Below are 117437 nucleotides of genomic sequence, written 5' to 3'. Positions count from 1 at the left end.
GGGGAGAGGGAAACTTACAGGGAAACTTACCTCCCTTTCTGTGCTATTTAAATAGAGGAGTCACACCCTTTTCTGATCCCATTTTCAAGTTATGGAAAGAACTTCTGTTACCAACATGAATGTCAGAATTAGCTGGGAGATAATTTTTTCTCCAAGGGACTGGATCCTGTTACTTCTATTTATTTATTGAAAGTCCTTCCTTACAACAGTTCTTGTTAGACCTCTATAGACGAAGAAGGGACAGAGAAAGCAGTGAGGTGGCAGGGCCCAAAAGAAAAAAACAAAGAATACCATTCCAAGACCAGCCCAACTCGGCGTTCCTGAACAATGTTTCAGCGAAAAATAGAATCAGAGCAATCCATCCATGTTCCAATCCCTGAGTGAAAAATGAAGGAGAGAAGTAAAGTGATTGTAACTCCAGGATAACTCTACACCAAAAGCCAGCAGATCATGAAGGCAACAAAACAAGAATAAGAAGAGCATGATTTAGCAAAGGAAGAATATCAGAGGTTTTCATGATCAAGCATTCTCCAATAGAAAAAGGTGTTTTTCTCGCAAAGAAACAATTACTCTCCTTCTAGTAAATACCTAACACCTCTATACTGGATTCTCAATCCAAAAACCAGTTTGTTAAGTATCCAAAATACAAACTGATGTTCCAAACATCCAGTAGTTAAGTACAAATTCGTTCACTTTCTTGTTCACATAGGATATAAAATGGAACGTGAATCTCCTTCCTTCCAGTTAGCTGTCCCAGGACCAAGGAGCTTACCAGCTGAAGGTACCAAAACAGAAAAACAAGTGGCTCGTTAATTCATTAATCCCAAGTAGTCTCGAGCTCGCCTCGAGACCAGCATCAGAGTTTCGAGATCGAGCAACCTGTCAAGCAAATCAAGATCAATCCTACTTGGAATAAACAACAGTGAAAAAACAAGCACAGAACTCAACCATCAGAAAACCAGTATGATGGACCTATCAAGAGATAAACGAGTCCGTGGGAGCCATTCACGATGATAAGTAGCAGCTTTGAAATAGCAGCCACGACAAAAGAGAGGAGGCGAGCCAGTGATAATTTTCTAAGAGCTCCAGTATCAGAACTAAAAGCTGACTTCTGGCTTAAACCCAATAGACTTTACAAAAGAAAACAATGTGCAACAAGTAGGAATGAGACGATATCAATGAAGTGAATATACAAACAATTTAATCAAACTTCCATCAACAAATAGAAAAATCCTTTCGGAATGATTCAGTCAGACATCAACCTAGAAGAGTACTTCTAAGCTCTTAAAAAAGTTCTCGAGCCGCGTTCTTGTTGGATGTGCCTCCACCACCATGCTTCCCAATGGCCCAACACAACTGTAATGCTAATTCAGTCTGCAGAAAGGGATCAACATGATTCTATTAACTTAAAGTGTTACTACCAGAGGCTAAATCCGAGCATATCCAACTACGAAGTATATAATCAAAGAGAGAAAAAGTAAATAGATGCGGAAGAGTAAATCAACACAAAAGGAGAAGAGACACAGGGTTACGTGGTTCGGCAACAGCCTACTCCACGGGTAGAGGCGACAATTCCACTAAGTCAAGCGAAGAAGAGAGCTTTGCGGCTCCAAGCATACAAATCGAAAACCGATTTCTCCCAATGAAGCCCTCTTCCTTAACAAACCCTCTTCCCAACGAAAAACCCCCAAATCAGAATGTCTCAAACTCAAAACCTCTTGATAGAGAGCTTTCTTATTAAATGGTTTAATCGAGTAACATAAGCGGGTCCGTAATCGGGTAATCGGGTACATGAACTCAGAGCAGGTACTCGGTTATTCGGGTATCCATTCAAGACACCCAAATAACAAAGAGAAACCCCAAAAAAAAGGAAAAAGCAAAATCTCAATAGAGTTGGGAGGATTCAAGTCCATTAACCCATAAGTCTGTTGGAAGATGGGCTCTAGCCCACACGACCAAGGAAGACCAACATATCTAAGAGTATTATAAGATGGGTCACATGACCAAGAAAGTCCCACAAGATGGGCCCAAACTCATAAGAAGTAGGACCCACAATGATTACAACGAGCTGACATCCTTATCACATAAGTTGAAAGAGCAAGAAGGACTCACAAAGGCATCTTTATCTTTTGGTCACGTGAGCTATGTTTGTCTTTTACCTATATTGAGTTATTTAAGTATGTTAGGACTTATCTTTAAGTGTTAGAGTTTGCGTATAATAGGGACAAAAATAATTTTATTGTAATTGGACTCTATTACTTTCCTCTATTATAAATAGAGGTTCATATACTCTGATTATAATAAGTTAATGAATTCAATGAAGTATTTATGTTTACCATAAATTCAACAAACTCAACAGCACAAAAACCACACATTGGACTATAAAAAGTATTTCTCTCATCCTCGCTGGGTTATCATAACCTTCCCCAAGTCTGTCAGCAATAGGCTTCTTGGTTCTTGCAGTATCTAGCGTAATTAGAAAATATAGCATAATGTACATTAAAGCTTATTTAAACTTGCACAAACAAGCGAGTAGGCAGTGTTTCTTTTCTAGTTTCTTCTGGGTTGGTCATTCAAACGTTTGGGTAAATTGGTTCTTACAAAGAATATTCTCTCTCCTTGTTCGAACATTGGTTCATATTAATCCAACAGATTAGCTCTCTAAGATTTTATTAAAATCTTTTTAATTATCACGAATGGATGGTGAGACTTTACATTGAATTTATACATAAAGATTACAACAAAAAATGGGTATTTTTAACCTCTCGATGATCTGGTTGTCAGCCCCTGTTTCTGGCAATAGGGATGGGTCGTCACCCTCTGTTACAGTTTATTAGCCTTCACACCCTTCACAAGCTGAGCGTTGAATTGGAACAAACGTGAAGCTTAGAGCAAAAAAATTCAAAAAAGGGCGTGGAATACTTATAGTGAAAATGTCGGCAACCTGTAAGAGAGATTGAGCATTCTTTAGGTCGTTGTATGCTGGCCTGGATGGTTGCTTCCCAATGTTTGAATGGATGTTGCTAGGATGTTTGGATGGTGTGTTTTTTTACTTGATTTGCTTATAGCATTTTTTATTAGGTCATGCGAATACTTCTTAGCCGATCTAACAATTGCTTTGCCAAAACTTAGTTTGGGATTTATAAGATATTCACGTTTGATGTAGACAATCAGTTAATTAAGTATTTATTATTATTAAAATTATCTCAATGGATATCTTGAAACCAGCAAATAAGACCAAAATGAGGGTTTTTCTAATAACTTTGCCACCACTTATATGCTCACGTTACTTGTTTAGAGAGAAAAGGCAAGTTGAGTACAAAGAGAAAACTAGTGGATACCCTCATCCTTTCCCACTCCTGTTCTAGAGGTTTTTGTTGACGAAGATAGGGGAGGAGGAGGATCTTACTCAGCCAAATTTGCTCTTATTTAGATACAAATAAAATATAGAGACCATATTTATCCATTAAATTTTAATTACAAGGCTAAAACTAAAAATACCTCATCTAGTTGACAATATTTAGAAATACGAAATCTAAGAAACTATACTCGAAAATACGATGTCTAAAATGACCGTAGATGGAAACACAAGACCCTTATGGACAATGTAAGTCCACAATGGCAAAGTTATGGCCTCTTCCAATGCCTCAAGACTTTTCTTATAAGAGGTTCTCCTCTTCTCTCATGGTAGAAGAGGATTTCACTATGGTCATTTATGCAAGAAAGATGAAATCAAAGGCATTTATATAGCATTGCTGATTCATTTGCAAAGAAGAGGATTTCTTGCCAACATCTTGCTATCAATAGATTGTTCTTTTTGTTGGAATATGTTGGTGATCTGTGTTATGACCTAGTTTTCCGCACCTTAAACGGTTAACTTTTTCGGGTCGCATTGGGTAACTATCTTACATGGTATCAGAGCAGGTTTCGCAAGTCCCGCCTTCGAATCCCCGCGCACGCAGGGACTTTGCATTTGTATTTGGAATTTGTCATAGGTTTAACCTGGGGTTTGGTTTGTGGGGGAATGTTGGAATATATTGGTGATTTGTGTTATGAACCTGGTCTTCCCTACCTTAAACGGTTAACCTTTTTAAGTAGCATTGGCTAGCTGTCTTACACTTTTTGTACTTTGATTTCTCCCTTCCATATAGTCTTCGTCACTCACTTTCTACCCTCTCATCTACTTCTCGCCCTTATTTGAGTTTGCTTAACAATTTTTTCTTCATAATCTACTTTGCTTTTGTTTCCTTGATGTAGTAGGTCTCCAACATACACTGAAAAACGTATAAATCAGATTAGATGAAACAATCCTTAGAAAAAATAACAGTACCTTTGAAAGTGTTGACTACTACAGAAAATAGAATAGAGAAACAGTGGAGGGAGTGAGAGACTAAAAAGTACAAAGAATGAGATAACAAAGCACAAAGTTGACATTTTACCATAGAAATTAGGTGCTTACAATTCATTTGCTGTCAGAAATTTTATTCTGTTTTGGTATTACTTGGCTACTAATTTGGTTTGCCTTACATAACAGAGCCATTCTGTTTCTTCTCTTCTCAACGGGTTTGCGCAAATTTCTCCACCCCTTCCACCTACGGCTACTAGCAGGAGAAAGAGGTATTTGGGTTGTTGTCTGTCATTTGTCTGCTTATTTCATACGTTTACTATGAAGAGTTCTACTGAATAGACTTTTGTAGTGTCGACTCTCGACATTATTTTGCTTGTTGCGAGTCTTGTCACTGTGGGTCGACGAGCAAGCATGGGAGGAATTTCTAGAGGATGGCGCCCTCTGCTCTTCACCCTCCCTCTTCTTGTCTTCATCCCGTTCCTCTTCTCAGGTCTCTCTCTCTCTCTCTCTCTCTCTCTCTCTCTCAATGGGCTAATTGTGACCTCAATGGAGGAAGCTGAATTTTCATTTGATTAGTCTCAGAGCTGAATCAACCTCAAAAGTCGCTAAACATGACCAAGAAACGGGCCATAAAATACGATTACCTGGTTCTGGGCGATCCTGCGGGACAAGGTCTGCCTAATCGCCTCCAATGCCAAGGTACCATGCTGCCGATACCTTCTGCAAAGTTGCGATGTTTATTATTAGTAAAAAATTGTAGTGAATGAAGAATCTGCTACCGCAGGTTTCATCCTTTTTCTTCTGTTATTCGTTGATGGGTATTACGACTGATTCAAAGTAATTGATTTGTTGGCCAATGGCTTCTTCGACTGGATCTGGAAATGCCCCTGATTCTGATGAAAGATACATCTTTTCATGTATGAAATTGTGGTGCAACATAACTCTTTGTGATATTTTTTGGAGGGTGTTATCGTGGTTTTCTTCATCTTATCAGTATCTAAGGATCATATCTAGCTTATTTTTTATGCTTAACTATTCTTCTCGTCAAGCATGGCATGCTTGTAGGCGTACAAAGACTTCCTTTCTACTTATTTTCTTCTTCTTTTTCAGGTCTAAAGGCTCTTAACAAGACCCATTTTTCAACTTCATCTCGCCTTTCCAATTTGAGAGATAAAGTCTCTTTTGTTACTGTCTTTGCTATCTTCAATAGACCCCAATCTCTAAGTCTTAGAGATAAGGATACCGATATGGTGACTATTGGAAACACTTCTTACAATAAGCTGGAGAAATCTCTGGCTATACTCAATATTTTCATCAACTTCATCCAGGTATACTTCAGAACAATAAGCATCTTTTACTAGATAGAATTCATTTACCACTGAAATATGCTCATAAGATTGTGTATTGGGTTAGCAATTTGATTATTGAAGGAAGAAAAAGTCAAATGGAGGAGTGCGTCACGACTTGTAGCTTTAACTGGAGAACAACTCAAATGGAGGAGTGCGTCAAGACTTGTAGCTTTAACTGGGGTGTGCTAAGTTGAATAGTAGTATCCCTGCAATACTACTTTTATTGCATGGACAGAAAACTACACAAGGATTAACTCAAAATGATGCAAATACAGCTTTTGTTAGTTCATAATCTACTGTACCACAATGACATGTGGAGTATACACATGCAAATATCACTAATAGAAAATCAGAAGAATCATGCTCTTAACATTTTGAAGTAGTTACTATTGTGGTTCCTACTTCTGACTTTGCTTGACAACTTTTTCTCATATGTAGAATTTTGCAGGTGTCAATGCCCCAAAGTAGTGTAATCATTTTGAGTGATCCTGCTTCAGATCTTTCACTGAACAGAGATAATGTTAGGTTAGTACCCATTCAAGGGGATTATTCACGAGAGAAGTTGATGCTTCAAAGAATCAGATCTTACATTGTAAGTACTCACCACATAGATGATAGACAGAAGTATGTCTAAATTGGTATTTATTTCTGTTATTTTAGTTTGCATCTTGTATGTGGGCCAAATTCTTTTAGTAAATAGAATGTGCACTAAGCTTACACCCAGAGAATCATATAGGAATGAATTTATCTCTCCACTGCCTACTACCTTTGATTTATACTCACTAAGTCAGATTTCATCAAGATGTGATTTTTGTGCTATCGTTTCCTTCTCTTATTTCGTTCATGAATTTAAAATATGCTTGATTTCCCAATGTAACAGGCCTTTTTGGAGGCAAGATATGAGGAGAATTCTCAACAGACAAACCATGTTAATCATTTTATTTTGACTGATTCTGACATGGCAGTGGTGGATGATCTAGGATCGCTATTCCATGCCTATCCAAATTTTGATTTGGCACTCACTTTCCGGAATAATAAGGACCAACCTTTGAACTCTGGATTTATTGCAGTGAGAGGGACAGCTGATGGAATTCTGAAGTAATTGCTTTACAATTCTGAGTTATTACAATTGAAAAGTATCATTTTTGTTCATTTGTGCCCATGAAACTTAAGGGATCTATGACGTTGTGGTAAAGATCCCTCCACAATCATCTGTGGCAAATGCTTGATAAGAAGCAATGACTCTTCAATGTGCTGTATAAGCATCCTGTTTCCTTTATTTACTTATTTTATTTTTATTAATTATTATTTATATTGTAAGCAAACCATGATTGCAGGGCAAAGAACTTCCTACAAGAAGTGCTGGAGGTTTACAGGACCAAATTTATGAAAGCTTCTCGTATGCTTGGAGATCAAATGGCTCTTGCATGGGTTGTGAAGTCTCATGCTTCTTTTGCTGCAAAAAGGTTTACTAGACTGGAGCCTTTCATTGACAAAATCCGTGGCGTATCAGTGCTGTTTCTACCCTGTGCTGTTTACAACTGGACCCCTCCTGAGGGTGCAGGTCAGTTTCATGGTATGCCATTGGACATAAAGGTAAGACGCTATTTATACTTTTCTTGTGGGCTGCCTACGTACCCTGTATTATTGCGTAGTAGTTTTTATACTCTTGGGTTTTAATTAATGTTTACATATCCTTTTAACATACCTATATACAACTGTCACTCGTTATAGTCAATTAACTCAAACATTTTCTTTGAGTTGTAATTACTTGGCATATATAACGGCACATGTGTCCCCCTAAAAACAAAGCTAAACTCTTCTACATATGCATTTGAGTGACTTTATGTAGCTTATATAGCCAATGTGTGCCCTAAATCAACCAATAGATGGGTTTCACTTCACAAGCTCACAGCTCTGTTATCCTTAGTAGAGGAGTACTTGTGCCTTTGACAAGCTGAAATAAGAGTTCTTCAACAGCCGGGTTATGTGTGCAATTTTGATGAAATTACATGGGAGAAGTGACAACAACGCAAAAGGAAAAGTCTAAATCTGATGAATGCTATCTATATCCTATTATATCATTAGTTGTGCCTTATATATGGTGTTCCAATTGTCTACTGTTTAGTCAAGTTAGCAATTCCAGAGGCTGTGAGGGTGGGGGTTTCAGGGAGGATGTGATTGTGTGGAAAAGTTTTATAACAAATTGATTATTAGCTAGCTGAGCTGCTCTATTCTCTTCCTTACTGCAAACAAATATGTCACTTTCAGTTTTTGCTTTTTCAGGGGGCATACCTATCTTAAAATGTCTTAATCATTCTCTTAAAACTTTCAATGAGAATTCAATTACCCTTGTTTATGTAAGTTTGGATTTATTAGACTACATCAAGTGACAGTGTGATGCTTGTAGTTGACCTCTCATAACCACATGTTTGTGGGTTAGGCTGTTCTGGGTTCCATGGCTGCTACTGCAGGAATCCCTATTTCAAACCATCTGTTAATATTTTGAAATGTCCATGAGATGCTAATTAAGGTGACCTTTGAATCAAAGAAATAAGAGTGTGATACTTGAACCATTTTATTTACTCACTTGAACTCTTTGATTTAGATAAATAACTCTATTTGACTTCCCTAGTTCTTTGGGCTCCCTAAATCTAATGCTTTGGAAAGGATTTCTTTCTCCACAGGTGTATTCGCTTGTCTAGTTGTCTCTTCCTTGATGAGCTTCACTTCTGTTTCAAATCATAAGTGATTTTGTTTTATTGAGAACCCAAAAGCCCTTTTCTATTTCCTTGATCATGTTATTTTGTTGATGAATTTTCCTCTCTCGTTGCTCTCATAAAGAAAAAAGAACTCGAATGCTTGCTTAAGAAATTCTCTAACAGCATATCTACATTATTTTTTCTTCTTTGGTCTGTGCAGGTGGTTCATTTCAAGGGTTCAAGAAAGCGATTGATGCTTGAATCTTGGAACTATTTCAATTCTTCTGCTGCTTCTGAATTTTCAGATATGTTGTGCTTAGTCTTAAAGAGTGGGAGAACAAAATACGATTTTTAGATCCCTGTTACATGCTCAAATACATTCTTCTTCTTTTTTTGAAAGTTCATGTGGGTTAAATTGCCCATGCGGTTTTAACAATTCCATATGATTCTGTGGACTAGTCAACTTTGTAGAGAACTGCCTTTTTCTTTGTCAACATCTACTCTTGTGTAATCAAGTATTTCATGTAATTGAAAGACCAATAAACTGTTTAATCTTGTGCCATAATCATCTTAATATTTTTCAAAAAAATTAATTTGATTATCATTAAATGATCATATCAAACTCTACTCAAAAAGGAGGAAGCTGGTAGAGGATGTTGAGATGTTTGCATAGCATGAAGCTCAGGTCAACTAGATAAAGACAAGATGCAGTTGATGATGATAATGGTGGCTTCATTTTGTTAAATAAATACAAGGTAATGATTAAAAATGAAACAGGGAATTTCTAAAGTTTGATTTTTTATCGAATTTTAATGAATAGTTTATTTTCCTAACTCGAAGGATTGGTATTATTTCAAAAGCTTGTGCATAATCTGGTCAATGGTCTTATTTCTTCCATTTGTGTAATGTATTGAACAATGAAGTTAATCTACACTGGAGCCATTCAGAATGAGATTACTCATCACCATAACCTTGCAACAATGAAGGGAGAAGGTGAGATGATAAAGAACAAAGAAATATTGCTTCCTGCTCAGGTTGTCTGATGGCCACAGTATCTTGTGAGTAATGGTGATATGGTTATGGTCGTCCTGTATCTATCAAATGCATTATTACTATGTTCTTTGTGTTCTTCCTCAGGGACATCTTTGGGCAGTCTGCACTTGGAGAGGTCCGATGGACTAATTGGAACTCCGGCAGCTGTGCGTGCAAAGTCAGCCCACCCAAACCGATCAGATCATTTTTCCGATCAATTCTAACTCTCTCACTCTTCATCTCGTTTTCATCTCCTGCATAAAACCCTTCGTCCATATCTTCTAGGTGGAAGACACATGATGGGCAGCTCACGAGAGAAGGTCGAATTAGATAAATTGGTTCTAGAGGCCATAGTGTTTGAGAGAGAAGCCATGGCCTCAACTGGTTTTTTTATCTTGTTAACATCGACGAGAGAGCTCGCTAAATTTATAGTAGAGCCACTAAGGCCTACCAAACAAGGCCATGATAGTTGTTGTTGGCTCCTTGGTCCTGTTTTCTGTAACATTTGTTCTCGGCCATGATAAAAGAATGGAAATAAGAAATAAGGAAAGAGAAAAAGTGACCAAGGGATGTGCTCAAGTCTATCCTATTTCTGGCCTCGTCTCATGGCCACCAAGTTGAATGTCTGTTCAAACCTCTCAATTCGGCTTGAGGAGAGAGGGTGTCTGTTGATTTCTAAGGTTAACACATAAACACAAAAGATTTCAAAAAAAAGAGAGAAGAGATGAACTCTTAACTCTTGGATATTTTTATTGAGGTTTTTATTGAGGACAATAGCTATGTAACACCAAAAGATTTTAACATTTCTTGCTTATTCAATAGAAAGAAACCCTGACAAAGAGAGTGAATGGTGGGATAGGAGTTTAAGAGACATATTCAATTTTGATACCACCAATGGTGACGACGTCTTTCCCTATTTGAGGAACCAGGGTGACGACCACATCGTCATCAGCATCGGCATCAAGATCCTCCAACAAATCAGTGATCCCCAGCCGCAAGCTTGTCTTAATCTTATTCGACTTCTTCCCGTGCTTGTGCGGCACGTGAAAAAAGCTTCCGGCGAACTCAGTCGCGGTAGGCTTCCCCATCGTCTCGTCCTCCAAGTTGATGAGAACATCGAACTTAACCGCTACATCTCCGTCAAACTCTATCCCGTCGATCACCAGCACTTCTTCTTCCTCCTCCTTCTCCTTCTTGCTACGTGATTTCTTTTGCCGGTCCACCACAACCTTCACCACCTTGTTCAATTTCACTGGGAAATCTGTCACGGTGGTGTTGACTTCTCTCTTTGATAGAATCCTTGGCGCAACAGCTTTATTAGCCTTGGCCTTGAGTGGAGTAGGGCGATTTGTAAGCCATGGAATTTCTACATCTTGGTATCTGTACCGAAGCTTGTTACTGTCAAGGCAATCACCAACCTTGACCCTAACCGGCTGGGCGTTCTCGTCATAGAAGAGGAAACCCGAGTTTAACCAGTCTGGATCGGTGAAGTCCCTCCTCTTGCCCCCCAGGCTCTTCCAAACGGTCCACATTCGATCAATGTTTGCATGGTGAGCAAAGAAGATAGGGTCCCTCGCCGCCGAATAGAAGTTACCCATGTTCTCCGTATTCGGTTGGGTGCGGTCGCCTGTCCAGATGTGCACTGGCCCGTGAGGCACGCCCTCTACTGTACCGCCACCGGGATTCGGCTGGCCACCTGCGCGATAAGCTGAACCCAAGAAGAGTTGCGGCGTCTTGGCGCCGGACACCATTTGACGGTACATGATCGTCAGGTTGCTCGCTATTTGTTCGTCGTTTGGGATGTTGGGGTCGACGAAGTTGTAGTCGAGGTCCAGCATAAACGGCGGCTGGTGTTTGGCGTCCCGCATTGGGTCGTAGAGCGAGGACGACCTGTCGGCGTAAATGGCTGGCAATTGCATCCCCCCGGGGGCGTCCCAGTTCCAGAAGGGTATGGCGAATGTTTCATCATTGATCAGTTTCCCGATGATTCTCTCAAAGAAGTAGAGGTAGTAGCGGTGCCAGGGGAAGAAGAGCCACGAGTTGTGGACCTGGATCTCCAAGTCCGGGAAACCGATCTGATCATAAGCACCGTCGCAGTAGGCGCAGTGAACGTTGGCCTGCTGCGTGAAGTTTCGCGGGTCGTCAGCCGGTAGGGCCTTCATGAGTTCAACGCCCTTCTTGTACTTGGCAAGGTAGTCATCGTTAACAAGATGAGCTGCAGGACGGACGCGCATGGGGGACCTTTGGTTCGGGAGCTTGAAGTCAACAATGTTTCGGAGGTTGGGAGGGCAGCAGTTGGTGGGGGCAGCCCCGGCAGGGAGGTCTGCAGGTCCACACTTGGAGAGATCCGGAGGAGTAATAGGAGCTCCGGCGGCTGTGGGTGCAAAGCCGAGGCTGGTGACGCCATAAAGCCCTCCCAGACCGATGAGAACGTCCCTCCGATCAATTCTGCCTGCCTCACCCTTCCTCTGCTTTTCGTCTCCTCCACTGCATGAAACCCTAAGACTGTATCGTCTGGGTGGAAGACAAACTCGTCTTCCAGGGTGATAAAAGGGAAGCTCAGAGAAGGTCGAAGTGGGTGATACGGTGCTGGAGGCAACGGTGTTTGAGAGAGAAGCCATGGCCTTGATTGGTTTTTCTAGCTGAGGAGCTAGCTGAATTTATATTAGCGCTACAAGGAAAGTTCATCGATGAAATTAGAATGGGAACTCCGCAGAAGTATCTTCTTCTTTTACTGATACTATTCATCCATTGAAAACTTCAACCAGAACAACGTATCTGTGAAGAAATGCCCCATTATCAACGTTCCGTTCTCAGACCAGTCACAGTCGATGCACAAGTTCTTTGAAAAATTATCTTAACAGAAACCCTCTTAGAATTCACCATTCATCAATTTTACTACTTAAAATCGATTCTGAAAGAAAAAAGCGAGATTACAGCCACCGTCATTGTTGTCTGATTACATATTCTAACAAAATGCCGAAGGGGAATGTAGGACTATCTAGAATCAGAAACTAGTAGCGTGAAACTACATGATTATCCTGAATTAGAAGAGCAGCAATGGAGAAAAACTTTCACCACGAACATTCCTTTTTAACTTAGATAATATAAATGTAGTTTTTCTGCTTGTCGACAAACGGGTAGATAATCAAACAGCTAGTTACGTAACAAACTTGCCATGTTCGTTCTTTCCTGCAACTCTGTTTTGTGCTTGAATTGTATGTGAGTTGTTCAACGTATGCATGTTTTGACAATGAAATGTTTAATTTCGAGTCGGAAAGAAGACGAAAATATTCAACTGAAGGAGGCTACCTAATCTCTGATATTTTATCGTTTTCAACACCATTTGTCGAAAAATAAAGAGAAAGTTAACTTGGGTGAAGAACAGCATTAACCTAACTTAGAATACGATGGATCGCTCTTTTAACCTGTGATATTTCTTTCTATTGAAAAAAAAAAAAAGTCATTTAACAATCGTTTCTCTTGGGGAAAAAGAAAAGAGAAAAGAATATCTTCCTCCATGAAAATCAAGAAAATGGCAAAGAAGTGAGCAGTAAAGAAGAATCTCAGGTTGGGTCTCGACTCGTGCAGAATCGATTATCATAAAAAAATGTCAAGCCCCTTAATAAAAAGTCCTGTGTTCAACGTACATTTAATACAAACGATCTCATTTCAAGATTTCGGTCAAAATGGATCTCTCCTTACTACGACTCATTCGCAACTTATATTTTTTTAATAGGGAATGATCAAATCAGAGTAAATGGATATAGATGACTGAACATCAATTCATCTTTCAAAGCCCGACTGCAATTGCAATAAGAACCATGGTTTAAACTGAGTTTTATCTAAACTTTTATTCAAAGACGATAACATTTAAAGTAGTTAGTATTTATGGTTAAAATCATTTATGGTTCTCAACCATAAGATATTGACAATTATCTTACGAGTTTACTTTCCACCGTAAGATATCGACAATTATCTTACGAGTTCATTTATGATTAAGAACCACTTTAAAATTTCTTAGTTTACTTTTTTTTTTTTATGATTTTCTATCAGAGCGATGTAAAACTCATCTTCTATGTTTTTCAATATTTCTTAAAGGAATTTTGATGTCTGCAAGTCGTCATCCTTACGTTCGCCATTGACATGTCTGCTCCCTAGCTTTTAGTTTCAAAAGCTTCTTAGTCTTTGCACCTTAAAACAGTGATGGCTTGCAGTTCCTGGCCTAAACGACTCTCTCTGCCTTTACATTCTTCTTCGTTTACACGCAACTCAATCAAATAGTAAATGGATTACAGTTCCAGGTCTTACGTCCTGCAGTTCACACTGATAACCCATAAATCATATTTGCTGCAGAAGTTTAATGTCGCAGATCCTGTAAAGCTGCACATATCAAGGACAAATTGGGTCTCTTTCTATCCCCAAATAAACCGTTAATAAAATCACGGCCTCTCGTGTAGAGGGTTGCAAAATGCGAGTCAAACATGAAGATTCTACAATGGGAGGACAAATGAATCTTGAACTACGATCTCCAAGTTGACCCGACTCCATAATATAATGGCTAGCCGCCTTAAAAAAGTCTTTAAAAAACGAATATCAGCACACTAAAATGACACTAGAGACAAATGGAAGAAAGGCTTTGGAGGTAGAAGAGAAGACTGGGTAGGTAACCTCTGTTTGCTTTTCACATTTCACTATCAACATGCAGAAACAAAGCCTGATGGTCAAATCACTAAGCGTAGATTTTTTTATGAAAATATCGTTAATTCTTTTTTTAGTTGATTGATAGTTATTCTTATTTACCTCAAACCTCATATAGGATCGTTTAACCCTTTTGGGTCCCTTAATATCTAATATTGTTTTTTGTCAATGAAATAAACACTATTACCTTACAATTCGATAGTACCAACGTCATCATAATTTTTTTTTATTTTTTTATAATTTTTTTATTTTTAAAATTTTAAATGTAGATTGGAACTAAAACCCGACTCGAGCTCGGGTTTGTTAAAATTTTTGAGCTTGAACTCGATTCCAATTTTAGGTTCAAAGCTAAACTCGAGTTTGAAGTATTCAAATTAAGTAAGCTCGAACCCATGTAAAATTTTCAGGTTCCCTATTCAACCCGATCTGATGCCACCTCTGCCCTCTTTACCTGTCTTCTTCTGCTTCTCATTCTCCCATAGCAGATCAATTTTGTCCATTCATAAAGTAAACCTTCCAAACATGTCAACTATGCTAAAGCTTGGCATCAAAATCAATAGAAAGGTAAAAGAAACGAATCTCTCAAATGATTGATCTTTATTTCAAAATTGAAGATAGCATCAGGACAAATTTCAACTAAAAGCAGCTCTGGGAGTAAAAATTTCTCAAGTTAATACTCCACGGATTCTTACAAGTCAATTGTTCCACTAGAGGAAACTGTGAAGGAAAAGAAAAAGAAAAAAATTTAAACCCAATAGAGAAAAGATACTCCGTTCCGCTTCATGTAGGAGCCCTCATGTTTCATTTGGACCGACCTACCCATCAATGAAGCAAGTATGTGATGCAGCTTCACGTCAGTTTAATCCAGCCAACTCGTCAATGAAGCAAGCGTTTCATGCTGAAATGCCTGCTAAAATGTGTTCAACCTGCTGAACACTAAAAACAGACAAAAAAGAAACTAAAGAGGAAACAGATTTAGTAAAATACTGAGGTCAATTCGACGAATACAGATATAATCAGGATCCTCAACTTCTTTTTTGAGTGGCACTATGTAGCCGCCTTGATTTGCAAGACAAATCTCCCAACTTTCATTAATGGATCTTTCATAAGGGTCTTTCATGGTTGCAGAATAGAAGATAACTAAGAGAGGCAAGCATGGTAAAAGACTTTTGAGCTTTTCATTATCAATGATACAGATTCTAAGTGTTACATGTACAAAGATTAGAATGCTCGTGCCTAGGTACACAGGGTCAACCATTAGAGGGGGTAATAAGTTACCCCTGAACCTCCAAAATGCTTTACAGGAAAGGTTGAGTGATCACCAGATCTAACTAAGCATCTTTTTCCTTTGACTACCTTCTTCAGCTAACCTGCATGGAAAGTGTGAAAATTTGATTCAGATCCTTGACCGGCCACTGCATTTACAGGAAATAATAGGTACTTGGAGAATTTCAAAAATTCACTGCAGCAATGATTAAGTTTGAGATACATGCAAGCAGCCTACTTTTGTTTCACTAGATTTGTTTGGTATGATTGACATTCATCTTTTTTCATAGAAAACGTAGGATCTGACCTTTTAGAAATAATTCACACATTTCTTATCAGACAATTTTTATAAAATGTTGGTTAGACATACAAACTACATGCCCATTTCCTCTTGTGAGACTTGAACCCATGACATCACCAGAAACCACTCCCATGTAGTCATTGAGCCAAAGGCCCAATCCACTGGTCGGATATATTCATGCTTATATATTGTTTCACAAGCATATTTGAAAAAGACCATTTATTTTAGTTTTTCCCTAAAATGGGTGAATATTTTTCACTCTTGGAGAAATAATAATACTGAAAGTTTCTAAAAAAAAGTAATAATAATACTGAAAGGGCTGAAGGACACAAAAAGTAGTTCACTATTCTAGATCCTGCAAAACAGCAAAAGCAACAGTGACCTAATCTTTTTTTATTCTTCAACATAAAGGATTCATGTATCAGATTATTCAACCAACTTCATGGCTTCACAGTTTACATCACTTGATATAACAGAACAGTGGAAGGTCCAACGTGGGAAAAGGTTCTAAATCTTAAGTATAAGCTTAACAACTTCATCAGTAGGTCAGCCTTTATTTCAACCATTTTTTACCTCTCCATCAAGGATATTTCCAGGGACCACTATAGTCAATTGGCAAACAAGACTCTTTCCAACAAAAGTTTCTCAAATAAATGAAACTCTGTAAAGCAGAGTTGTGAAATCCCAGCAAGACCAAACAGTTGAAGCAGGTGAAACCAGCCCTGGTACCTCTCCCATGTCAAAAGAAAGAATCAATGAGAGAAAAAACCAGTCAAACAGGTGAGTTACAAATGGTTCAAGCACCGAACCAAGAGAACCAACCAAACAATTGAAGCAAGTTCAACTGGACCTTGTACCTCTCCCAGGTCAGAAATTGAAAGAATCAGGGAGAGAAAAAACCAGTCAAAGTGGCCAATCAGAATGGTTCAAGCACCAAAACAAGAGAACCAACCCAAATTAAGCAGTCTCCTCCAACCTTCCCTGCTTCCCTCCTCCCCCATTCCAGGTTGATGGACAGCTCAAGTCAGATAGCACAGCTATAGAGTTGCCGGCATATGCCAACATTTTAAAATCATGACAACCAATTGGAAGCAAGCTGACAAAAAGCATGACTCTCTAAAACTACATTCAATAAACAGTGAAAAAGAAAGCAATATGGATCTTACCACTCAATGAAATAACAAGAATTAGCACAGGCAAAGATAGTTTATGAACCACTAAAAACTCTAAAAGACATAAACATCAACATCAGAAGTTATAAAGAAGTGGATGCCATACCCTTTCGTCTTTTACAAAATGCTCCGAAGGAACAGGAGTAGATTCTGAGCAACACTTTGCATGCACAATAGGGCCCAACAAAGCCCTGTCTATGCCCTCTACAGATCCATCTGGTGCATGCATGTATACAGCCCCTTTATACATCCACTCTTCAGTTTCATCACTGTAAAAATCCTCAAAAGCCTCCCCACATAAAGCACAAACATTTTGATTCTCATCTGCAGGGACAGCCATTTCCTCATCAACCCGTTTTTCAACAACAGTTTCTGTAGGCAGAAAACCAGGGGCCACATCTGTTCCTAAGGCTTCTGCACCACTAAGCCACTCTTTGGCACTAACGAACCACTTTCGAGAAGGATTCTGCTTTCGGTTTTTAGACATCCGATTTTTCGTTACATGCCAATCCATGTGGCTGCTATGCTCTTCTTGGCATTTAAAACGCATCCCACAAGTGGTACACTGTCGTGGAAGATCAGCATAAAGAGCATTTAAAGCAAACTCATGCCGAACTTTAAGGAGTTCCACGTTGAACTCAATACCCAAAGAATCCTGAAAAGTCACATTAGTGGTCTGAGACATCTTATATCATATAGGTCACAACAATTACCTAAAAAGAAAATGCACTAATACAGGGGAAAAATTAAAGGGGCAACAATAGCTGCAATGTCACATGTATCATTGGATCATTCAAAAGAGAAACACCAAAATGATAGGATCTCTAGCAGGCAGCCCGGATACAACATTTGGAGGATCCATGGGTGGGCCAAAGATTAGAAGCTCCACTGCATCAGCAACACTTAATATGAAGAAAAAAAAGCTGATGATTCTAAAAGCGATAATGGATGACTTTCTGAGGCAGGTCAAACATAAAGGTATGTGCACCCAGGTGAACACTTCATATAACAGATGCAGGCTGCCTGTGGATTGGGCTTTTGCCTCAATAACTAATGTGAGATATTCATTTGAAGTCTCAAAAGGGTAAGGTGTTTCAACATTAAAAAAGAAAAAAACATTTAAAAAAAAATGCAGGTTGGCTTTTAATTTCCACTTGTCTACACGATTATACCCCAAGTTAAACATGAATTGCACTAGACTACCAGAGTTAGATATTTAATAACTGAAGATACCTGTGATGACGCTGATGTTGCCAACGAAATGAAACCTTGAGCCACAAGTGAATTAATCAAACCTGAAAATGCATTTCCAGGAGGACTAGCTACAATAGATGCGGCATTTTGGGGCATAAGTCCTGTCTGAGATAACACAGGAGGTGGTCCTGGAGGCAGTGGAGGTCCAGCAGCTCCATGCGACTGCATGGCTGTTTCACGAATAGAGTTGGCTGCAATGGATGAAGACATTCCAGAATACAAATTCGGCACCACCATATTCTGAATTGCGCCTTGACCTTGTACAGTTGCAGATTTATTTAGGTTCTGTTTCGCTATGAGAGAGGAAACCCGGGCATGGTCTGCAACAAGAATTTCTTGAGCCTGATTTGGTTGACTGAAAGAAACCGCCCTGGCCTGTTGATGGGACCATGGAATCCGTTCTTTTGAATGTAGCATATTCCTATCAACAGAATCTAACAAAGACTTGTTTGGACCTTGGTTCACAAAATGATGTTTCTGGTGCAAAAGTCTAGGTATTGAAGGTGCTGGATGATGAGAACCAGCCATAGGGGGGCCTGTCATGGATGTAAAGGGAGGCAAATGGGGCCCTTGAGCAAAATGCTTCTTCAATGCTGGTCCACCCTTCCCATGCAAGGAATCAAGATTTGAAGATGCAGTTCTTTTGCGAACACTCAAAAGCCTCTCAATTGCTGAATCAGAATCTGGTGGATTATCAATTAAAAGAGGTGCTTTTTGAGTGGTTGGAGTTACCCCATCAGCGGTTGGAAAAGGCCTAGTACCAGATTTTGGACGGACATATGGAACTGAAGGTCGGGAAGAATTGTGAGGCAAGTTCCAAGAATCTTGAGGATAGCCTCCGTACTTAGATAGGAGCTCACTTTTCAGTCCTGAACTTGATGACATCTTGCTGAGTGACCCACGACCAGACTGAAAGGATGGAGAGCATCTGTTATATTCTCAAATAGCAAGTTGAACAGTCTATCTTTTACAGAAAATCTTTAAGAAAATAAGCATTACTGGTGAATAATAATATGACAGAGGACAGGACAATTCCATGAGTAGATAGTGATAAAGCTAAACTGGCAAAACCGAAATAGAAGGAAAATCATACCCCAATGAAAGGATTCCTGTCATCAAACGTAGTAGAAGAATCATCAGCAAAAGGCAGGTAAGGATGATTGGCCCAATCTCTGCTTCGTGGATGCAGATCTGAATGTGGTCTTCCATGTCCAATATTCACACTTAAGCTACCATGAGTGGGACCTGGAAGGTCATTACCACGGCTTCGGTCAGCTAAAGTTGGACTCATATCCTCCCAATCATATTCTTCTTCTTCAACATTCTGCCAATTCCGTGTGGCTGCACTATTATTTATAGCATTTACATCAAGCTGTTCCACCTTTGAACTTTTATCTGGCAACATACCCCTTGCTTTGTAGTTTCCATATGAATCAATTAGACCTCTTTGTTGTCGCTGACTGTCTCCATTACTAACCTGGTATGAACTAGACGATTCACTTTGCTGTGTGCTGTCCTCAGCCCAACGTCTTTCCCACCAACCATTCCTCTCTCCATTCCTTAAACCAGGTCTAGAATCAGGAGAGATTCTGTCAACAGCACTTGCCGGAGAAATATCCCTTACAAGCCTACGTGCTGCTGGTGATAAAGGCCTTGACGGCTCAATTCTAGGAGGAGAGGACGGCCTCATTAGCATATCTTTGGACTTCATGAGATGCCTTTCAGCTGCAACAACTGTGGATGGATGCCCAGACAAAATTTGAGGGGGGTCAACTCTTCCACTTCCAACCTTTTGAAGAGGTAGCATATCTGCATGGTTGAAATCATCCTCACTGTACCCTATAGTTTGTTTTCTCTCATAGGCTTGCAGACTAGATGGAAGTTCCTTCCCATGCTGAACATTCTGCAGAACAACAAACAAATAAACTTTAGTAACAAAACCTAACACAAAGAAAAACAGATTATCCATTGAGAGTGATGAGTTTCTCCAATTCAATATCAAATAAAGCTATCTTATTGAAACTATCAACAGCTCATCCAAAAGGAAAAACCCAGTAAGGATTTCTTTTCCATTACAATGCAGCCATTAGCAGAATTTTATACATTTATATAATGACGTAGCCACTGCCATCATGATAGAAACAGATAGAAAAATTCAGTGATGGACCTTTTTTTTAAGAAAATGAGATTGTTATATAAAGTTAGATTCAGTAATGGATACTACAAATAACTGATGGACTTGACTATGGATAAACTTTAATATAGTAAATGCTAGTATCTCTTTAGATATTTGAGTAATTCTCCTGTAGGATAGCCGGTGACTTTAAGATACGTCAGTTGTAGATATCCTCTACAGATTAAAAATGACTGGAAGAGATATCAAACAAAGAACAAAGAGCATCATTTTAATTAAAGGCCCCATACTAACAAAACAAATCCAAAACCTTTTATAATCTCAAACCATCATTGCCTGTAATATCTCTTTTCTGTTGCATTCCTGTAACCAAAGAAAAACCCAGGTAGATTGAAATGGGAATATCATCTCTTCTGCGGCCTCTTCAAATTATGTACTCATTTGAGACAGATCTAAAAACTTTAGCAAAGGAATCAGAATCCAGGGAAAAGCGCTCTCAGCTCCCTCATAGTGGAAGTGATCTCACACACTCAAAAGCAGATTAAATCCGAAGACATAATTCATTTGAAACCTGATATGTTTAAAGTCTTCTCTGTTTTCATCTACATCTCTCCTTCAAGGCAATTCTCATTATTCAAGGCCAGAAAAAAAAAACTAAAATTCATAACCCGTCCTAGCTTCCATTTTAGACAAAAGAAATTCCCAGTATAGGACTCAAAAGTAAAGAAAGCCTTTACTAGTTATAATATAGGTTGGCATTTATTTGCAACAAAAACACTTCTTGCAACTTCCTATGAACTTAGTTCAACTAGCCTAGGAATTGAAAACAAATTTAATTTCTTCATATTACTAGAAGAAGCTTTCTCTCCTCTCGTGGACTGGTCAATTGATCTTTCTAATACTAACAATTCTTTAATGGCATAAAAGAAGCCACTTAACAAATGTCTGACTGATATTCAGAACAATGTAAGACGAATTTTACAACTGCTAATAAAGTCATATTTACAGACCTAATAGTTAAAGCTTGTTAATAAGTTTAATAGGTTATACCAGTTCAAGGTATTGATACCTAGGATGAATTGTAAAAGATCAGTCCTATCCATTCCTTCAAAAGATTCAGGCCCGAGCCTTCCGGCATAACCATTCATAAATCAGCCACTAGTAAAATGGTGAGGACATTTACTGTGCTACCAATAGATAGACATTTCAAATAGAGGACCAGGGTCATATTGTATAGCGCATGAGCATTTCAAGAGCCACTTTCACCGAAAGGATCACTTAGGAGGAAACAACAGTCCTATAACATGTGAATGCATAAAAGTTCATAGCATATAAATAGTAATTTATAACATCAAAATAATAATATTCTACCCATATATACATTTATAACACATCTAGATATACAAATATATCTACATAAAAAAGGCTTGTCCATCTGTAGCTCAACTAAAGAACAATCACAAGGTAAATTTCAATTCAGGCAGATGTCACCCATACTTTTTTTCAATAGATACCTCAAACACATGATACTTGAAAGCCATGACCATCAAATTAATTAACCTCCTAATATGGAGCCAAAGACTAAATCCACACTTGACAGACGCATAAAGGAACTTTCATCTGCAGGTCCCCTGCAGCTCCTTTATTAGGCAATACATTCATCAATAGACAATGGAGCAAATAATGTTTCATAAACATGTGAGTCTGTGCTTTTGCCTCTTTAAATCTGTAAAGGGACGAGAAGAGAGAAATATACCGCTGTTGTGTGTTCAAGTTGCCGTCGCTCTAAATATTTTGGATTTACATGAATACCATGAGCTGGACGAGGAGATGGCAGTTCGGAAGGCCTCAAAGAAGCAATGCTAGATGGTTGACGGTTCGCAGAAGGAAAAAATTGTATCTCTCCCTCAATTCTGCGAAGTACAGAACTTGGGAATACTGCTGACCATGTTCCAAAGAGGTGGCGCATGGCAGGATGTAAGTTGGGCTGAACCTGCTTGTATGCCTCACAGAACACCTGCCAAATGAAAAAAACAGCATTTCAGGGAAGCATATTAAAAAATTTCTCAAAAGGTTTATCACCACACAACCCAGGCAAGTAGATGGTATGTACAGTCTCAAACATTAAGATAGTTTATCTATTAGAAGGATGGGAACACAAACAACCCAATTTACAACATAATCCCTAACACCCATCTTTTAGCAGAATATAATATGCAGAAAAAATTAGTAACAGAAAGATCATAATAAACATCAATAACAGAAAAGGAAAAAGCAAAAACAATAGACTCACCTGAGGGAGACGAACAGCAAAATACCTCACATAGTCACCACCAATGTTTTTAACAATACTATCCAGAAGATATAGAGAAGGAAGTTTTTGCTCAACAGGTGCCTGCAAAGTAAACACCAAAAACTTAGCCTACATACAAGAAAAATGTAGTTTCTTGAAAGTTACATCACTGAGGATAGGCCCTGTAGCCCAATGATAACACTGAGCAAAACCAAGCTGTAATTCTCTATTCATGCAATGAAAAGCTCTCCAACAATTCAAAAACAGAAAAACAATAGCAATATCATTCTAGAACATGCCACAGGAACATCCACTAAACCAAGGTAAATAAGAGCCATGTACACGTTTATTTTTTAATTCATTCAATGCAGAGCTTTCCAACAATTCAAAAAAAGAAAAGCAACAGGGATATCATACTAGAACATGCCACAGGAACATCCACTGATCCAAGGTGAACAAGAGCCACATACACATTTAATCAATGAATATAATGACAATCAGATACAGATATATTGATTGCATAAATATTTATTAGTTAGTCAAAGTCATGGTACATGATATGATGAAAAGTATTTCAGGTCTTGCAAGTACTGTATGCACCAGCTCGATGAAACATTCTGTAAGATACGATCTGAACATCCTCACTGCTGAAGAATATAATGCATGGAAAAACTAACAGACATATCTTCCAGCAGTGGAGTCTTTTTCATAACCTTAATTTAAGAGTAAGTTGAAGAATTTGGCATTGGAAGTAGGAACGTCCTCTGGATAGAAGCTCACATCATGACCCATAGTTTCTTTTTTCAAGATTATTTGTTTCTGTTTTGAAAGGAATCATGACAGCGTTGCTAGTTGAGTATTACAAGAAACGCCACAATGTTTACCCAATAAGCCGCATATTGTATGTAGAACCACATAAATGGACGAAATGCTAGTTGCGTGATTTATGAAGCAAAAAAGAAAAAGAAAAAGGAAATGATAAAAAATTCAAACACTCCCTACTGGGTGCTTCACAAAACAACGAAGCAGCACTCTTTCCCTGACATAAGAGATGCAACTTTCGGTGGTCTATTCTCCTACAGAAAATTTAAATTTTCAGCTCATGTGGCTCATACAGATCAAGGGAAGTGCAGCAATAGGCTTTGCTGCCAGTTCACTACATCAGCGAACGGGCATTCTGAATTCTTTGGAACTTTCTCGAACAAATAACTTCTCCAACGTCAAAATTTTAGTTACTCTTACTTAATGTGAGGAAAAAGAAGAAAATCTCTCTCGCTTAACCCATAAAACACTGAATTCAAAAGAATTGAGCTAATTAAATAAAAAACTGAAAATGCAGATACAAGAGTGGAACGGCGGCTACAAGGCCTATAAAGACGAACAACACAAATCTCCTTTTTGAAGCACCAACCACGATAGCTGTATTGAAAAAACAAACACAACACATCCAATGCCAGGCAAGATGTCGAATGAAACCCGACCTCGATAATTCGAGTGCCAATTGCTTCAGCAATCCCTTCCGCACATTGGCTGTGGTCTCCGGCAATGATCGTAAGCTCTGTAATAATCGGCTTCGAATTGAACGTTAACTCCGACAAGACCTCTTCGTATATGCGGACAACATCTTCCAACGGAACGCCCGCCCCCATATCACCGTCGGTAAGCCTCACTTCCTCCTCTCTCTCTCTCAACATCGAACGGAAACGGTCGAGAACAGAAGGATTAGGTTTTTGGGCGAGATCAGGCGTGGCTGAACCGGTTTTGACGCGCTGATCAGAGAAGTACCCTAGATTTCTAGGATTAGGCTTTCGGTCGTCGTCGTCCATGGCGAGTGAAAGTTTAGGGAGAGGGGCGGCAGATAAAGAGGGTAACGCCATGAGCGAGCGAGAAAAAGGTACAGAAAGGGCCAGGATTTTGCGCGTCCTTAATGGTGGGGTTTTCCACTTTCCAAGTTTCTGCGATGGTATCTGGGCCTTGCCTTTTTGGCGTGAAGAGCACGCCTTCTCGTGGGTAGATCCTTGCCCGTTAAACTAATAAAGGTAGCCCCCCCCCCCCCAAAATTGATCCTAGGGCCTCCCAAGATTCGTTGGATCTTTCCCTGATTCTGAGTACGTGGGCTTTGTGGGCTTCTCGTCGAACTAGGATGTTTTGTCTGATTTAATGCTCAAAATAGTAATTTGTTAATGAATTAGGCATATATTTTCAATATAAAAATAATAATTAAATAGACATATTTTTTTATGTGTAATAAATATATATCCCAAAGAGAGAAATATTTTCTTGATTATAGTCTTTGAAAGTATATAAAAAGTATTTAAAATATGTAATAAATAAAATTTATAGAATATATAAATTTATTCTATTATTACTATTTTTATTTAAAATAATCTTAAAAAGAGAGAGCGTAGGGTTGTTGTTGTTGTCTTGGCCCCTTCTTTCCCCGCTCTATATGTTTAGATAGGGGCATCGGAACATGTTGGAAAGATAGCTTCCCCCCTTGTCAATCGGGTTGAAGGGAGAGTTGAGAAGGATTGCCAATGATTTTCTATAAAGAGGGTTTTTAACCTCTTTGACCTAGGACCCAAAAAAGTTTTCGTTTTCGTCGAATAAAAATATTTTTCATTTGCACTTGTTTCTTATAATTCCTACTTGCATTAAGGCACCCCTAGAGGGTGAGAGAAGGTAACCCTGTCCTCTGGTTGCCACACCTTTTAAGTCGTGGTCAAGGTTTTCCAAATCATTGAGTCAATTAGGCAAACAAGATCAGATTTGGATTGGATGAGTCGAGTCCTAGGAATAAACTCCTCTCTTGTATTCGAATCATCCTCTAGTGACTAGGGGGGGGGGGGGGGGGGAACAAACTCCTCTCTTTTATTCGAATCATCCTCTAGTTACTAGGGGGGGGGGGGGGGGGGGTCTGCGGCATTGAGTCAATTAGGCAAACAAGATCAGATTTGGATTGGATGAGTCGAGTCCTAGGAACAAACTCCTCTCTTTTATTCGAATCATCCTCTAGTTACTAGGGGGGGGGTACTCCCAACTTTAAATTCAAATTCACTTAAGGGGGGGTTATTCTACAATTAAGTAGAATGAATCCCCCCCGCATTACTTAGTTCATCAAATAATGGCGTTAGTATAGAAATAATTGAATTGAAGTGAGATTATACCATTTCATTCGCTCAGGCAAAAACGGGGAAAAGTTGATTCATACCTATTTTGTGAATCTCCTCTCCCTCTCCCTCAGCCTTTGTCTCCCGATGATTTTTTTGGCCCCATCTTCTTCCTCTCGTCTTCGCTCCCTCTCTGCTCCCTCTCTTCCCTCTCCCCCCCGCCGTCGGCCTCCCTCTCCTCTCATCTCCCTCTCGACCTCCGTCGTAGCTCGGCCTCCCTCTCTTCTCACTCTCGGCGTACCATCAGAGTGCCACCTCCGACGTCGTCATCGTTGCTCGCTGCCCTACCGCTGAGGAAGACAACGCACACCGTGAGGAAGACGATGGTTTAATTTTTCCTAAGTTAAGGAAAAATTAAACCATCGTAATAAGAATAATAATTTATATTTTTTATAAAATTATTAATTTTATTTATTTAATATATTTATTTTATAAATTGCTATATTAAATTAAAATATTTTTAAAATAAATATTTGATAAATTATTTTGGTTTAATTATCCCATTGCTATAATTAATTAAACCAATGGTTTTAATTTTTGTGACAATATATTATTAATTATTAATACATAAAAATATATATTATGTTATTGATAAATATATTTATTTATTTATTATATTTATTTCTTATTATTATATTAAATTAGTGAGTTTTAATGTTAAAATATTTCTTATGTTATTAAAAAATAATTTATTTATTTATTATATGCGCTTTTGTTATTTTTTAATCATTTATTTTAGTCACACGTAATTCTTGTATTAATTTATAATAAATTATAATCATTAAGTAATATAATATAATATTTATTTAATTAGGATATTAACATATTTTAATACTACACGTTAAATCACTTATAAGTGTAGTAACCATGTTTATTTTGGTTAATTATCTATTTAGGTATATGTTATATTTAAGTATATTATAAAAGGTTGTTTATTCTCTTGTTTATATCATACTTTTTATTTGGGGGCACTAACACTGGAATCTGTTTTCCAGTGCACTTGAACTCGTCTACACTAAAGTCCTAGGAACAAACTCCTCTCTTTTATTCAAATCATCCTCTAGTTACTAAGGGGGGGGGGGGGGGGGACACAACTACTCCAACTTTAAATTCAAATTCACTTAAGGGGGGGTTATTCTACAATGAAGTGGAATGAATTCCCCCCGCATTACCTAGTTCATCAAATAATGGCGTTAGCGTAGAAAAAATTGAATTGAAGTGAGATTATACCATTTCATTTGCTCAGGCAAAAACGGGGAAAAGTTGATTCATACCTATTTTGTGAATCAACCACTCCCCCCCCCCCCAAAAGAAAAAAAATTATAATCATTAGCTATTTTCCTCTCCCTCTCCCTCAGCCTTTGTCTCCCGATGATTTTTTTTGCCCCATCTTCTTCCTCTCGTCTTCGCTCCCTCTTTGCTCCCTCTCTTCCCTCTCCCCCCCGGCCATCAGCCTCCCCTCCTCTCATCTCCCTCTCGACCTCCGTCGTAGCTCGGCCTCCCTCTCTTCTCACTCTCGGCGTACCATTGGAGTGCCACCTCCGTCGTCGTCATCGTTGCTCGCTGGCCTGCCGCTGAGGAAGACGATGGTTTAATTTTTCCTAAGTTAAGGAAAAATTAAACCATCATAATAAGAATAATAATTTATATTTTTTTATAAAATTATTAAATTTATTTATTTAATATATTTATTTTATAATTGCTATATTAAATTAAAATATTTTTAAAATAAATATTTGATAAATTGTTTTGGTTTAATTATCCCATTGCTATAATTAATTAAACCAATGGTTTTAATTTTTGTGACAATATATTATTAATTATTAATACATAAAAATATATATTATGTTATTGATAAATATATTTATTTATTTATTATATTTATTTCTTATTATTATATTAAATTAGTGAGTTTTAATGTTAAAATATTTCTTATGTTATTAAAAAATAATTTATTTGTATATTATATGCGCTTTGTTATTTTTACATTTTTTGTTATTTTTTAATCATTTGTTTTAGTCACACGTAATACTTGTATTAATTTAAAATAAATTATAATCATTAAGTAATATAATATAATATTTATTTAATTAGGATATTAACATATTTTAATACTACACGTTAAATCACTTATAAGTGTAGTAACCATGTTTATTTTGGTTAATTATCTATTTAGGTATATGTTATATTTAAGTATATTATAAAAGGTTGTTTATTCTCTTTTTTATATCATACTTTTTATTTGGGGACACTAACATTGGAATTTGTTTTCCAGTGCACTTGAACTCGTCTACACTAACACCCAAGGGTGAGTTGAAGTTGAATTAATTTAAGTTCAATTTAATTCTTCACTTCAGTTCAAGTTTATTGTGGATTATTCACTTCAATTCAATTCTTCACTTCAATTAGTCAACAAACTGGAAATTTGATCTTTATCTTCATCTTCATCTCATGCATCTACATGATCTTCATCTTCAAAAACAATTTCCAGTGTTAGTGCCCCCAAATGAGGAAAACACAAAAACTAAGAGAATTAGTAACTTGTAAAGTATACTTAATTAAAATATAATATTTAAACATCAAATTAGGTAAAATAAACATTATTACCACGCAAATAACTAATTTAATGTATAACTAAAATATATTAATGTACTAATTAATTTAATTATATATTATATTAGTTAAAGATCTGTTTATTGTACATTAATACTGTAATTACATGAGTCAATTAACTGTGCACATGATTAATCATAAAAAATAAATAAATAACGTTAAAAATAACATAACGAATATAATACATTTAAGTTATTGATTTATTGATAATATATGGTGTTCTTTAACATAAAAAAGTCATGATTAAACAGGAAAAATTTATCAAATACTAATTTTAACACACTATATATTTTTACATATTATTAATTACAAATATTTTTCCATTAAATATAAAACCATTGATTTTATTAATTATAAAAATGAGTTAATTAAACCAAGTGCTTGAGTAAAAAATAATTTAATTACCACTATTAAATCACTAATACAATAGAGTAAATGGGGAAATCGAAGAAAATGGGAAAATTGAAATCGAAATGAGGAAATTGAAATTGAAATTGAAATCGAAATCGAAATTGAAATGGGGAAATCGAAATTGTAATCGAAATGGGAAATCCAATTAAATTGGAAGGTATTTTGGGGAAAAGGAGAATAGCGAGAGAGAGAAGGGAGTGGGAGGCCGAAAACGAGAGGGAGTAGAGACGGAGGGCGGAGACGAGAGGGAGCAGAGACGGAGGCCGGAGAGGAGAGTCCGAGAGAAGAGAGGGAGCAGAGACATCGGGGGCGCAGGGAGACGAGAGAGGGGGTGCGGGAGAGAGGGAGGAAAAAATGAAAATGAGGACGCGCGAGAGAGGGGAAAAAAATGTCGCATGGTTTGAACCCCCGCGAGTCCTTCGTCTGGATGAATGGCAAAAAGGGTCAGAAACCACTTGAATTTTTTTATAACATGGAGATGAAGGACCGCTTCATCCCCAACATCCAGATGAAATGTCATCTGCACTCCACTAACAACTTCAACTGATGAAGGGCGTAATGCAATTGATCTTCATCTCAGACTTCAAGTTGACTAATCCACTCTAAATGATTTAATTCAACTTCAACTTCAAATTGGGTATTAGTCAACACGAGTTCAAGTGCATTGGAAAATAAATTCCAATGTTAGTGGCCCAAAATGAGAAATATAACCAAAACAAGAGAATGAGTAACTTGTAATAATATACTTAAATAGAACATGTATACCTAAACACCAACTTAACCAAAACAAACATAATTACTACACTAATAAGTAATTTAATGTATAATTAAAAATATTAATTATTTAATTATTTAAAATATATTAATTAGTGATTGCAGTTTATTGTACATTAACACAGTAATTACGTATGATTATTAATTATAAAATATAAATAAATACAAAGTAAAAAATAACATAAACGAATATAATAAATTAATTAATTATTTTATTAATAACACAAGATGATTTTTTTACATAGTACTAATTAATAATTTATTTCCACTAAATTAAAAAAGATTAGTTTAATTATTTATAAAAATGGGATAATTATTGAATAATAATCGATCAAAGGCTTACTTTAACTATATTTTAATTACCAGTCTTAAATATCTAATTTAATATAACAATAAAATTTATGAATAAAATAAATAAATAAATATACTATTTTATCCATAACCTAAGATAGATTATTAATAACATATATATATATATAATTAAAAATTAAAAAAAATTCTTGAAAACGAATCGATTTACTCATAGTAATCCACAATTTGCAGCATAAAACATTTATGCCTCGGAAGATAACAACGAGTTTGTGTCTTTAATATTATAATCATCAAGTTACCAGTTTAATACATGTGAATGACAAAATACATGTCCAAAAACAATAAGGTACAACCATCATTTATCATTCCACATGTGAATCACTATGGCATTTCGATATTGTGCGGCTCTTATGGATTCTAATGCACGTCGCCTCTGAATGTTTGTTGATTGGTTATCCACATCCACAGGACTATCGTTATCTACATCATCATTTACACTTACTAATTGGACCACATCGCCTCCTCCACTAAGCTCATCACCTTAATCATCATCTTCCATTTCAAACATATCATTGTAATCCTCTCTATTTATATAATTATGTAATATGCAACAAACAACTACATTTTTTATATGGATCTTATAAGAAAACAGAGGAGTGCCTTTCAACATTTGAAATTAACTTTTTAAAGCACCAAAAGTTCATTTAATAGTATTCCTCAAAGAGGAGTGCCTTCGGTTAAATAATTCTTTATCATTTATAGGAAGATTATCTCCAAATTCTTGCAGACGATAACAAATTCCTCGATATGGAGCCAAAAATCCAGGAAGATTTGCATAACCAGCATCGACTAGATAATATTTACCTACAATAGAAGATATATTTTACATAAAATAATGGAAGATAATAATAGATAAAAAAATACTAGATAAAAATATATTATTTATCTTCAGGTACAAAGAGCCTAGCTTAGCGAGTCAATGTGTTCTTCAGTACACGGGAATCAACTACTGATCCCTCCCATCCAGCAAGTACATAAGTGAATTGCATGTCAAATGTATAAGCTGCCATCACATTTTGTGATAGACAACCTTTTCTGTTCCAGAACCTTTGTTGATCTTCAAGTGGGATGTTCACTTTGATACGAGTTCCATCAATAGCCCCAATACAATCCTAATTATTCCATTTCGATTAATATTGACTAACTTTGTATATTAATTTAAAATTATTCATTAGATGGCAAATAATGTTACATTAAAGTACGAATAAAACATTGGATTGTTTAAAATTTCCGAGTGAGTGAGTTTGAAGGCCATTTGATGTAATCAAAGTGAAGTTTGAGAGTAACATTCAACACCTTATTGAAATACCTACTTATGGTTCAGTTCGATCTATCAAACATTTCTGTTGTGATAGTATATGTTTGTTGTTGACCAACAATTAGGAGAAAATATGCAAGTTATTCTTCCACTGAGATAGTCTTTGTGGCTGACAAAAATCCTCTACTATTAAGTATCTCTACCAATTTGTGAAATACAATTTGATTTATCCTATAAACTCTAAAAAATTTAACAGATGAGTTGTCTAGTGCCTTCTTAGTTGGTGTCTCCATCCATTTGCTAGCATTAAATTGCAACTCTATCAACAAGTCTGGGATTTCCAGGAGCAATCACTGTCGGCATTACCATCTTTAGACTTGATGACATCCCTAAATGGCTCAGCGCTTTCCTTCATTGCATCAATGAATCTGCTAGTGTCATTAGTAGACATTTCGGTTATCTTTCTATGACGAGTTGAAGGTGACGGGTTACTTATTCGAGACTGCTCAGATGCTAACTGATTCCCTCTAAAGAATGGCGATGGAGTATCCCTAACTACATCGACATCCTCGAGCTCGGTAATCAGTGCCCATTATGACTCACAAAGGAGATCATCACCCAAATCTACGTTCATTTGACTAGTTGTTCCCATGGTTATTGAGTTTCCTACTACTAAAGCCAATTTGTTGTAAAGCGTGCACCCTTCACGTCTATACTTCTCAACATTTCTATGCTCCTACAAGAAAAAAATATATTTTTTAGACGTCTTGGAATAGAGTTCTAGTAATGCAGAAAACATACAAAATGTTTTGTAGTACAACATGATTTACTAACCTTGATGTAGTATTGCTATACAAATTGACATGCAGTAACTCATTGTATAGTTGCATCCTAATCGAACCTACTAGTGTTGAGACAACTTGTTACTATTTGGTACATTTTCTTATATGATTATGTTCGATTATTAGCCTGTTCACAATTTTTTTTATTTACTGCGTTTTCATTGAACTTATTGACTCAATTCATATACACCTCATGCTTCCAAATTCCATTGGGCAACTTGTTCCCCATATTGACCTGCTCGACTAACAAATCGAGCATTTTGTTGTCTTTTTCGAAAATCCAAATGTCATATGTTCGAACATTTTCTTGTCTTCTTCCAACCATTTCTAATCTAAATTGAAGATGATCTTTATGGAAAAAACTTTATCAGACAACTTTTACTCGTCATAGTAACTAGGGATACATGGAAATACAAAAAACCACTGAAAAAAAAAACCACATGATGGATATTTATAACAGCCGAATCTCTTCACTACATGGCAAAGATCATTCCATAGCACCTAAAAAATTATTCAACAACATTCTATAACATTTAAAAATTAATCAAACTAATTCCATTGCAGATTAAGTTGGTGTTAGTGTACCACTAACAGCTTCTTTGAATCACCTAAATAATGCGCGTGAACTTTAACTCCTGATTTCCTGATTCATGTCGACTAACCCACCCTCCCAAACGGGACAGTTCAAATCCAATTTAGTTACTTTGACTTAGATTTTCATGTATCTGAATATGAAAACCTGTTCGTATCAAGGGAGATCGGTAAAAACCATAAATAATATTTATATATATATATTTTTGAAATACATTGTAATAAAATTTTCGTGAAGAGACCATTTCATTTCCATAGTAGACTCTGCCGCTCTACCATGGGTAACGTAACCCCGTTTAAACATTAGACCCGACCCCGTTAGTTGACGGCCCAGCGAGTCGTCGGTCAAAACTAAAAGTTGTTGCGGGTGCGGCCATGCCCTGTGCTATCAAACTAAACAGTAACAAGACAAAACCCGGCATGGGTTGGTGGCTCCGGTGGTCCCTACGCTCGGTGGACGGAACCGGGAACTGTACCATCAGAGCCACCACACCTGAATCTGGAGGCTTGTCATCTTTCCTCACGTGAATCCACGTGCCTGCTGGTTCCTGGTCGTTTCCACCAGTTTCCGCGCATCCCGCGACGGCGACGGGGACGCACCGCTATGCGGAATAAGGACCGTGAGCTGTAGTGTCAGCAGCCATGGCGGCACTGTGGAAGGTGGAATTCCCCATGAGGCTGCAGATTCTAAAAACGGGAAGAAAAGGAAAAAAGCAAATAGGAAACTATAAATTGCTCTCTTCAACGAGAAGGAAGAGTACGGCCACGGAGTTGGATTAACACGTGGGAGCTGTCGCCGTATCTAAGAAAAATTCAGGAAGTGGGATTAAGAGGAAAGATTACAGGAATATTTCGATTTTGAGTTTCAGAACGGAGAGCTACGAATGCGCGTATGTGAGAAGTTAGGCAAAGGGGGTATTTTAGGGATTTCTATCAAACGTACGACGTACGACGTACAAACTCAAAAAAGTAGAAAGTAGAAGACAAAGTTGTCAATATACGCAAGGAGTCTTTGCCACCGGACGATTCCGTCGACATATAGAAAAGCTCAGGGCTATTATCGTAATTTTATCATCAGGTCACCCTGTCCCTCTCCCTGCTGTATAAAATAATGTTGGCGACTTTCTTCTCTCACGTATCTGCCTTCCTCCCGTCTCTCGCCTCTCGCCTCGCTCTGAGTGAGAATCGAGAAAGCTTGAATTTTTAGGGTTCTTTATTGATTGACTGCTTGTCTGATCCGGTTTCCTTCACGAAGGTCTTATTTCTCGACACTGGATTTTGGTATCTTGCTCGTAAAGATTGACCGATTTCTTGAGCTTTCCGTCGGACAACCAGCGGGAGGCAGATCGCCGGGATTTTTGTAGGTTTTCGTGGACTTTGTCTCGGTGAACGGAAAAGCGGAATCCTTTTCCGGGTCTTGTTGGTTTCATCGTTGGGAAATTGGGATTTAGGAGCCGTCTTGGTTGAGGTCGATCTTTTGCTCTGTTTTTTCTAAGAAACAGAACCGAGGATCGTCACTCTGTTTTGCTGTTTTTGAGGTTGTTTTGTGCTGTTGAATTGGATTATTGTTTTAGTTTGTGCGATCCTCTATTAGTCGACTAGGCAATAAGGAATGGCGTTCGCAGCGAATCAATCTCTGTTGTCTTTAACTAGTTCTGGTGTCTTCCTTCCTAAATCCCCATCCCTGGGACCACGATTCGTGTCACTTCCGTCCGTCTCTGTGTCTAAGACGCCTAAATCCGGTCTCTCCATACAAAAGCCTCTGTACCTGTCGCAGGTGAGAGATTTCTCTTTTGGATCAGTTAAAAGTAGTGAATCTCAGAGGCCGGAATTCGAGTGCAAAGCTTATGAAGCCGATCGCGCCGAACCAGTCCACATTACTGAGCCGTCAGAGGCGGCGAAGAAGTTAAAAATTGGAATCTACTTCGCTACTTGGTGGGCGCTGAATGTGGTTTTCAATATCTACAACAAGAAGGTTTTAAACGCCTTTCCTTATCCCTGGCTCACATCTACACTCTCCCTCGCTACTGGATCGCTTATGATGCTCATCTCTTGGGCTACTGGAATCGCGGAAGCACCTAAGACAGATCTGAACTTCTGGAAGGCCCTTGCACCAGTAAGTGTTATGTTCTTCTTTTGTCTGTTTGGCTTTTTGAATATTCATTCTGTTGGTTCAAGAATAATTTGTTCTTTCCATCTGTAGGTAGCGGTGGCGCACACCATTGGCCATGTTGCGGCCACCGTCAGTATGTCCAAAGTCGCTGTTTCTTTCACTCATATTATTAAGAGTGCAGAGCCGGCGTTTAGTGTTCTGGTATCAAGATTTTTGCTGGGGGAAACTTTTCCAATCCCTGTATATCTCTCACTTCTGCCGATCATCGGCGGGTGTGCCCTTGCTGCAGTTACGGAGCTCAATTTCAACATGATTGGTAAGGAGGGATGATAGAGAGATCAGGGAATTGACTGCATCTTATCTCAAAACTGTTTTAAGATTCTTTATTTTTGGAAAGTTCTTTATTAGAACGTCTGCTTTGATCTGTTGTGATCATATTTTGCTCTGTGCGTGTTGTTAAATTTGCTGAAGTTGTGGTTTGTCTTCTTCTTAGGGTTTATGGGAGCGATGATCTCAAATTTGGCGTTTGTTTTCCGGAACATTTTCTCGAAGAGAGGGATGAAGGGGAAAGCTGTTAGTGGAATGAACTACTACGCTTGTCTCTCCTTGTTATCCCTCGTGATTCTTACGCCTTTTGCAGTTGCAGTTGAGGGCCCTCAGATGTGGGCAGCTGGCTGGCAAAATGCCCTTTCTGAAATTGGACCCAACTTCATCTGGTAAACCACAAAAATCAACCTCTTTTCTTTGCTTGCAGCCGCCTGATTAGAAATTTCTGATGCGAATTTTTTTTCTTTGCAATGTGGTTATGGCATGGCAGGTGGCTGGCTGCTCAGAGTGTGTTCTACCACCTCTACAACCAGGTCTCGTACATGTCTCTAGATGAAATATCTCCATTGACGTTTAGCGTTGGAAACACTATGAAGCGCATTTCTGTCATCGTCTCATCTATTATCATCTTCCACACGCCTGTGCAACCTGTCAATGCTCTTGGAGCTGCCATTGCCATCCTCGGAACCTTCCTCTACTCCCAGGTAAATTTCTTCTATAATTACTGAACTTTCGGTAAATTTCAGCAAATGGAGAATAAAGATTTTCTTGTGTGTTGTTTTACAGGCCAAGCAGTGAGGAATGCAAAAAAGCCATCGAGAGTATGAAGTGATTGAAAGTGCAGGCAGTTCCTGTAGGTGGTGCCCTCAGTTTTGGTCACAGTTGCTTGTTGTAGATAGTATTATATACATAAGTATTCACATATTTACTATAGACGTAAGAGGATAGATAGGAGGTGCATTTTGATTTTTTTTTTTTCTTTTCTTTCATAAGAGGCATCCCACCCTTTCGGTGGCATAGTGAAATGTCCGAAGAAGAAGAACAATTTTGTAAGTTTTTACACTTGTGAGAATAAAACTGATAAAGAAGGAGAGAGTAGCCTCCTTCAGATGCTTTTCTTTCACATGTCGATAATTTGCATTTATTCTCCGGCGCCGGTGCTGGTTCTGGTAAAATTTTCTGCTCTGGTTGACTATCAAGCATTTCAAATCGTCTCTAAAGCAGTTCATTATGTCACTTCGTACATCCAAAAGATTTTTCTTCTAAGCCTTCAAACTCCTTTCTTCATTCCTCCCGATTTGACATGGAATGAAGAATATAGAATCCGGCCACGGGGAGAAATGAAGGGTAAATACATTGACAATAACTTCTCCGTTACCAGTAGTCATTCCGCTGCAGGTGGATACGCCGTACATCCAACAAGTTGTCTGATACCACCGCCGGCCGGTGACAATACCTTAGATGTTAGCAACGGCGAGCGGCCACCGGAAGAGGAGCTATAAACCACACGAAGAAGTGGGGCTTCTCCGTTGTCGTACCAAGAAGCTTGGGAACAAATGAGTGGGGAAACACGTCTGACCGTCGATAAGAGGTGCAGCAACAGCAATGACGAGGGAGAACAAGATGAAACTTGTATCCAGGTGGTCCAATAATTTTAACCGAATTCGAGCCAAATTGAACTTCAACATTCATTTAAAAGTTTTAAAAAATTATATGTTTGGAGTTCGAGCTCCAACATACATTTAAATTTTTTTAAAAAATATATGTCAAATAAATTATATATACACTTTACATTAAATTGGGCATGACCTCTACTTAAATTTGGGCATAAGTGTGGCATTGAATTTAGTTGAGTCTGAACCTTCTTATGTTCTATCCGAGTTTGATTTAAAGATTTCGAACTCGAGCTCGAGCTGACTTAGCCTCGAGCCTAAAATTGTGATCGAGTTCGAGCCTAATAATTTTAATCGAGTTCGAGCTCGAGCTCTAGCCGGATTTAAGGTTAACCTACATTTAATACTCTACATAAAATATATATCAAATAAATTATCTATAAAATTATGCGTACATTTTTAAAAAAAGAATGATAGGGGAGGTTCGGGATTGAATCTCGATAATGGATTAGAACCCACCAATATTAATCTTTTTTACCCCAAATGTTGTCTAACTTATTTTGTAATTTTTTAATCTGGCCATAAATTTACTATGTCCTCCTTAGTGACCCTGATTGAAAATTTATATTCTAGGAAAAAATAGAAATATTTTTTCTAGGATACATATTTCCAAAAAAACCATTAAATAAAATCTTATTACTATTAGAGACTTACTAGAAAATTACAAGAAATATTTTAAAATTTTCTTAGGAAAGTTAAATGAACTTCTTATTGCCTCTTATAGGGAAATAAATAAAAATTAATAATCAATCTAATATATTACTATACTTATCGATAAATTTTTAATCAAATAAAATGTCAAACACAAAATTGCTATGAAAATTGCCTCATGCTAAAAGTATTATAGCATCAACTGTCAAATATTTATTCAAAAATTTTCTATATGCTTTTCTAGCCCATCTTGACAAGAAAATTTTACTTAGAAAATTATATGATTTTTTAATAAGAATTTATAATTAGAAAAATATTTCAAAAAAATATGAGACAATAATAGTCCCTATATTTCTACTAAAAATGTATTTTCAATATTTACTAAAAAAACCACTAATAGTATCTAGAAACATATTTCTACTAAAATGTATTTTCATTTTCTTTAAGAGCCATGAGGAAGGGACAAAGAGTTTTTTTTTACTTGTTTATGATCTCGCACATGTGACTTTCATACATGTGAAATCGTCTTTGCACTGGTTTATAATCTCGCACGTGTGACTTCACACGTTCACGCAAGGGGGGGGGGGGGGGGGAGATGACGCGGAGCGAAGGTGTGGCGCCGATAAGGACCTGTCGTCGACGACGGAAACAAAGGCGAAGAAATCGGAGAAAGAGGAAGAAATCAGAGGGAAGGGGATGTAGCGGCCGGTGAGGATTTGTCGACGGTAACAGAGGCGGCGGATGGGCTTCCCCCCCCGGATCCCGCGACTCACGAGGCAACTTGCGAGCTTTCGAGCCGAACCTTGATTCGGTTGAGCTCGGCTCATTAACTCAAACCTCAACTCGGTTTGAGATCTAAATATACTGAATTGAACCGAGCCGAATTCGAGCCACCCCTACTTGCACCCGTAGAGGCAGAAGCGACGGAGATAATGTGGCCATGTGCCCCGACATGGCCGTAATAGGATTCAAAGTTATACGGGTTTTAAGCATCAAAATGGGCCCAATGCTCTATTTTAGAATAGGTAAATGGGCCCTGCTTTTGGGGTCCATAATGCCAAATAATTTATCATTCCGATGGAACTCTGGTTCGTACTCCGAAGACGAAGGCAAGGGGAGGGAGAGTCCGTAACGCTTTAGCTGAGAGAGAGATGAGTGCACCGACGAGACCAGTTCCGAGGAGGGAAAGTCCATGGGGCCTCCCCGAAGGAGACACAAGGCAACCCAAGGCACACAGATGCAATGACAGGGTAGAAGATGTTATTCAGGTCAGTGACTTCTAACCATCCTTTCTCTTCTCAGCCATTTCTCTTCTCAGCCAATGAGAGTAAGTTTTTCTCTGCAGTTTGAGAGCGAAGGGCTCTCTTTGCTCTCTCGCTTTTAATTGAAATCCTGGGGCTTCTATTTCTGACCGTTGAGTTCTTTCTAAATCGTTATTTCGTGAGTTTTATTTTTTGTTTGGGTGAAAGTTCGTGTACCTGGTGATCTCTTTCTTTGGAATTTGCTTCAATTTTTGTGGGTTTTCTCTTTTCCCTTATTTATTTAAGCGATTTCCTACATATTTTCAAACAACTGAGACTCGTTAGTGCAATATTGGTTACCTGGACGCGAGAGAAAGCTAAATTATGGTCAGACACACTGTACAAACCTAGTGGAGAATAAAGACACATCATGCTGAATTTTCTCAATAGCTGCTTCTTATATGGCTAAGATCCTTTTCTTCCTAGTGGTGCATGCTTTTGTTTGTTTAAATTGTTTGTCTGTGTATTTATTTATTTGTTTTCCTTTTTTTCTTTCTTTGGAAAACACTTGTATTTATTCATGCTTAATGTATTTTCGTTTTTCTTCCTAGCAGTTTGGCAGTAAGATGTAGGTTTTTTTCTGCCATTTCGTTACACGTGTTAATGTCCAAGATTTTCATTTTGTAGGCTTTGGCTTGGTTAAAAGTTAATTGACGTTTATCATAAAAAAAATTGACTTATATCCTTCTCAATTCTTTGTTATGCATACTATTTGGAAAATATCTTGATGAAAACTGTAGACCTTTTGCATGAATGGATTGGACAATGGATAGGTCTGGTCTATTCTGAATCTATGCTCTCTTTACACGTTTTGGGTGTAGCACCCTAATTTAGTTGAGTGATCTACAGATATGAGGTTTAAACCAAATCTATGATTTTTTTTCCCTTAGGGTCAGTTTGTGCTGCCTTATGAAACAAAGTCATGGAAAAATCATTGTCCCTTTAACTAATTTTTCCATTGGAAAAATTTCCTATTGGGAAAATTGCCATTGACTGGTTTTATTGTGTTTGTGCCACTATAGCAAAACCATGGGTATATTACGTGTAGTGTTTGTGTCTACAATAGGAAGAAAAGAAAAAAATAATAAAAAGTACAGAATAAGGTGGAGGTAAGAGGATTGATCAAGGACCATTTTGATGATTGTTAGTTTATTTTTTCTATGGTTTCCTATCGGAGCTATAGGATCTCATTTTCTTATATATTTAAATTTTTTTATGGGTAAGGGGAATCAAACAGAAAAATTTCCCATCCCTAAAAATCATCACAAAAACCAGAAAATTTTGGTCAAACGGAAAATTTTCTATTAGTCATTTTTTCCTTTAGTTTCCTATTGGTGCAAATGCACCCTAAGCTTAGTTTAGTGCAAGAAGATGCATCTTTGGGAATATTAGTTCCCAGACCTTGATCTATCAAGTTGCATGACTTATGACCATCAATATGAAGTTTGCCACTTTATTTGGTGAGGCAAGAGATCAGTTAAGCTGAACTAAATATCAAGTGAGACTTCAAGGTAATTTACCATTAGACTAACAGTGAAAAAAAAATCGTGTTGGTACAGCTACATGAGAAAATATGCTTTAAATTCAGTTAAAGATGCGAAAGTCTCAGAGCAAATGACACATATGCGGATTGAGCTTTTGGTTCATCCGTGTCTCTTAATGTGTGATCTTGGATTCAAGCCAAATTGGACCCAAGATTTTCTTGGATGCTTGATAAAACATCTCATTAAATATAAGAAAGACGTGTATGTGTATCAAATACTGATGTTTTCTTTTTTTATTCCAGCAGATAAAGGAATTGTCCACTTGGTTCTTTCTATTTGTGAGAGAAACTTGTGTTTTCTTTAATCTGGCCTTGTGCATTTTCTTTCTATTTGTCTTTCTTAGTTATAAAATACAAGATCAATCAACCTAAAAGCACTGTGGAATGATACTGTAATTTGTTGTCAGGATTTCAAGTGAACCTTTGAAACACTTGTAAAATCACGAAGCAATTGGGTTCTTAACCTTTAGAGATAAATATAATGTTTTATTATGCTTCTTGTTGGTCATAATTTACAAGATTGAATGACTTTGGTGACTTTACCCATCTCTTTGCAAGCATGAATCTAGTATTTGGAACTTCATCTCATAAAGTATAACAATGGAAGGTTCTTCTTTTTTTGTTGTTTTCAAACGGCAATGGGTTTTATTCAAAAACCTTAAACTTATACTACATAAGGATACAACACAAGGCTGGTGGAAACCGCCTCCTGACCTCAAAGAAAGAGACAAGCTCAAGCATCAGACATATAAGGGGGAACTCGGCACCAGAAGTTTGGTCAGACTCTTGGGTGGGAGAAAAGCCCCTATGTCTGGCCACTTGACTTTTGATATTTGAGTGCTGAAAACTGGTATAGTGGTAATCCAAATTCTAAGGATGAAGTTATGCTTGTCAGGTAGTTCTGAAACCATCACTGGGGTCAAGTCAGAGAATGATAGAAATAAATACATTTGGTCAATATTCTCAAAGGAGTGACACTGTAGGTGAGAATATCTTTTTTTTAGGAAGTGCTCTTGCTCTTCCAGCAGTGATGCTTCAATTTGATTATGTTCCAAATACTGTAGTGCCGTTTTTTTTGTAGAAAGACGTCATCCCTGTTCTTGTCATCAGTTGAAATCATTGCAGATGATATATTTTTCATTTGTGTGTGCTTCTTGTATTGAACTGTAAGGACTTCCTATTCTAATGTGCGAATGAAGCATAATAAGCTTCATTTGTCTCTTCAACCTTGTAGGCAATCTTTGAAGGAAATCCATTAACAACAGTTCCAGGCCCGTGGAAGCTCATGTGGCGATGCTTTAAGTCTGAACCAGGGTATGTTGTACTTTTTACCCTCAACTCCTATATGGTTTTCTAAAAATGTCCCTAGACAACTCTTTCTCTTCATCTTTGCTCTATCTTTCACTAACTTATTAACTAAGTTGTGTTTCTTCAAGTCTTTCCTCACAGTTCTGTCTTTATTTTTTCCCTTACCTTACTGTTGCACCTTATTGGTGCAATAGTATACCTTTTGACATACCCATAGCATCTCAAATGATTTAAAAGTTTTTTCATCTATTTGTGCTTCACTTTCAAGTGTTTCCTCTTTTGTCCGTATATGCATTTATTTGCCCTAGATTTACCCCTCAACATTCTTAATCTTCTATTTCTATCTTATGTATCTGGTGCTTCTTCATTGTCTATATTCTTCAATATACAAGCATGAGCTGTCTAACATTATAGTAAATAATCTGTGAATACATAAATAATCTGACTCATCCTTCTATAGTAATTATTCTCGTAAATATTCTCTCTGTTTAAAAAAGAAAAGAGAATATGAGAGGCAGGGGCGAGGATATTGGAGGGCATAGTGAGCTTTTCATTTACCGAATGCGGTTATTCGGGTGGTTTGTGGTGCTATGGTTTTTTCCTTTGTTTGCTATAGTGCATAAATTTAGCCGTTTCTTCAGGAATTTTCAGCTACTTGTTGCACTTGTATCACTTGCTGTAACATAGGAGACATTTAAACCTTGTGTGATTTTGTGAAAACTGTTGCTTTCTTTATATTTCTTGGTATAATATGAAGAAATCCATGTTCATTTTTAACATAAAAAAAAAACCAGTTCATTTATGTCTGGCAGTATTGTTTTCATTATGAAATATTGTTCTCATGTTTTTATCCTTTTTATTCTCCTGCAGAGAGGAGCCCACAGAACCCTTTACATATTTGAAGATTGACCCCCCCAAGAGAGAGGAGCGCATCTATGAGGAGCCCATTCCCTGAGTGAAAACTTATATGTTTTTAAGATAAAAGCATAGAAGAACTATCTGAGATGAACTCAGAGGATTACCTCTTTGGCACAAGCTTCAGAGCAGCTGTGGGTGATACTGTTTCTTTGTTCCTTTTTTATGATTTACTGGTCGTTTTAGGTGTGAGGGATTAAATACACAAAGGTATACCATGTTTGCTTGAAGTACCGACTTGAATGAGTCTCTGTTACACAAAGGCCAACGTGAACGATACGAAGAGTGGGTTAATGGCTTTCCTTTCCAAGAAGAAGAACGAACGAACTCTGCTCTTGTGGGCGCCTCTTCACGACCGTGGGGGTCGGATATGTGCGGACGACAGCGATTGTAGTCGCAAATACTCCTGGGTTTTGTTCGCTTCAAATTTTGGAGTTAGGGAGCCTCGTTTTGATGCAATGAGATTTATCCGTTTGGCTAATAAAAATTCAAAACAAAAACTACCCAGATTCCGTCTTCTCGGAGCAACTTCGCTATGTACAGATCATCCCCTGAGCCCGCGAAAAAGATCTTTTTAAAAAAAAAAAAAAACTAGCAATTACAAGCAAAAATCCTCAGTAGTCGATTATTGGCTCGCCAATCGTGAGGTTCCTCTGAACAGTCCATGGCAAGTTGAAGAGCTTGGCAGTGATGAATTTGAAGATCTTGTTCACATTAATGTTATGGGTTGCACTGGAGAAGAAGAGGGTTGCGTTCATGGCTCGCGCATACACCCTTGCCTGTATGTGACAACGAAAGCAGGAGAAAACAGAATAAAGTGAGACTCCTTTCAGCATACGTTTTCCACTCTCGTCTCCACTTTCCATTCAGCAAGCACATAGTCGTAGCAAACCAGATAAGAAATTTGACCATTACCAGAAATGAATTCAGTCGTGGAAAACAGAGGTCCGTTTACTTTCTCTGGGTTACTGGATTTAGTTTTTCATGGGGACGAAGAAAAGTTCGTCTTCACCTCTTTATCTTGAAAATGACTCCAAAGCGGCTGCTTTCGGAAAGGCTTTTTAGGTGCGTTTTCACTGTGTTTGCACTCATTTTCACGTTTTTTATGATCATTAATCTAGCTTTTGAACAGTGAAATAGTGTTTTAATGATAAGTTTTAGATGTTTGCAGCATTGATAAATATCAGAGAAAACTATCTTAATTGTTTTTCTTTTCCCCTTCATCTTCTATGCTTTAAAAACCCAGATTGGAATTCAAATTACCTGCCTCACAATCGCCCACTGTAGGTGAACAGGAATTTGAACGAAATCATCAAATTTAGTCCCGATCAAAATCGGAATTGCAGTCTGAAAAAAGATTAAAAGACGAATAAATCAGAATGGGTTTCGATGATATGTTCAAACCTGTAAAAAAGTTCAGAAGATGATCAAGTCACCTGATTCCACTTTCTTGCTTGCCGATACCATTCGACAGCACTGTACAGAAACAGAGTCACGAAGCTTAATATAAAATTATTTCTGTAACTACATTATCATTATGCGTTCTGAATCACAAATTGAGCTGTAAAGAGCATCAAGAATGGAACATATTATTGCTTCATCAATGAAACGAACCTGTTCAAGGTGCATCTACTTGTAAGATCGAACATAATCAAAATTGCAGCAGCATCTTTACAGGCAATTGGAACGTGAAATCTTTGATCACCTGGACACGAAAAGATTCCAATAAATTGCACCACCGACAGAAGAATCAAATTCGGATAGAAATCTATCAAAAATCAAACCCCGAAATGAAAAGCTCACCTCCCACATCCCAGATGTTAAAAGCAATTTTGGTTCCTCTAACAGAAAACACTTTATCCATCAAAGTTAGTCCCGTCATTTGCAAGTAATTTTGTTCTTCGTCGTTCCCTACATATTTAGTCTTCCATAAAACAACCCAGAAACCGTCAGATTGATCACGGGAAAAGAAATTCACTTAAAACACGCAGAGAAAGAGAGGAATTGCCGAATAGCCGAATTAATCTTACCATGAAACTGGTTTTTCCAATCTGACAATCACCCAGAAGGCTAATCTTCAGGACCACCATATCTGAATCGCCGTCAAGGTCGACATCCAGGAGAATTGACTCAGGCACCCTCGGTGCTTCCCCACTTTTATCTGGAACGGATTTCTGCTCCGCCAAGGACGAGTCCAACGGGGGAAGCCGGCGATACCGAGGGTCCTTCCCGGAGGAGCAGACTAGAATCCTCTCCCAGAGGAACCTAAATATTCGGCGAAAGAAAGCCACCCGACCGACGAGCCTCCACACGTTCACGTCAATGATCCTCCGGCAGATGTGAGTCATCTTTTGGTGTCCTCAAGACCCTTTCCAGCCATGAAAGCGCAGAGACTCCTCTCCGCGTCCTCGAACTTTCCTTCCTTTTTCTTCTTTCTCCTCTTGCTCCAACCAACTTGCTTCCCTCTCTTTCCTCTCAACTGTTAATCTCTATCGTTTCTCCTTTCTGCCTGTTTTTTGGCTCTGTGACGTCTCTTTTGAATCCAACGACCGTAGCTACGGTGGTGACCGTCTTATCGGGAATACGGTTGACCGGTTTTTGAGATTCTCAAAAGTGTCCATGTTGCCGGCTTCTCGGTTTCCACGTTCATCAGGGTAGTTCTGCCATTTCCTTATCGAGGATAAGCTCGTCATTCATTAATATGAACAAATTACACGCAGATTAATAGATTAATCCAGCTTATTTATAACGAAATCTCGATTAGCTCCACTCCACCAGTCCGCTGAGATGTCGCGAGAGGAACTTTTCATTTTTCATTCGAATTGATACAATTCTTCTTCTCAAAATTTTGCTCCTCATTTCAATGATCACCCAAATGGGTCAGGGATTCACAGCCCACAAATCGATGATGGCGACTACCTCGTCTCTGTTCAGATTATTTTTACAGTGAATTCTGACTGATTCTTGGTCTTGGATTTATTGGACTAACGGAAAGAGACGAGCAGCAGCAAAGGGAGTTAGAAAGACAATCTCCCGAGATCGACCCGGATGAGAAACCGAAACGAAGGAAGCTTTTTCTCAGATCGCGGGGACAGAGAGGAACCGGAAGAGTGTGGGGATAAAGGAAAAGCAGCGTCACAGCGTCAGATTGACACCTCTCACCGTCCCTAGTAATTTATTGAATTTGTACATGGATTCTCCTGCGAAGAATATGCCTGTAACGAGAGAAGCGAAGAGATTTGGCACCGACGCTCACTATCCTGAACGAGTGGCAGTGGCTTTTGACGAATTTAATAGTTGAGTCAGGTCGGATTCCAAAAGCTGAACCACATTTGATGAAAACGTAGAAAGAAGAAGAAAAAGGGAGCCCGATTGTCTGTGCAGGATACAGGACACTTGTTTTTGTGTAATTCACGCTGCTTGATTCTTTAATCCGTGGGTATACGTTTCTAATAATGAAGGGCGTAAGGAACAAGAAAGAGAGCACCAGCTCCGAAATGAAAAATACAGTTTCTTCAGCAACTGGGCATGGAAAGGTTGGTGAAGGTGCTTTAATAAATGGTTCGATGATCAGTTTCTCTCTTTAACTAACTGCGTTAGAAAATAAACTCGCTTCTGGGTGAAGACGCGTGGGTCTCAGAGAGTGATGACTGATAAAGACCCGACCCTTAAGTTTGTCTGGAACGATCGTCTCTAGCCATTTGTCACTGGATGAAACAGGTGAATGATGCGATGATAGAGTCGTTTCTGGAACGGTAATGGAAGTATGAACCAGCCATGGATAAACAGCTACGCAGAGAGTTCGTTCATCTTCTATGTTAGGAAACAGACCTGCAAAATGTGAGTCTGGTTTCAGTGATGTTGAAGGAATCGTGGCATAGGGAGTGGGGAGCAAGTTAAGGCTACTCAAATGAAGATATTATAAGAAATGGAAAGAGAGAGACTTGATGCGACAGCCATTTCATCATCTTCCGGATGAAAATTGAGATTTCCACGAGATTTATAGAGCTGGATTCAGCGTATACGTTAAGGCACGGCCACATCAGATTTCTTTGCTGATATTATCGTCTTCCAAATCAAGACCAAAAGAGATTCAAGATTTGGACCAGTGGAGGTGAATTTTATTTCACCATGAATGGGTGTTCAGTGTTAATTAACTCTTTGCGTGAAGCTGAAAAGAAAAAATCAATACTGAACATGACTGAGATTAAATGATAACCCTGGGGACAGTATATAAAAATATAGTGTGTTTAAAGTTACTATTTGATTAATTAATTAATTAATTTATTATAATTAATCGTATGCATAGGTAATTGGTTGATGTAATTACTGTATTAATGTATAATAAACTGTAATTATTAAATAATATAATATTTAATTTAATTAATTAGTATATTAATATATTTTCATTATGTATTAAATTACTTATTCGCATAGTGATCATGTTTGTTTTACCTAATTTTAGGCTTAAGTATTATGTTTTAATTAAGTATATTATTACAAGTTACTCCTTCTCTTGTTTTTTATATTTTTTTTCATTTTAGGGCATTAACACTGGAAACTGTTTTTCAGTGCACATGAACTAGTCCACACTAATTTGAAGTTGAATTTTAAGTAGATGAATGAAATAAATTTGAAGCGGGAGATGAAGATAAAATTCAAATTTTAAGTTTGTTGACTAATATTAGAATGTATTTTATTATTTTATTATTTCATTATTATGTAATATTTATAATTTTACTTTTTTACCTCTTTTTCCCCCTTTACTGTATAAAGTCACTATTGTAACTTGTAAACAAATTTAATCAGAAATCACAATCTTTATTTTCCTTCGTCTTCTCGGTTGTGCCACCCCGACGAGCAGAGCTCAACGGCTCTTCCCTATTTGAAGTTCTAATATGGTATCAGAGCGGATGATCCTCATCCTCTGAGTATTTTCGGACGATGAACCTTCCTTCGTCTATTTCGGCGACGGTCATCGGCGACCTATTTTCGGCGATTGGTTTCGGCCATCGTCTCTTTCGCCTATTTCAGCGGAACACTTTTGGTAGCGGCTGATTTCCGCTTCCTATTTCAGCTGATCTTCCGACAACGAGGTTAGATTTCATCTTCCTCTTGAATATTTCCTTTTTCGATAGAGTTAGGGCTTCTGTTTTCTCGGCGAGATGGCACCGTTGCCGTGAAGGTTGGATTTTTGGATTTGGTTGCTGGATTTATTCTCTTGATTCTATTGGTTGGTCAACAGCTGGTGGTCTCTCTGTAATTTGTTGTGGTTCTCTGGCACCGTTACCGTGAGGGTTGGATTTGTTTTGGATTTAGTTGCTGGATTTATTCTCTGCACATTTGTTGTTGGCCGAGAGTTGTGGATTTTTCTTGGTGGGCCAAGAGTTTGCTGTTTGGATCTGGTGGAGAATTTTTTTGTTGAATTCTGAGGTTACGTACCAGACCTTAATTTTTTTGGAGAATCTTCTTAGGGGCTCCATGGAGACTTATTCATCGACGGGTGTTTCTGATTCTGGTCTTCATACCAGTTCAACTCATTCCAATTTTGGAACCATCGAATCCCTACTATCTTCACCATTTGGACAGCCCCGGGCAAGTTCTTGTCTTGCAGCTGCTTACTAATGAAAATTACACCAGTTGGAGTCGTGCAATGTCCCTCACCTTATCCGTGATGAACAAAGTGAGATTTATCGATGGTTCCATACCTGAAACTCAGAGTGTTGATCCTACTTTGCTCAACCCCTGGACTCGGAATAACAATATTGTCATCTCTTGGATCTTAAATTCGGTTTCCAAGGAAATCTCTGCGAGTGTTATGTTTGCTGCTTCTACCTGCGAAATTTGGCTTGCCCTTCGGGATCATTATCAACACAGCACAACGGCCTACGCATTTTTCAACTTAAACGAGAATTGATGAACTTGCTTCAAGACCAGGATTCCGTTAGCACTTATTTCACGAAGCTGACGACCATTTGGGAATAACTGAACAATTACCGCCCTCATTGCTCTTGTGGGAAATGCTGTGGTGGGGTTAATAATCTTATTGATTACCACAACATGGAGTATATCATGTCATTCTTGATGGGCCTTGATGACTCTTTCTCCCATGTTCGTGGTCAACTACTCCTCATGGATCTGATGCCTCCTCTTAATCGTGTTTTTTCTTTAGTTGTCCAAGAGGAACAACAACGGAGGACTCCTAATACCTCGGGTTCGCATACTCCCACTAACACAATGGCATTCACGGTTAAATCTGGGAAGACAGACGTTCATAAACCTGGCTCACAAACCTCCCAGAAATTTCATTCAAATTACAGTGCTCCCCAGAATCCGAATTCCAATGCTTCCCATAATCAAAATTACGATGCTCCCCGGAATCCGAACAAGGACAAGTATTATTGTACTCATTGCAAGACTGTTGGCCATACTACTGCTCGTTGCTTCAAGCTCCATGGCTATCCGACTGGACCCGCCTCCAAAACCACGCAAAATTCCCATGTTGCTTCTCATCAAGTTTCCATTGTTGAAGATAGCCAAGGTTCTACTTCTGTTGGGCGTCGTTTTCAGAATCTTGACTCCACTCAGTTTCAGCAACTCATGTCAATGCTCTCTACACACCTGAGTAGCTCCGGAATCTTCTACATCCAATTGTTTGGCAGGTATTTTTTTTTGTGTCCTTAAATCCTCTAATTTCTTCTCCTCAATCATGGATTGTCGACTCAGGAACTACTCGACATATTTGTTCTCACGCTCATGTTTTTGTTTCCTTGCATGCTATTCCTCACACTACAGTTACTTTGCCTAATAATACTCAACTTTTAGTCCACTTTGCTGGTGATGTTAAATTGCATTCTCATCTTGTGCTTAAAAACATACTATTTGTTCCTCAATTCAAATTCAACTTGATCTCTGTTAGTGCTTTAGTTACTGACTCTGGCCTTACAGTAAGTTTCTTTCCTGATTGTTTTGTTATCCAGGATCTATCCACCCAGAGGACGATTGGCAAGGGTGACAAAGTCCAAGATCTCTATGTCCTCAGTGCTCAAAGTTTAAATTCTGTTTCTCATGTTTTTGTTAACAATGTTTCTACCCATGTTTGGTATAATAGGATATGACACATTTCTTTCAAGAGACTTGATTTTTTAAAGGATCAATTGAACTATGATGTAACTAGATTACATAAATCAGATCCTTGTTATATTTGTCCTCTTGCTAAACAACGTAGACTATCTTTTGAATCTCACATTAACTTGTCAAAATTTCCTTTTGATCTTATGCACTGTGATATTTGGGGACCTTATCAGACTATTTCTTATACTGGCTATCGTTTCTTCTTAACTCTTGTTGATGATTGTACTATATTTACTTGGATCTATCTATTAAAGACTAAATTTGATGCTATTTATGTGATACAACATTTTTTTAATATGGTTTTTACTCAGTTTAATGCTAAAATCAAGGTTTTCTGATCTGATAGTGCCCCTGAGTTATCTTTTTTTGAGTTTTTTCAAGATCAAGAAGTTTTGCACCGGTTTTCCTGTGTTGAAATACCTCAGCAAAACTCAGTTGTTGAAAGAAAATATCAACACCTCTTGAATGTGACTCGGTCGTTGTTCTTCCAATCCCATATTTCAGTCTTCTTTTGGATAGAATGTATTCTTACCGCGGTTTTCTTGATTAATTCTACGATGTGGAGACAAAACATGTCTTTATTTCTAGAGATGTAGTGTTCCATGAGAAAGTTTTCCCTTTTCATACTATCACCAGTTCAGATACAGTTATTGATCCCTTTCCTGATTTGGTTCTGCCCTACTCCTACATACAAACTTATTCTCTTCCAGAACTTGATTATTCACCTATTCATGATTCACCGGCTAGTTATGACGTTCTTGTTGATGATCTTCCAACTAATGATATTCCAGTGTTTGTTCCTTCCACATCTGCTGGTACTCATCTTCGAAAATCTACTAGGGAGACCCATCCACCTCATTACTTGCAGGATTATCACTGCAATTTACTTGCTGGTTCTTCTCCATCTACTTTACCTTCTACGTCTTATCCAATCTCTAACTACATTTCTTACCATGCCCTTTCTGATTCACACAAACAGTTTGCGCTCAGTGTATCTTCTCAAATTGAACCTCAATACTATCACCAAGCTGTGAAGTGACCTGAATGAAGGTTAGTTATGCGTGACAAGTTGAAAGCTCTGGAAGCCAGCAACACCTGGACCGTCACTTCTCTGCCTCCTAATAAACATACCATTGGTTGCAAATGGGTATATAAAATCAAGCTTAAATCTGATGGTTCTCTTGAGCGATATAAGGCTCGTTTGGTAGCCAAAGGCTACACACAACAAGAAGGTTTAAATTTTGTTGACATTTTTTCTCCAGTGGCCAAATTGGTCATTGTGAAGGTTCTTCTTGCACTTGCCGCCTCTCATAATTGGCATCTAACTCAGCTTGATGTCAACAACGCTTTCTTAAACGGTGATATTTTTGAAGAAATCTATATTGATCTCCATCTTGGCTATCTTCGATAGGGGTAGTCCTCTTCATCTCACAACCAATTAGTTTGCAAGCTTCACAAGTCCCTTTATGGTCTCAAACAAGCTTCGCGGCAATGGTATTCCAAATTTTCTCATGTTTTAATCAATTTTGGCTTTCTCCAATAGAAATCTGATTACTCCCTCTTCACCAAAGGTCATGACTCCTCCTTTGTTGCACTTTTGGTTTATGTGGATGATATCATCCTTATTGGTCCTTCATCTAGTGCTATTACTAAGCTCAAACAATTTCTGCATACTCAGTTTAAGCTCAAGGACCTTGGTTGTCTTAAGCACTTCCTTGGTTTTGAAATTGCTCAGTCCAAGCACGGTATTGTGCTTTCTCAACGCCATTACACCTTACAATTACTTGAAGACACAGGTTACTTGGCTTGTAAACTCAATAGTGTTCCCATAGATCCTAAGCTTCATTTAACTGCCACTGAAGGTGACCTGCTTCCTGATATAACACACTATCAGCGGCTTATTGGGAAACTTCTTTGCCTCACTTTATCTCGGCCCAATATTACTTTTGCCGTTCACAAGCTCACTCAATTTGTGGCTCAACCCTGCCTCCCTCATCTCAAGGCAGTGCATCACCTGTTTTGTTATCTCAAGAACAGTCCTGGCCAAGGTTTGTTGTTTTCTTCTACTTCTTCCTTGCAGGTGTGCGCTTACTTTGATGCTGATTGGGGATCATGCCTTGATTCTCGTCGATTTACTACAGGTTTTTGCATCTTTATTGGTGATTCTTTGGTCTCTTCGAAGGCCAAAAAGCAGACCACCGTCTCTCGCTCCTCTGTCAAGGCTGAATATCGAGCTCTTTCTTCTACCGCTAGTGAAATTATTTGGCTGCAACAACTTCTTCAAGATTTTCAAGTCAAGGTTGCATCTCCTGCATTGCTCTATTGCGACAATCAAGCTGCGATACATATTGCTTCAAACCCCACATTTCATGAGCGTACAAAACATATTGAGATAGATTGTCATTTTGTTTGTGAACGGGTTACTTCGGGCGTCCTCAAGTTACTTCCCATTCGTTCTCAGTACCAGTTAGCTGACATGTTCACTAAACCTCTTCCTTCTACCCAACTTTTTTCTTTGTTGTCCAGGATGGCTGTCAAGGATATTTACAAGCTACCTTGAGGGGGAGTATTATAATGTATTTTATTATTTCATTATTATGTAATATTTATAATTTTACTGTTTTACCCCTTTTCCCCCCATTTACTGTATAAAGTCACTATTGTAACTTGTAAACAGTTTAATCAAAATTCACAATCTTTATTTTCCTTCGTCTTCTTAGCTGTGCCACCCCGACGAGAAGAGCTCAACGACTCTTCCCTATCTGAAGTTCTAATACTAACCCCCCTACATGACATCATCAATTATATCAACGTACATAGCTTCTTCCCTCTTCTTTCCTTTTCCATCTTTAAGTATCTTGTTCATATACTTTTGTACATGGGGAGGAACTTCAAAAGATTCACAAACCAACGGCTTTGTAGGTGAACTTGTGCCACTCTATTTTGGTTCCAAATCGTCTGCTTAGATACTTAAATTAAGATTTTTTATGTGGGTAATTAATAAATATGACCCTCTTAGATATCGTATTTTTTACTTGAAAGTGATATTATCATAATGTCACTCAAACGAATATATAGATTTTTATAAAGGGGTTCTCCTCTTACTTTGCTAAATATGAGTTCTTATCCCATGTATTCATTGTCTTCGTGCTAAATATTTCAATCTTATCCCCATAAAAGGTTATAATTATTGATTTCTAAGGCCAACACATAAACACAAGAGATTCAAGGGAAGGAGACAAAAGATTTTTTTCTTATCCCTCTCTTCACTATTGTTTGTCAAGAGGGAGGGGAGGAAGGAGGATGGTTCTTTCCCTTTCTTGGTCCCTCTCTTGATGTGAGAAATTTTTTAATAAAAAATAAATTTGATTATAATAATATTACTTTAAAATATCAACTAAAATCAAATTATGAAACTATATTTAAAAATAAAATATTTATTTTCTATATTTAAAAATTACCCAATATATATAACAACAAGGACAAAATTCTACCCACAATTTTTTTTGTTAATTATTATTTTTATTTGTATGTGTGACATTATGAGGTCAAATTTGGTTAAATGTTATTTAATTAGGTCAAAGAAAAAAAATGAATTTATATCTAGGTTTCATGTTATATTTATTTAAATTATTATAGTGAACATAGAAATTAATAATTAAATTACAGATTGAGTGACTGGAGAGGTTGATTGAGAGATAAATGTAAAAAAAAAAAAAGATGGATTTGACAATAATTTTTTAATACATATCATATAATAAAAAAATTAAAAATTTAAATTTTCTATAATTGGTATACAAGGGAAAAGGGAAAATTATTATATATAATATTTTATTTTGATTTAAATCCTCATAAGTGAAAAAGGTACTTTTTGTAAGTTTAAAACATCATATAAAATAAATATTAATTATCTCAGGATGGATTTATAAAAATCACCAAACCAGGGAGGTGATTCTAAACTGTCTGCGCATTGAATACGGAATACGGAATTCGGATGAGAACGACACGATTAAATGTAGCAATGCGGGAAGCGTCGCGTCCCACTTCACGGTTCTGTAAGATTTCTCGACTTCTATTGCTTCACGAATACTGGTATTCGTCAATCTCCTTCTAGCTGAGGTTTGTTTTTTTTTGTATAAAAAATCAAATCTCCCTGTTAACCAGACTGAACTGGAGGAAAAACCAATATCAAGGGCGGCTCAACAGTTGCTTTTGTACCACGTGCCAGACGAGGTTGAACACGAAGCAACGTCCACTCAGCAAATTTGTCCCTACATTCAGTCTCCCATCCTTTCCTGCTCTTATTTCATGTACTGATGGCTTTCTGGGTCGGTTGTAGATGGTGGTCGGTTCTCATATCTTCTGCTAGTCTTCTGCTACAGTTACACCTACAGTTACCCTACAGACGCTTCAAGAAAAGCTAAAGAGTAAAGGAGGAGGCTTGCAGGCATCTGTCTCGAAATTGAAAAAAAGGTATGTACGTCCGGTTCTTTGCTTATTTCGCGAGAGGTTGGCCGATGGGATGATGGGATTTTCCTTTTCTGAGTTTATGTTTTTCCTTTGCTGAAGTAGTGTGTGCTTGATTAACTAAAGATACTACACACCACTTTTATACGTTATTCAGTGCTGTTCATTTCCAATTCCTTAGTATCTCAGCCTTCTAAATGATTCTTTTATTATGTGTGTGTCGATAGATGTATTAGTGGTAGTTCTTTTTGCACATCGCGCGGTCCTTTTTCGTTCACTATTGCATCGTCGTCTCTGGGTTTTTCTTCCTACGCTCTCACGTTGGTATTAGGTCCTATATAGAAACTTGTTCCTGTATCTTCCTAATTTTTTAATGTTAATGGAGTTTTTCACAAGTTTGGCATCTGAGCTGTTCAGTTCACTTCGTCTTCCTGAATTTCGTTGTATATTACTCAGTTAACGAGTTTTTAAACCCAGGAACCCATTATCAATGTGTTCTCTTTTTGCTGGTTGCTGCTTGTTGCCATGTTTGTCATTAAGCTGATTATGTTACCATGTAACCAATATTCTTCTATCTCTCTCTTCCGTGGACATAAGAATCCCCTGTATTAGCACTATTATTTATTGCTTTGCTTTTCCATAAGGCGAGTTCTTTACTTATTTCCTGATAGCCGTTTCATCAATCTTTTGTCTTTAATACAATAATGTAAAGATTTGTTGATATAGATTTGGTGTCTGAAAATGAGGTGTTGAGGTGTCATCTTTGCGACATATTGATCTAAGAGTTTCTCTCTCATGTCGTAATGTTGAGTAAGAGACACGTTCCTGTATTTATTTATTATCGACCGCATTTATCTCATTAACTTGAGTGCATTTTTTCGTTGGCTAGATTGACATTCTGCAATTTTACTCTTTCTTCAACAATTATTTGTCAGTCTAGGTTCAAACACACGACTGATTGTCCCCTCTGATAGCACTGAAAAGCAGAAATGGCGATTGATATGGCTTTCTTTAGCTCATTATTGCTATTTTTTGCTTTACATGTGGTTTTTCATGTGAGGCTTTCTGCTCGGCAGGTGTTTATTGAGTCTGTTTTTTATTTCATTTCTTATATACGGGTCCCCTGCTAGAGTTCTGCCTTTTTGGAAATTTTCTAGCCAAGCTGTTCTTGGTTTTTGAATTGAGGTCTTAGTCTATATGCGTTCGTAACTTGCTATTCTTCTGCTTACTGATATGAGTTGCTCGACTTGGTAATGGAAAACTACTGTTGTTATTTGTGCCTTCTCAGTGATTACAGTTGACTCCGTCTTGGGTATTGGAACTGTGATTCAGTAGGTATGTGTCACCTTCACCAAATGGGGCTGAGTTTCGTATTGGTTTTCTGTTGCTTTCTTCCACTGGAAGTTGTTGGTCAAGATCAAAATACTAGTCATCAGTCCAGACCGAGCGTGGTGACTGTAGGAGCTCTTTTCACTTTGGAATCCGTAATTGGGAGAGCTGCAAAAACAGCAATTCAAGTTGCAGTAGAAGATGTTAATGCCGATTCAAGTGTGCTTAATGGGACAAGATTCGATGTTGTTCTAGGAGACACAAACTGCAGTGGTTTTTTAGGAACTATTGGAGGTATGAGAAGAAGTCATGTTTTTACTTTTCTTTTGAATCTTTTGAATCTTTCACTTGTCTGGCCAAGTATATGGCAGAAGTAATAGGGTTGTAGGCCCAAAAGGCAAGAAAAACAAATGTGGTTTGGATAAATGAGATATCTTGGTTTTCTTTGTTGGCAGGCGTGTTAGTCTTGCTTCAATTAACATGGTTTATTTTCAGTTTTTAAGCTATAATTGGTGCAGTTATCTCGGATCTACTCTGTACGACAGTCAATTGTTCTTAGTATACAACTGCTCCAAACATTTTTGTTCATTCTGATGCAATTTTGTTTACAGAGTCTTGGGTTCTTCTTATGCAGTTTTTCAGTTCCAGTTACCCAAAAGTACACCGTGGTTGGATTCTTGAAAATTCAACCATGTTTACCTGTGAATGGATTTTCTCTGTCAATCTTTGCTGGAGTCTCTTTATTTCATTCTCAAAAGTTTGACAAAGGTCCTCCTTGTGTAGCTTTGCAGCTGATAGAGAAAGAAGTGGTCGCTGTAATTGGACCCCAGTCATCTGGTATAGCTCATGTGATCTCTCATGTCGTGAATGAGCTCCGAATCCCACTTGTATCTTTTGCAGCAACTGATCCTACTCTTTCTGCCTTGCAATACCCCTTTATTGTCCGCACGACCCAAAGCGACTATTTTCAGATGCAAGCAGTTGCTGATTTTGTTGGCTATAATGGGTGGAGAGAGATAATTGCCATTTTTGTGGATGATGATTATGGCAGAAGTGGGATTTCCGTCTTAGGTGATGTCCTTGCCAAGAAAAGGACAAAGATAGCATATAAAGCTGCATTACCAGTGTCGACAACTTTAAGTACATTAAATGATTTATTGGTGGCAGTCAATCTGATGGAATCTCGGGTTTATGTTGTTCATGTAAATCCAGACTCGGGTCTTAATGTTTTTTCTGTTGCAAAGACTCTTGGGATGATGGAAAAAGGTTATACTTGGATCGCTACTGATTGGCTCACTACGATCTTAGATTCAATTGACCCTGCACCTGCTGAAACTATGAATTCTGTGCAGGGAGTGGTTTCCTTTCAACACCATACACCTGATACTGATAGGAAAAAGCAATTTATATCTAGGTGGAGTGATTTAGCAAATATCAGCTCGGGCTTGAATTCATATGGGCTCTATGCTTATGATTCTGTTTGGTTAGTTGCTCTTGCTATCAATAATTTTTTGACGGAAGGTGGACTAATCTCTTTTTCAAATGATTCATCGTTGCATGACAGAAATGGCAGTAAACTTCACTTAGCTGCACTTCGTGACTTTGTGGGAGGCCAAGCTTTACTTGGGAAGTTGTTGGTAACAAACTTTACAGGCCTGACAGGAGAAATTCGTTTTAATTCAGAAAAGAACTTGATCAATCCAGCATATGATGTAATTAACATTGTTGGAACTGGGTCCCAAAGGGTTGGCTTTTGGTCTAACTACTCAGGTCTCTCGGTCACTGCTCCAGAGATATTATATCAAAAACCAGAAAATACTTCAAGCAGTAATCAAAAGCTTAATAGTGTGATTTGGCCAGGTGATACTACAACAAAACCACGGGGTTGGGTGTTTCCTAACAATGGGAAGCCTTTGAGAATTGGAGTACCTAACCGAGTCAGTTATAAGAGTTTTGTTGCTAAAGCACAAGGACCAGAGGTAGCTAAGGGATTTTGTATTGATGTGTTTGATGCTGCAGTGAGGTTGCTGCCTTATGCTGTACCACATCAATTTATCTTATTTGGAAATGGTATAGATAATCCCAAGTATGATGACCTCGTAAATATGGTAGCCGAAAATGTGAGTGGATCTTCTTTATTGGGAGTTTCTTTATTGACTGTGACTTTAGTATTCTGATAATTTGTTTTCTTTTTTCAGAAATTTGATGCTGTTGTTGGTGATATAACCATCGTTACTAATAGAACAAGAATAGTGGATTTCACACAGCCTTACATTGAATCAGGCCTTGTTGTAGTTGCTCCCGTGAAACAGACACACTCAGGTGCTTGGACTTTCCTAATGCCATTCACAATAGAGATGTGGTTGGTCACAGGTGCTTCCTTTCTCTTTGTTGGAGCAGTTGTCTGGATTCTTGAGCACAGAGTAAATACAGACTTTCGTGGACCCCCAAGCCAACAGCTTGTGACTATGCTCTGGTTAGTATAAGCTTAAACATTTCTTGATAGGAACAAGTGATATCCTAATTATAAAGTACATGCTTATACTGAGGAAGTAGTTGGTTGACCTTTGCTCTTTATCTCTTCCTATTGAATCCTTATCTTTCCTTTCTAATTAGAAGTTCTATTTATATTACTTATATATCATATTTATTGGCAAGATCACTTGTAATATCTAAATACCTACAGCCAAGATACCTATAAATGAAGCTTCCTAAGGACCTAAGTTGGCTATGACTGAGCATTCATTCAAATTCACAGAGGCAAAGAATGACATTCTCTATATGATCATGTAAATGTAATTATATAGTCTTTGTTGGCAAAGTTTTAGTTATCATTGATATTTCATACATTAAATCTTTTAGAGAACCCCAAATTTTTTGAATTCTACAAAACCTTTTGTTGCATTTTGTAGTTGCATGCTTGTAAATAGTATCTCAAATACTTTATCAAAATAAAAAAAAATAAAAAAATAGTACCTCAAATTCATTCTGGCTTGTTTTTGGCTACTTATTATATAAAAAGTAGGACTCTAGAAATTGGTTTGTGTGATTTATTTCAACCAGCCTGCAGCTGGATGGAATTTGGAACATGATGGAATTTTTATGGAAAAGTATAGATTAAATCTCAGATCTTTGACTGTGCAAAGTTCTTGAATATATGACAATATTTGTATCGGTATCTTCTAAACAGTTCACTATGTAACCAAACCCTGATCTAGGGTTTCTACTGGTAATGATTGACATTAACTGACAAAAGGAGATAAGAGAGTACAAGGTTTTTTTTTTTGGGAAATATGTTCTCATAAATGGACCAAAAGATTTAAAACAATGACAAACAACCCCATGATGAGAACCTGTTCCTCCATGCCAACCTGTTGCTTTACGTCGGACTAAAAGAATTGTTTTTCCCCTTGATAAAGTTGCATATCCCTCTGTATTAAGCTCTTTGTTCTCAAATATTTCAAGAGCATCCAAATATGTAATCTAAACTTGATCCATATGCATGTATTTTTTGGGAGACCCTTTACTTGTAGTGGCTGCAGAGCACTGCTTTGAGAAGCTCGTTGGCTGATAAGAGTGCATGAACTTTTGGTTCACTGCATCAGCCTGCCCATTGGTACCCTCAGATATCATGACTAATCACTCCCTTTGGTCCCTCATTGTGCTTCCCTTCCTAAAGACCTGTGACCTGTCCTGTGAACATCCAAACTGATATTTTATATTGATCTGATCAGGCCTGGACACCACAAATCTGTTCACTTTGGACACATTCTTTACCTTTAAGCTTGAACTGACCAAGAGATTCTTTTCCATCTAGAAGCAGTAACTTTTCTGAAGTCTTACGATAAATTGTTGAAACAATTAACTTAAACTCAGTTTTTTTTTTTCTGGTAGCTACTGGTTCCTAGATATTAGCGAGCTACTAAGTAACACTGGAAATATCCACTGTTGCATCCTAGCATTTTTCATAAACTTGCAGTAAAATACGTTTTGATCCATGGGCAATTCCACATGAGGGATTCAAGGGCGTAGTAGTCATGCCATGTACTTTTAGCCGATTGTTTAACAAGAAGTATCTTATTGTGTATTTCTTTGCTTTCTTTCTTTAAGCTAATCATCGCTTACTCGTCAGTTGGTAACCTTAGAAGTTCTTTCAGTTGTCATATCATCATGCTCTGTGGCATCTAACCTCGCTCATGAAAAGTGGCCAAGTATAAAAAAACTTTATCTCTAATTTCTTTTTCTAATAGTATATTATCATGAAAAGTAGCTCAAAGAGCTGAATTGGAAGCAGTTGATGTGAATTTGAAGGGTCCTTCAGGTTAAATGTAGCTTCAAACCTCTGTCAGTCATTACTAAATGAATCTGAGTCTTGTCTAAGTATATGAAACCATGTTCTATATGACTCTTCTTCATAATTCATTGCTCAAATTTCAAAGAAACTGATAGTGTTCATCACTATTTCAAAAAAAAAAAAAAAAAAAAGAAAAGAAACTGATAGTGTTTTATTTGAGAGCCTAACACTTTCCAATTGCATACGATTTTTTGTTTTGCTTTGGTTAAAACTTAAAAATTTTCTAGTTATATTTTTATTCAACGATTTGCAATGATCACATTTGAGACTTTGTAACTGGATCCTCTTCAAACAATTGTGCAGGTTCAGTTTCTCAACTATGTTTTTTGCACACAGTAAGTATGCTCATCGTAGCTGCATTATTAGTTATTTCCTTTTCTTTCCTTACCTTTGCCGGTCAATAATTTTATTACTTTTATCTACGACAAGTTTTTATGCATATTTTTTCTCAAAATTTGATATCTAATCCATCTAGTTGATCTGTAAATAGGAGAAAACACCACAAGCACCCTTGGGCGATCGATCCTAATCATCTGGCTCTTTGTCGTGTTGATCATCAACTCTAGCTACACAGCCAGTTTAACATCGATTCTCACAGTCCAGCAGCTTTCTTCTCGTATTGAAGGCATTGATAGTTTAATCTCAAGTAATGAACCGATTGGGATTCAAACTGGGTCATTTGCTAGGAACTATCTCATTCAAGAGTTGAACATTGCAGAATCCAGGATTAAATTCATAGAGCATCCTGATCAGTATGCTGAAGTCCTTCAACTTGGGCCCAAGAGGGGTGGAGTGGCTGCTATTGTGGATGAACTTCCGTATGTTGAACTCTTTTTGACTGCCAGCAAATGCAAGTTCAAGATCGTTGGTCAGGAGTTCACAAAAAGTGGATGGGGATTTGTAAGTATTCTTCTGATTTCGTAACTGAAAAGCTCATGAATTCTTTGTTTGAAAGATTATTTATCTCCCACATTTAAACCATAATCTTGCACTGTTATATACTTTAGTTCCCAGTTTTTGCTTCTCCACAATTCCCTTCTGTTGGATATCTTATTCTGTAAGCACAACCTTCAAAATGGTAGGAGTATTTGTCTGCTTGTAGTGTGTACCTTGTTGGATAAATATGAGATGAGTAAAGCTGTTCACTATAATTTTTCTTAGTATTTTTCCTCTGTAGTAACATTTAACCGTTCTTCGCCATGTTTTTTCTAATTTTTCATTTCGAAGCAAATTAATGATGTGAATTCTATTAAAAGACTTGTTGCTTCACACCATGGGGGTCACTCTCTTGGACGGCCCAAACATATAAGTGGCATGTACTTCCCTCCAGCTGTTCTGCTTGCAAGATAAGAGCATCATCATGCATTCCTATCACCATTTACATAAAATGTTTATATGACTGTGGAGATGACACGGATCAGAAGCTGTTTTTCACCTAAGCAAACTTTTCCTTCATCTGGGTTTGAAACATTTCTTACCACTTACCAATTGATACTAATTTAGTATGTAACTTTTTTGCAGGCCTTCCAGAGGGACTCTCCTCTTGCGCTGGACTTGTCAACAAGCATCCTCACCCTCTCAGAAAATGGTGATCTTCAAAGGATAAATGATAAATGGTTTTCTCGGGGTGGTTGTTCTTCTGCCCAAGTGGATCAAATTGACACTAACCGACTGAAACTCGAGAGTTTCTGGGGTCTCTTCCTCGTATGTGGGGTTGCATTTTGCATCGCACTCATTGTGTTTTTTGTAAGAGTTATTTGTCAATTCAGCAAGTACAGTCCTCACGACATTGAGCGAGAAGACAACATCCAGGGCAGGGACAGCAGCCGCTCGTCGAGATCAACCAGCCTCAAGAAATTATTCGAGTTTGTTGATAGGAAAGAATCTGAAGTGAAGAACATGAACAGGAGCAAATCGGATGATAAGAGGATTAAGTAGTGAAGCCTCAGTACGAGAGCCAAGCCCATCTTCTGGTTTGGAAGAGTCTTTAATGACAGTTTTGAAAGGAGTCCAGAGAATGAAAACCAAAGTGAAACGTCTTCGGGACTGGTATGGGCATCTTCCCGAGTAACCATGATTTTGTCAATATCGCAGAAAGGTGGAAAGAAATTATAAATTGGGGGCTGCGTGCTGTATAACGAGTAGAAGTTGTGCAAGGGAAATTTTCAATAAGAATGACTTTTATTTGCAAATAAAAGAAAATAAAGGGATCAACCACGGTGGAATTTACTGAGTTATAAGTTGAGCTTTTATCATTTGAACCAAAAGTTGATTCACAAACGCGCCACAAGATGTTAAATTTCCTGGCCTGGATCCAACAAATCCCAACGACCGCTAGTAACTACTATTGAATGTCGAGTACAGAATCTGCACAGCAGCACAGGCTCAGTTATGGCCATTCAGCTTGGTTTAAAGAGCCATAAATCCACTGTCTGCTTGCAGAAATCGAAATAGATGGTTATTGCAGTACCATGATGTTCATGATGGAGACCATGGATAGAAGTCAAAATCTAAACTCTAGAAGAACAAAATCCCAATTCACAATCTCGATAATGATTCATGGTTTATCTTTACCATACCCACCATTCAGTTTAATCGGACTTGTAAAAATGGAGGAAGCAACGCAAACTAAGAAATTTTCCGGGAAGGGTGAGAAAGAGATGTAGAGCAGAGTGTGGAAGGGAGGGGGCAGTATTCTTTTTCCCCCATGTCACCTGGGAACGATGAAGGCTCTGAGAGAATTCTTCATCACGACAGTGAAGGCAAAGGTCTCGGTAGGATCCGGTGGAGCTCCGGGCACGGGAAGCCATTTGAATGCCTGGACCATTCGGGCAAGTAGCAAGTATATGTGCAGCGTGCCCAGTGACCATGCCGGGCAAATACGCCGTCCGGCGCCAAAGGGCATCATCCTCAGGGCCTTGGTGCCCGTCACATCGACGTCTTTCCCTTCACCTTCCAGGAATCTCTCCGGACGGAATTCGGCTGGGTCCGGCCATACGCTGGGGTCCTCCGTCACCCACGCGGTGTAGAACTCCACGTTGGCGTCGGCGGGGATGGTATAACCTCCTAGCTCCGTGTCTTTGGTGGCGGCGTGCGAGAGCACGAAATGACTCGGAGGGTGGCGCCGGAATGTCTCCTTCACCAATGCGTGGAGGTAAGTCATCCCCTCCACACCGCTCTCTGTGATATTCCCGTCTTTTCCGACGTGGCTGACGATCTCTTGGTAAAGCTTCTCTTGCATGTGTTGGTTGAGGACCAAGTGCAATAGCGCCCACTCTGCGGCGGTGGCACTGGTGTCAGTCCCGGCGTTCATCACTTCCGAGCATAAGGTGACGAGCTCTTCCTCGCTGAGGTGTCCCCGTCCCGCGGGGTTCAGCTCGAACAAGGAATCGATGTATGCGGCTCCGATCGGGCTAACCATCCCGTCGCTCCCGTCGCTCTCCCCCCCCCTCTCCACAAACGCCCTTCTGCTTCTTACGAGAGGGACGAGGCAGGACATCTGCCTCTTCCTCAGCTTCTTCGCCTCACGTAGCTGCCGCCGGAAGAGAGGCAACAGCACCGGCATGAAGTCGGGCAGCTTTAAAGTGGTCATCATCATCACGTCCTTGAGGGTTGACTCGATCTCCTGGATTCTCTCTTCGCAGATCTTGGCGCCGAAGCATATGCACACAAGGATACTACATATAGTGAGCCTGCAGTTGCTCATCACCTCGACTGATCCCTGCTCCTGGCACTCTTCACTTAGCCTGTTCAAGTGGTTGGCCATTGCCCATTTTCTTATCCAACTGCACTGCCGGATCCTCACGGGGTTTATAAGCTCAGTGACGAAGTTTCTCCGCAGAGTTCTCCAGAAGGGACCATACTCGGCGGAGTTGATGGTGCACTTGCCGACGCTGAACAAGAGACGGATGGAGGAGTCAGGCGGGCGGCTGGCGAAGATGGGACCCTTCTGGACTAGGGCTTCGTGGATGAGCTCAGAACTGGTGATGACGATCAAAGTCCGCTGCCCCATCTGCATGGTGAAGATAGGTCCATACTTTGTTCGTAAGTCTCTCACAACGTACATGAAGGGTCGACGTTGGAGGATGACCTGGATAAGGTTGCCGAAGATGGGCCACCCCGGTGGCCCAGGTGGGAGGTTTTTCCTCCCGCCACCGGTAATGGACCAGTAACGCCACCAGAGAGCGGCGAGGATGAGAGAGAAGACGAGGATGACGAGGTCTGAGAGCTGCATTGACCGAGAGAGAAGGGAAGGCCGATCACTGATACCGTCAAGTGCCGAATGGTATCAGGGGAATTATAAAAACGCAGCAAGACAAAGAACCCCTATTGAATGCTGCGCACCGCCCACCCGCCAATGGCTCGATTTCAATGCTTCCTCGTAACGATACTGTAATTACGATATTATCCAATTTTTTAAAAATAATAACATAAATAACCAATATTTCAACTTAATAACACAAATACCCAAAGTTTGACCGATCCACGTATAAGCTTTGACCGCCTAAAAGGTACCACGTCATAATGCCAAAGTCACCCGCTACCAAATTAATATTCAATGACGTGGTCCATAATTGTCCTTGTTAACAATGACTTGTCAGTTGACATGGCCTAAGACTTATTGTGTATTAATATGGCATTATGACATGGTACCACGTCAAAAAAATTGACGAAGACGACGTCCTCACAAATAGGCAGCAAGATTCTCAGATGTTTCTGTAATGGGTCACCCTATAATAATCTCTTTCACCGCCCGAGATCTCCGTCGTCGCCGTCAACGGTTCTGGACGGATAAACGTTGTTATTACTTCTTTTCCAAAAAATCGGAAACACATCGAGCTTTTACTACCACCATTACATCCCCCAACAATCATGTTTTGTTCCTACTTCAGATTTTCAGGAATCTTGTACAGTCTCAAGCTCGGCGGCCGGCGATGTTCACAACTTGAATTTACTCGACTGCCGTCTACTTTCAACCAGTCTCAAGAATCGACTACAACCCAAGTTTGAAATCAAATCCAGAATTCAGTAGTTCCGCCTTGGGTATTTACACTTGGAGCTGCACGATTTAAGCTCACAAACTTTGGAAGGAATCGAAAACTCTGTCAAGCAGAATTATAATTGAACCTGTCTGTAAATTCTGAAACCCATATCAAAGCGAAGGTTCCATAGACTCAGAAAAATCTAGGGGCAGCCAATCATAGAATCAGTGAGGAGTAGGATCAGGATGTGATGTAGAAAACGACGAAGAGAGAGACTTTTCCCACTTGGAGCTCCAGAAGAGAAGATACAGACTACATTCATTCGACTTTTCTTCAATAGCTTTAAAACAAAGGTCAAGTGGACAAACCTTTTAAAAAAAAAAAAGAAAAACACTTGGCCATTTCCATTGCCGGGATTTGAACCCGGGTCGCCTGGGTGAAAGCCAGGTATCCTAACCGGACTAGACGACAATGGATTTGTGAATTCTGGCCACGTGCTAAGTCCTACCTTATTCTGAATTTGATTGCAAAAATAAAAAAAGAGATTTGGATCTTGGTTACAGAAGCCGACTGAATCATTCAATTATTTTGAATGGTTCACCAATAAAATTAGGACTAGTTTTCATTTTAAAATTTTTCTATTAAAACAGATCATAGCAGAAAAGAAATTTGTTTCCCGGCTACCTCTGTGACCTTGTCCTGGAACAGAAGAGAAGTAACGTCTGAAGATCAATGAGGACTGTGTAGTGTTCTGGTGTAATTGCATTCAAAAATGGATATCGGATGGGATCAGAAGGGAACTCACCTCCACTCCACCCACTTACAGTGGGAAATATTGATGGATTTTCCTTCAAAAACCCATTTGGGTCAGATAGGAGAGAGAATTAGACAAAAACTTATCCAACTCAGGTTTATATATTGCAATATTACCTTTTATTTTACTTTCAATGGTAAATATAAAGAGATCAAATAAAAACTAAATAGCGAGAGCTTAAGGCCGGGTTACAAATACAATCTTGTCATAAGCTTTTATGGGAACAAGTAGAGTGGGTTGTTCCTACACTGCAAGATTCAAGATCTATATAAATCTACCAAATTCTTAGAGCACTTCTAATAGAATAAGCTTCAGTTTCTTGAACTGTTATGATATTTTTAGTTACTAATACTAAATATCATGGCTAAATCAGACAAATGCAACTTCTACATAGAAGACAATGGAGAATACTGGATGAGCAAAAGAATTGAGTCTCAATCTGGTAGTGGGAAATTCATAGCAGATATGAAAATCTGTTTCAAGGCGTTTTTCACTCCATCATCAACAAATGCAAATTCAACTGCATCTGCTGCTAGCTTCGCCATTTCTGCCTTGTCAAGTCCTTCACAACAGAAGACCAACCTCATTATTGATGTAGCAAATGCAATGACATTCTTGAAAATTTTAAACTACCGTATAAAAAAATCAAAGAAAAAGGGAAAATGAAAAAAAAAATGAAGAAGAAGAGAGGAGTCTAATAACAAATAATTTACAGAATTCCTCATTTTGTGTCTTTAGAAAACAGGAGAAAATACTTGCCAAATGTTGAAGCAGCAAGGTTGTACTCGTGAGAAAGACTGGTACAGAAAACTCCTGTGTCATCCGTGCACAGGACTATTGGATGCTTCGTCTTGTAAAGGTCCACTGCATGAGAAATATATTTGATTGATGACAGAAGAGAAACATTTCACAGTTCGGTATGAGAGTAACATGAAATAAATGTTTGATAAGCACATGAGAGAGCTTTACTAAAAGAAATGCTGCAACTACTTGAATGCTTGAAAGGGAGCAAAGAGGTTTACCAAAATGGTGATCATTTATGAAAGGAACACAACCAGTCCGCACGTTGGATGTCAAGCAAATCTCAACCTGCAGCAGTGGCAATTCAGTTGAATAGAGCTACAGAATCAACATGCCTATGTAAACGAAAAGCCAAGAAAATATATGACCGGGATGCTGTACGACTTCAACGTCCTCCATTCCTCATCTCCCAAGCAGATAGCATGACCTATCCTCTGGGGGTGAAAATCCAGCATAACTTGAACTTCCTTTGGATTGTGCACCTACATGTACTAAGTTACAAAAGTGAACAGGTCAAAGAACAAAGTTAAAAATGAGCACAGGCGCAAATTAACTGCAATTTGCGGGCCATTGGAAGAGGTACACACCTCGCCACAGTGAAGAGTTACAGAAAGACCTTGCTCTTTTGCAAATGTCAATGCTGGCAAGAAAGTCGACCTACATTACACAAATGGGATAAACAGTCTTATTAGGTTGTAGTACATAGTTCTTTTTGAATTTAAAAAAATGCCATCTATACCATTTGCCCACAACTGGATTTCCAGAAAGGTCAATACCAACAACCCCCATATTCTTCATTTCAAGAGCTAGCAGAACCTGTATGGTACAAAGTAAATTTGAACCATGTCTTTAAAGTTGTAAACTAAGTCCTGGAAACATCTCTGTATGATCTGATTGAGCAGACAGACTTGCATATTGTAATCCTCCTACTTACTGTCTCCATTGCAGCTTCAGTTGTCTCACGACGATCAATGCTAAGAAGGAGGCGAACATAGATTTTCCTTCTTTTATCTTTGCATAGACAATTCATAGATGGAGACTCTATTGAAATTTTTGTATTCTCATCAAAAGGAACAAAAGAACAATCAACTGAATCAACAGCCCTTAAGCCCTTAATCACTGCTTCCATATATGAGCGTTTGGTCATCCCAATAGCTTCATTCTTCTGTCAAACAAAATAACATTTTTCTCACTCCTTCAACCAGTAATAAGTATCCGAATAATATAATAATCAGAAGCATACCTTTGGAGTTGTTCGTAGCTCCAAATAAACAACGTTCTCCAATGCAAAATCTTCAACCACCTGCATTGAGAACAACTATTATGGTTTTTCTGTAAAAGAATAATATTTGGAATGAATTCTTTTGAACTAATCAGCTATGTTTAAACTGCAAAACTGTACATTCATCATACTTCCTTTGTGATTCTTGTGACAGTTGCATGGTCAGTTGTAAGAATGTGAATCAAATCAAATAGCTTGAAGGTCTCAACCAAAGAACGATCATCTGTATAAGAAGATAGAATCCATCTGAATCTAACAAAAGTTCTCTCATGAGACAGCTATAAAAGTGCAATTTAGATATCCAACTAGACTCTTCGCTGTATACTGAACCTAAAATTGTTTTTCACAAGGAGGGTTGGTGACTATGTAGTTCTCTATCTAGCTTGCATAAACATTGTTATGAACAGGGCACAAGAGATGGTTTACATACCTTTCAGGATGATATGCTCCACAACAGCAAAATCTATGACATTGTTTTCGCCCAATACTTTTGCAAGTTCTCTGCAAAAAGAATATTAGGAAGAGAAGGTTCTTTTTTTCTGAATGATCTAATGTCAGACGAACGTGGCAGAGAAACCGATAAAGATTCATAAGTTCAGGGAAAATATTCAGATAAAACTAAAAAAAAATCAATTAGTCGTGAAAAAATATTACAACATAAAATCCATAAATGACCCGTGAAAGAAGCAGAAAGCTAACAGTATAAGTGGCAGTAACAATATTAGTCGTGGAGCGACGAGAAAGAGCTTAACAAATGGTGCAACATCCCGCCAGAAGCACATCGAGAAAATAAGAAAGTACATATATATATATATGTATCATTGGGCTGATAAATGTCGTATTATTGCATTAAAGCACACCGCGGCACCACCGACTGAAATCCTCAATCACCTGAAATATCCACACAATAGTAAAACAAAAAAAAAGGCGTCCTAAATAACCAAACCCCGCGGCTTTAACAAGAAAAATTAAAAAATTTCATACTTCCAAACAGAAGGTCACGATAAACACAGAGAGAAAATCAACGAATACTTCACAGTTTAAAATAAGTAAAAAAAAAAAAAAACAAGAAAACAGAATAAAGCAAATAAATCCTAAAATTAGAGAAGCCCGCGCTGGTGCAGCGTAATTCGGACGATTTATCAAGCTCAAATAGCTCAAAGGAAAAGCAGGAAACTAACCTAATGAACTTACAGTAATGTGGAATTCCTGATGGAGCCATTGAGGTGAGCATGGAGTTCGATCTTTGGTAGGGAAAGGCACCATTCCATAGCAACTTTCTGATCGTCTTCCATTCTCTCTCTCTCTCTCTGTCCGAGCGCCCCTGCTCCTTTTTTCAGACCCGCCTGACCGGTTGCTTTGACTTATAAAAAAATTCACATCCCCAAGTGAAATTGCTCTCTTGGCCCTACGTTTCTTATTATTTACCATGAAACCCTCGACGATGGTGGCAACTTAACGGCCGCTACATATTTAACGGATGGTAGGATTACCAAATTATGGGAGTTTATTTTAATTTTTATAAAAATTCTTTTATTTATTTATTTATTTTATTTATTTTTTTAATCATCGTAAGAAAGACAGAAGAACTAGTCAGGGTGTTTATATCTTATACTTAGATTAGTGTTTTTAGAACCAAATTGGCCGTTAAACCCTACCTGACTGGTAGAACCGAATAGAGATGTTGTTTATTTGGTTAGACTGGCAGTTGATCGACTGGTTCTTGTGGCTTTGCGCAGAAACTGGTTCTCTTCAACTTAAAACCCGAAAGGACTCTGGTTTCAACTTCTGTACTCGCGAAAAATGAAACAGATATTGGGTGGGGGAAAGGTAAACAGTGGAGGAAGAAAAAAAAAGCAAATCCATCCGATGAATCATTTCTACTTCTTCTTTCCTGCTTTTCCCTCCTTCCTTCTAACTACTTCGTCGGCATATTTGACTCCTTTCCCTTTATATGGTTCAGGTGGCCTCCACTTCCTTACAGAAGCCGCAAATTCGCCAATAGCAGACTTGTCATAACCGCTAACAGCAATTCTTGTATTCTCTTCCACCTTCACTTGTAAGCCATCTGGGATTGCCATCCTAACTGGGTGTGAAAAGCCAAGGTTCAGTACTAATTTTCTGCGCTCCAGTATGGCTCGATACCCGACTCCAACCAATTGGAGTCTCTTTTTAAAACCTTTTGACACACCCACCACCATATTATCCGTAAGAGTCCTGCAACAGAGTCAAAAGATACAAAAAACATCTATTAGCCGTCAAATGATGGGAGATCAGTTATGACAATCTTTTGAACCTGTGAGGACAACACCATAAATCAAGCTTTATAATTGCAAGGAAAAACAGAGGGTCTTAAACACAAAAACAAAACAAAAAACAAAAAAGAAGGAAAGCAGGAATCATTCATTCAACATAGTTATGCGCCTTCTTCATTGTTGGGGAAGCCATTTTTCTAAAAATGATGAGTATTCATTGTGGTATACCTACCACAACTTTATCTAGTATCTAATACTACTATTTTTTTTAAAAGTTGGACACCAGATAAATTGCCCAGATTGTAAACATTTATGCAAGACAAACTAAATGAAAGCAACTGACTGAAGAAGATGGAATGGTGACTGTCACAAAAAATGCACTAAAGTATCTCTTGTGGATGATGTGGATGAAGACGACGCAGACTGCACATGTTCCAATCGGATTGTCAATTCTTGAAGACCCAGTGAAATCAATAGAAATAACATAGATAGGAATTCACTGATATACCCACAAGATATGCTAAGATCACATTTTTACCTTAGTATTTCAGTCTTGAATATTATTTCCTCTTCCATTTTGCTTTTGATCACCAATAAATGTTTATAATTGTCATATATCTGGAATCTCTAAATCAGAAAGATCCAACCCAGTTCCCTTTAAAGAAAATGAGATTAATTCATCTGCAAGAATGTCTAAATATCATCATACACACAAGCCCTACCTGTATAGACGAATTGCATTCATATACAACTGTAAGCATTCAGAATGAGAACAAAAACTCTCCAGTCTCCACCACATCATTTGTCTATAATTGAAAGAATTTAGAATGAAAACAAAGACTCTCCACCGCATCAGCCACCAGTTTCCGAACAGGGCATTTGAAAAAGGGATGACTAAAAGTTCACCTGAATAGTCCATGCATTTGGTTGGCTTTTCTAGTATCCATCGCCTTGGATACCTTAAGTAGTCCTGAATCCAATCTCTCAAGCTTCACCTCACGTGGATAGGTTCTTGAAAGCTCACCAAGGGGGCCATTCACTTTCAAATCCTGCCCTTCCAATGTGATGGTAACATTTGATGGCACTTCAATCGGATGCTTCCCGATCCTAGATTCCTTGCACTCAATAACTTTCTTAATAAAATTAATCCGAGTAGCAGGAGCACTAATAACACATATCCTGCCTCTTTCTTCCAGGAAAACAGACTTTAATCGGCTGGAAGATCAGAAAACAGTCAGTTCAAGTTTTTCATGCTAAAAATGATTAATTATTGAAATAAAAAATTCATATTCTCATATTGCACTTTAAAAGTAATTAAAGACATGAACACAAACCCACGAAAATTTCAATTTGAACAGCTCCTTTAATCTACTGAATAAATCAATAGGAGAAAAATAACAAGAAATAAAAAATGAGGTAATAGAGTAACCAGTTATTTAGTTTCAGAACTCACTAAAACATCAAAAACATGCGGCAAGCCCTGGAATGAATAAAAAATTCCAAAACATGCAAATGAAGAAGAAAAACGACTTTACTTCGATAAAAACAACCTCATCATTCCACTCAATTCGGTAAAAAAAAAAAAAAACGCTTAGAAGATAAGGATGTCAATCCAGAGCACCCACTTCAGAATACCAAAATTTCCTACGCAAGTGAAAACAGTAAGTAGGCATCCAGTCGAAACGCTTATAATTCTAAGAAAGATATAAGCATTGAAGCGACTGAAAACACAAACAAATACTTTACACTCTTTCCTATCGTCCAGTAAAGGATCTACTAGTAGAGCCATAGATGTCGAGTTCCTTACATTTCTCGTTAGACGGCGGAAAAGCAAAGAGTAATTTCCCAACGCTTTGCTTCAGAAAACAGATTCTTACTAAAGATTATTATGATTCTTTGGTTTCTTATGTCATAGTCTGCAGTTCATTTTCCTACCCAGACAACACTGAGGAATCAAATTTCCAGTTTCTCGAAAAGCAATCCAAAAAGTGAAAAGTGGGAATTTGAAATGGCTTACCATGAATGTGGAGAAGAGGTGAGTGATGCCATGGCTCTGACTCCTCACCTAGCCCGGTGAACGTTCCGCTCTTCTTTTTCCCGGCTTCTGAAAGGATTATCCACTGTCTACACCGATGAAAGTACCCAATTGTACCCCTCACCGGCCGACTCAATTACGGATGACCCAACCCGGGAATTTGAGCCGTAAAATACCACCTGGTTTTGAAAAAACTTACCACGTCTATATAGAAGAAAACTGGGTTGAGGAAAAAGATAAAGGGTCGGGTCGGGATTGGTTTCCTATTCTGGGGTAAAGATTTGGGGTCGAGTTTGGGGCGGGGTTGGGTTTTTAGGTGAAAACGTGATTGAAGGAAAAAGGAGTGAGGTTCATTTTCAAACCTTAGGTTAGGTTTAGGGGTCAGGGTTCAAGGTTAGAGTTGGGTAGAATAGGTTTAGTTTTCTAACCCTGGGTTTGGATGAGAGGTCTAACCCAATCTAACCCCTGTCAGTGCTCACATGCATGGTCTGCGTTCAGTGGCAATTCGGTGATATCTTTGAATAAGAAAGATCGTAGAGACAGCTTCGGAATCGAGCTCGTGAGGGACCCAGAGAGACTGATACGCTACTACGATTCGGCGAGTGGATTGGAGAAGGCGCTTCCAATCTTTTTCATTTTTCTGTACATCGGACCAGGCGGAAATGTAGGATAACAACCATTAATTAAGACGGAGGTTTGAAACCGCAGCGGTCCGTTTACTGCTTCTTGCTTCTTCTGAAGCTTCCGGAACCAGGCGATGCTTCTTCTTCAGTGCCCATCTTTTGCAGTCTTTCAGCCGCCTCCTACCCTCAGTCGGTATTCCCCGCATTTTAAGTTCTCATTCGTCTGCAATGTGTCTCTCTCCGATTCTCTCCATTACTGCAACTCTCGTACTTTATAGTTTGAAACGATTAGGGATCGGAGCTTGAGGGGTTTACTTTTGAATTGATCCTTGGATCCTTGTTCCTGACTAATGTACAAAACTCTACTTTTGTTTTAACGGGTGTTTTGGATCCTCGAGTCAAAATCAAGCATCATGTGATTGAGACGTTGTGGTAACTTCAAAGCTAAATGATGGGTAGGGCAGATGGCTTCTTTTTATTTACTGATATTGTCAAGAAGCAAACTATTTTCGATGCAGATCATGATCAAATTCTGTATGAGTTAGGGACTTGAGCAGCAAGGTTCTTTCTGATTATAACTTAGAGCATATAGTACACATACGTTATTTAAATAAGGAATAGTAATTATAGTTTCCCTCGGCCTGAATGCCAAGTACCTGATGTGTTTTATAATTGTGGATTTCCTCCCGGTACTGTTGAATTTCATTGATTATAGATGGAGTCCCCATATTAGCCAAAGTTCATGAAGTCAAATTGTCAGTCAGATGATCAACTTGATGTTAGAAGTGTTAAGTTGTGGAACCTCATTAATGCCCGACGTTGAGTTGTTTGCGGTTTGGGAATTTAACTCTTGTAATGTGGTTGCCCTAATTTTTTCTTTATAATTGAGGGGCCCTATTAGGGTTTTAATCATCTTAATCTGATGAGCATCTTGAGTTGCAGCCCGAGAGGTTAGAGAGAAACACTAGTAAGTGTACGATGTCTCTTGTAAATTATTTCATCTTCATAGTGGATTATTGCAGCGGCGGAAAATAGGACATAGTCTCACCTTGAGGCGAACCTGTATAAATTTTGTTGTGTTTGTCCGTGCTTGTTTTTCATTTCTTTCTTCACATTTATTATTATTGCTCTCGTTAGTTTGGAATTAAGGCGTTTAATTCCTAACAAGTGGTATCAGAGTTTGGTTATTGCTTTTGGGATGACCAAAGTCGTAAGGTTATCAGGAGCAAGGATGTGATCTTCAATAAAAGTTTCATGTATAAAGACAGGTTGAGAACAGAGTCTGAGAGCACACAAGTAATGAAGCCAAGAAGTTTGAAGTTATTCAATTGAGAGATCTTCCAGCTATTGAGATGGAGAATATTGCTCAGAAAGACCAAGAGAACATACCCCCAGAAGTAAATCAGAACATTTTTGTGACTGAATTCAGGAGATCTGCCAGAACTAGCAAACCACCACAAAGGTACTCTCCTGCACTTAAATTATATTTTGTTGACTGATAAAGGTGAATCAGAGAGTTATGAGGAAGTTGTGCAAGTTGATGAATCAACCAAGTGGGAGTTGGCCATGCGGGATGAGATGGATTCATTATTATCCAATCAAACATGGCAGTTGACTGAGCTCCCAAAAAGAAAGAAGACCTTGCAGAATAAGTAGGTGTATCAAATAAAAGACGAACATGATGGCACAAGCGATAGAAGGCAAGACTGGTGGTAAAGGGTTTTCAACAAAAAGAAGGCATTGACTACACTGAAATTTTCTCTCCAATAGTCAAATTCACTACTATTAGAACAATGCTTGGACTAGTGGCAAATAAAGACTTGCACTTAAAGCAGTTGGATGTAAAGACAGTCTTTCTTCATGGTGATTTGGAGGAAGAAATTTACATGATGCAGCCACAGGGTTTTAAAGCACATAAAAAGGAGAAAATGGTATGCAATCTTCTAAAGAGATTGTATGGTCTTAAACAAGCTCCAAGACAGTGGTATAAGAAGTTTGACACTTTTATGAGTAGTAATGGTTTCTTGAGGTGTCAGGCAGATCATTGCTGTTATGTGAAAAAACGTGATAACTCCTACATCATTCTACTATTATATGTTGATGACATGTTGATAGCATAAACTTGAAAATAAGAAATAGAAAATTTGAAAAGGGAGTTGTCGAAAAAGTTTTCAATGAAGGATTTGGGTGGTGCAAAACAAATCCTTGGGATGAGGATTACTAGAGATACTGATGTCTTGAAACCGTGATAAAAAAAAAAAAATGTGAAGAAGGTGCTGAGCAGATTCAACATGAATGATACAAACCAGTGAGTACTCTTTTGGCTAGTCACTTTAGGCTATCTAAGGAGCAATCACCTTCTACAGAGCAGGAGTGAGCTAACATGGGCAATGTACCTTATGCTTCTACTATTTGCAATCTCATGTATGCCATGGTTTGTACTAGACTAGACATAGCTCATGCAGTGGGAGTTGCTAGCAGATATATTAGTAATCCGGGTAAATAACATTGGGAAGCAGTGAAGTGGATTTTTAAGTATTTGAGAAGCACTTCAGACTCAGCCTTATGTTTCAGAAAGTCAGACTTGGGATTACTGGGTTATGTAGATGCTGACATGGCTGGAGACATTGATGGTAGAAAGAGTACCACTGGATATAATATATACACATTGGGTAGTACAACAGTTAGTTGAGTCTCTAAGTTGTAAAAGATAGTTGTTTTTTCCACCACTGAGACAGAATACGTTGCCGTGACTAAAGCCAGCAAATAGATGGTATAACTGCAGTCTTTCTGGAAAGAATTAGGTCTCAAACAAGGGAAGAATGTGTTGTATTGTGACAATCAAAGTGCTATTCATTTAGTAAAGAATCTTGTTTATCATGCCAGAACAAAGCACATACAGGTGCGTTATCTTTTCATCAGATCGGCTCTAGAGGATGGAGTCTTAGCGCTTGAGAAGATTGAAGGAAGTTAGAATCTGGCAAATATGTTGTCAAAGACTGTTACAATCAAGAAACTGAAGTTGTGTTCAGCTTCAATTGGACTTCTCTCTGAGGATTGAGAAGTTGTTGTTGTTGCAAAGGAGATATTGATGATGAATTAGTCTCCAAGTGGGAGATTGTTAAGTTGTGGAGCCTAATTAACGCCCTACACTAAGGTGGTCGCGATTTGGGAATTTTAACTCTTGTAATGTGGTTGTCCTAATTTTCTCTTTATAATTGAGGGTCGTTGCTATTAGGGTTTTAATCATCTTAATCTGAGGATCATCTCATGTTGCAGTCTGAGAGGTTAGAGAGAAACACCTATAGGTGTGCGATTTCTTTTGTAAACTATTTCATCTTCATAATAGATTATTGCAACGACGAAAGATAGGATGTGGTCTCACCTTGAGGCGAACCTGTATAAATCTTGTTGTGGTTTTTCCCTTCTTCTGCGTTTATCATTTAATTCCTAACAAGAGGACATGCTGAGGTCACAAATGAAAGATTGATTCTGCCAATAATTTATAACTGTATTCTTTTTCAAAAAAAAAAAAACAAACTTTTTCAAAAAAAAAAAAACAAACTTTTTCAAAAAAATAATTTATAACTGCATTGCAGTGACTTGAAGGGAAAGCAGTTGATTAGAGTTCGTCCTAATTTCTAAAGTGTATTGAAGGTTAAAACGATTGGCTTCGGTCATGGAAGTGGATGATGATGTGGAGTTCTTCTATCAGTATGTCTAATCATACATACTGAAGGACAATTCTTTTGCTTTTCATAGTCAAAGAGAGAAACCCCAAGTGTGTTGTTTAAGAATTCATAGGCAATGTAGCTCATGTCAGGAGCTGTTGACAGTTTGTACTTTGGACGCAATTCTGATTTGCTCTATATGTTGGTATGCTCCCGAACCTACTGCTGTATTATGAGTGTTCTGTTTGGGTCCCTTCAGGTGGACGAATAGATGAGCCAGGAACTAGTTGTCGAGAGAGGATACTTTTTTATGGCATTCTTTGTTTTGTGGAGGTCATTGATAATTACATTTGACTCAAAACTACATATAATATAAGCATGTCCTGCCAACGATAGTTCCTCAGTTATATTTAACGCTAACTGTTAGCCTCCTAGTTATAACCAGATCTATACATTATATCTTTTGTTGTTTGCTGGTGGATGCATTTATACATTTCGGTTGTATAACCTCTCTTTGACATTTGTAATTGATATATATAATCTATCTTCTTTAGGAGGACAAATGCTGCGCTAGTGAGCAGGAAGGCAAAATGCTCATTGGAGGAGGCAACAACAAACAGGAAATCTGTTTTTGGGCATATTTTTTGTGGAGTTGCTGCTTCATTTGTATTTTTTTCTCAGCCAAACCTGGTGGGCAAATTGACACTTTCTCCTGAGCTCTGATCATTCTAAACTCTCTTATCCTGTTCACACTGGTGTTGATAACATACTGTTGAACATAGTACGTGCTAAAGCAAAAGAAAACTAATTACAGATGATGTGATGAGAAAATTGCCAGACATAGATACAGAATCTTCATGGCAGAAGTTATTTAAACTTAGTCTGAAACAGATTTTCTTGCAGGAATCAGAAGATAGGGAGATCATGACGAGCAATTAGACTGTATAGCTGAACCTTCTCATTTCTTCTGCCAGGTTGTTGCAGCTGAACCATCCCACCAGAATAACTTATGCCAACTAGCAGCTGCTTCTGATAATGATGTGGTTCTTGAACTTACGAAAACAACAGATAACAACAGTGGAAAGCAGCTGATGATGATGAGAGGTATGACTGCCAAGGATTTTGATCCAGTCAGATATTCAGGAAGATGGTTTGAAGTGGCCTCACTAAAGCGTGGATTTGCTGGTCAAGGACAAGAAGATTGCCACTGTACTCAGGTAAAGGATTTTCAGAGAACATATATATTCGAAATGAATGATATGACAACTTCCAATAAGTAGCATTGATTTTAGCTTGCTGTACTTCACATGAGGGGCATGATCTAGGCTGTTAGGATCACAATTAGAAGATCAGGTCACCTTTTATACGTTTAACAACTTAGCCTTATTTTCCACTTGACGTGTGTAGCAGTTTAAATTAAAGTTTACAGTTTCACTGCAAAATCATTATTTTTTCCTACTGGTCAGATCTTCGCACCATAGTTTCTATAGTTGCACTTTTAATGTGAGGTGTCTGTTGTTTTACGCCACTCCATTATTAGGCTACTCTAGTATAAATTATCCTTGTTTTGAACTGATGTTTGCTAGCTATATGCTTAAGCTGCTTACATAAATTTGGGTACTTTTAATGGCAGGGAGTCTATACATTTAATGCGGAAGGACCCTCTCTCCTGGTTGACACATTCTGTGTTCATGGTGGACCGAATGGGTACATAACAGGTATCAGGGGAAAAGTCCAATGCCTTTCCGAGGAGGATATAGAGAAGAATGTGTCTGATTTAGAGAGGCAAGAAATGATAAAACAAAAGTGCTACCTCAAATTTCCGACATTACCATTTATTCCAAAGGAACCCTATGACGTGATTGCAACTGATTACAATAATTTTTCTCTTGTTTCTGGTGCAAAAGACAGAAGCTTCATCCAGGTGAGTAATGCATACAATGATTTTGATCGACCATTCAACATACTTGGCACTTACGTGTTTACTCATGTTGAGAACACATAACAGTATCCATGACTCCGATTTGTTGTGCAGATTTATTCCAGAACTCCTAATCCAGGACGGGAGTTCATCGATAAGTACAAATCATACTTGGCAACTTTTGGCTATGACCCCAGTAAGATCAAAGATACTCCACAGGACTGTGAAGTGATGTCCTCTAATCAGCTGGCTCTGATGATGTCCATGCCGGGAATGCAAGAGGCCCTCACAAATCAATTTCCAAACATAGAACTGAAGGCACCTGTTGAGTTCAACCCCTTCACTAGCATATTTGACACGCTGAAAAAACTGCTTGAGCTCTATTTCAAATAATTATGAGCTTAGTTCAACTGCATTGCATGTTGTAGCTGAAGATGTGAATAAAAGGTAAAGCTTCTGTTGAATTGTTTTCAAGCTATGTGCAGTCTATTCCTTTCAATCCCACATTCCCCCTGTGATATACTACGTTGTTGAACAGAATCGTTTCCAGTGGAGACTACTGCAGGAACGAGTATTTGTTTTTGTTTATCAATTTAGAGAAATAGTAGCTTTGAGGTGAGGGGAGAAGAGACGGAGAAAGAAAAATCTGGCAAATCCTGTGAAAGAGTCAGAGTGTGTGATTCAAGAGATTGGTGACAACTGACAATCATCAAGCTCCAGAAATGTCAAAGAGGCAGCTTAATCTCAGTTGGTTTTTTAAGCCCACCAAAATCCCAGAAGCTGGGAAACTAACAAGCCACAAGACTGGCTATTGAGCAAATCAACTCCACATTCCTGACACAGAATATAGAAGAAACATGAATGTAAACTACATCTCGTTAGTGATTCTAGTAATCAGTTCGAAACAATTGCAAGACTGGTATATACAGAGTATATCCGGATGAAATCTCTCAACATATATCTAAAGATCAACACTGATGAATAAGAAAGGATACGTTTACAGAGCCAAAAACAGTGAAAAAACAAAAACAAAAAAGGCAAAGCGCCTTGAACTCATGATTTCTGAACCGAGAAGCCCAAGATGAATTCCTGGATCTCGTCGCTGACAGCTCTATCAAGGGCAGTTCTTCCATCTGCGTCTTTCACATCGTAGTTTGCCCCAGCTCTGATAAGCTCCTCGATCTTCGGTTTATCACCCTCGGAGGCAGCCAACATTAGCAAGATATCTACTGGGTGAATGTTCTGGCTTAGAAGAGCTTCCATCTTATCGTATGTACCCTCAACAGCAAGCATACCCATGTAGTTGAAGTACTGCAAAATGAGAATGTCAGGAATCTAAATTCAACAGATACTGATCCAGAAGAGAACTTGGACTCCTCCATATGCAATTAGTTTCTTCAGAAGTAACAGAGAAGATAAGACCAATAATGCAATGCATAAAAAAATTGTCGTCGATATTATTTCTCTGTACAAGAAAAATAATCCAATCTACCGACGAACAGAGTATTTCATGATCTAATTTCCGTTTCCAGATAAGATCTCGTTGTTCTTCAATGTATGTCTTCTCTCAAAAAGCATGAACAATCTGTACAAAGTACCAAACGACTCAAAGCAAGTCCCAACGAAGCTTTCCTGTTTTTTTTTTCTTTGAGATTCAACACATCCAGATAAATAAGAATTTCCTCCAAACCCAGAACAACGGTGCTACTTATTCTCTTATTTCACATGTAATAGGGACGAGAAACCAATGTCAGTAACTTTACCTGCTCCACATCGTCACGGTCAAAGTCGTCTCGATTTTGGCTACCATAGATTCCAGCACCTTCAGCATCTACACCATTTTTCCCGAAGCGGAACCAGGCTTTAGCTTTGAAACCACAATCTGGCACGACCTTTTGTCCAATTCTGCAAGCTCTAAACCAGCCCAGAGTCTTTCTTTTCCCTAAAAAAGAAGATCGTATACACCACGAAGAAGACGACGATGACGATGCAACTACATGAAAAGTACACGGAATTGACGCCATTGATTTCTATCACTGAAGCAAGAAACAGAGAGAGAGAGGTGTGCTTCCGTTTCTGTTCGCTGCTTATCTTAATAGCCTGGAAATCTGAATAGAGACGTCAGAGAGAGCCAAAAACCGGAGCCCGAGGGGCACGTGATTCTCAGCTCCACAAATTGGTTGCTCCATTTAGTCTTTCTAATCGTTATGGATATTAATGCAAATGGCATGGGGATGTAGCTCAAATGGTAGAGCGCTCGCTTTGCATGCGAGAGGCACAGGGTTCGATCCCCTGCATCTCCATCTCTTATTTTAATTACATTACACGCGTGTTTTGCCACGTGATCGGTTTTTTCAGGTGGGCATCGAAAATGGCCACTGCGGGAGGATTGAACCAATCTTTTTCCGCCTCGTGGACTATGACAACCTAAACGGAGGCCACGTGTCGCTTTTGAGCCGCCACACTCGTGCTGGCAAAGGATGGCAGACTGGCTGGGACTCGCACGAGATTTCTGCGTTCACGGCGTCTACTGTAAAAAAAGAAAATTATAATAATAATTAGTTTCTTCAAATTCTTAAATTTTCTCCTTCCGTAATTCACGCCTCTCCGGAACTCTGGCCCCCGTTTTCGCGCTTTGGATCCTAAATTCCAATTGCTCACCCGGAAATTGTCGCCGGACCTTTTTCTCTCGTCTTCGCCTTCAGGGTTTCCTAGGGTTTCGCAAATCCCTTTTTTGTTCAAATTTTTTAATCTTCTGGGAGTAGCAAATTCTAGTTTGTAATCCCCGTGTGCGGAGATGAGTTTTCAAGATTTGGAATCGGGACGGACGGTACCCATCCGGCGGGAATTCGTCAACGGCAAGCAAGATCCGACTCAGGCTGTGGCATCGGGGGTTTTTCAGATTAACACGGCCGTGTCAACCTTTCAACGCCTTGTAAATACCCTTGGGACGCCCAAGGATACGCCCGAGCTGCGTGAGAAGCTGTGAGGATCGCTTCCTTTTTTCTTTAATTTTGTTCTGCGTTTGTGTATGTGATCGGTTTCGATTGGTTTATTGGTGGTTTGGGAAAATTAATTTTGGTTCCGTGTGATCGATTGCTAGTTGTCTCATCTCGAGGAAATCGTTAACCGTGAAGGTGGTTACGAGAAAATAGAAAGATTAAGGCGGGAATGGTGATTTGGTCATTTTTCCTGTTACTTGTTCCTTCTGTTATTGTCTGCATTGAAGCTCGAGAGCAATGCTGGGAAAAGGCCACGTTTTGTGCATTGGAGTTTAATCGTATTGAGGCCTGTTACTTTTTGTATGCGTAATTGTCGTGGTTAGACCAATTTTTATCTATTTTACATGACAATCATCTGATGGTTGTCTCTCCACAACTAGCAGCGTACTGAAATTTCCTAAGTCGGATTTAGTATGAATCATCCTCTCCTGAGTATGAAATTGATTGAGCTTCATACTGTGCTCCGGTCTTGTGGAATAGAGAGCACCATTACAAGCTCAAAATAGAGCTCTATTATACCAAGTGTCAAAGAAAATGAAGAATTGATTTCAAGTGGCTGCAAAAGCATGTTTCCATGTATTACAAAAGATGAAGAACACAAAAACTCTTCTCCATTGACATGGGACTAAACTGACAACTTTCTAGCGCAAGTCCTTCTGAATAACTAATTTATTTTAATAGTTAACTGAAGGACCATTTTATTTTAAGAGTCAAAAGTATTTGACTGTGACATAACTATTCATTGTGCCATGATTATACTTGAACTTCTATCTAGGCCATGTTGAGGGGTTGTTAACCATTTGGAAATGGTATACCTATTTAATGTTGATGTAAGGGAGTTGGAAAGCCCTGGGGTATGATATTCTTTTTTCTGGAAATAGCTTATATTAGTGAAAATTATTGGATCTTTTGGAAAGAAATTAGGGTAAAATAGAGTTGTGTGTGCCAGGTAGCTGTCATATATCTATTTTCACAATTTTTGTGATCCTTAAAACCTGTATTTTTGTGTCTCTTTTACTTTGTTTTGAACGGTTCTTATCTGATCTTACCATCTACTTCTGCCTTCATGTATAGTGGGCGAAATTAGATCCATGGGTTACATGTAAGAAACTTAAGAGGTTTTTGGACACTTTTGATGATGCTCTTCATACTGCTGTGACAAGTCTTAAATATCACCTGGGTATGAATTTTGTGTTTGAGTTTATCTGTTTGTAGTTCAGATACAAAAAATGTGTGCTCACTTTATCCAAATCCCTACCAATCGGTTATTTTCCCTTATAATGGGCAAAAAGGATTCCTTCCTTTTGACATGTTTTAGACAAATTTCTCTGATTTCTGATGAATGTTCTATTTCTCTGTTAATGTTTAAGTACATGTTCTGTACCTCTGCTTGTCTTCTGTTGGTTTGCTCAAGTAATTCCATATGCTTTCAGTCACAAGACAAGGCTACACATTGGGCAGTTGGTGAAAGATACCTCTGCGAAACTTAAACTTGCAAGTGAAACAGATCAGCATTCTGAAGTCAGTGTAAGTATGGCTGACTGTCTCCTTTATGTTTTGTTTGTTTAACCTTACATTTATCTGGAACAAGTCCTCATTTTCCCTTCTCATATTTTTTTATCTAGAGGTGGCTTGTAACTACTATTGGTAGCTTGTAGACTAGTCGTATATAGGCTCTAATTTGGTCAAGAGTTCTGCAATTTCTCATTTCCTATCATGTGCTTGTGCTTTAGCATTCAAAACATGATGAGTGGTTAGCCTACGTACTGTAGGGGTGGTTTATAATTTTTCATGAAGTGTAGATGCCTATCACAATTTTCCTGAGTTATAGAACTTAATAGAGGGAAGTGAAGTTGAACCATGTGCTGCCTATTCTCAAGACTATAAAGCATAGAAAAGAAAAAAGATTAACCATTTTTGGAATGGAGGACCATATTGCTTCTGTAGTGTACCTTGTCTGGATTGGAGACTTTCCGGAACCAGTGATCTGCTTTATACTCTCTTAGGTGCATCAAATTATTGTAATTTTGCATGATTGGGACTTCTGTCACTACTTCAGAAAATTTCTTTCCTTTTTCTTTTGTCACTAAAGCATCAATGTTCCTTCTTCTGCAAGCAGGCAAGCAAAAAAATAGCAGATGCCAAACTTGCAAAAGATTTCCAGGCTGTATTAAAAGAGTTTCAAAAGGCTCAACGGCTTGCTGCTGAAAGAGAAACAGCATATGCACCTTTTGTTCCTCAAGCAGTCCTTCCAACGAGGTAGCTGTCATATTAAGTACTTTAGTTCCCTTTTTCATTTGCTTTCTTGATATGTTCCCTAGATGTGTATGTTTTTTCCTTCCTGGTCTTTCTCTCTCTCTCTTTTCTGGCTATGGTACCTGTAAATTCTAAATTACCTTGATTCTGCTTGCAGTGCCAATCCATTAGAAGGATTGTTACTTCTGTAGTTCATGTCCTTACTGTCTATTATATCTTGCAAAATATTTTTCTACCCTTACGTATACTGTCCAAAGTGTGAATTCCAAGCTTCTTTCTATGTTCATATTGTAACTACAATGTGTTGTCTTTCATGCAGTTACACTGCGGGTGAGTTGGATATTCGTTCCGATAAAAGTTCAGAGGAGCGTGCTCTTCTTGTGGAATCTAGAAGGTCTGTTTTGCTCTCAGTTTTAAATTCTGTTAATATCAGTGTGCTTTAGAGAATTCTAAGAATGTTTTTGTTGAAACTTTTTAAACTCACACTTAGTGTAGAATATTTCCGTCTTATGTGCCAATGAGACTGTATTTGTCCCTGCAAATATAACAAATAAAGGAGTAATAGTGCAAGAATTGTGTTTATCTTTGAATGGACTTATTTAAAATAGTAGTGTTTTTTTCTTTTTGTTAAAAGCTTGAAAGACGAGACTATATATGCTTAATTGTGGAAGGATTGGGATTGTGAAACGTGAATAATGACTATATATGTTATTATGTATCTAGTCAATATAAGCACTGGGCTAAACATTTTAGTTTAAAAAGAATTATCTTTTTGCTTTTTGTTGTCTCTCTACTTATTTTGCCTTAAGTAATTGAATTGCAGGCAAGAGGTTTTGCTTCTGGATAATGAAATTGTTTTTAATGAAGCCATCATTGAAGAGAGAGAACAAGGAATTCAAGAAATCCAGCAACAGATTGGTGAGGTGAATGAAATTTTTAAAGATCTTGCAGTGTTGGTTCATGAGCAAGGGGTGATGATAGGTACGTCTGTTATTGGCTATGCCTGACAAAGAATGTTGATCGTGTTCTACCTAATTGATCTGATGGAGGTTGCTGTTTGACTTTGCAGATGACATAGAGTCCAATATTGAAAATTCTGCTGCAGCAACTTCACAGGCAAAATCTCAACTTGGAAAAGCATCCAAAATCCAAAGGTCGAATTCATCCTTGGTGAGTTTATCCCCTGGAACTATTTTCAATTTGGTTTTACGGTTAGAGCATCATCCTCACCAGTTTACGTGTGTGGTGGTGTCATGGTGCAGGCATGCATGCTCTTGGCAATATTTGGAGTGGTTTTGCTTATAGTGATCATAATCCTTGCGGCGTGAGGCTGTTTCAAGTAGAGGTGAAAACCAATTGTGGAGTCAAACGCCTGATCTCTTTCCACTGTCAGTTCGGTGAATCTAATTGTTTCTGATGATGTTAGCAAAAGGCTATCATCCGATTTGTGCTAAAAAAAAAAAAAAAAAAGTACTTGTGGATAGCCTCAGCTCCTACGTGGCACGTGTTCTTGTTTTGTGTTGTGAGATTTGGGTGTTGAGATTCGAGGTGTATTTAATGACGAGACCAATGGTGGTAATTGTGGTAACTATTTCTTGGTTATCAAAAAAATCATGATTCTTTAGTTTTTGTTTTTGCCTCACAAAATCGACGTTGTTAGAGGTGGTCCTGGGTTAAGTACTCTGTTTTCAGTATTTAATAGATCGGTCTTTTGGGTTGTATTGGTTAAGCGTTTGATATGGTATCAGAGTTGGATACCACGTTTCGCGTTCGCAGCCCGGAAGGGGCGATTTAGCTTTTAGACGAGTGTGGGTCATTGTAGATGTTGATAAGGGGAACAGTGGGTATCAAAAATAGTCATGGGTTAAGTATTCTGTTTTCCGTATTTCATAGATCGGTTTTTTGGGTTATATTGATTAAATATTTGGCAGAGGTTTGTACGTAAACTCGTTATCCAGGAGAAAGAAAAGTTTAACTACAATGAAAAAAGCAATGAAAAAAGCAAAGATAGTAAATGGTTCCTCAAGAATCGGATCATTAGACGATGCAGAAGGTAGTCTATTTGTTAGTAATTTTAAAAGAAGACCAACGCCGTCTGGAGTCGGCGAAGCACTCCGGCTATTTGACCCCTACACTCGTCTGAATCGGAATATTTTGTCTTTTTTGTTATATTTTTAATTGTGAGACATCGTAGTTAACGATCGGTCCACCCGGAGGTATGTCGACATTGGAAAGTTCGGCCGGTATTTGGTTGTTTATATTAAAAAATTCGATCGTTTTTTAATAGAAGGAATGTGATGTCTTCCATCACATTTCTGAAGGTGTCTTTTCCATATAGAATTAAAGCAAATAATCACGCATCGCATTCAAGTCCATATCCTACATATTCGCAGAATCTCTGAATCAGCCTCGGAATATCAACGCCTGTTACAATTGAATAGTGCCAAAGTAAACTGTGCATTCAGCTATGGACGAAATTGGCACGTCCCGTTGCAGCTTTTGATACCAGCAATTAGACCTGCATACTTCATTGTTACATGCCAAATCCTTTCCTAGCAAAACGTCAATATAAAGCAGTCATGGGTTAAACAAGCTTTAGTCAGTCAAGACTCAGAACTCATTGGCCACCTTTTTCAAATTCAATTTCAATGATAATTGGAGCAAGTTGCAGTAATTCTCAAGTTATTTCAGTGGCTTCAGAATCCACAAGTAGCAAGCATCCCAGAAAATCGATGCCTTGGGGAAGATCGCATCACCCAGATCGGGACAACAATTATTTTTCGTCTGGACCACCCAGCAGAATGGTAGGAACCCCATGACAGATGACAGCCCACTCGAAAGTGATTGGATCACATCTTATATGTCAAAGTGGCCTCTAACTCAAACAGCAAGAAAACCACAACGCTCATACAAGGACGTCTCCATTCATAACCATAGGATTGTTATCCCCACCAGATTAGGCCTGCCAAGAGAAACGTTCCAAAGCTAACTTGCCCACCACATCATACCTAAAACGACAAGGCCAGTAGCTCCACCAAATGGTAGATATAAAAGGAAGAGCGGCTGAAGATGTAAAAATAAAAAGAGGACTGTTTACCTTCTAATGCTTTGGCTGCAATCTTACATGCTACGTAATTCTCATATCGTCATCCTCCACTCCAATCTGGAGAAAAAACAAAGGCTGTCCACATTACGGACCATGCATATAAGAATCCCTCTAGTAACAGAGCAATACCACAAGTCTTCCACCAGCAACTCTGAAACATACTTATCCACTTTGTAGTGAAGATGGCAGCTAAAGCTACTGCTCCAGTTGAGATTGGCACCCGCGGAACAATTGGGTCTCTTGTTTTGCAGGAGATGGAGTACTTCAAAAAACTGGATCTAAATCAGTGCTACCCTGAACAGAGACCTCAGCCATCCCAGACTCCAGCTATGGTTGCAAGTAACTGTATTGATTCTGGAACCCGATTTAGGTTTACGACTGCAGCCCGTAAAAGGAAGAAGAGGGCAAGTGGCAGTTTCCTGCCAAGCATTTGTTCTGCTGTGGACATCATAGACAATAGGATGGATCGAATCCCAGAGTGTAGCTACAGGAACCTCAGAACGGATGGGAAGAGGTTGGAAGGTTAGGAGATGGTCTCAGAGAGCTTGGAGAAACCAAGCTTCTTGAGCCGATTGGCTATCGGGCTTGACCATGCTTTGTCAGGGTGCCCACACTTGAGATCTACGACTTCAACAAGGTTAGGAACTTTTCTGTCACGCTTATCTCTGCTTGGAGTTCTTTCCGTAGGTGTCGTGATACCATCAGAACTGAGCATTGGAATGCTATGGACACTCTTCCCGAGGTTGGATTTAGTCTTCTGTGTAATTACAGGGTCTTTTTCTGTGTTAGTATTGTAGTTGACATTGCTACTACAGCTCCCATTGCTGCTGCTGGCTTCGTGAGGAAAATTCCTTCGGGATTGTGAGATTTTTGCTGAAGAACCACCACAAGGAACTGAAACAGTAGTTGGTTGAGGTTTTTTCCTGGGAAGAGTTGGTGCATTTTTCAGGGATTCTAGCTCCCTAGTCATCAAAGATCCAATTGTCCCAGAGGTGCCCACTTTTATTGAGCCTCCACCACCCTTGATGGGTTCCAAACTCCCAGCCATGTCACTCCTCCAGGCAAAAGTTGGTACGCAGCTTCGATTTTATTTGCAACAAGGCCAGAAATTTGCTATTGATACAAAGCTCCAACCTGATGGTCGTTTTCTGCTCCAGCAAAAGTATGTGCAAGTCTGTTTGGCAGTGAACATTAACTGGTCATGTACAAATGAAACTTCCCTCGTCTTTCACATTATGATCATATAAATTAGAAATACTGTAATAGTTTTGTTTGGATAGATGAAAATAGTGAACAACAGCAGCAAAGAAAAAAATATATTTTCTTTTTAAATTACTATCATTTTCAGTAACAAGAACTGTATAGAAAGATAATTAAGTAGCATTTTTTTTCTGGTATAAACTGTTTATGAAAAAATAACTGTACAATGAGAAGAAAAAGGCCATAAATACTCTGATAAGCAGAACTCTATAATTATTTCTCAAATTTAAAAGAGTACAAACCCGAAGGAAGTATAAACCAAAGCATCCATACAATAAACAACCTTTTTTTAGTAACCAAACTGTCCGCAACTTCTTAAATTGCAACCTGTTAGCAGACGACATACAATTGGAAAGAATAGACTCAATGATAGCACAACAAGATACTCTACAGCATCAAATTTTAAATTTCCTTTAAGTGCAAGAAACCATAGGAGTATTTTTTTTATTTTTTTTTTTGAAAGTAGCCATGGGAGTATGTAATATTAAGTAAATGAGAAAACCAAACAGATTTGAAACTGCAAAGTCCAATAGACTAAGAACCAATAACTAAAAGCAAAATGCATAAAACAGTATCAACAACCATTAACAATCCAGGAATACAAAAAACTTGCAAACAAGAAAATAACGAATATGAGTGGAACGTAAACTCTTTTCCATATTTATAGAAAGCTTTTCAGTTAATCAATAATGGAAGATAGATGATGTTGACATCAAGTTTACCTGCAGCAAAGTGAATAGCAAGGATCTGAGGGAACAGAAACAGTAGACACAAAAGTATCAAGCACAGACAGAACAGGAACACCTAAGATTTAAATAATTCGTTAGAAAAATCTCGTTCAGGTCCAAAGCAAAACCTTAGAGTTCAAAATTGGTCAACAACCACAGAGTAACGGAAAAAAATATAAAAAAACGACAAACATCCAGACATTTGAGAAGACTTGCCAGCACAAGAATACAAAAGTATGGTGTATAGGACCAATGTCAGCCAAGCACCGACGGATGACTTTCTCAGCAAATGATTCAACAGATCAGTGGCCGGCAGGTCAACGGCACTGCTCACACACGTATGAATAGGTCGACAACGAAGTCCTCAGCTGAATCTGAAATTTGAAAGGAAAGACTCAGGCGTCTGGGAAGAACAAAAATGAAATAGGAATCGAAAACGAGCTCAACGTCAAATCACCCCATAAGTCCAAGCTTCGTGACTATCATTGCATAAATCTAAGAAATAATAGACTGATGAACAAAATAAAACTAGAACATCCTAACATATAAACCGTACAAAAGACAAAAGATAACTCAAAATCCAAACCAAGGGTTACTCTTTTTCTAGACTACGATTAGACCACGAAGAAAAACAGTGCCCCGTCGTCATTACTCAGAAACAGCTAAAAGATCAAATAAAGCAGTTTAATCCCCAAATCGGGGTACACCTACAAGGAGAAAAGTAGAGGCACTTGTACCGAAAGAATAGCAACAGATCCAAAACTGCCGACTGAAAGCTTAAAAGAGCTAATTTGCAGCCATATAACACTTTCGACTACTTCAATTGAAATAAGGAGGCATTATCAGTACTGTTACTTATATCCACCAGCTGTCAAGAGAACACACTAAGAGGCCAGATTAACCGAACGAATAATCCCAGAAAAGGATCACTCGCATAGGAACATGAAGCGCAAAACACTAACAAAATTCTGTAACCAAAGAACTTCGCAAAATCATGCTCAAAATTCATTTTAGAGGTCAGTATTCCGCATTCAGTACTCTGAAACAAGACAAATCGGGCGATTTAAAAAAAAAAAAAAAAAAAAAAAGCCGAAGCCACATATAGAGTATAGAATATTCTATATAGAGAACCCTAATGCACACGAACCAAATGGAAAGATTACATTCAAGCGATCGCCATTGCTCGTCCTCGTCGTCCGCCCCCCCGACAAAATCGCCAACAAATGTTTGCAGGAAAAAACGAACCAACAACAATTCTCTGGACAGCGGAAGAAAACGGAAATGAAGATAGGATCCGCTGGAGCCCTCTTCAATCCGAAAAGCCGAGATTGGGTGCGTCTGTCTTATGTAGAATGTCACCTTCAGCGGATATTTCCGCTATCCGCCTTTGGCTTAGGGACAAAGTCAGATCGCCATAAGAGCCAGTCAACGGGTCAAACTGCCGGCATTCTGACACTTCCGATTGCGCGACGGCAGCACCGAACAGCCTGTCTGGTCCAGTGGTGGGCCCACGCTGAAGAAATACAGCTGTCACTGTAAACGAGGGTGGGTGGTTTTCTTTAGGGGGGGTTAGTGCCCCAAAGTGGAAGATCAAGTCATGTCCAACATGAAGATCATGTCATGTCATGTACATGAAGATCAGGTAAGAATTTGTGTTAGTGTTGACGACTTCATGTGCACTGGAAAACAATTTCCAGTGTTAGTGCCCCAACATGAGAAAAACATAAAAAACAAGAGAATTTCTAAACCTTTACAGTGCACTTAATTACAACATAATCCTTAAACCCCAAATTAGGTAAAACAACCATTATTACTACACGAATAAATTATTTAATGTATAATTAAATATACTAATATATTTATTAATTGAATTAGATATTTTATTATACATTAATATTGTAATTACATGAGCCAATGAAATAACTACATGATTAATTACAAATAATAAATAAATAACATTATAAATAACAAAAACGAAAGTAATACATTGAGTTATTAATTTATTAATAACATATGATATACTTTAACCTAAAAATGAATAATTTAAGAGAAAAAAATGATCTAATCATAACTTTAACACACTATATATTTGTACATAATATATTTTATGTATTATTCATTATTAATATATTATCACAAAATTTAAAACTATTGGTTTAATTAACTATAGCAATCGGATAATTATGCCAAAAATAATTTATCAAATATTTATTTTAACAATATTTTAATTATGACTATTAAATCACTATTTTAATATAGTAACTGTAAAATAAATATATTAAATAAATAAAAATAATTAATTATAAATAAAAATAATTAATTATAAATAAAAATAATTAATTATAAATAAAAATAATTAATTATAAATAAAAAATAATTAATTAAAAATAAAAATAATTATTTATAAATAAAAATAATTAAACCATCGTCGTCTTCCTCAGCTGCGAGCCAAAGGGCAACGACGATGGCGATGGGGACGGGCTAGTAGGCGACGACGACGGCCAACGACGACGGCGGGCAACGACGATGGCGACGACGGCGGGCAACGACGATGGCGACGGCCGGCGACGGAACGAGAGAGGGTTGCGGCAACACCGAGAGAGGGCTGCGGGAACGAGAGACGGTTGCGGAACGAAAGTGGGCTGCGGCAACACCGAGAGAGGGCTCCGGAACGAGAGAGGGCTGTGGAAATGAAACGGCAGAGAGGGTGTGCGGCAGAGAGCCCCCCGAGAGACAGCCCCGCTCGCCGAGAGAGAGCCCGCGCGAGAATCATATAGATGATTCTCAAAATCGGGCGGAAAACACTTTTCGCCCGTTACTCTTGAGACATGAACTCGTGATTCATGTATATTCATGTACATGACATGAATTTCGGCGCCCCCTAACAACACCAGGACATAAACTGCATAATGCGCATGAAGATCATGTCCTGAGTCATGTGCACTAACCCCCCCTTAGGGTAATTTACTCACCCAGTCAGGAAACTCGGGGGACCCAGAAAAGGGCCTAGAGAAAACCACGTGAGGTGGCGTCCGTCCACTGACGCGTGGCATGAGAAAAGAGTCCAAAATATATTTATCTTTTTTATAAAAAATATTTCTTAGATTGGTTTAAAAAATGACAAAAATGTTTGCTCGATATAAATCTTGCATTTATGTTTTCTAAATCCAGTACCATTCAAAGACATATAATGCTTACATAATTCATATATATATATATATACACATCAAACCGAAGGCTGTTCTGTGGCGCTATTCCATCTTTCTGGGAACCAGCAAATTGATCATGAAGCAGGCAGACAAGGTTTTCTTATGCTGAACACAGTCCAAACTCCATAAGATCAACCTGGTACAAAAACTCCCACGAACCATGGCGGAGCCACTCTCAGCACCTTAATGATTAACTGAACCCCAAACTGCAGGTCGGTAACAACAGAGATGCATTGCTTCTCTCTTACAATTCCAACCATTACTTTTACTTGGCTGCATACCAGTTCTGAGCACACTTGGCATCAACGGCAAGATCAACCTTTAGGAAATTAGTTCCATTGAAAGGTTTTGACATGCACTCAACAACAATGGCTTTTGCAATCTCTGCTGACTCTGATGGTCCTTCCAATATGACTTCATCGTGCACCTGTTTTCACCAGCGACTTTTTTTCATTTTCATACAACTCCAAATTTCATTTGGAAAGCAATTCAGTCATTTCTGGATAGTAATCTACTAAACCTGCAATAGTAATCTCCACCCCAGCTCCTTAAGGCGAGCATTTTTGGATATTTCGAGCATCGCACACATGGCAACATCAGCAGCACTACCCTTCAAAAGTCCAAAGAAAGAGCAAAAAATTCGCCAGATAAGTCGATAACTTTAAGCAATTTGATATCACTGAATTTACATTATAAATGCAAGAGAAATCTATTCACAGAAGCACATTTCATCTGTTATGAGTTGCAGAAATACTACTAGAATGGCGTTTCAGAAAGATTGGCACCTGCACTGGGGTGTTGATAGCAGCTCTTTCAATATGGCCCTTCTGCGGATTACTAGCATGGGTCATCGAAGGGAAACGGCGAGCCCGTCCCAGTAGAGTATGCACACACTGCTTTGCTTCTGCTTCCTTTTTACGCTCTTCTTGCCATCTTAAAACTTCTTGTCTTTCTCTGTACCAAAGATCTACCGTTTTCTTTGCCTCTTTAACAGAAACCTGAACAAGGGAGAAGAGGGTCGAGAGTGACCTCACCATCGGTCTTATGAACTAGAATATTATAATGCTGTATTGGAATGATATGCTAAATGTACAATTGACATGACACTGAAATGAAGCGGGCTTCTTGGTAAATCAGCCAGATAATTCAGCATATCTAACATTTATGAAAAGATATATAGTGTTCAAAACCCCAACTCTCCAGAAACAGGATACTTTCTTCATGGTCATATGACTCGAAATGTAGCCAACATAGCTTCAATTAGATTTTTCTCACATAGAAGGATATAATATAAGAAGCCCCTGCTAATCTGTCACATGACCAATTGCATCCAGACACAAGCAATAATCAAGGATACTCATGCTATTACTTTCCGAAGAGTCACATCCATGAGATTTCTCACTCCGCGTGCAACTGGGCATAGGTGCATAATTGTGCATTAGTATTCCGAGAAGGAATTTGACATTTTCTAGTTTGAAAGCGTAGAAGAAGAAAGACTAACCAAATATAATGTGTTTGATTTTGTATAAAGAACCTGACAAGTAAAATCAAACGATGCAAAAATGAACTAATTCCTTTCATGTTATATGCAAATCCAAGAAATATCAACACTACCAGCCACACATCCATCTGTGTCTATTATGTGTTTGATTTTGTATAAAGAACCTGACAAGTAAAATCAAAGGATGCAAAAACTAACTACTTCCTTTCATGCTGTATGCAAATCCAAGACATATCAACACTACCAGCCACACATCCATATGTATCTAATAACCTTATAAATATTTATGAAATGGTTTACTTTAATTGAGAAACCATACCTTCCAATCTCGGGAGAGGCCAACAGGAGTTTTTCCATATGCAATAGAAAAGTTCAGCATTTTTGCTTTTCTCCTTTCAGAGGCAAATGCATCCTGAAATGGACATGGCAAAAGAGAAAAATCCAAGTTACTCGAAGCTACAACACTGAACATCTATATTCAGTTGATACTTTAACTAGACACTTTAACTAGACAAAATGAATGAAACCAAGTTGCTGTAAATCGGTCACTGCAATTTGGATGAGGTTTCACTCCAGAACATTAAAATTAAATTAAATCAAAACAGAGGGAGATGCCTTTCTACTCAACAGTTGATCCCAGTTTCCTTCAATTTATAAATGCAAAAAAACAAACTTCAAAATCACTGTTCAGTAACTATTTTTTTTTTACAAAATAAGATTCCATTAAAGAAGCTCCTAAAGAGGAGAGATTACATCCCAGAATAAGATACAAAAAATAACAGACAAAAAAACACAAGTAAGCTGTAAAATTTTCCTGGTTCTTACCTTCAACAGTGGAACTGGAGGCTTCTCTTCTCCAGGCTGAGGGTACCATTCCAGCAGTACTCTTTTTTTCTCTACTGCCTCCCGTATATGAGGATACATATTCATAGCAGTGCGAGAATGAAAATCACCACCAGCTTTAAAGGCTTCTAACATGCTCTTACAGTTAGCCAGATGTGCTAGGATCCTCAGCTCCAACTACAAAGAGGAATTACTTTCAGACAAGCTATCACCGAGACAGTATCAAATTCCAGTGGCATAAATTGAAATTGATGGATCAAAGCACACACAAACCTGCCCATAATCAGCAACGATAAGGGAATTCCCAGGTGCAGCGACAAAAGCCTTTCGGATCTTATATCTGTCCTTCTCTAGAGCAGGTTGATTCTGATTAGAGCAAAAGGGAAAAACATTCAAAGTCTGAACTTTTCTTTTCTCAATTAATAAGGAACTGTAAACCATTTCCCTCAGTGACTTCTCAAGTTCCAGAAAGGTAATACTTGTCTCCTTCATAGTTCTTTTATCAACCTCAAGTAATGTTCACTACAGAATTACCAGCGGAAATAATCTAACAAGTGTTAATATAGGGAAAAGTCATATGGTTATTAGCTGGGGAAAAAGCCTCCTAACTAAAGCTAGTCATTTTTTAATGGACTTGGACCCAACTTTTAAGATGGCACTGGAGCAAAATGTCTACCTTATTGGCCCAGTTTGTGCCTTATTTGTGTTGTTCACATTTTAAACCTAAACGTAGGGGAAGTGTTAGTGGGAGTAATCTCACATAGTTATCATAACAGTCGATAGATATATGTGTGCATTGGGCTGGTACCCTCCAATCATATTGAGAGGATGAAGGGGACCTATTTGTCCATTTAAATGAGTGTCATTCATCTTTATCTTGTGATTGGAGGGCACCAGCCCCACTGCTAGTACATGTGCTAGCAAATCTGATCTCTCCCACATAGGTTAATGTCATAGGCTATTAGTTGGGAAGAAGCCTCATAACTTGGGCTAGTCATCTAGGGATGGATTTGGAACCAACTTTATATCATGTTTAAAAAATGTTGGAGAACCAGATAGACCAAAAACAAGAAAGGCCAGTGCACCTAGTCTGATCCAGGTTTCAATGAAAATGAATTTAACATTGCCGGAGCTCATCTAATAAAATAAACAGTTATAGTTATAGCAATAGACATAACAGATTTTGTTAGTAAGCTAAATCATTAACTTTATGACTTAGTGAAAACTATAACTCATCATTTAGTCACTGCCAAAACCTGGAATATTTTCACAGCAGCTCCTAGTGGCACGCTTTATCAGATAAATGAGAGACACAGAAGGAATAGAATCTCAGTAGATTCAAAAGAGGTGTTATAGAAAGAGTCAGTCACCATACTCTCTTCTGCACAAGCAAGCTTCATAAGTTTCAATAGTTCCCTAGACCAGTAATTAGGTGTAATTGGAAAAAAGATGGCTTGCTCAATAGACTCTTACGCTAGGTGTGTCATCAGTGAAAAATCTTCCAAAGGGCTGAATAAAGCTTAACTAGGAATGCAGCTCAAGGGCCTCCCATGGGCCATTTTTTTATTAGCTGTCTTCTTTATTATTATTTTCATTTTTCAGGCCCTTTTTTTCTCTTTCTCCTCCATAGGATCATTCTTCTCAAAACACAACAAAAATCTTGGCATTCACTAAAAAAAAAAAAAAAAAAAAAAAATTGTATTTCTGGAAAAAAGGAAATGACTAAAGTAAATAAATAATAGACCTGCAAATTTGGTCTCCTTGCGGATAACCGTCCAGTCTCAGTATTGATATTTAGTGAACAGTGAATGCGTCCTTGCTTACCTGATATATGGCTGCCCTGCAGTTCAGAAAATTCAGAAGCATCAACAACCACCTAAAATGATAGAAGTAAAACATCTCCAGATATCGTGGATATGATATGGACATAAAGTACATGAAATTAATTTACATATCTTTTGAAGTAGGGCTGGCACATCCTAAAATGATTGACTGAAGTTTGCCAGTTTGTTCTGAATTCATAGAAATCCGGGATTATCCCTGGTCAAACCTGAAGTAAGACTATTCACCACATACAACCCTCTCATGCTAGCCTATGGTGGACAGGACCATGCCTACAGGTCAGAGACCAGTTGTGCTTTTACCAACCAATACTCTCCCCTTGTCAAGGCTAAACTGACAACATGGCCTGAGATATGAAGAACATGACCACAGAACATAAATAGACACGAGCTTGGATTTGCTGTAACTCCATTTTGAACTGGGCCATATCCTTTCAATATAACTAACCAAAACAAGAACACTACCTCAAGATATAAGTCCAGGATCGTCAAAAACCATGAGACAAAATTCTGGCCCACTAATCAAATATAGAACCATTTACCCACTAAGTTAGTTGCACTAACAACCCCAAGCACACCCCAACAACTGGGCTGAGGAATAGAGTATATAACAAGGCATAAAACTATGGGGCTCTTACCCACCGATACACTCTCTCACTCTGTTCACATGTCAGCAAAAGTAGAACACAAAGCCTACAGCTTAAAAAGGAAGCTACCTGCAAGGGAAGAATGAAATTCGAAATCAAGGAGTCAATAGAGCAAACTTCACATAAAGCAGCAATAGCATGGCAAGCCTCCCTCCCCCCTTCACCCTCACCAAATGCCCGATAAGCTGAACCATAAGCAGATGTGTCAACATCATCTGAACGTGTCATATTGTTTCCAGTTTCCCTATTTTTATCCAATACAATCTCAGATGGAATTTCATCTGTTTCATCTGTGCCATCCACAATACATAGATCAGCAGATATTTTTCCAGCCATTGCCTTTAAGGCATCCCCACTAAGTGAAGGCCACCCTGTTGGTGTAAACATTTCTGTTTGGATCTCATTACCAATTTTACAAAGACTAATAGTGCGATATTTCAGAGGCACCTTCTTGCCCTCTTCAATTACTTTATCAATATTTGGCACCTTGAAGTTTTTTATTTCTGGTACACTCTCATTAGGGTCTTTCCTGTAAAAAAATGCAAGATATACAGAAATCATATTCATGAACACAAGATAAGAAGAAGGAACATCAAGCAACAAAAATTAAAGCTCACAAAAATATAGAGAGATCAAATTGAATACTAAAAATTTTATTCGAGCAATTTGTACAGTGAAGATTTGCACCTATTTGCAGTTCCACCAAAAAAAAGTTGCCGTAATTGAGTATCACTTCCAACATTCATATAGATAGCATGTGGGCAGTACTTGGAAGCCCACTTACGAAATTTCTCAGCTGCTATTTTCTGTTCTACTGTAGCCACTTTCTCTATCTCAGCAAGGTGGGCACGGTCAACAAGCATTCCTTCAGTCTCCATTTTAACCAAAAGCTCCCCAAATGGACGCCAGTACTTTTCATAGAAGTCGTACATAGAGCCTAATGCTACTCCATCAAGAACCCAATTCATATCCTTTAACTTCACTTTCAGGCTCTCATAAAGCTTTAATGTACTAATTGAATCAAAGGCAGAGTAACAAATCCAAGGGACTCGCTCTTCTCTCTGAAGCTCCTCAACTGGAGCAATAGCAATGAGCTTACCCTCAGAACCATCTTTCTTAACTTTTTTCTTTCCAAATATGGACTTCATTGATATTTTCCCTAAAATCAGTCCATCGTCATCCTTTTTCTGCCTGTCGGACATGACTTTCAGGTTTCCTGTAAGTGCTTCAAGAGAGTAACCACCATTGGCACGTCTGGAAGAATCCCATAGCCGTGCAAGATGCAATGTATCCGCATGAAAACCAGACACTTTGATCCCATAATTCTCTAAAACATGGCAGTCAAAACTATAATTGTGCCAAACCTACAATAACCATTCAAACCATCTGTTCATAATGATATCATTGGCTCCTTAGATAACTATCATTTAAACTATTCAAATAATAGCTTTACCTTTCTGATTGATGGATCCTCAAAGAAAGAAGCAAATTCCATCAAGACATCCCTACCACCATCCAGCACATCAACCCATATGCAAGACTTTCCATCGAAATCTGCATCCGGTCCAGAATAAATACTGAAACATATGACTTCTCCATGATCAACTGGAGTCTCATCCTTCACATCAATCTTAGCTACCTGTAGCAAGACTGTTATCACATAAGGAGATGATTTTCTTTTTTGTCATTTGAAGATCGAGAAGATGATTCGCAGCACAAGCAATGACTTCCAGGTGATTCAATATCTCACAGGTAAGAACCAACTTTGAATAATACCAACCCAACTTTGAATAATACCAACCAGAAAATATTCAGGCCAATTAATGTCAGCAAAAGGCTGATAGATTAGCTACAATTATAACAGAATGAACATACACAAACTTTTACCAGTTATCCAATAATAAATCATACCTCTGTATCACATGCATGGATAAGATGCTTGTACTGCTTCAGCTTGTTCACAACTCTTCTTGCTGCTGAAACAGTGTCAACAATGAAAACTTTGTCATAGATGCTAACAAGATTCTCACGAGGATCAGAAGAATGGACTTCACTTCTTTTGGGGGGATCTCTTTTCTGAATGTGGGTTTCAACAGAAGCATTTATAGGTGATGTGGCATCAGATGCAGCACTCTCTATTGGAGTTATATAAACTGAACCACCTCTTCCATCACTTCCAGATCCTGGCAATGAATCCCATTTATTATTATCAACATACACTCCGCTAAATAAGCTTTGAGAAGCTCTTGAAAGGTTCCTTTCTTCATTACAATTTCTATCTTGTGTAGCATCAGTTAATGTGCGTTCATCTTCGAGGATCTCAGGCTTCGCTGCTTTGACTGGAAAGCAACGTACATGCTGCTTAAGCTTAACAGCCTTCAATCTTTTGGTTTCCTCTTGCCATCCAGAAGGACCACAAGCATAATTCACTTCTATATTTGCCGTCCCAGTAGCACTTCTGGATTTACTGGTGTTAAAACGTGGAATAACATCCCTTGTTGGCAGTTGCTCATCAAGGTATCGTTTTGAAATATTTTCTTGATGTACATTCTGCAAGCTGCGGAGATCCGGTCGTAGAAATTTCCTGGAACCAGAATGTTTCTCGTAGCTGGGTGACACATGTGCGGATGGACATCTCAGCCTTTGAAAATGAGGTTCCAAGTCCAGGAAAATTGGCTTATTTAATGTAGCTGAATGTGATCCGAATTTAAATGGAGGGAAAGTTGCAACATCTGGTGGTTTATCTGGGTTCTGCAGCGAACAGCTTTCCAGCCTGTAATAAAATTTGAAAAAATGAAAAAAATTAGAAACAAAAAATCATCCTTGTATACAAAAGAAAAAATGTTGAACAAGTGAAGGCAAGCAGAACATAATATACCTTCAAAATTGAGGCCCCAAACAACACTACATAGCAAGACATAATTTACCCTAATGAGGATGCCATCATGGTTTAGCAGCCAAAAGATTGCGACACCAAAATTTGAGAGGCCTACATACTGATAATTACAAGCTGTCTATGGTGACCAAGATCAAGCTCTTGTTCAGTGTTTTAGTTCAGAAGATTACAACACCTTGTTTACTGGTGTGAAGTCACCATCAAGGTAGGCTTGAAAAAAATAAATTTATCCCCATATGAATTGAATGTCAAACCTTGGGGTGCCTATTTGGAACATTAACCATTTCATACTAGAACAACGACCAATGCCAAAGATGAGATGCTCTCAGTCTCTCTTCGCATTTGATACATTTATTTCTTGAATTCTCTTTTTCAGACAACAAAAACTAGTAAGTTTCAATTTTTAACATCGTATGGGCTCGTCCACATAAATTTTGGCAAAGATAGAGCATGCAATTAAAGGAAAAACAGCTTGACCGAGGATAACTCCTCAAATACACACGCTAAGATCTCATGCCAATTTCAGAGAGTACCTACAACTTTCCCGCATAATTCGGTTCCCCATCTTAAATAATGAAATCCACACACTCAACTAAGAATCAAAGTCCAAGCAGTCCCCCACCAAACTCAAATGAAATTAAACATTGAAAAAAAGATTAAAGGAGAATAAACCACAAATAGAAGGAAAATCACCTAGTTCATCTAAAAAAACATAAATGAAGAAGTGCCACACAAAAACACCCGAAAAAGCATATGAATGAATACTATGACAGAGAAGAAAAACAAAAACAAAGAACAAAGAACAAATGAAATCGAACCTCTCAGAACCTCCAGTACAAGTAACATAAGAACGAGCGGCTGCCGAAGAGCGCCGGCGAAAGGAAGCAGAAAACCACAGAGGATGGACGGAAGTCTTAAAAGGAGCGACTCCTTGAGAAGAAACCCCGACAACAGCCATTGCCTTAGCAGCTCCCCCCAGCCTCGAAGTGGTACTACTTGTCGCCGTCTTGCAAAGAGCAGCGCAACTCCCCAAGTATACAACCCCTAACACCAAAGAGAAGTCCTCGGTGCAGCGAGTCACAACTGTAGTAGGTGAAGTCTCAAAAGAAGAAACAGAGCAACACCGGCACTCTCATGAACACAGATGTCCGGAGGAGTTACTGTAAGTATCGAGCACGTCTTGGTCGAGAGCATTTGAAAAAACGCAGAGCGAGGAGAACCCGAAGCCTAAACCCCTTTCGAGAAGAAGAAAACGAGGGAAACAAGGGTTTTTGGTAACGTACAGTTCTATTTCTTCTATCACCGGCGGAACACGAAATAGCTGGCCTTCTCTCTAAGAAAAGATCCTCGCCTGATGAGACAAATAACGGAGACTGCCATGGATGCTGTTAAGACTCCGTAAATCGGACCACTGAAATTGGATCGAGAATCGAGCGAACTCGGGCCGACTCTTTAAAATCAACTCAACCTAGTTGACTTCCTGGTAAAGAGTTTGGACCCGAGTCCGAATCCGAGTCCGTTTGACAATTGGATAACCGTTTGAATGTTGACTCATTGCCCATCTTTAGCCTCGTGATATCTTACGGAATTGGCCATATCATCCAAGGCTTAAACCTTTTTGTTGTTAAAGGAATATGAGACACCATTAATCATGTCACAAAGAAGGTAATCCCATTCTGCTACAAGCATTGTAATTTTATATTAAGTAGTCCCATTTCTATAAAAGATTCAATTGAAAACTGTTATTGCATGTGTATTATGCATAATTAATGAAAGGGAGGGGAACCAATAGAGGTTATTGTGGACGTTGCAGGGTTTGAAGAAGATCTGTAAGAAGATATAAATGATTAACTAGGGGTTATGATACCAAAGAGGAGGATTTCCCTCGTGTTCGTCCTCACATATTTCCTCCTTCTATGAATCATGTATTCGGACCTGAGGACAAACTTTTGAAACGCATCAATGTCGAGGACTTCCCTTGTGTTCGTCCCCACCGATAGGAACTTCCTGAAAAGCTAGTGTACCCCCCGAAAATCTGTCACCAACAATTCACGTTCCTAATCCCCCCCATTTGCTGGTCCGAGGATTCGAACGCCGAACTTGGCGCCCAACTCTGATACCATTTGTTAGAGCCTAGCCAAATGTTCCCAACAGACCGGGCTGGTTTTTGTAGACCGGTCTGTTGGGAACATTTGGCTAAGCACTAACAGGATCCATTCGAGAGCTCAGTGAATTTAGTCTCATAAGTTATTCTTATTGCTTGCAAGCAGAGAGGAAAGTCAATGCTTCTAACTTAGGGCCGGTTTTTTAGACCGGTATGTTGAGAACATTTGGCTAGACACTAACAAGATCGATTTGAGAGCTCAGTGAATTTAGTCTCATAAGTTATTCTTATTGCTTGCAAGCAGAGAGGAAAGTCAGTGCTTCTAACTCAGGGCCGGTTTTTTAGACCGGTCTGTTGGAAACATTTGGCTAGGCACTAACAAGATCCATTTGAGAGCTCAGCTGCATTCTAAGTGATCTTAAACGTAACTCTTTAGATGTAAACTTTACTGGGTTCTTTTAGATCGATCACCTTCCAGAGTAGACTTGCTTGATATTTGATTGCATACTCTTCTTTCCACTTCTTGTTGTCGATATTGTCCAAGCTCAAAGTAAACACAGTATCCAAGAACATCATACTGATTGGTTGATCAAGATTTTTTATATCACAGATTCAAGTTTGTATTCACTATTTTAAAACCAACAGGAGTAGCTCTTTGCCTCTGCAACATCATTTTCTAAACTAACATGGAATCGAAGTTTGTTGTTTCGCAACGATTGAGGGCTCTGAACAGCAGCCAATGTCCTTTGATGAATGGAGCTCCAATCAAGCTGGACAATATATAGATCGAATTCACAACAACTTGGCTCCGAACAGAAGAGCAGCCATTAAATGTTATCTCTACTCTGCTCTGAGGAACACCTCATGTTCTGCTACTTACCCTGATCCACTTGATAATGTGATTTCCCTGTTTGGCCCGCCCATTCTGCTACGATTCTTTATCTTCTTCCACGCGAGAAGAGCTGTTCTTTCTATTTCCGTTTGATTCCGACTGAGGTCTATCATCAATCTCTAGATCACTATCACTACAGTCGAAATTCCCATCTGTCGAACTACGAGATAGGAATTTGGATGCACCCTCTGGGTCATCTTTCACAGCCAGGTACTCAAGAGCAGTTACGACATCGCTTATCAATGGTCGAGTGAGTGCTTCCTCTTGGAGACACATGGCTGCAACAGCCAGAGCCTGATAGAGCCCCTTCACAGGATACTCATCGTTAAGGGCCGGGTCGGCCATTTGTGTGAATTTCTTCCTATCTTTGAAGAGTGGTTGAGCCTGCATTTGATCACGAAAAGGTTCGCATCAAGAAGGAAAACAGGAGATGAACAGAAGAAAAGTCGAGCACGTACCCAAGTAACAAGGTTCTGCTCGCATGTAGGCTTCGAGTTGTCGATGGCTCTTCGACCAGTGATAATTTCTAGAAACACAACACCGAAACTATACACATCTGAAGCTGTTGTTAATTGGCCTGTCATGGCATACTCCGGCGCGCAGTAACCATATGTTCCCATCACTCTGGTGGAGACATGGGTTTTATCACCAGTAGGACCAAGCTTTGCCAGCCCAAAATCAGAAAGTTTCGGATTATAGTTTTCATCTAACAATATATTTGATGCTTTAAAATCCCGATAGATTACCGGCGGGCTGGCCTTTTCATGCAAGTACTCTAGACCCTTAGCTGCACCTCCGGCGATTTTCATCCGTGTATTCCAGTCCAGGGGCTTCTTAGTCGGCGGCAAATCTGCAAAAACGTAGTGAAAGCGTTATAATCTCTGATTTAAGGATTAAGATTTTTGTATCAAGATTGTTTCTGAAGTTGTACCGAGAAGATGATCCTCCAAAGAGCCCAATGGCATGTACTCGTAAACTAAAATCCTTTGATCACCATCAGCACAGTACCCAATCAAATTCACAAGATTGGGGTGATGAAGCAGGCTCAACATCAAAACTTCCACCAGAAATTCTCTGTTCCCCTGCAGTCCGTTCCTATCTAGCTGCTTAACAGCCACTACCTGGGTTTTGCAAATCGAAAACGCTGTTTGAGAAAAATGCAGCAAAAGAGAATTACAGCAATAGAAAACTACATACCTGATTTGTTTTCTCAAGGTGCCCCTTGTAGACTCTTCCAAATCCACCTTCACCCAGTAGACAATCACTTTTAAAATTCTTAGTCGCACTTGCTAACTCACGAAATGCAAAAGCCTTGGCAGTTGTACTTCCGTCGCAGCCAATGCGCGAAAGTTCCTCTGCTATGGCCCTCTGTTTGCTGCTATCTGCACACAGATACGTAGAAGGGTGGATAATCCATGACGAGATTGGTGATCATATCAAACAGAGTCTCATATTCTGTAGATAGGGGGAAATAGTAAAAATTTTCTCCCAACTTACCAGTCTTCAAGGAGAGACGATCGATAAAGGAAGTCAAATTAAAGCCGTCTTTCTGATCTTGGCTTTTCCTTGATGTTTTCCTGGATGACTTCCTAGATGGGGATGACTTCGGATTGTCATCTGTACTACAACACGGTAAACACTTCATCTCCCTCTCTCCTTTCCTCCTGTCGCCAAAATTTCCTCAGAATCAGCGTCCCCTGAATCACAAACAGAAGCATGAGAAACCGTTGCAGGTAGTCCGATGTCTTCGCCTTCGGAATGACGCTGCGACGTATCACACATCAAGACAGCTAGTAAGAGAGGGTGATATATGATCATATAATTCGCAATGTTAAAGCTCGCCTCCCGCGAAAGAATTCGTGATTTCTTCCTCGTCTTCAGGGAAAAAGCATAGCTGCTGTGAATTGATCTTTCATTTGAATTTACTCGAAGATCTTGAAAAAGAAACAAAAGAAAGGAAAAAACAAACTAAAAGAACAAAATAAAAATTCACAGAGATTTTGAGAATTAAAACTACGGAACCGTCTCAATTCAGGATGAAAACTCTTACTCACCTCCCACCGTCTACGACTAAAAGAAATCGACTTTGATAGCAGCCGTCTTCGTTGCTGCTATCAAAGACAGTCCACAACGGCGTCCTCTCTACAGCTCAAAGAAGAGACGACGCATCTGGCCTCTGAAAACTTTCCAAGCGTTACCTTCTTCTTCCTCCGGTGAACGTCTCTGCAAAGACAATTCACGAAGAATGACCTCGCAATGACAGTAGAAAAATACGATAAAGCAGACGAGAAAACTGAAATCCTGACCGACGAAGTCCCTCCAATTAAGGAGACATATCTCTGAGCGAGAGAGAAGAATGGCTGAAGCAGAGGCGAGGAGCAAAACTCGGGAGATTTTGGTGCTGAGGCTCCCACCTCCCCCCACCCCCTTTACCTTATTACTTTCCAGGAAAACAGATTCCGGACTAGTTACCCGCTTACGTGGATGGCGAAGGGACAACGCGGGAAATTAAACATTAGGTCCCACCTAAAACCGCGTGTTTTATCTTATCCGTTAGATGGGTTTAAATTGTTTTTCAGGTTTAATTATCATTCAATTAGGCCGTAGATCTGCTTTGATGGGTCGTACGGAGTGCCATGGGTAAGCGCTAAGATTTGGTAGGAAAATCAAAATCCAATCCGACTCGCTCGAATCGCGAGTCGAAGACTCGGTGAGTTGGAACACAGTGGTGCAAACGCCGAGTGCAAAACGGAAAAGACGGAAAAGAAAAAAAGAAAAAAAACCCTCGTGGGCCCACTTTTGTATCGCCTCGTCCTCACCAATCTTGCCTTCGGTATCCTCTGCAATGCATCTGCTTCTTCCACAAACGAAGGTGCCGAGCCGCTTGGGATTTCCAAAACGATGCTCCCTGAGACCGCGAAGGAGATCCCTTTTTCTATCTTTTCCAATTGATTCAGGTGAAAAGGTTGAGAATCCAGCACCGCAGTGTAAATCAACGAGGTGAAAGGGCCTCCGGCATCTCAGAGGAAACATCGTCAGGATATTAGTTAGAATTGTTAGCGGTGAGATTGTATCACTTCCTGTGATGATCATCTGCAGATGGGAAGAGCTGTCGATTACATTTTTATGGTCGTGGACTGTTAATCGCTCTTAAACTGTGTCTTCTGTACAAATTGGGGACCCATTTCTTTTTTGTCTTTTTGCGTCTTCGGAAAATCTCCTAAACCCTTTTAAAATCCTAACAGCTTCCACTCGTATTTCTTTATCCTGTTTCTTCTTGGTTTTGCCATTAATGGCCGTTTTCAGTTCTCTGAGGAGTATCATGAGGAACAGAAGAAAAATAATTCGAGGATCTGGTAGTTCGGTTAAACTAAGCTACAATTCCCATTGTTTGCCACTGTTTGCAGATACCTTTTGCTACAGATCATTGTCTCACTTCGTTTCGTTTGAGGATATTCTCTCCTTCAACCAAGTGGGTTCCGGACTCCGGGCCACTTGTCTTCTCCCGTTTACAATCTCTTGCCATTCGCGACGCCTTTTTAATTGGCGCGTGGAGTTCGTTTTCGGGAAACCAGAGTCATTGGGTTTGTTTCGAAAGGGAAAATTTTCCTTTCAGGGTAGGATTTGGACCGAATGCGGAGATTGGTGCTGAGAGGAAGGAGTCGAATGTTGTGCGACCTGTTACGGGTACGGAACTTGCCGAACTTGATTTCAATTAGTCGATTGGTTTCTGGTCTGCCTCCTTCAACCTTTTCTCTTTTTCAGAAGGGTGGATATAGCGAATGGTTGAAGCATGTGCTGTTTTTGAGTTTTCACAGCCTCCCTAAGTAGTTTTTAGAAATTTTTATAGTTTGGGCAGCTACAGTAATGAATCATGGAAGGTTTTGCATTTTCTTTTATAATCTGAAGAGTTGTCTTCTTTTATAAGATCGATTTTTTTATTTTAAAATTTCAATTTGCCATTAGCATCATAAAGTGTGCCATTCTGAAACAACCACCCAGGCCACCCACTCTCATGGACAGTCTTACTGAGAGGAAAATAGTACTCTTGTTTGGCCCAAATAAAATTGGAGATTTCTCTTGATTATTAAATACTATCTCGATGCAGGATGATCCTGAATGAATTATATCTTCCAGTTTTTGTAGGCTTGGCCATCTCTGGGGCCATGGAGTGGGGGTGGGTATGGACTTTACCCACACTACAACATGGTTTGCATTTATGAATGTGCAATTTGTATAGATTGTGCTAATGAAGTTATTTGAAATCATTTTTCACAAAAGAAACAAAAAACTTGCCTGGATAAAACGGAACTTCATTTGGATAAATAGCTGGTTTACTCTTCTACCTCACTGCTGAATCTATTTATTCCTGGTGAAAAGGTTCTAATTTGCTCTGTTTTTTATGGTAGAAAAGAACCTATTGCACCGTGAGTACTCTTTTGAGTTTTTGTTTGCAGCTGAATACTTGATCGAAAGGCCTTCTGAACTTCTTTTTGTTTCTAAATTCTGGTCGTGAAGCTGGGCTTGTTGTTCTTGTTGGTGGGGCTTGCTATCAAAGAGCAGCTAGTTTAGTCTGGGAGGTGAGGTTCATGTTTCTCAAAGAATCACTAATCTGTATTAGTATGTTCAAGAACACGCTGTTCTGATTTTACTTTTGCAGTTTATTTTAGTGGAAGAGTTGGTCTGATTTTGTTGACCAAGATGCAATTTGAGCAATGAAGGTGGAACACCTCTTGATCGTAAGCTATACTTTTCCTCTTCTAGTCAGGATAAACTTGATTATGTTTATTGGTTTACACCTGAAGTCGTTTTAGTATCTTTTTGCAGAGTCTACTAAAATATTTGCTTGCGTTTCCGTGCTGTGTTTTTTTTTTTTTTTCTGCCTTATGTTCTGCTCGAACCATGAGTGCTGTGATCTCTTATAGAACTTTTTGATTGTTTGAGGGGAGTTGTTAGAATTAACAACCAAAACATTTGTAGTTTGACTGTCATGACATGCTAGTCGGCAAGAACATAGTAGAAGTGGTTGATGCTGAGAATCATAAATCCGAACTTGTTTGTGTGTCACTGTAACTTCCAGTTTGAATATCCGATTATGGGACAGTTTAAGTGACCCCTTTTACTGCATAATCAACTACATTGATATGAATAAGGTGGATTTATTAGGTTGTACAACTTTTCCTCTGTGTCAGCTTTCATTGTATTTAGGTGTGACAACTGCAACAATATGAAGAGTAAGGTGGATTTATTTGTTGTACAACTCCTGCTCTGTGTCAGCTTTCATTGTTTTAGGTTTGATAGTTCTTTATTTTTCCCCTTCTTTGGGCTTGGGCATAATTCACTGGACAGCTATTACTGAACATTATAGCATCAGCTGGAACAGTTTGTACCTGCGTAGGTCTTATATGATCAGTGATCTTATTCAAATTGCAGGTTAATACACTATTCCAGTTAATATTAGTTGATTTGGCTTTTCTTCAGCCAGAATTAGACACAGAAGAAACACAGCCATATATCACCTACCTGAGGTAGGCTGGCTTAAACTGGATTTCTTCTGATGACTTTACATTCACTGTCATACAAATCCAGATCTGCTAATGGGATCAGACAACAAATTCTGTGCTGTTGCTCATTTGAGCTTCAGTCCAAAGTCTTCCTAGTTATTAGTTTCTACTCTTACTAAAAATTTCTGACAAGTTATTCTGAACCTTACAGCTGGCTGGTTGCCTCTGGAGTGTAGCATGCAGGACAGAGTAAATTCAATCAGATGGAGATCAGCCTCAAGTGGCAAGTCATTGTATTCTGAAGCTATTTTATTAACCATGAACTAGAGGACAATCTGTGGAAGATTTGTTGTAGACCATGCCAGCAACACCCAATAAAGATACAAGGTTGGAACTTACATCTGTTCGGGGACAGCAATGCAGTGCTAAGCCTTTGCAGTGAAAGGGAGTTTTTAAGTCTGCTTTTGTAAAACCAAATTGTGATTAACGACCTTGGTTTCATCTTCTTGTTATGTTCATGGGGTGGTGCAGCACCTGAAAAACACCGGCAAAACCCAAAAGAAGGGTTGCACAGAAGCAAGATGCTCAACACTTCAATTTCTGTATATTCTTTACTAAAATAATATTCCAAGCAGCATTATTCCCACTCTTCTTCCCATAACTTTGTATAAACAAACAAGTTATAAAGTCAAATGCAGTACAAAGGAACATTGATTGGCTTATACAAGAAGGGCCTAACAGTATGAGAAAATCCCGATGGATGATTATAACTGAACTTGATTCCTGAGTTGGAGCCACTCAGTCGAGTACAGTGTTCGTGAAAGCTGCTGATTGACCTTGCCAAACATGCGTCCCACCGGTTACTCTCTGGCATAGTTTCGGCGACTGTGTACATCCCCTTTGAGTTTGTGAAAGCCTGATAATTGACGACCTCCCCAGATTTCGTTAAGCAGAGAATAGCTACTTCAGCACCTGCATAGGATAAGCAAATACGAGTCTGACTACAACAGGTGCTATTGGGATCAGAAAGGCAAAAATGAATGACCATTAATAACAGAAGAATGCCTTAGCCGAAACCGGTTCCTTCATACGATTGCAATTATGTCTGGATTTTGATTATCATATCCCTCTGTCAACCAAATTTCAAATTGAACTGCCTGTGAAAATCTCAGTTTCTCTAGAACAGCCTCAATGAGGTAAGTGACATCAGATAAGGACAAAATGGTAGTCATGTTTTGCAGTTTAATCTTTGTCTCAGCTCATCAGTAATGGCGGTTCTCACTTGTACAAATTATTCACCACTAAATACTGGCTAATATAGGTGAGTTCCATTTGGTGATGGTTCAGACATCAGGCTCCAGGATGTTGCCATAACGGTGACTCATGGGAAAGAAGACAGTGAGGCTTTGCTTTTATAGGCTAGGTTAGAAAAAATATTTTATCGCTGATTATCTCTGTCTCCGATTCTCACTGTATTTCATAAGGGAGTAACCTCCTTCATCAGTTGAGTAGGATTTTGCAGATTTACTTGGTGCAGCTCAGGTGAGAGATTTATGTCACTGTGCATGGTTAGACATCTAACAAAATCATGTGCGAAAAAGCAGAAATAAGAAGGCAATCAAGTAGATCCCTGGCCTTTGTTTACAACTGGTTGCTCATGGGTGTCAGGGTGAAAGCAACCATGAATTTGTACTCAGAGATTCTTCCTGAAGGCAACCCAAGTAGATCCCTGGCATTTGTTTACACTTGGTTGCTCATGGGTGTCAGGGTGAAAGCAAACATGAATTTGTACTCAGAGATTCTTCCTGAAGGCAACCAAGTAGATCCCTGGCATTTGTTTACAACTGGCTGCTAATGGGTGTCAGGGTGAAAGCAACCATGAATTTGTACTCAGAGAAGGCACCCTAAAAACCATCATGCACCAAGACCTAACCAAAATCAAAAAGTTGATGCGAATCATGGTCATTCCCAAACGAAATGGGTTAATGTTCCGTTAGATTAACTCGTGAATCACTATTTCAAGGGGCTCTGTGATCAAAGATAGAAAAAAAGAAACAGAGGCTATCAAAATGAAAACGTAGAATATCTTTGGTCGCCTTCAAGACCTAATCTTGATGCGACAATGAACAAACATTGCCATAAATAATTCTAAGAAACAAAAATTAAGGCAACAGAAAGTAAGATGCCAAGCAGCATTTCAACAGTAAATTATCCTCCACCGTAGTCGAAATGAGAAATCAAACAAGGACTTGATTAATTTTCTGGATTAATAGAGAGTTATATATTTTGGGAGCAAACCAAATGAAGCATGATAATAAACGAAAAGCACAAGCAAGTGATGAAACCCTGGAAACATGAACAGGTCAGTAAAAAATTGACCAGATTACCTTCCAACGCATGATCTTCAGGACCTATCGCAGCATCCCCACAAACATCGCAGACGACTTTTCCGTTGATTTCACCCGTCCATGCTCCTACACCCGACAGAGAAAAAAAGAGGAGGAAACCCACCATCAATACCGTCTTCTTCACCTGCTTCTCCATCTCACTGTCTCGCCCAAGATGGGAATAGTTCACCTGCCGACACTCTCGCGATTTCTTTCCTCGGCCAACCTATGGTACCGAAGACCTGGGAATTATGATTACTTAGAAAGGTTAGTGCACCGGAAGAAAAAATATTTAAGTAAGATAACATAATTTTAAATATTAAAAATAATCAATATTTTAATAAAAATATAAATATATCTAAGAAGAAAAAAGGGGGTATTAATAAAATACTCTAATAGATTTAAAATTTATAAGATAATTTATATTTAAATTTTCTATTAGTAAGTTAAGAAAGATTTTCACTTGTCTAAATTAATAATTATTTTAAAATAAAATAAGATTATTTATATAATTAAATATTAAAAAAATAAACAAATGTTTACTTTATAATATCCAAATGCTTATTCAAAATTTTACTTTCGCAATATCTAAATTTTCACACTTAAAATAGTAATTAAATATAATATTAAAATCAAATTTATTTAAATAAAAAGAGAGTATTTTATTATATAAATTACATTGATAGATTTAAATTTTATAATATAGTTTTATTTGACTGAATTGGGATCGATTTTAACTTGTTCTAAATTAATGAATAATTTTAAATTTAAATTAAATTAATATTATTTATTTAATTAAATATATAAAATAGAATGATTAAAAAATAATTAATTCTGTAATATCCAAATAATTGATCAAAATTTTAATTTTATAATATCTAAATTCTCACTCTTAAATTAGTAATCAATTATAATATTAAAAAACAATAATTTATATAATTAAAAGAGGGTATTTTATTATATAAAATTTCTTTGGTATATTTAAAATTTATAAGATTATTTTATTTAATTATTATATTAATAAATTAGGATAAATTTTAACTTGTTTAGATTAATAAAAAAATAAAGTAAATTAATTTATTATATAAAGTCCTTGAAACCTCATTTTAGGATGCTTTTTTTTTTTTGTTGAGAAGAGCTGTGAATATATTACTGAAGAAAAAATTACATACCTTGAAGCTAAAAAGACATTTCCTCCACAACAAGATGTTGGAGGGTAATGCCTTTTTTCGCTTGAGCATCGGCTAAGTGATTAGCATATCTTGGAACATGTTTCCAAGTGCATTGTAAAACAGAAATTAACTTACAAATTTCATCAAAAAGCTCCCAATGATGCCAAGGAGGTCATGCAATTCCTCGCAAGTAGAGTCAAATACTCCAATTGGACCCGCGTATGCGAAGAGAAGATTCGCTTGATCATCATGAATTACTCTGCCAACCCAGCTGGCCCCGGACACCCGAGAACACTTCCATCAAAATTTAGTTTAAAATGTTCAAGAGGAGGTTTAGACCATTCAACCATTACAGGGGCCTTCGATGGAAAAGACATACCTGCAACATTTAGCCAATTTTCACGCATGTTTGTTGCTTTTAACTTACAAAATTCTTTGCAAAGGAGAACCCAAGAGCTAACTTGATCAATGATTTGCTCACAAAGAATATTCCGAGGGAGAGCTTTTTGATTGAATTTACGATTGTTTCTTTCTTTCCATAAATTCCACGCAATGTGCCCAACACAGCAAAAGATAAAAAATTTCCCCAATTTTGGAAGATGTGAGCTAACCAAAGTTAAGATAGTGTTATGTAAATCTTGCGATGGGCAATATAATAATCCGATTTTGTCCGTTAATTCGGTCCAAATCTTATGAGCATATTCGCAATGTAGAAGCGTGTGATCTACTGTTTCAGGGGATGTGTTGCAAAATGGGCATTCTAGATTAGGAATATTAGTGCCACTTCTTTGCACAACGTCAGAAGTTAAGATTTTCATACGACATACCGTCCAGATGAAGAACTTAACTCGAGGAGGAATCGGGAGCGACCATGCAAAGGCAACAGGATGTTCTATGAGAGGAGGCAGATACGAAATCATATGATGGTACACAGAAGTTGTAAAGAACATACCTTGTTTGTTCGGCGTCCAGATGAGTGTATCGGTATAGCTCTTTAAAGTCACATCAGAGAGCAAGTTGACCAGGCAAGTGGCTTCAACAACTTCAAAGTCATTCAATGTTCGCCTGAGATGTAGATTCCAACCGCCCGAAGACTGCCAATGGTCAGAGACCATTGTGCTACAAGATCTTGACAGTTGATATAAACGTTGATGACTTTCCTTTAAACAACTTGACCCTATCCACCAATCCATCCAGAATATAGTATATGTACCGCTCCCAATGTAGCATTTGACGACAAATTTGAAGGTAGGTAAGAGTTTGACAATTTTCTTCCAAATAGGGGATAACTTGTAAAATCTTCCCCCGTTCGTCCACTAGCCATTGTCTGTTCCGGATTTTATTGCAACCATTCGGTGCCATAGAAGATTGGGTTGCATGTTGAACTTCCAAATCCACTTTAAGAGCAGAGCCTTGTTTGTGGTAGCCATGTCCCGAATCCCGAGGTCCCCCATTACAAGTGGTTTACAAACATCTTCCCATTTTATAAGACTAAATTTTTTTTCCCATTTGGCCCATCCCATAGGAATCTTCTTTTCAAAAATTCAATTTTATCCCGAATAGATGCTGGACAATGGTACAAAGATAAAAAATAAGATGGGATACCATGAAGGCAAGATTTGATAAGAACCAACTTACTAGCTTTGGATAAAAATTTCCCTTTCCAAGAAGCCAGACGCTTCTCAAGCCGCTCAACAATCGGAAACCAGGAGTTTTTCGTAGGCAAGAGCGGAGTCAAAGGTAAGCCCAGATATGTGCTCGGAACGGACGCTACCTTACAACCCAGATAGTTCGCCATTGAGTTGAGAATAGAGGATTCAATATTAAATCCAAAAATTGATGTTTTTTCGTAGCTTATCTTTTGACCAGAGGTCAATTCAAAGATGTTCAAAATTGCTTTCATGTGTTTGATTTGTCTCATGGACCCTTCTCTAAAAAAGATAGAGTCATCAGTATACTGTAGAATGGGAACGTCTTGGTTTGGATAAAAAAAAACAGGACTTAGCCAATCCGAACGTTTTGCAAACCGGATCATAGAGGTAAGGTATTCTCCAACGAGAGTAAAAATAAATGGAGATAGGGGGTCGCCTTGTCTTATCCCCCTATAACTTTGAAATAACCTCGAGGTTTCCCATTTACCGAGACAGAATAAGAAGGAGATGAAATACAACTCCTCATCCAGAATTTCCATCTTGTGCCAAAACCCATACGGTTAAAAAGATAGTCCACCAGTTTCCAATCAACCAGATCAAAAACTTTCTCAAAATCAATTTTCAGAACAAACCCTGGAAGGGAAGATTTTTTGAAAGAATCAAGGAGTTCATGAGCAGTTAGAGAAGAGTCTAGGATGTTTCTGTCTCGGATAAAAACACTTTGACAAGGATTAATTACCTTGTAAAGGACTGCTTTCAGCCAATTAGCCAATAAACGCCCAATAATTTTATATGAACTGGAAGTGAGCCTAATAGGGCGAAAATCTTTGGGTAACTCCGAATTAGTTTTTTTAGGAATAAGTGCAATAAAAGATGCGCCGATTTCAGAGTGAGTTATTCCCACTTGAAGAAAATTGTGAACAAGGGCACAAACATCATTTTTTAACAGGTCCCAAAAACAGTGATAAAACTCACCATTAAAGCCATCTAGTCCGGTGGCTTTATCTTTAGGAGGTCAAGGACAGCCCGTTCAATTTCTTCTAAGGAAAATGGTTTTTCAAGATCAGCACTGTCTTCAGCTGAAATGCGTTCGAAGTCGAGCTGATGGAGTTTTGGTCTTCTAAAACAGACTTCTGAATATAGCTCTGCGAAGTACTTCACCAAAAGGTTAGATATGGAGGCATTATCCGTAACCATTTGGTTTCCGTTATAGAGAGCAGTGATACGGTTAGTCCTCCTCCTGGCCGAGGCGATGAAATGGAAAAACTTTGTATTCCCATCACCCTCAGCCATCCAACGAAATCTTGAACGTTATTTCCAACGGACAGATTCAGAACGAAGAAACGTAAGATATTCTAAATTTAAATTATTTTCTAACCAGTAAATCAGTAGGAGAGATTAACCTCTGTTCCTCCAGTAGATCCATCTCAAAAATGCGGCGGTGAATCGAATCTTTCTGGGAAGCAACTGAAACTCGGTGATTTTTATCCCACAGTCTGATCTTTGTCTTGAGAGCTTTGAGTTTCCGAGGGAGGGCCTAGCCTGAATTCGGATGATTTTCCAACTTGAGCCACCACGTTTTCAAAGAAGGGATGAAAGCCTCGGTTAATAACCAGGCGTTCTCAAACCAAAAGGGAGATCTTTCCCACGTAACTGGCCGAGTGTTGAGTTGGATAGGCCAATGGTCAGATCCTATTTTGTTTAGGACTTGGCCAGAGGCGTTGGGGAAGAGGAGGTTCCATTCTCTATTGACAAAAAATCTGTCCAATTTAGACAAAATAGGGGGATTCTGACAATTTGTCCAGGTGAATTTTTTCCCTGAGAGAGGAACCTCGGATAGAGTAAGACTATTGATAAAATAAAAAAAAACTCTCATGGTTGAAGAGGTTCGGGAGGCAGGAGGACTTTTGTCAAAGCAAAGTAGAGTCGCATTGAAGTCTCCTCCAAGGAGGCAAGGGAGGTCCCATAATTGGACAAGCTGAAAGATTTCCTCCCAGAAAGATGCTCGATCACGGTAACGAGTTGGCCTATAGATGCTGGCCAGCGCCCAAGAAGTACCGAGGTTGTGATCCAGGAGCTGGAGACCGATTGAGTATTGTCCCAGAACGACGAAAATAACATCAAAAGCAATTGGATCCCAGATGACAATTATGCCACCGGAATGGCCAATTACATCCACATATGCCCATGCTGGGTTGGTGTCATACCATAAATTACAAACAATTGAGTAATCAAAAGAATGCATCTTAGTTTCAAGAAGAATATCAATTTTTGGTTTAACATAAAAAAGCGCCGCTCTGATGAGGGCTCGCTTGGCCAAAGAGCCGAGTCCTCTAACATTCCATGATAGAACGATCATGGAGACCAGTGGGTGTTGATATTCTGCGCCACAGTGCCAGCTTCAAGGTAGCCCGCACAGAAGATGTTGGCGAGCTCCGTCATTTTTGAAAATTCCTCCCGTGGAAAGTCTTGTTCCTATTCCAGCAGAAACAGGAGGAGCTCATCCCGCGGATTGGGAGTGAAGGTCGTGGTTGGGGTAGATTCAGAGGTTATAGTTGGGGGAAGGTCGGACCAAATTGGGGGGATTCCAGAGGGGAGTGCAGGGGGGAGATCGTACCAATCAGGGGGAAATTCCAATAGAAGGACTGGGGGGTAGTGTCTTTGACTTTATCTTTTTCAGTGTTTTTTTCCGGAAGGTGCGGGGGTGCTGTTTTTGGCTTTATTTTTCCCTTTATTTTTTCCTGGAATAGGTATACCGGTAAGGGGTGTTGGCATTTTGTTTTCCAGTATTGGTGCGCAGGGGAGGGGTGATTGTTTTGGGGGTTGAGGTTTCCATGGTGTTCGAGTGGGGGAGGATAATACGAAGGGGGGTGGGGCAGAGGATAGTGGGAGAGTGAATATAAAAGGGGAGAGGGGACTAAAAAGGGGGTTTGAAATCCCAGGTGGATTCATTGGAGAGGAGGATTGGGCTTAGCGGGGCTCGAAGGGGGGGGGGGGGGGGGGTAGTGTCTTTGACTTTTATCTTTTTCAGTGTTTTTTCCGGAAGGTGCGGGGGTGCTTTTTTGGCTTTATTTTTCCCTTTTTTTTCCTGGAATAGGTATACCGGTAAGGGGTGTTGGCATTTTGTTTTCCAGTATAGGTGCGCAGGGGAGGGGTGATTGTTTTGGGGGTTGAGGTTTCCATGGTGTCCGAGTGGGGGAGGCTAATACGAAGGGGGGTGGGGCAGAGGATAGTAGGAGAGTGAATATAAAAGGGGGGGAGGGGACTAAAAAGGGGGGTCGAAATCCCAGGTAGATTCATTGGAGAGGAGGGATGGGCTTAGGGGGGGGGGGGGATGTGGACTGAGGGGTTGGCATATGACAGGCAAGTGATACTGCTTCGGGAAACGAGGGCTTTAGTAATTTTAGGATGCTTGATTCCATTTATGGTTCCATTTATTGTACAAGTTTGGGGGTGCATTTTACTTCACAAATCATTTCATAAATGCACATATTTTTCATAAACTCCGGACTTCCTATTCCACATGTGTTTTTTCTTGTTCAAGGGGAGAATTGCATATTTGTTTAAAAACTCTTTCACGGAATCTCCAATCCATTGATAGATGTCTTCTCTCTTTGCTAATTTTCCAATTTTATCGGCATAGATGTCGACCCATGATTCACTATTTTTTTTTTCGATCAGCAATTTTAAAATTTCACTAGTAGAAGGATATTTAATTATTTTTTAATTCTCAAATAATTTTTTATTTTTTTCCCCATTAAGATAAAAAAAAAAGATAAATAAATCAATAATATGAAGACAAAAAAAAAACGATCATTAATAGCAAAACAATAATTAAAGTTTCACCAAATCATGTGCTACTAGACTGAAAAACGTGGGAGGTTAATGGCGACTTGACATCGAATTGAATTTCTTCTAATTTCCTCACGCCACTGAAATGATATCCAATTGAAGAGAGAAAAGCAGGTCACAATCCAGACACTGCCTTAAATACTGAGCTCAAACTCCCTCTGTTCCAAGCAGAATCCGACATCTTCCGCATGACGTCCGACCATACACATTTCAGCCATCTGCACTGGACGCCAGTCCACGACGTTGCAGAGTTCAGATTAACTCCGGTTCACCGTGTATGGCTTGTAACAGGTTGCATTTCCGTTGCCATATCTCTGGCGAAGTCTATCACGGGATCGATCTCGTCCGGCTTATGGCTCCAGTCCTCGTTTGCTGCCTTCATGGGCTACCTCGTGGCGGACCTTACCTCCGGTGTCTACCACTGGGCCATCGACAACTATGGCGGACCGGAGACTCTCGTTTACGGCTCCTATATCAACACTTTCCAAGGTCATCACAGGTGG

General features: G+C 38.7%; 17 protein-coding genes, 1 long non-coding RNA gene and 2 other non-coding genes across 29 annotated transcripts in view; 9 read left to right on the top strand and 11 right to left on the bottom strand.

Annotated features, from left to right (window-relative positions):
• The first annotated feature begins 4560 nt into the window (after positions 1-4560).
• Positions 4561-9023, top strand: LOC137966594 (uncharacterized). The gene is made up of 8 exons (XM_068813269.1): positions 4561-4617; positions 4698-4838; positions 4925-5047; positions 5459-5676; positions 6146-6289; positions 6578-6795; positions 7035-7293; positions 8620-9023. Exons 2-8 carry the CDS (start codon positions 4760-4762, stop codon positions 8752-8754), a joined length of 1176 nt encoding a protein of 391 aa, XP_068669370.1. The 5' UTR covers positions 4561-4617; positions 4698-4759; the 3' UTR covers positions 8755-9023.
• Positions 9024-10217: 1194 nt separating this feature from the next.
• On the bottom strand, positions 10218-12052 carry LOC137966699 (polyphenol oxidase, chloroplastic-like). Its single transcript, XM_068813386.1, has one exon. It carries the CDS (start codon positions 12050-12052, stop codon positions 10295-10297), a length of 1758 nt encoding a protein of 585 aa, XP_068669487.1. The 3' UTR covers positions 10218-10294.
• Positions 12053-14804: 2752 nt separating this feature from the next.
• LOC137966501 (polyadenylation and cleavage factor homolog 4-like) lies at positions 14805-24411 on the bottom strand. The gene is made up of 7 exons (XM_068813141.1): positions 24034-24411; positions 22553-22654; positions 22016-22276; positions 19219-20028; positions 18105-19034; positions 16978-17526; positions 14805-15502 (listed from the first exon to the last, which is right to left on the bottom strand). Exons 1-7 carry the CDS (start codon positions 24376-24378, stop codon positions 15494-15496), a joined length of 3006 nt encoding a protein of 1001 aa, XP_068669242.1. The 5' UTR covers positions 24379-24411; the 3' UTR covers positions 14805-15493.
• Positions 24412-33738: 9327 nt separating this feature from the next.
• Positions 33739-36146, top strand: LOC137966435 (glucose-6-phosphate/phosphate translocator 1, chloroplastic-like). The gene is made up of 5 exons (XM_068813042.1): positions 33739-34699; positions 34787-35012; positions 35190-35412; positions 35514-35727; positions 35810-36146. The coding sequence occupies exons 1-5, from the start codon at positions 34196-34198 to the stop codon at positions 35819-35821; spliced, it is 1179 nt and encodes a 392-aa protein (XP_068669143.1). The 5' UTR covers positions 33739-34195; the 3' UTR covers positions 35822-36146.
• Positions 36147-38436: 2290 nt separating this feature from the next.
• On the top strand, positions 38437-42651 carry LOC137965741 (uncharacterized). Its single transcript, XM_068812074.1, has 3 exons — positions 38437-38615; positions 41426-41505; positions 42370-42651. The coding sequence occupies exons 1-3, from the start codon at positions 38499-38501 to the stop codon at positions 42452-42454; spliced, it is 282 nt and encodes a 93-aa protein (XP_068668175.1). The 5' UTR covers positions 38437-38498; the 3' UTR covers positions 42455-42651.
• Positions 42652-42774: 123 nt separating this feature from the next.
• On the bottom strand, positions 42775-44935 carry LOC137965740 (septum-promoting GTP-binding protein 1). The gene is made up of 6 exons (XM_068812073.1): positions 44445-44935; positions 44218-44338; positions 44029-44119; positions 43851-43890; positions 43678-43761; positions 42775-43193 (listed from the first exon to the last, which is right to left on the bottom strand). Exons 1-6 carry the CDS (start codon positions 44760-44762, stop codon positions 43029-43031), a joined length of 819 nt encoding a protein of 272 aa, XP_068668174.1. The 5' UTR covers positions 44763-44935; the 3' UTR covers positions 42775-43028.
• An 8796-nt stretch (positions 44936-53731) lies between these two features.
• LOC137965547 (glutamate receptor 3.5-like) lies at positions 53732-61922 on the top strand. 4 transcript variants are annotated; one of them, XM_068811814.1, is made up of 9 exons: positions 53732-53781; positions 53888-54021; positions 55304-55638; positions 56128-57464; positions 57543-57820; positions 60002-60033; positions 60189-60344; positions 60417-60598; positions 61220-61922. In XM_068811814.1, exons 3-9 carry the CDS (start codon positions 55353-55355, stop codon positions 61634-61636), a joined length of 2688 nt encoding a protein of 895 aa, XP_068667915.1. In that variant the 5' UTR covers positions 53732-53781; positions 53888-54021; positions 55304-55352; the 3' UTR covers positions 61637-61922. The 4 variants fall into 4 exon arrangements, with proteins under 4 accessions (XP_068667915.1, XP_068667914.1, XP_068667912.1 ...); XM_068811813.1 differs by having other exon boundaries at positions 55348-55638; positions 60189-60598; XM_068811811.1 differs by having other exon boundaries at positions 60189-60598.
• A 287-nt stretch (positions 61923-62209) lies between these two features.
• LOC137965548 (cytochrome P450 77A3-like) lies at positions 62210-63973 on the bottom strand. The gene has a single exon (XM_068811815.1). It carries the CDS (start codon positions 63930-63932, stop codon positions 62409-62411), a length of 1524 nt encoding a protein of 507 aa, XP_068667916.1. The 5' UTR covers positions 63933-63973; the 3' UTR covers positions 62210-62408.
• A 1109-nt stretch (positions 63974-65082) lies between these two features.
• On the bottom strand, positions 65083-65156 carry TRNAE-UUC (transfer RNA glutamic acid (anticodon UUC)). Its single transcript has one exon. It is a non-coding gene; the product is annotated as a tRNA-Glu (tRNA).
• A 603-nt stretch (positions 65157-65759) lies between these two features.
• On the bottom strand, positions 65760-68902 carry LOC137965947 (N6-mAMP deaminase). Of its 3 annotated transcripts, none has more exons than XM_068812353.1 (11): positions 68772-68902; positions 68008-68078; positions 67709-67800; positions 67539-67598; positions 67230-67460; positions 67035-67111; positions 66883-66952; positions 66664-66777; positions 66517-66583; positions 66254-66358; positions 65760-66056 (listed from the first exon to the last, which is right to left on the bottom strand). In XM_068812353.1, the coding sequence occupies exons 1-11, from the start codon at positions 68870-68872 to the stop codon at positions 65929-65931; spliced, it is 1116 nt and encodes a 371-aa protein (XP_068668454.1). In that variant the 5' UTR covers positions 68873-68902; the 3' UTR covers positions 65760-65928. The 3 variants fall into 3 exon arrangements, with proteins under 3 accessions (XP_068668454.1, XP_068668455.1, XP_068668456.1); XM_068812354.1 differs by having other exon boundaries at positions 67230-67457; XM_068812355.1 differs by having other exon boundaries at positions 68759-68835.
• A 239-nt stretch (positions 68903-69141) lies between these two features.
• On the bottom strand, positions 69142-71924 carry LOC137966531 (large ribosomal subunit protein uL6c-like). The gene is made up of 3 exons (XM_068813186.1): positions 71850-71924; positions 70739-71047; positions 69142-69794 (listed from the first exon to the last, which is right to left on the bottom strand). The coding sequence occupies exons 1-3, from the start codon at positions 71879-71881 to the stop codon at positions 69458-69460; spliced, it is 678 nt and encodes a 225-aa protein (XP_068669287.1). The 5' UTR covers positions 71882-71924; the 3' UTR covers positions 69142-69457.
• Positions 71925-72487: 563 nt separating this feature from the next.
• Positions 72488-78979, top strand: LOC137966559 (chloroplastic lipocalin). 2 transcript variants are annotated; one of them, XR_011116215.1, is made up of 6 exons: positions 72488-72683; positions 76716-76851; positions 77136-77378; positions 77795-78085; positions 78197-78529; positions 78621-78979. XR_011116215.1 is itself a non-coding variant. In XM_068813226.1 (5 exons), the coding sequence occupies exons 1-5, from the start codon at positions 72625-72627 to the stop codon at positions 78473-78475; spliced, it is 1008 nt and encodes a 335-aa protein (XP_068669327.1). In that variant the 5' UTR covers positions 72488-72624; the 3' UTR covers positions 78476-78606. The 2 variants fall into 2 exon arrangements, 1 of the variants encoding a protein (XP_068669327.1); XM_068813226.1 differs by lacking the exon at positions 78621-78979 and having other exon boundaries at positions 78197-78606.
• LOC137966560 (protein LHCP TRANSLOCATION DEFECT) lies at positions 78941-80169 on the bottom strand. Its single transcript, XM_068813227.1, has 2 exons — positions 79846-80169; positions 78941-79393 (listed from the first exon to the last, which is right to left on the bottom strand). Exons 1-2 carry the CDS (start codon positions 80104-80106, stop codon positions 79136-79138), a joined length of 519 nt encoding a protein of 172 aa, XP_068669328.1. The 5' UTR covers positions 80107-80169; the 3' UTR covers positions 78941-79135.
• A 143-nt stretch (positions 80170-80312) lies between these two features.
• Positions 80313-80385, top strand: TRNAA-UGC (transfer RNA alanine (anticodon UGC)). The gene has a single exon. It is a non-coding gene; the product is annotated as a tRNA-Ala (tRNA).
• Positions 80386-80685: 300 nt separating this feature from the next.
• LOC137965863 (syntaxin-22-like) lies at positions 80686-84969 on the top strand. The gene is made up of 7 exons (XM_068812234.1): positions 80686-81067; positions 82518-82611; positions 83204-83343; positions 83660-83734; positions 84164-84321; positions 84410-84510; positions 84603-84969. Exons 1-7 carry the CDS (start codon positions 80880-80882, stop codon positions 84666-84668), a joined length of 822 nt encoding a protein of 273 aa, XP_068668335.1. The 5' UTR covers positions 80686-80879; the 3' UTR covers positions 84669-84969.
• An 803-nt stretch (positions 84970-85772) lies between these two features.
• On the bottom strand, positions 85773-89759 carry LOC137966161 (uncharacterized). Of its 4 annotated transcripts, none has more exons than XR_011116194.1 (3): positions 88429-88504; positions 86438-87620; positions 85773-86302 (listed from the first exon to the last, which is right to left on the bottom strand). XR_011116194.1 is itself a non-coding variant. In XM_068812698.1 (2 exons), exon 2 carries the CDS (start codon positions 87492-87494, stop codon positions 86970-86972), a length of 525 nt encoding a protein of 174 aa, XP_068668799.1. In that variant the 5' UTR covers positions 87495-87620; positions 89582-89759; the 3' UTR covers positions 86413-86969. The 4 variants fall into 4 exon arrangements, 2 of the variants coding, with proteins under 2 accessions (XP_068668799.1, XP_068668800.1); XR_011116193.1 differs by lacking the exon at positions 85773-86302 and having other exon boundaries at positions 86413-86503; positions 86609-87620; XM_068812698.1 differs by lacking the exons at positions 85773-86302; positions 88429-88504 and adding an exon at positions 89582-89759 and having other exon boundaries at positions 86413-87620.
• Positions 89760-91544: 1785 nt separating this feature from the next.
• On the bottom strand, positions 91545-100681 carry LOC137965895 (DNA polymerase I A, chloroplastic/mitochondrial-like). The gene is made up of 12 exons (XM_068812275.1): positions 100190-100681; positions 98387-99248; positions 97929-98114; positions 97163-97839; positions 96545-97004; positions 95732-95827; positions 94261-94353; positions 93970-94164; positions 93464-93556; positions 92429-92641; positions 92164-92253; positions 91545-92070 (listed from the first exon to the last, which is right to left on the bottom strand). Exons 1-12 carry the CDS (start codon positions 100327-100329, stop codon positions 91909-91911), a joined length of 3267 nt encoding a protein of 1088 aa, XP_068668376.1. The 5' UTR covers positions 100330-100681; the 3' UTR covers positions 91545-91908.
• Positions 100682-102058: 1377 nt separating this feature from the next.
• On the bottom strand, positions 102059-104759 carry LOC137965896 (probable serine/threonine-protein kinase PBL23). Its single transcript, XM_068812276.1, has 7 exons — positions 104674-104759; positions 104422-104590; positions 103865-104064; positions 103565-103749; positions 103299-103488; positions 102826-103217; positions 102059-102751 (listed from the first exon to the last, which is right to left on the bottom strand). Exons 3-7 carry the CDS (start codon positions 104010-104012, stop codon positions 102404-102406), a joined length of 1263 nt encoding a protein of 420 aa, XP_068668377.1. The 5' UTR covers positions 104013-104064; positions 104422-104590; positions 104674-104759; the 3' UTR covers positions 102059-102403.
• A 509-nt stretch (positions 104760-105268) lies between these two features.
• LOC137965897 (uncharacterized) lies at positions 105269-108603 on the top strand. The gene is made up of 4 exons (XR_011116161.1): positions 105269-106947; positions 107028-107106; positions 107801-107895; positions 108083-108603. It is a non-coding gene; the product is annotated as an uncharacterized lncRNA (long non-coding RNA).
• An 8519-nt stretch (positions 108604-117122) lies between these two features.
• The window catches only part of LOC137965403 (fatty acid desaturase 4, chloroplastic-like), a 756-nt gene continuing 441 nt past the window's right edge, over positions 117123-117437 (top strand). The window contains exon 1 of the mRNA XM_068811694.1: positions 117123-117437. This exon is cut by the window's right edge and continues 441 nt beyond it. Within this exon, the coding sequence (XP_068667795.1) occupies positions 117123-117437 (315 nt within the window).

This window comes from Aristolochia californica, unplaced genomic scaffold (assembly GCF_029961685.1).
Source record: "Aristolochia californica isolate CCGP_79_NKW_82.1479 unplaced genomic scaffold, dmAriCali1.0.hap1 SCAF_5, whole genome shotgun sequence".
NCBI classification, from domain to species: domain Eukaryota; kingdom Viridiplantae; phylum Streptophyta; class Magnoliopsida; order Piperales; family Aristolochiaceae; genus Aristolochia; species Aristolochia californica.
Note: the sequence above shows the minus strand (reverse complement) of the source record. Positions and strands in the feature narration are given on the sequence as shown.

What these genes read in the sequence shown, in the direction of transcription:
- LOC137965863 (XM_068812234.1), top strand. Translation starts at nt 80,880, where the DNA reads ATGAGTTTTCAAGATTTGGAATCGGGACGGACGGTACCCATCCGGCGG. An exon ending in ATCAGCATTCTGAAGTCAGT is followed by an intron (nt 82,612 to 83,203) that starts GTAAGTATGGCT and finishes TTCTGCAAGCAG; the next exon opens with GCAAGCAAAAAAATAGCAGA. An exon ending in AAAGGTCGAATTCATCCTTG is followed by an intron (nt 84,511 to 84,602) that starts GTGAGTTTATCC and finishes GTCATGGTGCAG; the next exon opens with GCATGCATGCTCTTGGCAAT.
- LOC137966699 (XM_068813386.1), bottom strand. Translation starts at nt 12,052, where the DNA reads ATGGCTTCTCTCTCAAACACCGTTGCCTCCAGCACCGTATCACCCACT.
- LOC137965740 (XM_068812073.1), bottom strand. Translation starts at nt 44,762, where the DNA reads ATGACTCACATCTGCCGGAGGATCATTGACGTGAACGTGTGGAGGCTC. An exon ending in TTGGAAAAACCAGTTTCATG is followed by an intron (nt 44,339 to 44,444) that starts GTAAGATTAATT and finishes GTTTTATGGAAG; the next exon opens with ACTAAATATGTAGGGAACGA. An exon ending in AGTGGGCGATTGTGAGGCAG is followed by an intron (nt 43,194 to 43,677) that starts GTAATTTGAATT and finishes TGTCACATACAG; the next exon opens with GCAAGGGTGTATGCGCGAGC.
- LOC137966435 (XM_068813042.1), top strand. Translation starts at nt 34,196, where the DNA reads ATGGCGTTCGCAGCGAATCAATCTCTGTTGTCTTTAACTAGTTCTGGT. An exon ending in TCTGGAAGGCCCTTGCACCA is followed by an intron (nt 34,700 to 34,786) that starts GTAAGTGTTATG and finishes TTCCATCTGTAG; the next exon opens with GTAGCGGTGGCGCACACCAT. An exon ending in GCTCAATTTCAACATGATTG is followed by an intron (nt 35,013 to 35,189) that starts GTAAGGAGGGAT and finishes TCTTCTTCTTAG; the next exon opens with GGTTTATGGGAGCGATGATC.
- LOC137966559 (XM_068813226.1), top strand. Translation starts at nt 72,625, where the DNA reads ATGCTTCTTCTTCAGTGCCCATCTTTTGCAGTCTTTCAGCCGCCTCCT. An exon ending in CCGCCTCCTACCCTCAGTCG is followed by an intron (nt 72,684 to 76,715) that starts GTATTCCCCGCA and finishes TATCTTCTTTAG; the next exon opens with GAGGACAAATGCTGCGCTAG. An exon ending in AAGACAGAAGCTTCATCCAG is followed by an intron (nt 78,086 to 78,196) that starts GTGAGTAATGCA and finishes TTTGTTGTGCAG; the next exon opens with ATTTATTCCAGAACTCCTAA.
- LOC137965947 (XM_068812353.1), bottom strand. Translation starts at nt 68,872, where the DNA reads ATGGAAGACGATCAGAAAGTTGCTATGGAATGGTGCCTTTCCCTACCA. An exon ending in TAACTCTTCACTGTGGCGAG is followed by an intron (nt 66,778 to 66,882) that starts GTGTGTACCTCT and finishes TAGTACATGTAG; the next exon opens with GTGCACAATCCAAAGGAAGT. An exon ending in CCTTGCTGCTTCAACATTTG is followed by an intron (nt 66,057 to 66,253) that starts GCAAGTATTTTC and finishes TCTGTTGTGAAG; the next exon opens with GACTTGACAAGGCAGAAATG.
- LOC137966161 (XM_068812698.1), bottom strand. Translation starts at nt 87,494, where the DNA reads ATGGCTGGGAGTTTGGAACCCATCAAGGGTGGTGGAGGCTCAATAAAA.
- LOC137966594 (XM_068813269.1), top strand. Translation starts at nt 4,760, where the DNA reads ATGGGAGGAATTTCTAGAGGATGGCGCCCTCTGCTCTTCACCCTCCCT. An exon ending in TAATCGCCTCCAATGCCAAG is followed by an intron (nt 5,048 to 5,458) that starts GTACCATGCTGC and finishes CTTCTTTTTCAG; the next exon opens with GTCTAAAGGCTCTTAACAAG. An exon ending in ACAGCTGATGGAATTCTGAA is followed by an intron (nt 6,796 to 7,034) that starts GTAATTGCTTTA and finishes CCATGATTGCAG; the next exon opens with GGCAAAGAACTTCCTACAAG.
- LOC137966531 (XM_068813186.1), bottom strand. Translation starts at nt 71,881, where the DNA reads ATGGCATCACTCACCTCTTCTCCACATTCATG. An exon ending in ACCTCTTCTCCACATTCATG is followed by an intron (nt 71,048 to 71,849) that starts GTAAGCCATTTC and finishes CTGATCTTCCAG; the next exon opens with CCGATTAAAGTCTGTTTTCC. An exon ending in CAAATGCATGGACTATTCAG is followed by an intron (nt 69,795 to 70,738) that starts GTGAACTTTTAG and finishes ACTCTGTTGCAG; the next exon opens with GACTCTTACGGATAATATGG.
- LOC137965547 (XM_068811813.1), top strand. Translation starts at nt 55,353, where the DNA reads ATGTGTCACCTTCACCAAATGGGGCTGAGTTTCGTATTGGTTTTCTGT. An exon ending in CAGCTTGTGACTATGCTCTG is followed by an intron (nt 57,821 to 60,001) that starts GTTAGTATAAGC and finishes ACAATTGTGCAG; the next exon opens with GTTCAGTTTCTCAACTATGT. An exon ending in AACTATGTTTTTTGCACACA is followed by an intron (nt 60,034 to 60,188) that starts GTAAGTATGCTC and finishes ATCTGTAAATAG; the next exon opens with GAGAAAACACCACAAGCACC.
- LOC137965548 (XM_068811815.1), bottom strand. Translation starts at nt 63,932, where the DNA reads ATGCAGCTCTCAGACCTCGTCATCCTCGTCTTCTCTCTCATCCTCGCC.
- LOC137965896 (XM_068812276.1), bottom strand. Translation starts at nt 104,012, where the DNA reads ATGAAGTGTTTACCGTGTTGTAGTACAGATGACAATCCGAAGTCATCC. An exon ending in TCGTCTCTCCTTGAAGACTG is followed by an intron (nt 103,750 to 103,864) that starts GTAAGTTGGGAG and finishes ATCTGTGTGCAG; the next exon opens with ATAGCAGCAAACAGAGGGCC. An exon ending in AGCAGAACCTTGTTACTTGG is followed by an intron (nt 102,752 to 102,825) that starts GTACGTGCTCGA and finishes GATCAAATGCAG; the next exon opens with GCTCAACCACTCTTCAAAGA.
- LOC137966501 (XM_068813141.1), bottom strand. Translation starts at nt 24,378, where the DNA reads ATGGACGACGACGACCGAAAGCCTAATCCTAGAAATCTAGGGTACTTC. An exon ending in TTGGCACTCGAATTATCGAG is followed by an intron (nt 22,655 to 24,033) that starts GTCGGGTTTCAT and finishes TTTACTTTGCAG; the next exon opens with GCACCTGTTGAGCAAAAACT. An exon ending in CAACATCAGCGTCATCACAG is followed by an intron (nt 17,527 to 18,104) that starts GTATCTTCAGTT and finishes GTGACTTTTCAG; the next exon opens with GATTCTTTGGGTATTGAGTT.
- LOC137966560 (XM_068813227.1), bottom strand. Translation starts at nt 80,106, where the DNA reads ATGGCGTCAATTCCGTGTACTTTTCATGTAGTTGCATCGTCATCGTCG. An exon ending in ACCGTGACGATGTGGAGCAG is followed by an intron (nt 79,394 to 79,845) that starts GTAAAGTTACTG and finishes CTCATTTTGCAG; the next exon opens with TACTTCAACTACATGGGTAT.
- LOC137965895 (XM_068812275.1), bottom strand. Translation starts at nt 100,329, where the DNA reads ATGGCTGTTGTCGGGGTTTCTTCTCAAGGAGTCGCTCCTTTTAAGACT. An exon ending in AGGATCCATCAATCAGAAAG is followed by an intron (nt 97,840 to 97,928) that starts GTAAAGCTATTA and finishes TGGTTATTGTAG; the next exon opens with GTTTGGCACAATTATAGTTT. An exon ending in TCGTTGCTGATTATGGGCAG is followed by an intron (nt 94,165 to 94,260) that starts GTTTGTGTGTGC and finishes TCCTCTTTGTAG; the next exon opens with TTGGAGCTGAGGATCCTAGC.
- LOC137965741 (XM_068812074.1), top strand. Translation starts at nt 38,499, where the DNA reads ATGAGTGCACCGACGAGACCAGTTCCGAGGAGGGAAAGTCCATGGGGC. An exon ending in GGGTAGAAGATGTTATTCAG is followed by an intron (nt 38,616 to 41,425) that starts GTCAGTGACTTC and finishes TCAACCTTGTAG; the next exon opens with GCAATCTTTGAAGGAAATCC. An exon ending in TGCTTTAAGTCTGAACCAGG is followed by an intron (nt 41,506 to 42,369) that starts GTATGTTGTACT and finishes ATTCTCCTGCAG; the next exon opens with AGAGGAGCCCACAGAACCCT.